This window comes from Asterias rubens, chromosome 1, assembly GCF_902459465.1.
Source record: "Asterias rubens chromosome 1, eAstRub1.3, whole genome shotgun sequence".
Lineage (NCBI taxonomy): Eukaryota > Metazoa > Echinodermata > Asteroidea > Forcipulatida > Asteriidae > Asterias > Asterias rubens.
The window spans coordinates 28,599,498-28,721,393 of record NC_047062.1 but is presented as its reverse complement, the minus strand read 5'-3'; the positions used below and the strand labels follow the sequence as shown (position 1 = coordinate 28,721,393).

The 121,896-nt window shown below is 38.7% G+C and overlaps 7 protein-coding genes and 1 long non-coding RNA gene across 11 annotated transcripts; 5 read left to right on the top strand and 3 right to left on the bottom strand.

Annotated features, from left to right (window-relative positions):
• Positions 1–5,919: 5,919 nt before the first annotated feature.
• Positions 5,920–47,394, bottom strand: LOC117297966 (vam6/Vps39-like protein). 2 transcript variants are annotated; one of them, XM_033781203.1, is made up of 20 exons: positions 47,004–47,394; positions 45,213–45,352; positions 44,248–44,313; positions 42,734–42,844; positions 40,552–40,646; positions 39,571–39,681; positions 38,491–38,583; positions 37,806–37,992; positions 36,822–36,942; positions 33,419–33,536; positions 32,762–32,891; positions 30,444–30,745; positions 29,650–29,791; positions 28,106–28,266; positions 26,543–26,759; positions 25,863–25,991; positions 22,771–22,919; positions 20,544–20,690; positions 19,838–19,972; positions 5,920–6,157 (listed from the first exon to the last, which is right to left on the bottom strand). In XM_033781203.1, exons 2-20 carry the CDS (start codon positions 45,283–45,285, stop codon positions 6,107–6,109), a joined length of 2,538 nt encoding a protein of 845 aa, XP_033637094.1. In that variant the 5' UTR covers positions 45,286–45,352; positions 47,004–47,394; the 3' UTR covers positions 5,920–6,106. The 2 variants fall into 2 exon arrangements, with proteins under 2 accessions (XP_033637094.1, XP_033637172.1); XM_033781281.1 differs by lacking the exon at positions 5,920–6,157 and adding an exon at positions 12,464–12,653.
• A 2,433-nt stretch (positions 47,395–49,827) lies between these two features.
• On the bottom strand, positions 49,828–58,781 carry LOC117297875 (mitochondrial amidoxime-reducing component 1-like). Its single transcript, XM_033781086.1, has 8 exons — positions 58,504–58,781; positions 57,711–57,967; positions 56,561–56,746; positions 54,519–54,696; positions 53,283–53,423; positions 53,035–53,099; positions 51,457–51,531; positions 49,828–50,342 (listed from the first exon to the last, which is right to left on the bottom strand). Exons 1-8 carry the CDS (start codon positions 58,507–58,509, stop codon positions 50,213–50,215), a joined length of 1,038 nt encoding a protein of 345 aa, XP_033636977.1. The 5' UTR covers positions 58,510–58,781; the 3' UTR covers positions 49,828–50,212.
• Positions 58,782–62,141: 3,360 nt separating this feature from the next.
• Positions 62,142–84,432, bottom strand: LOC117297784 (saccharopine dehydrogenase-like oxidoreductase). Its single transcript, XM_033780966.1, has 11 exons — positions 84,030–84,432; positions 82,106–82,212; positions 79,144–79,224; positions 73,286–73,415; positions 72,781–72,830; positions 71,168–71,298; positions 69,911–70,028; positions 67,695–67,814; positions 66,814–66,979; positions 63,983–64,064; positions 62,142–62,537 (listed from the first exon to the last, which is right to left on the bottom strand). Exons 1-11 carry the CDS (start codon positions 84,226–84,228, stop codon positions 62,414–62,416), a joined length of 1,308 nt encoding a protein of 435 aa, XP_033636857.1. The 5' UTR covers positions 84,229–84,432; the 3' UTR covers positions 62,142–62,413.
• Positions 84,433–84,866: 434 nt separating this feature from the next.
• On the top strand, positions 84,867–86,531 carry LOC117299935. Its single transcript, XR_004520127.1, has 3 exons — positions 84,867–84,919; positions 85,925–86,118; positions 86,416–86,531. It is a non-coding gene; the product is annotated as an uncharacterized LOC117299935 (long non-coding RNA).
• A 1,386-nt stretch (positions 86,532–87,917) lies between these two features.
• On the top strand, positions 87,918–91,662 carry LOC117297674 (UPF0696 protein C11orf68 homolog). Its single transcript, XM_033780825.1, has 4 exons — positions 87,918–88,634; positions 89,645–89,838; positions 90,273–90,431; positions 90,872–91,662. The coding sequence occupies exons 2-4, from the start codon at positions 89,675–89,677 to the stop codon at positions 91,242–91,244; spliced, it is 696 nt and encodes a 231-aa protein (XP_033636716.1). The 5' UTR covers positions 87,918–88,634; positions 89,645–89,674; the 3' UTR covers positions 91,245–91,662.
• A 727-nt stretch (positions 91,663–92,389) lies between these two features.
• LOC117294645 (UPF0696 protein C11orf68 homolog) lies at positions 92,390–98,350 on the top strand. The gene is made up of 4 exons (XM_033777151.1): positions 92,390–92,484; positions 96,296–96,474; positions 96,957–97,115; positions 97,773–98,350. The coding sequence occupies exons 2-4, from the start codon at positions 96,326–96,328 to the stop codon at positions 98,143–98,145; spliced, it is 681 nt and encodes a 226-aa protein (XP_033633042.1). The 5' UTR covers positions 92,390–92,484; positions 96,296–96,325; the 3' UTR covers positions 98,146–98,350.
• A 4,237-nt stretch (positions 98,351–102,587) lies between these two features.
• On the top strand, positions 102,588–108,312 carry LOC117298277 (UPF0696 protein C11orf68 homolog). 2 transcript variants are annotated; one of them, XM_033781439.1, is made up of 4 exons: positions 102,588–102,713; positions 104,278–104,830; positions 105,033–105,185; positions 106,282–108,312. In XM_033781439.1, exons 2-4 carry the CDS (start codon positions 104,646–104,648, stop codon positions 106,622–106,624), a joined length of 681 nt encoding a protein of 226 aa, XP_033637330.1. In that variant the 5' UTR covers positions 102,588–102,713; positions 104,278–104,645; the 3' UTR covers positions 106,625–108,312. The 2 variants fall into 2 exon arrangements, with proteins under 2 accessions (XP_033637330.1, XP_033637321.1); XM_033781430.1 differs by having other exon boundaries at positions 102,589–102,713; positions 106,243–108,312.
• Positions 108,313–110,933: 2,621 nt separating this feature from the next.
• On the top strand, positions 110,934–117,920 carry LOC117292237 (UPF0696 protein C11orf68 homolog). Of its 2 annotated transcripts, none has more exons than XM_033774227.1 (5): positions 110,934–111,083; positions 113,340–113,443; positions 114,648–114,866; positions 116,456–116,614; positions 117,088–117,920. In XM_033774227.1, exons 2-5 carry the CDS (start codon positions 113,358–113,360, stop codon positions 117,506–117,508), a joined length of 885 nt encoding a protein of 294 aa, XP_033630118.1. In that variant the 5' UTR covers positions 110,934–111,083; positions 113,340–113,357; the 3' UTR covers positions 117,509–117,920. The 2 variants fall into 2 exon arrangements, with proteins under 2 accessions (XP_033630118.1, XP_033630109.1); XM_033774218.1 differs by having other exon boundaries at positions 113,317–113,443.
• The last annotated feature ends 3,976 nt before the right edge of the window (positions 117,921–121,896 follow it).

Here is a 121,896-nt window from a genome sequence, read left to right as displayed (position 1 = left end):
TCTATATAAAATAACAAACCTGTGGAAATTTAGGCTCAATCGGTCATCGGAGTCGGGAGAAAATAACGGGAAAACCCATCCTTGTATCCGCACGTTTCGCCGTGTCATGACATGTGCTTAAAATAAATCCGTAATTCTCGCTATCGAGAATTGATATTGTTTGACTGTTTTCTCAAAAAGTAAAGCATTTCATGGACTAATCTAATATTTCAAGAGAAGTCTTCACCGCTACCTTCTGTAAACCCTGTAAGTTATTTGTAAATCTGTGAATTTTATTTTTTTTTCTGTACCGAAAGGGTCCAATGGCTTTAAGGCAGTGGACACTATTGGTAATTACTCAAAATAATTATTAGCATAAAACCTTACTTGGTGACGAGTAATGGGGAGAGGTTGATAGTATAAAACATTATGAGAAATGGCTCCCTCTGAAGTGACATAGTTTTTTGAGAAAGAACTAATTTTCCACGAATATGATTTTGAGACCTCAGACTTAGAATTTGAGGTCTCAAAATCAACCATCTAAAAGCACACAACTTCGTGTGACAAGGGTGTTTTTTCTTTCATTATTATCTTGCAACTTCGACAACCAATTGAGCACAAATTTTCACAGGTTTGTTGTTTTATGCATATGTTGAGATACACCAAGTGAGAGGACTGGTCTTTGACAATTACCAATAGTGTCCAGTGTCTTTAATTATACACACTGTGTATCTTAAAGGCAAAGTATTATCTTTGGTTTTTGTTTATGTTTCTATCCTATGTAAGTGTATATATGTAAACAATAAAACGAACATGTGAACATTTAATTTCATGGTTGCTTTTTTGAGATATCACTGAATAATCCCCAATAGGAATACACAAACTGAGAAACAAAATCTGTGGTACACTTCTCAGATTCAAATTTAAGGGCATAAAAACGGATATCTTTTAACCTTAAAACATTACTTTGAAGTGAAAATGTTTCTCAAAATGTGCTGCTGTATGCTTATAAAAAAAATTTTTGTTTGCCATTTATTTCTAGAGTGATTACCAAATGTCCCTTTAAAGTCCTGTGTGTAGTTGACTGATCATTTCAGTATGTACATATTTTGAAATGAAACAGAGTGGTCATGAATAAAAACAAAATTCCTACTCTTTGGGGATTTTTGTTGTTGACATTTTTAAATCATCTCGGGATCAGAGCTTGGGTTCAGCTGAAGGTGAGAATCAAGTGAGATAGAAAACGCTGTTCAAGATTTTTAGTTGACAACCCCTTGAAGAAAATGCAAAGAATTGGCTTTTTCGTTCAACTCAGAAAATTGAACTGAAATACAGGTGTTTTTTTTTTTTTTTGAGAAATGTCAGGCCATACTAATTTTTTGCTGAAATACAGTATCTTAAAAATGTGCCTTGAAAATTTCCTTCAAGGGCCCAATTTCATAGAGCTGCTTCAGCATGAAGCACAACATAATTATAATTGTGCTTGCCAGAATAAGGTTACCATCAAAAATACTATCTCACCTGACTATCTGTGGCTGGTATCCTGCTAATTTTTGCTAAACAGAAGCTGTTTAAGCAGTATTTTCTATTTAGTAGTTGGAAATTTGCATCAGGGATAAAGGAGATTCATTTTGGTTTTACCAAAATGCACAGACGTGTGTTAGCACTGTTTACTCTTCTCAGTACTTTCCCATGTTCTGGGAAAAAAACATTTGAATTTTGAAATTAGGCCCAGATGCTGATTCTTTTGAGAAAAACAGGTACCCGGGTGTGTCAATCTCTGTATTGAAAAGATTTAGTCTTTCTCTCTAAGACGAAGCCCCATCAAGCAGGATTGATTCCTAGGGTGATTAGTACTGTAATCATCTCGGACCCATTTCCGTACTGATTGGATAATTTGTACACCAGCTTAAACGGGCACTGTTGTCAAGTGTTGGGGTGGGGGGGGGGGGCACTGTGCTTAAAGGGACACTGTTGTGAGTCTGTGGCTAGGCATTAAATTCTGAACTCTCATCCAATTACTGCACATGCGCTTGAGATCATAATGCCGTCACCCTTTAAAGCTTTTGTTTGTGATGTGACGGTTAACATGTGGGCTCGTTTCAACTCTTCGATCACAACACCAACATCTCCTTTAGATTATAAGGTTCAACACACAGCACTACGGAAACAGGTAATTCAGCGTTCCACTCTCTGGAACAATCTCCCCCATCACATTAATTCTATCACCTTGAAAACCCACCTCTTTTCTACAGCATTAATATAACCTTGCTTGTGTGTTAATCATTCAGTCAATTGTACCTAATTTAACAGGTTATTTATTTGAGTTATTTGTTAAGCGCCTAGAGATAACTTTATATTAGGCGCTATGTAAATCAAATATATTATTATTATTATTAATATTATTCACTGGGCTTGGGTCCATGTTTCCATGTCCAGCCGCAAGCAGACTATGCAATGACCACAGTGCCCCTTTAAAACCAACTGATCTTCCAATAACCTTGATGCTCATTTTAAAACAAGGCCTGGTCAACATCGCTTGAACGTGGACCGAGTTCTCGCAGAAATGACCTGCCTCTCGATTCTGGAGACCTAATGTCTAAACGGCATTCTGGCATTTTGTTTTACAGTCACCCTGGAGTGGATCCCTCTATGGCATCATCCCTCATTATGTATGCGAGATGAATCATTGATTAGCTTTATGCAAATGAGTATTCATAAATATCTGTGTGTATACACTTTAGTAGTGCACTGTTTCACAACGCTCAGTGCCTGTCTGTGTGAGAACGGCCTGGGGGTACATATTCAAATGCAATATCTACGAGAAATTTTGACGCCCCTCCGAAGGAAGGAGCATTAAAGACAAATTACAGTTCAGGCCTCAAAATTACACACAGTACCCACAACAATTGCTGTGGTGCCCTCTGCAAAGTTTCAATAAACATTAACAATTGTCCTTATAGAAGCGCCCTTATCAGAGGAAAATTGCTGTGCCCCCTTCTAGAGCAAAGTTCAAGGCTGGGTTATTTACAATTTAAATAAAGAAAAAGTCACACTTTTCAATATGAAAGTTCATTCAAGTACCAATCTTCCAGAAATATACCTCCATCTGAAATAATATCGGAGTTGAGAAAGTTATAAGACCACAAAATGGCAATGCTTTTCCGATTGCCACATCAAAATAAGCATGTGATCATGTATTCTTGGTCAACATACACCAGGTTTCATTGTAAGAGAATAAATAAATAAATAAATAAAAACCAATCAACACCAACATTTAATTTAACTTCCACAGGTTAAAGTTGGCAGGTGTTTTTATTGCAAACTAAAGGAGAATGAATTTACTCTTAAAAAAAAAACCTCCGGGACCTTTGAACATGTATAAATGTCAACAATTAATTTCTTCACCTTTTCATATTCAAATATCAAAAAAATTGCTGTATTAAAACAAAATTATGAGGTACGTACAATTAATTTTGGTCCTTCCTCAACCACCCTGTAGAATAATGGTTTTGAGAATGGATTTAAATCTGGTGACAGGGCAATATGATTATTAGTTAAACCCACGTTATCTTGCTTATACTTCCTATTCATGACATGTCCATTCACCACCTGTATGAAAAGACCAGACTTAAGTACAAACATGACAATCCATCAGATGTTTGCTTAACAAATTTATTCTATCCATAATCAATCACTAATTTTCATTGTGTTGGTTTTAAAGGCACTGGACACTAATGGTAATTACTCAAAATAATTGTTAGCATAAAAACTTACTTGGTAACAAGCAATGGAGAGCTGTTGATAGTGTAAAACATTGTGAGAAACAGCTCCCTCTAAAGTAATAGTTTTCAAGAAAGAAGTAATTTTTTGTCCACAAATTTGACTGTGAGAAACAGCTCCCTCTGAAGTAATAGTTTTCGGGAAAGAAGTAATTTTTTGTCCACAAATTTGATTTTGAGACCTCAGAATTAGATTTTGAGGTCTCTGAAAGCACACATTTTGTGTGACAAGGGTGTTTTTTTCTTCCATTATTATCTCGCAACTTTGACGACCACTTGAGTTCAAATTTTCACAGGTTTGTTATTTTATGCACATATGTTGAGTATACATACACCAAGTGAGAAGGTCTTCAACAACTACCAATAGTGTCCAGTGCCTTTAAGGCAGGGTATACTTTTGGTAATAAATCACCATCAGTGGTATGCCCAAAGAAAAATAGCATTCACAGAAATTATACCTCAGTCAACTGAAAAAAAGAGAAAGCCCTTTAAACAATTCCAGGGGACTCCCACACTCTGAGCACCCCTGCAGTTAACCCCCGACCCCAAGCTACAGAGAACTTTCACAACCAGCGTTTGTTTAAAAAAGGCTTCAACAAAATCAGAGAGCATGTATGAACACTTTCAGGCATTCCTTAGCGACTGACAATAGGGATATTATTAGTTTGGATCAAGTAGATGCCGTTTGGAGATGTGAGTCATCACCTGGGTGCTTGACTGTTCACACTAGACTGCGATTATCAACCACGTTTTTTATTATCAGTACTCAGGCAGATGACGTGGCTGTGGTACACGTGTAGATAGCGGTATGACTTTGACTTGTTTTTCCATAAAGCAATAGCATTAACCTAAATGAAAAAGTTTCAAAAAACAATTGTCACTATCACATTTTAAACAAATATTAGAATAAAAGGGCACGGTCTGCATTAAAGGTAGATTCATAGATTCTATTCGTAAAGGGAAGGTACACGTTTGGTAGTTACTCAAAACAAATATTAACTTAAAAACTGACTTGGTAACAAGCATTGGAGAGTTGTTGATAGTATAAAACATTGTGGGAAACGACTCCCTCTGAAGTAACGTAGTTTTTGAGAAAGAGGTAATTTCTCACTAGAATATTAAAAGACTTCTAGCTAGAAGTCTTTTATTCCTATCTGAAAGAACACAAATTCGTCCAACAAGGGTGTTTTTTCTTTCATCATTTTCTCACAACTTCGATGACCGATTGAGCCCAAATCTTCACAGGCTTGTTATTTTATGCTTATGATGGGATACACCAAGTGAGAACACTGGTCTTTGACAATTACCAAACGTGTACAGTGCCTTTAATGATGATTTGTAGGCAAAATAAATAAAAAGACAGGTACAATTGGTCACATGTGAAAGTTATTATTACTTGCTGAGAAAACAACAACAAAACTGTCAATACATTATTTTCACAAGAACAGCATCCATCCTGCAAGGTAGCAGTGGGTACCAACCGCATCTCTGGCTGTAGCTTATTGGAATAGACACCAACCATCAGAACACCGCCTGCTAAACGATTCAATTGATTCAAATGGTATTTTTGTTGAACAATTATCCAAACTGTAACTTCAAAAGGGAATTCTTTCTCAAAATAGTCTATACTATCAACAAATGTGCTTCTCAGCAAAGGACGGTTTTATAGTCATAATTATTTTGAACACCAATCAATGACCGAATCTTGAATGTTGTCAATGGTTGTAGAGCTGCACTGGCAATGTTGTACTTGCTCTATACTGTGACAGCTTTGTGTTTTCATTCTATGTGTACATTTTGTAGGTAAATCCATACCGAGTTAATGGAACACGTTGCCTTGGATCGGTCGAGTTGGTCTTTGAAAAGCGTTTGTAACCGTTTTTTATAAAATGCATATGGTTAGAAAGATGTTGTAAAAGTAGAATACAATGATCTACACAAATTTGCCTCGAAATTGCCTGGTTTTCGTTTTACTTTGCGAACTAACACGGTCGGCCATTTATGGGAGTCAAAAATTTGACTCTCATAAATGGCCGACCGATTTTGTCGGCGAGGTAAAAGGAAAACCACGCAACTTCGAGGCATATTTGTGTGGATCATTGTATTCTACTTTTAAAACCTCTTTCTAACCATATGCATTTCATAACAAGCGGTTTCAAACGCTTTTCAAAGACCAACTCGTCCGATCCAAGGCAACGTGTTCCTTTAAGGAGTTAAATTCTGGGCAAATCAACCGATGAATCATTCTCTTTTGAACTGTTTCTGAGAACCAACTGTACTCATTTTGATTATGAAATCAATCAACAATCATTTTCGATTCTGTATGTTCAGGCTGTATCCAGGGCTTATCTGTGTACTATGACAACGTACAGGGATCCAGTCACAATAAACAGTTTCTGTTAGATGGAAATTAAAAGGAAATTTATAAAATCATTGAGGGACCCACTGCTAAATATAGGATTCAAACTGCCTCTAGCTACCGGGCAATCTCGGTGGTCTAGTTGGTAAGACACTGCTCTAGAATTGCAAGGGTCGTGGGTTCGAATCCCACCCGAGTAAAATGCCTGTGATTTATTTCACAGAGCTTGGGAAAGTACTGAGCATAAAGTGCTAACACACATCGGTGTAAATGGGTAAAACCAAACTTAATCAACAGTTTCTGCTTAGCAAGATTTTCCTGCACTGAGCAGTTTTTGTGTGCTTGGCAGGTTTATGGCACTTGGTCTACCATTTAGTTCTGAGGAAAATGTTACGACATTTCTGACAATAAACAGCCTTGTTTTAAACACCAACAGAGATGCTACTATAATAAGAGTGAAACTGCAGGCCTGCAGCCCTCAGCCTAGACTTCTTGTTCCAATCTCTACTCTCATCTGCCTACCTCCATCTAAGCCCTCACTAAAATACACTTAACAAAGCTCCACAATTTACAAAGATTGGTTATCGACACAATCAATCTTCAATTCTTTCAAAAGATAGTGACCTTAGATATGTATTTTCCTTTATGTGAAAGAATCAATACAATTATAAGACCCATTTCCCGACCCAGATACTTAAACAATTTTTAAAACAATTTTTTGTCCAGCATCCATTCATTTATAGATGTGACTTAAAGGCAGTGGACACTATTGGTAATTGTCAAAGACTAGCCTTCACAGTAGGTGTATCTCAACATATGCATAAAATAACAAACATGTGAAAATTTGAGCTCAATCGGTCATCGAAGTTGCGAGATAATAATGAAAGAAAAATAACCCTTGTCACACGAAGTTGTGTGCGTTTAGATGGTTGATTTCGAGACCTCAAGTTCTAAACTTGAGGTCTCGAAATCAAATTCGTGGGAAATTACTTCTTTCTCGAAAACTATGGCACTTCAGAGGGAGCCGTTTCTCACAATGTTTTATATCATCAACCTCTTCCAATTACTCGTCACCAAGAAAGGTTTTATGCCAATAATTATTTTGAGTAATTACCAATAGTGTCCACTGCCTTTAATATCTTTTTCCCCCTTTGCTTTTTCCCCCTTTGAACATATTCATAACATTAATATCCAACTTCCACAGCCCCAGACACTTACATTATTTATTGGAAATGAAAACGAGAAAAAAAAAAAGCCATTGCATGACTAGGTACTAAGAATGAATTCAGGCTTAACCAGGGCTGACGTGTCTAATGCCTCGAACTGCTGTCACGGAAAATTAAACAAAGTCTCCAGGAAAAGAAATCTTGAACCCACGGGCAACTCAAATAATTAATATATCTAATATCAACAGTACAGCTGGAAGTGAGACTGCGCCACACCAATACAAATATTATTTGCAATGCTCGGTATTATTAACACTAATAATAACTGGGTTTGTAGACTGCCTAATTGCTGCAGGAAACACGATTTGCTTGTAATGTGTTATTACTTTCCCCAACTGGCAAGTGGCGTTTTTAATTAATTCCTGAACCCATTTCAACTACACTCCTGTGAACTGAACCATTTCCTTTTTTAACAGGTGAAGGTTTTATCAAACACATTTCTGTATGTACACACCTGGGTGCAGAGAAGCTAATTATGGTTACGACACAGGTCCTCTACATTCTGGTGACTCAACAACTAGAGATTCAAACTAATGCACTGTTAACATTTTGCACCCTTAAAGGGTAGGCACATCGGGGAGATTCAAGCCAACAAATTGTCTTTTGAGCTTACATGTCATCCTGAAAATGTTATCTAAACCATTATGTGAATGACATTCAACACCTTCCAAAGAAACAAATTGGTCCTTAAAGGCAGTGGACACTATTGGTAATTACTCAAAATAATTATTAGCATAAAACCTTTCTTGGTGACGAGTAATGGGGAGAGGTTGATGGTATAAAACATTGTGAGAAACGGCTCCCTCTGAAGTGCCATAGTTTTCGAGAAAGAAGTAATTTCCACGAATTTGATACCTCATATTTAGAACTTGAGGTCTCGAAATCAACCATTGAAACGCACACAACTTCGTGTACCAAGGGTGTTTTTTTCTTTCATTATTATCTCGCAAGTTGAATGACCGATTGAGATTTTCACAGGTTTGCATATGTTGAGATACACCAACTGTGAAGGCTAGTCTTTGACAATTACCAATAGTGTCCACTGCCTTTAAGGTGCAAATCCTGCAGTAAACGAAATACTGAATCACAGCGTTGAGAATAATAATGGGCCCTGCTCCACGAAAATGAACATAACAAACAATTTTTTTCATAATTATCGATTAAAAAGTCAAGCCCCAACCTCAAGGTTTAGAAAAAACTAAAAACACTTCCGCCGTTGACGGCGCGCATCAAAATGACAATGCTTTGACGTCATGTCTGGGAGTGTTATACCTCCACACTGCAACAAAGCGGCTGTACAAATTGGAGCTCCAAACTATGACATAACATGAGTGATTACGTAACGGAGCTTTTCGCGATCTTTCAGAAAAGCGCTGGATAGGGGTATTCGAAATGGTTGTTTTTGTACACATTTAAAATCTATTTATACTCATATGACTCGATTTCCTTATTGATTGACAACATTTTAAATGAAATTCAACAAATGTCACGACTTTACATTTTAGTTCAAGCGGTTCTTTAAGCTAGCTACATGTACATGTATGAAGGTCAAATACAGAACACCGTACATGTTGAACAAGATACTTCTGTCATTCCCCAAACCAGCAGAGGTCTTAATAGTCTGCTTGACACCAAGGGCCATATACACCAATAAAATGGTTACCAGACTTATAAATAACTTGTATTTATAGTTGCGAAATAAAAATACATTGTCTGTTTTAAAGGGGCACATTGCTTTCAAATCTGTAAAATTTCCAGTTTGGAATTACTTGGTGTTCCCAACCTCCATGGTGTTCCTTATCATTTATAATTCAAGAGTAATTCATGAAGGAAAACACCTACAGTGTTTTGTAAATTGGTTAGAAAAACTTAAATTTGCCGCTGGAAGTACAACCAGCAGAACCATGGCATAGAGCAAGTAACAGATGGTCCACCATTTTGTGGAGTCAAACTCGATTCTACAAAATAACGTAATGTGTTCTGTCATGAAATTGCACAAAAAAATCACTATCGTGAGATATCCAACCATATTCATTTCATAACTTATACGTTTTATAGCCCAAAGCGCCCAATCAGAAGGCAACATGCCCCTTTAACATTTGCCCAATGTTCTCAATGGATACTTAGGGGCATTTAAGTAGCTATGGGGCATCTTTAACTTTTGTTTAAACCCCATTTTATTTCTGATTAGGGGCAATAAGGTTATCTGGGTTTTTTTTTATAGTGGGAACAGACATGTGAGTAACTATCCATGAAAAGAAGAGGAAAAGAGAAAACCTGGCAAGAAAAACAAGAGGAAAAGATAATACTCCTATACTTTAATACACAGAAAGTGAAGGAAAAAAGAGGAAAATCTTAACCCCAAAAGAGGAAATCAACTTAAAAGAGTAGATCTCACATGCCTGTTTGAAAAACCTGCCAGCTTGGTTTTGTAGAAAACAATTGCTAAAGGAAATTGTATACACTGTCCAATCAAATATGCGCAGGGCAAGATCTGATCAACATTGCTTATTTTCCCTGTGGCCTCTCTACTTCCAGCAGTGGGAGAGACCCAAGGTGAAGACAGACCTTGTAAGGATTTCTTGCACTTCTCAGCGGGATGACTTGCCCTTAAGTGATCATGTCCAAAGGGGACATACTGTTTCTTCCCATCATTAGGTATTCTTAAGATGTACAAGGAAAGGTGGATGTAGCTAGGCATACTCGCCTTAGAGGGTTTGGCTACTTTTTGTAGATCAAGTTTTTGGCCATGACATAAATCCCTATTTATTGTGAATGGAGATGTATTGTAACCATTAAGTTTTTGAGAAAAAAATGGGAAAGTCACAGAGCAACAATTTAAGGAGACTCGCGTAAATCCGTTGTACATGCTAAAATAATTTCCATCTCACTGCGACAAAAATTATTTTGGTGAAACTGTTTTACTCATTTCTAAAAAACCACAGCGCCTCAAATAACATATAAAAGGGCAATAAAGTATAAAGTAAAAAAATAACAAAACCCTCCATAAAAACTACTAATTGAGCAGTTGTGGAATGGTAGATTTTCTGCAACTCACTGGTACAATTACCAACGTCTGCAGACCCTTTAAAATGGTCTTTCCAATTATTGTAGAACATGAAGCTGCATGGGGGAGACCCCAACTGGTAAAAACATTACATGGTTGACATCATTCATGTTAACCTGAGTGTCGCATTACTATTTGTTATACATGAAAATTATAATGAAAATGTATATAGGTGGTACTAAAGCCTGGTTCATACTTCCTGCGAATGCAAATGCGATACAAATTTTGATGTCACAAATTTGCAACAAATAATTCGCATCAGTTGACATGCGCTCAACTCCTGCAAAACATTCGCTCCTCGAAAACTGGCATGTGACATCAACATTCACTTCAAGTATGAACAGGCTTAAGAGGCAATTATTTACATTGATTAAACATAAACTTAAAATCCATTGTGGATTCCTTCAACAGTTTGGTGCAACAATCTCTGACCTTTGACCTACTTGTAACTGGAGCTATTGAAAGCAAAGCCAGTGAGTGGCACATGTAATGCATTCAGCAGTCTTGATATTTGCTCATAAATATTGATGCAGTAAGTCTAGAGAGAGTCAGAGATAACAGTATATGAAACAGGTACATACAGAAAGGCATCCAGACGGCACATTTAATAACAAATTCAAGAACAGATATTTTTTTGTGAGGTATTCACACAGGGGTTCTGTCAATAGGAATTAAGTGAAGTACTACTATGTAGTAGAGACCGATTTAAAGGAACACGTTGCCTTGGATCAGTCGAGTTGGTCTTTGAAAAGCGTTTGAAACCGTTTGTTATAAAATGCATATGGGTAGAAAGATGTTGTAAAAGTAGAATACAATGATCCACACAAACATGCCTCTAAATTGCATGGTTTTCCCTTTACCCTGTCGACTAACACGGTCCGCCATTTATGGGAGTCAAATTTACTCCGCAGTAGTAGAATAAAGTAAGACAGTTCTCTAAGAACAAACTCTACCTGGCAAGTAGATACACATGGTGTTACTGCAAACCAAATATATATTGATAGCTCACCATGCAATGCCTCAAATCACAATACTACATGAATCCTAGACAACAACAAAATATATAGGCCCTACTAAATTTGAAGCCCCGTTTTCAAAATATTTATTATAACCTTTGGACAGTCTACCTTTTGAGATGCTGCCAGCTTTTACTGTAAATGCAAAAATTCAAATAGTTCTCCCTACTTAAAGGAACGTTACAGAATTGGTAAGAAACAAAAATCATGAAATCACAGATATACATAAAACTTACACAGTCTGATGATAATAGTAGACAACATCCCTTGAAATATTTCTGTCTGAAATGTCATATTTGATGAGAAATAAATAATCTAACTTCGCGTTTGGAGTTTATCGCTCAGTGAGCGTTTTATTCATTTTTATTTTGGCATCGATGCAGTGCAAAATTTGTAATCGGTTTTTCACTATTCTCTCGTGACCCAGATGGCCGATCGATCTCAAACTTTTACAGGTTTGTCAGTTAATGTATATGGTGGATTACATAAAGTGCTTACACTTCCAGCAACTGTTTTGTTAGCAAAAACCAATTCTGTAATGTTCCTTTAACTCAACTTACAGTAACTGCAACATTTCTCACAACTTAAAACATGTCAAGCTTCACCTAAATATTCACATCTGGTTCAAATTTCATAAAAGCCTTCAAGCAGTAAATATTGCTTTTAAAAACAAAAATGCGCTTGATAAGGAAAGTGACTCATGTGTCATACACAATGTTTGAGACTGTATGGTACTTATGGCTGGTGGTTATTTTTTTAATGGAGGACTTTAAAGGCACTGTACACATTTGGTAATTGTCAAAGACCAGTGTTCTCACTTGGTGTATCCCATCATAAAAGACTTTATTATTTTAGTGAGAAATTACCTCTTTCTCAAAAACTACGTTACCCCAGAGGGAGTCGTTTCTCACAATGTTTTATACTATCAACAGCTCTCCAATGCTCGTTACCAAGTCAGTTTTTAAGTTAATATTTGTTTTGAGTAATTACCAAACGTATACCCTCCCTTTAAAAGAAACTTGGTATACCTTTGGTAATCACCCTTAAAATTAGTGGCAACTAAAGCTTTTGATACTAGTATTAAGCATGTTGAGAATCGTTTCACTTTGAAGTAATGTGGTTATGTAAAAAGATACGAGTTTTTATCTCCTAAAATTTGAATCTGAGAAACGTTACCGCGAGTATGTTTCTCAGCTTGTGGATTCCAAATACAGATTATTCTTCCTGCAAAGGGTGATTAAAAAACAAAAACATGTTCACAGATCTGCTCATTGTCATACTCATAACTTACACAGTAAGAAGTCTTCTCTTAAAATCTTGTTGATGTTCTAAAAACAGTGCAAACAAAGTCCACACCTATATTTTCTTCATTGTGCCTAAAAAAATGTAATTCATACACATTGTATATTAGTTAACATACAGGTCAGGTACTGGTATTCAACACAAATGTTGTACAATGCACTATTTTAGTGCTGAGTACATGTATTTTAAGGTCAACAGCTTTTGAACTTTCCTTTAAAAAGTTAATCTTCACCCATGAATGTCTTTAAAGTGCCCAGACATGAAGCAAGGTTAATTGATGAAGCGACTGTGTAGTCATATAATGCACAGCAGATAGAGAGTAAGAGGCAGGAGGTGTTATAGGGAGGCCTTCATCATGCACAGTAGAAGCTAGACAGAGGACATGCATGCTAATCAGTATAGGACTTTATAAAACCCCTTACAAATATTGTGCCTTTTCATTGGTTTAGAGCGCGTCACATGATATGTCTCAGATTTACTGGGCGGCGGCCATGTGATAGTGCATCGTTTGCCGTGTGACAGTCCGATGACTATCACACGGCGTGCAGTACCCAGACGTCTCTTTATCAGTTGTGCATCTGTGTATCTGAAACGCGCGTACGAACGTTGCGTGTACGAGGGTGATAAATAATATAATAACAAATTCTTATATAGCGCATTTCACAATAAACCTTATCAATGCGCTTTACATTAGTCCCCTGGTCATTGGGCCAATACAGCATTCCTATAATCTTTCTCAGCTCCCATTAGGGAGTAAACAGCCCCGAGCTGCCGTGGCGCTCCGAAAGCTTTTCATTCACAATATCAACCTCTACCCTCGCAGGTACCTATTTACACCCCTGGGTGAAGAGAAGCAATTATAGTAAAGTATCTTGCTCAAGGACACAAGTGTCACGACCGGGATTCGAACCCACACTCCGGTGAATTAGCACCAGAACTTGAATTCGATGCTCTTAACCACTCGGCCGTGACACTCTAAATAGTCTGTTGGGGTGTTATAAAACAAATATTGACTGCTTTTACTCGTGCTATGGTTAAAACTCTGACTCCCTCGGTGATCCCCGGACCGTTCCATTATCCAAAACTCTCCGGGGATCACCTCGGGAGATGAGTTTTAACCACAGCATTTGAAGCAGTAAATATTTGTATACTAGATGAGATACTGTCAACAGAAACGGAGCACCTTCAGTTTGAATGTGATCACCAATCTTGGTTCTAGTCAACTAACAGAAATGACTCCCATAAATGGCCGACCGTGTAAGTCGACGAGGTAAAAGGAAAACCGTGCACTTTCGAGGCATGTTTGTATTCTACTTTTACAACATCTTTCTACACATATGCATTTTATATAAAAAAAAAGCGGTTACAAACGCTTTTCAAAGACCAACTCGACCGATCCAAGGCGATCCTTTAACCGTACTGAAGGTGATGTTTGAGCTTGTGACAACATATTTTATGCAAGGTGTCTATTTCAAAATTAATGGAAATAAACAACAACTACAAGAAACCAGGGACACCTCATAAAATGAAAAGGTTGTAGCCGATTTTGTGAGTTACCACTTTGTGTTAGGCTCTTTGAGACACAAAAAAAAAAAAAACAGACAACAAGCAATAAATCAACGCACTGTCTCCAGAAATCACAAGTTTGAAAGGTTGGGAAGTCCACTTCAACAGTACCGGCAAATCCATGTAAGTGTGCACCGCTAATGCAACAAATGTGCACAAGGGGAAAAACGTGCAACCTGTTTGTGTAGAATTGATTGAATCAAGGAATAGACAAAAACACGCCGGCTGACTTGGCAAATGACCTGATCTCTTCATTTGGAATAGGGGAAAGTACTACATGTACATGTAGTAATGGAAAAACACTAGCATTGTGACCAACCTATAAAACTAAAGCCTTGAAGAGTGAAAGTAGATTGGGGCAAGTCTAATCACAAACACTAACAGCAACTGACTTGATCCAAGTCTGGGTCCAATTTCATAGAGCTGCTTAAAGCCATTGGACACTTTCGGAACAGATTTTTTTTTTTTAAGTTCACAGATTTACAAATTACTTACAGGGTTTACAGAAGGTAATGGTGAAAGACTTCTCTTGAAATATTATTCCATAAAATGCTTTACTTTTTGAGAAAACATTGAAACAATATCAATTCTCGATATCGAGAACTACGGATTTATTTTAAACACATGTCATGACACGGCGAAACGTGCACCAACAAAGGTGGGTTTTCCCGTTGTTTTCTCCCACTACGATGACCGATTGAGCCTAAATTTTCACAGGTTTGTTATTTTATATTATACGTTGTGATACACGAAGTGTGGGCCTTGGACAATACTGTTTACCGAAAGTGTCCAATGGCTTTAAGCACAAAAAGTAGCTAAGCACAACAAAATTAGGCTTAGAAGAATAAGGTTACCCTCAAAAATACCATGTCACAAGTACAATTTGTGAGTGGTGTCTTGCTAATTTCTGCTATGCAGAAAATTGTTAAGAAATATTTTCTGCTTTATGAATTTGGGCCCTGATCTTTTCTGCAGATTTTCTGAAGTTGAAATGATAACATATAGGAACAGTAATTGCCTTATTGCAAGTCCGATACCTTGGAAGGAGTGGAACCAAAAATGGACTGAAAGCAAGTCTGATTCGTTTGGAAAGGGAAGGGGAAACAGTAACATTCAACTGACTTGAGGCAAGTCTGATATTTTCGACAGATTTTCAGATGCTTGATTTGGAGACCTCAAGTTCTAAACTTGAGGTCTTGAAATCAAATACGGGAAAATTACTTCTTTCTCCAAAACTAGGTCACTTCAGAGGGAGCTGTTTCTCACAATGTTTTATACCATCAACCTCTCCCCATTACTTGTTACCAAGTAAGGTTTTATGCCAATAATTATTTTGAGTCATTACCAATAGTGTCCACTGCCTTTAAGCAATACTTTCCGCTTTATGAAATTCGGCCCTGATCTTTTCTGCAGATTTTCTGAGTTGAAATGATAACCTTAGGAACAGTAATTGTCTTATTGCTAGTCTGATACCTTGGACAGTGAGGAGAGGAACCCAAAACCATGCATGTGAGTAACTATCCATGAAAGAAGAGAAAGAGGAAAAGAAAAAGAAACAGGAAAAGATAATACTCCTATACTTTTATACACAAAAAGTAGGAAAAACAATTCACAAAAACATAAGGAAAAAAAGAGGAAAAGATAATACTCCTATACTTTTATACACAAAAAGTAGGAAAAACAATTCACAAAAACATAAGGAAAAAAAGAGGAAAAGATAATACTCCTATACTTTTGTACACAGTAATACTCCTATACTTTTGTACACAGAAAGTGAAGAAAAAAAGAGGGAAAATCAAGACCAAAAGAGGGAAATCAAGACCAAAAAAGAGGAAATCAGCTTAAAAAAAAGAGGGGAAATCTCACTCATTACTGAAAAACGGACCGAAAGCAAAGGGATTGAAACAGCAACAGTCAACTGACTTGAAGCAAGTCTACCAAACCGTGGGAGGAAAAGAAACGACAGCAAAACAAATCTTGATCAGCGTGACATGAGTCATCGAATCCACATCTACATCTAGTTGAAAACATGTCCTAGGAGAAATACATCATTTTGGGGATTGAGTTGAACATAGACACATTTTCTAGAAATCCTTTGAACATTTCTTGCGAACCACTAAAATATTCCTTACTTACCGACACCCCCCCCCCCAATAAAAAACCCAAAGCATACAGGCCTGTTATCCCATCTTTGTGCAATTACTGTATAGAAAACAGAGGCAAATTTAGGAGATTTGAGGCATTGCATGGCGAGGTAGCAATGTACATTAGGTTTGCAGTAACACCATGTGTATCTTGCTGTGTAAATTATTATCTTTTGAGAACTTGTCTCATTATAAATTCTACTGCCAGAATTTATCAGTTATTTCTAAGAAATCAAAGTTACATGTATGTTCAGTGAACATTTCTAGGGCGTTATTTTTTTATCACGTACGCCTCGCTTACCAACCCCCCCCCCCCAAAAAAAAAAAAAAAAAACCACACCAAAATTAACCCTGACCCTGACCAAAGTTCAAAGACTATTTCAAACCATTTCTATTAGCCCAGCAGAAATGGCAGGTATTTCTGCTGTTGACATACAACTTTTACGACAAGGGTGTTTTTTCTTCCATTATTCTCTCGCAAACTTGACGACCAATTGAATTCAAATTTTCACAGGTTTGTTGTTTTATGCATCTGTTGAGATACACCAAGTTAAAAGACTTGTCTTTGACAATTACCACAGGTGTCCAGTGTCTTTAAATAACAGTTTAAAGCTTATTTTGATTAAACAAAATTGAAAACCGGTTTGTGTTTGATTCTGAGTTACACACAGGCCATTGAGACCATGGTCTCTGTTGCCCTGGTCTTGGCCTTGGTGCCCCTTCAAAAGTTTCCCATTGACATTCAATTTCTAAATGGAAGTGCCCTTTGCAAAATTAAAAATGGCCTTGCCCTTTCCAAAATGAACCTCCAAGCGTGATAAGCGATTTTATAGGATTTTTTGTTTATGTTAATGTTTATGTTAAGATTTCAATTAATTTCTTTTTTTTTAAATAACTAGAAATCCTGCACTTCAAAGGATTTGGTCACTTGCTGTAACACAAAACACAATGTCCTTGAAAATACGTTTGAAATGCTAAAATAATTTTCGTCTCCTGAGACAGAAATTATTTTTGTGACTTGTTTTACTCATTTCTCAAAAACTACAGCACCTCAGTAAATAATATTTTAAGGGAAGTTTTCTACCATCATTATCTTCAAACTGTGTGAGTTTGATGTAAATCTGTAGAAATTGTGTTTTGTAATACAAAAAGTACCCAGACCTTCAAATTTGTTGTAAAATAATAGGCAAATTGAAGTGAGTTAACACAGAGATGAGGGATCTGAGACAGCAAGGAACAAGACAGGTCATAAATCAAGCCAATGTTGTTAAGCTGTCTCCTGAACCTGCTCATACCATCCATAAGAAACTTGAATATACACACAATGGTGGCTATATTTACACACATTCAATGACACTGTTTACATAGTGCAGGAACAAGGGGGGGGGAGACTTTTCTTCAATGTGCACATACACTGCCTGATTAAACGATATGAGCATACATGTACACATACACGTCTGCCAGGCATGCAAGGATTCAGAATGTGTTGGCATATACAACATCCACACCCTTTTTTATATTATCATAATAAATGTGACTGGTGTGATATGGACACAAGAGGGCGCTGTTACATGTAATGAGACAGATTTAAGAAATGGGTGTATACGGAGCTCTTTATGCAAGTGTCACGCATACCAAGTTGGTCCAATCCATCTTGAGTTTTATGCGCAATTCTGTTTTATCTGATACATACTTTAGTTTAACGTAGTTTATAGCTACAAAAGTTATATGATATTGTTGGGAAAGTAAACTTTTGCATCGAAATATATTAAAGTAAAAAAAACTTAACAGATAATAACTCTATTTTCTTCTTCTGGTAACCTATTATGAATTTTGCCCATTTGCATTCATGTTATGATTAAACCTATGTGATGACTGCATGAATTTAGGCGCGACCGAAAAATGGTATTCTAAAATTAAGCACCTGCGTCCCATGTTTTAATTTTGTTTTAATGTTAATTTTTGACAGATAACTTGTATTATATACAATTTAAATTGTATTTCTAACAATAGTAGGTCTTTGTGTTTACAAGAACTTGTGTATATATAATTAATAAAGAACACTTGATATCGTAGAAAGAAAAAAAAATGTTGTCCAAGTTTTTAAATTTTTTTTATACACGCACGACTTGTACAATCAATCAATTCTTCAATTCTGTACTTACCAATTCTTAAATGTGAGGTTTTGAGAAATTTATGTCTGTTTTTGGAGGGTGAATTCTTTTTTTTTTTGATACACGCACGACTCGTACAATCAATCAATTCTTCAATTCTGTAATTACCAATTCTTAAATGTGAGGTTTTGAGAAATTTATGTCTGTTTTTGGAGGGTGAACTTTTTTTTTTTTGGATACACGCACGACTTGTACAATCAATCAATTCTTCAATTCTGTAAATTTTACCAATTCTTAAATGTGAGGTTTGAGAAATGTTTGTGAAGGACTGTCTTTTGTTAAAATACGTTTAGTTTTCCTTTTTTTTCTTCACTTTTTAAACTTAAAACCAAGAAATTAATCTACTTTTTTACAAATAACAATCTAATTTTGTAAAGCATTATAAAGGAAAACACAAGTAAATTTAAGTTGTTATAAAGATAATACCAAATATAACACACTTATTTGTATCAATGTAGTGCAGAAAATGCATTGCTGATGTTATGTCATTTTTCCACATGACCGGATGTAGCTAATCAATCACAATAACAAACCCTGCAGGATCCTCGTTACTCCTTGATGAAGAGTAGCAATTAAAGGTTAGCATCTTGCTCCCGGGGTAAAGGGGGTCCACCAGCTAGGTAAGCACATGTACAAATGTACGTCTTTCGACGCGATACATTTCAAGTGGATCATGGTTTATTATATGTGGTCACCATAAACTACATACAGTCAGATGTAAAACAAGATCGAAAAAGTATAAAAGGGGTGCCTATTGCTCTATGACTTGATGTGCTTTTGACAGGGCGTTCTGCGTAGTCTCATAATACATAATGGATGGACCACAAGACTAATTAAAATATCCAATATATTTGGATACTTTCAAGTCAGTCACTTCTAGGGGGCTATAAAGCGTTCTGGGAAAGAAAAGAAAATGGTGCATTGAGATCATACACCGCTGGGAACGAGGTTGATAAACGAGATTTGAACCCACACTCTGTGATTGATAGAACATCATTACAGTACACTAGAACACTCTACCGTGAAGCTCCAGCCTCGCTACCATGGTTAGCGCACCGTATCGATACCTCTTGTCACTAAACCCTGGTAAACAAACACTCAAAATCAATGCCTCAATACAATGTGCAATTCAGTTTTTAACTGCGATACATGTTTTAATAAACCATTAAAAAACAAAAAACCATCCACTTTCAGACTAAATTAAGATCTGAATCTGACTTACCTGGAGATTCTCTGAGAAGAAGAGACTCTTGAGTATCTGATTGCTACGTCGGTGCTTAGCCTTGGTCTCAAGGACGCTTTCAAGGAAGGTGCATACATTAGACACTTGTATCGTCTCCGGTAGCATTGCCAGTGCCTGGTCACAAGACAAAATTAGGCAACATTATTTGGTGATCATCAGGGTGTAGCTTCACCAATTTTAGTGGTGGGCTATAAATCCAACAAGGGCGATTGGATCAACAAAATTATTGATGTTTAATTATTGGGCCATCATTGCTGCAGTGCAAGCTTCAGGCATGATGCCAGGTTTCCAAACTGTTCATGTTATGGGGCCACACAATAAGTTGAAAGGCATTTTTACTAAGTTCTTTCTGAGATCATGAACAGTTCACAATATTTAGATTCGTTCTAAGGGAAATCTGTGCTGGGGGCGCAATGCTCTATTTTGCTCAGAGTGCTGGGCAAAAATGAAAAAACCTGGTGATCATACCCATCCATTCAGGTTTGAAAATGTAAAAAAAGGCCAGGATAGGATATTCTATTTTCACTTCAATACACTGATGCCTTGAAACTTTGAAATAGAAAAAAAAACACTCTCAAATTAATACCTAGAAATGATCTTATATAAGAAACCAAAATGTAAGCTTCGAAGTGAACCAGGGAGTAAGGGCGAGGGGTGGGGGTTTTGGTAGGTTTTGTCAACTCACCCTGGCTGTGTCCACCTTTTCATGGTGATACTGTAAGACATCTAACGCTGCATTGATGTTAGGTTCAGAGGCTTCCATACTAGCCATGATCCGTAATGTATTTGCATCTGGCGGACTGATGTACGTTTTAAACAGTGACAGGTACACCTGTAAGAATATGAAGATTTTTAAACATACAGTAAGTTGCGGTAATTGCATTGATGCCAGCTACTGTCATGGCCGAGTGGCTAAAGACACTGGACACTATTGGTAGTTGTCAACGACTAGTCTTCTCACTTGGTGTATCTCAATGTATGCATAAAATAACAAACCTGTGATAATTTGAGCTCAATTGGTCATCAAAGTTGTAAGATAATAATGAAAGAAAAAACACCCTTGTCACACCATGGCCACACGAAGTTGTGTGCTTTCAGATGATTGATTCCGAGACCTCAAAACCTAAATCTGAGGTCTCAAAATCAAATTCGTGGAAAATTACTTGTTTCTCGAAAACTACGTACTTCAGAGGGAGCCCATTCTCACAATGTTTTACACTATCAACAGCTCTCCATTACTCGTTCACAAGTAAGTTTTTATGCTAACAATTATTTTGAGTAATTACCAATAGTGTCCACTGCCTTTAAGAGCATCAAATTCAAGTACTAATGGCTAAGTCATCGGGTGTGGGTTCGAATCCTGGTCATTTGTGTCATTGAGAAAGACACTTCAGAGTTGGTTCTTGTGATTCATTAACAAGGTTGTGGGTTTGAATCTGTCCAAGCTACCCGCTGATTTCACAATGACTACAACAAGTATTGTCGTCTAGTTACTGAATCACAATTTCTTGATTTGTGCAATTCATAACCATAGAAGTTAAAACCTATGTTTTCATGTGAGAGATTGGCAGTTGCCAGCTTGGCGTTTATATTCCCTTGTGGGAGCTTGTCAAGTTCCCTTGATGGGAAGCCCATCTAAACAGGGTCAAGACTTTGGAACAGTCTCCCTGTAAACCTTTGTAAGTCTCCCTGTAAACCTTCGTAATGCCCCTAGTGTGAAAATGTTTAAGAAGTTTTTAAAAACTTTCCTCTTTCCAAAGGAATTTTAATGTTGCTGGTTTATTTTATTTTTTCTTTGCAAAGCTTTTTCCGTTGCAAATTTTTAATATTCTTCTAATGTGCTGTTTCTTGTGCTTTTTATGTGTGTGCATAAATTTGCTTTCTATTGTATTTAATTTCAATTTTTATTGTAAAGCGCATTGGTCTATTTTGGAAATGCGCTATATAAATCTTTTTTAATAATAATAATGAACAAACCAAGATCTTATAAAAGCATTTATCTTCCAGTACGCGCTAATCCTTCAACCAGATGCTTGAACCGGAGTGTAGAAATCAGACGATAACCTAATCTCAATTTTAATTTTGCAGTCTGTGGTACTGTGAGTGTCAAAGCGTCACGCTCCGCATACGGACAATCCAAAAATTACATTCTAAACTTTGCGTGTGCAAAATCGAAAACATAATTCCTAACCTAACCTCATTAACTTAATGAGGCTGGAAGATTAATTCATTAAAACACATGCGCTCGTGGAATACGAAAAAATATAGCACGTCTGCAGCACATATCCAACTCGGTCTTCGGCCCCGTTGGATATGGGCACAGAAGCACTATATTTGCCCGTATTCTACTCACGCTTGTGTAGAAACATATAATAGAGAGGTTTCGCAAGCGTGCGGATACAGATACAGATGATAACCATCCGTTCATATCAGCCACGTGTTGAATTTTGTTTCGCAAACTATAGGTATGTTTCACTTGAGTGCGCTTGCATTCATCATGAGTGTTTTTCGAACATACATGACCGATTAGAGACCCCGTGTTTTATACACTGAATTTTCTCATCGTTTTACTTGCAAATGACTAAAACAGTTCTATCTATATCAAGCACGATGTGAAAGCTATTCTGTGGGAAATGTTTTTGATCTGGGACAAAAATGTAACTAAAAGTCTGCAAAAAAGTATCCGTTTATCTACGACGTGTATGAGCTCCCGTATCCGTAATACGAACATGTATGCAAAATACGATAGTCGCGGATACGCGTCACGTGAACACACAAAGTGTCAAGGTATCGGTATCTGTATGTGTATCCGTACATGTCAACGTATCGGTATCTGTATGTGTATCCGTACACTTGCGAAACCTCTCTATTAGCATTTTTTATATATAACATCAATAGCCCTATTATATTACATCTTTATTAGCCTCTGGATCTCTTGCATAGTTTCTCCTGCAGTATTCCTCTGCTCGCTTGGTATCTTTCAGTATGTGTGCATAGATGGCCAGCGCTTGCTCATGACGTCCTAGTCTACCCAGAAGTAGTGCTCTCTCCTCGTAGAATCCTAACACAACAACAGAACACAGTTTTAAGTACATAATAATAATAACGAACCATTTTTGTATAGCGCATATCACAATCACAGAGAAGTCCCTATGCACTTTGAGATAAAAACAAAAGAGAAGTAAAAGTTGATAGAGATGTGAAGTAAATACAAAAGCAAAATTTAGTTGATACAGAAAGAAGTACTGACGGCTTTGCAAAAATAAATGTGTTTTATAAACAATGTTAGACATTATTGAACTTGTTCCCAACACATACCACTACTAAATGCAGCATGAATAGAGAGGGGGTTTGGTTGATCGGTCTAGAGAATCAAACTCAAGTTCTGATGGCCGAGTCAACAGAATGTGGGTTCGAATCTCAAGATTCAATCTACAACATCTGTTTGCAAGAAAGTAGACTCCCATGCTAGTCTTTGTCGTAGGAGACTGTTCAACTTGCAGTAGTTAATCTATAACCTCTGTATGCAAGAATGTAGACTTCCATGCTAGTCTTTGTCATGGGAGACTGTTCAACTTGCAGTAGTTAATCTATAACCTCTGTATGCAAGAATGTAGACTTCCATGCTAGTCTTTGTCATGGGAGACTGTTCAACTTGCAGTAGTTAATCTACAACCTCTGTATGCAAGAATGTAGACTTCCATGCTAGTCTTTGCCATGGGAGACTGTTCAACTTGCAGTAGTTAATCTACAACCTCTGTATGCAAGAAAGTAGACTTCCATGCTAGTCTTTGTCATGGGAGACTGTTCAACTTGCAGTAGTTAATCTACAACCTCTGTATGCAAGAATGTAGACTCCCATGCTAGTCTTTGTCGTAGGAGACTGTTCAACTTGCAGTAGTTAATCTATAACCTCTGTATGCAAGAAAGTAGACTTCCATGCTAGTCTTTGTCATGGGAGACTGTTCAACCTGCAGTAGTTAATCTATAACCTCTGTATGCAAGAATGTAGACTCCCATGCTAGTCTTTGCCATGGGAGACTGTTCAACTTGCAGTAGTTAATCTACAACCTCTGTATGCAAGAATGTAGACTCCCATGCTAGTCTTTGTCATGGGAGACTGGTCAACTTGCAGTAGTTAATCTACAACCTCTGTATGCAAGAATGTAGACTCCCATGCTAGTCTTTGCCATGGGAGACTGTTCAACTTGCAGTAGTTAATCTACAACCTCTGTATGCAAGAATGTAGACTCCCATGCTAGTCTTTGTCAAGGGAGACTGTTCAACTTGCAGTAGTTAATCTACAACCTCTGTATGCAAGAATGTAGACTTCCATGCTAGTCTTTGCCATGGGAGACTGTTCAACTTGCAGTAGTTAATCTATAACCTCTGTATGCAAGAAAGTAGACTTCCATGCTAGTCTTTGTCATGGGAGACTGTTCAACTTGCAGTAGTTAATCTACAACCTCTGTATGCAAGAATGTAGACTCCCATGCTAGTCTTTGTCATGGGAGACTGTTCAACTTGCAGTAGTTAATCTACAACCTCTGTATGCAAGAATGTAGACTCCCATGCTAGTCTTTGCCATGGGAGACTGTTCAACTTGCAGTAGTTAATCTACAACCTCTGTATGCAAGAATGTAGACTCCCATGCTAGTCTTTGTCATGGGAGACTGTTCAACTTGCAGTAGTTAATCTACAACCTCTGTATGCAAGAATGTAGACTTCCATGCTAGTCTTTGCCATGGGAGACTGTTCAACTTGCAGTAGTTAATCTATAACCTCTGTATGCAAGAAAGTAGACTTCCATGCTAGTCTTTGTCATGGGAGACTGTTCAACTTGCAGTAGTTAATCTACAACCTCTGTATGCAAGAATGTAGACTCCCATGCTAGTCTTTGTCATGGGAGACTGTTCAACTTGCAGTAGTTAATCTACAACCTCTGTATGCAAGAATGTAGACTCCCATGCTAGTCTTTGCCATGGGAGACTGTTCAACTTGCAGTAGTTAATCTACAACCTCTGTATGCAAGAATGTAGACTCCCATGCTAGTCTTTGTCATGGGAGACTGTTCAACTTGCAGTAGTTAATCTACAACCTCTGTATGCAAGAATGTAGACTTCCATGCTAGTCTTTGCCATGGGAGACTGTTCAACTTGCAGTAGTTAATCTACAACCTCTGTATGCAAGAATGTAGACTTCCATGCTAGTCTTTGTCATGGGAGACTGTTCAACTTGCAGTAGTTAATCTACAACCTCTGTATGCAAGAATGTAGACTCCCATGCTAGTCTTTGTCATGGGAGACTGTTCAACTTGCAGTAGTTAATCTACAACCTCTGTATGCAAGAATGTAGACTCCCATGCTAGTCTTTGTCATGGGAGACTGTTCAACTCGCAGTAGTTAATGTTGGAGGGCAGTATCGATGGACAAGCAACTGAAGTACATAGTCCACCTTCTAAACCCTCCATGCAGTTCAAAGTAAGGTCATAGATTGATTTTTGACACGTAATAAGTGACATTAAAAAGAAAGGAATAACAAAGTCACATGTAGAAGTTTCAGCTAGTACAGTGTCTACTTGCTGTGAAACAGCAAACTGTCCCGTAACAGTCATGAGGACGTCAATTCCATCCATGATTAGCGAGGTGACAGCGGGTACAGACTGCACCTCAAGCGGCAGCACTCACAAATGAGAAACCAACCCTCAAAAATCTAAAAAACGCTTCATGCATGAATCGTTTCTCCGATTCCATAGTTTTGGGGTGAAAAATGATCTAAACCATACTATAATTCGAAAGAAATCTTAACAATAGTTTATACAATCAAAACTTGCAGTACTTTACACCAAGGAATTTTTTTATGCTAATTAACTTTTGGGAATATTTACCAATCCATGGCCAAATTTGACCTTTGACACCCTACATAAGATGATGATCAGAAGGAAGGAAGTAAGAAAGACTCAATCTGTATTTGCAATGTTTCCCTAACATTGTAGTTCACTTACCATCAAAAGGGAAATGTGTGAGCAGTCGCTCTGGAATGTAGGATGACGACGTCTCAAGAAAGAAGAGAAGCTTTCTCCTGAGCTCTCCATACTCCCCCGGTTCAGTGCCGGCTCTGAGAGGTAACTGACCTGTAAATACAAACATTCATATTCAGCATTGCATTAGTGTGTCTTGCCGAGCGAATAAGAACAACGGACACAACTCTGGTGTTTGTGTCCAGAAGAGTGTGGGTTCGAGTCCCAGTTGTGACACTTGTGTCCCGTTAATTATAACCAAGTGATAAATGGGTATCTGTGAGGGCAGAGATGGCTCTTGTGATTGATTTAGCTTAGTGGCGCTAATTTGTTGCACAAGCTATATACTCCCCAGGGAGCTGAGATGTTTTAAGAAATGATTTAAATGGCCCAGTGACATGGGGTAATATTGTTGGAAGCGCTTTGAGAAACCCAGCTCTGGATGTGTAAAGCGCTATACATAAAAAAAAAACGATTATTATTATTATCTGCAGCATGGGAGAGTTTCTAAAAGCATATTTATAACATTACAAGCATAACTAAGAGAGGTATGCGGTAACACCATACGCAAACCTCTCTTAGTTATATTTCCGGCATGCAAAGTTTCAAATCCTACTTATTACCAGCATATTCAAGTTCAAATTCGGATTATAACTTTTACGTACCCTCTGGCAAAGTGTGAAGGTATGCCGCTGCCTTCTCCTGCACCATCTCCCTGTATAGATGGATCAGTCGATTGTGAAATTCGGGGGTGTTATCCCCTATTGCTAGAATGACATGTTCTAAGTACGGCACCGATAGATTCTTGGCAACACCCATCAGGTACTCCAGGACACGGTCTCTTGGCAAGGTTTCAACTTCTGGAATATCTTCTATAAAAATCTGCAAACCAAGAAAAAATGAAATTGGATGGTTATCATAACATATATGATTTGAGGCATTGCATGGTGAGGTATCAATATATATTTGGTTTGCAGTAACACCATGTGTGTGTCTACTTGCCAGGTAGATTTTGCCCTTTTGAACTGTCTTGCTTTATATTCTACAACTGCGGAGTAGATTCATTGGATTGTTCGGGAGACTTCTCAGATCTGAAAAGAACTGTCCTGCTCATTAACGACTACCTGGGCGGAAGGTATAGAAAATTGGCTGGAACTACTACATGTACTTTAGCTTATAGAATCGTTATTAACTGCACACTACCGTGGAGTGAGTTCTAAAATTGGGTTCTAGTCATCATCAGGAGACTGAAGAGATATGATAGAAGAGGGCCTATTTATACTTCATAATACTTTATACTTATGGTTATTATACTTTATAAACATACAATGTAGATCAACAGGGGTTTACCCCTAACATTTTTTTGTGACCATGGCCCAATTTCGTAGCGCTGCTGCCGTCGATTTCACAAAACTCTTCCTAACTTAAGACTAATCTTAGGACTTAGGACGAGTCCCAACCCTGCACTGTAGCATGCAGACCTTAAGATTAATCCAAAGTTAGGAAGAGTTACTCGTCCTAACTCGAGATAAGACAAGTACTAACTCTTTGTGAAATCGACGGCTGAACATTAAGCACATTTTTGTGAAGCCAAGGACTCTTAGAAAAGCCAACTTAAACATTGGACGAGCCAAGAACCCAATGGAGAGAAGACAAGGAAGAAAGTTTCAGTGTTACATGTAGATATGAGAGGAAAACCCAAGAGAATTATTTCCAATGAAAGCCAACGCAGTCAGTTAGGGACTGAAAAACCAATTCACATAGTGCAATCAAAGAGATTCCTACCAGGGTCCTAGAGGTGGAAGGTGAGGGATGATACCACTAAGCCAACCCGACCACCAGAATTAGGTCAAGTTGGCAGCTCTGGGATAATAATGACAAATCCTTATATAGCGCATTTCACAATAACTGTCTCAATGCGCTTTACATTAGTGCCCTGGTCATTGGGCCACTAACACTCCTTTACTCTTTCTCAGCTCCTTTGGGAGTATACAACCTATTATGGGCAACCGTAGCGCTCCAAAGACTTTTCATACACAATATAAGCCTCTACCCTCGCAGGTACCCATTTATACCCCTGGGTGAAGAGAAGCAATTATATTCCAGTATCTTGCTCAAGTGCCCTGACCGGGATTCGAACCCACACTCCGATGACTTAACCACCAGAACTTGAATTTGATGGTCTTAACCACTCGGCCATGACACTTGGTGTGATAGATTCTTCTTACCTTGAGTCCATCCTCAGGGCATGCCTTTAAGACCCACGCTGCATACTCGCAGATCAGACCAAAATGATCGCTTCCGAGCCTCTGTAGATACGACACTGTTCTCTCATGGCCCTTCAAGGGACTGTTGGGCTTTTGAGACTGCCGTAACAATAAGTCCAATGCTAAAAGATGAACACCAAAAAGCAAACTATTAATTTATTATCTTTCATCTGTCAATGGATCACTTCATTGAAGCCCCCCCCCCACCCATCCTCCTTGAACAGAAAACTGTTGTAAGGTTTCTTTTCTGGTTTGATTGATTGAAATAATAATAATAATTACAAAGTCTTATATAGCGCACGTATCTACCAAACAAGGTACTTAAGGCGCTGAGTATATACAAACTTTCAGAAAGATAGGTTATTGCAGTGATGAATTCTGAGACCCATTTATGTAGCACCTTATAAGAGTTTACAAGGTGCAACACATGGGACCAACGGCTTTAGGTCCCATCCGAAGGACAAAGCAGTGGCTCAGTGTCTTGCTTAAGGACACAAGTGTCACGGCTGGGGTTTCGAAACCACACTCCGCTGATCAGAAACACCAGAGTTTGAATTCGGTGCTCTTAACTGCTCGGCCACGACACTTACACTGATTGTGGGCCTATCAGTGTTGATGGAATCATTCAAACTATTTTGAATTTTAGCGCTTCCGACAAAATTGGCGACCCATCTAAATTTGTGTTGCAACCCACTATTGCAGCATAACCAAGAATGTTATACTTTTTTGAATGAGAGATTGCCCATCATCACCAAGCCGGACAGCAAGGTAAGGGCTACACTTAAATGATTGGGTCTATTGACCTGAATCAATTGTCACCAGGGCCACAGTGCCACCTACTCCTCAAGCTGAACCAGGGTTACCTCCTTCTCAGTCCATAAGGGTGTTAGCATGGGTATCATCCACTAGGAGCCCGGCTGGTAGAGCAGAATGCACTACCTTTCCAAGTTTGCAATACCTTGGTGTACAGCACTTCACTCAGATCTTTCAGAATACTTTGGCATGAAAGTTCTCCAACTCTTAACAGGACTTTTGCTGATGGAGTCTTAAATTTGATAAGACTGTGAAAAGAGAATTAGCTGTTGCAAAATGCTTACCAACCAAAAGGGCTGGCCTATGATTTATTTTTGCAATAGCCTTCAGTTCTTCTTTCTGTATCAACTAAACTTTGCTTTTGTATTTACTTCACATCTCTAACTTTTACTTCTCTTTTGTTTTCATCTCAAAGCGCATAGAAACTTCTCTGTGATTGTGATATGCGCTATACAAAAATGGTTCATTATTATTATTATGATGATATCAATGCAAAAAAATAGCTAAACACCCGACGTTTCTACCTTAGAAGCATAATAATAATAATAATAATAATAATAATAATAAGACTTGTAATGCGCACATATCCACCCTGCTGGGTGTTCAAGGCGCAGAAATAGAGTAGCAGAGTATATCTCAAAGGCTAAATCACAACACAACAAACATGAACAGGTATGATTAGACTGGCATACCTTTTTTATGAAGTCCCTTCTTCTCATATAGGATGATGAGTTCACTGTATTTCTGATGTTTCTTGAGGACTCTTTCGCTTTCTTCCAGATGGCAGTTATTATCCTTCAATCTGAGTAACGGTGCTACAAGTGCATCATTTGTCTGCAAAGAAAAGTAGTATTTTAAAATTGTACTCCACATTCAACAGCTACTAAACTACAAAACCAACCATTTTCTGAAACAGACGAGCTATTTTATACAACCATGACAACAACAGTACGCAGTCCTTATGTAGCCTAACCTTGAAATGGCCATCCACCAATGTGATGTTAGGCAATGTCTCATTAAAATAATACACATATAAAAAAAAGCTATGGGTTGTGGCACAAAACTGGGTCGCGAAAACATTCAGATGGGTCGCCAATTTTGTCAGAAGCGCTGAAATATAATTATTTTTGGATCATTCCATCAACAATGTTAGGCCCACAATAAAACAAAGCTGGCTTGCTGACATTACCAAAGCATGGTTCCAGTGAACTGGACCGCTCAGACACGACACAACACAACACAAAACAGTTGCACCATTAGGCTGAATAAAAAAACTTAATGTTCAGCGTCCCCGCCCGCTTCCTTTTAAGAGGCCACCTCCCTTTTCCCCTCGTTTTCTTGTTTTATTGAAAAAGAGGACACATTTTAATGATCTCAGATAGTTCTGTTTCAAATTGTGTCGGCCAACCTTTATAAAAAAAAAAAAAAAAAAAAATCCTCCTTTTTTCAAAAAGGCAGGACGCTATACAAGTTTTTTTTGTCTTACCTGTAGATAGCATTTCAGAAGTGTTGTATCAATGATCAGGCTCATCTGTTTTCGAGACGTGACCGTGGCACACCCCTCTACGATCGTGGACGGTTGGTTGAGCTCCTTGTTTGAGATCTTCATTAAGTCTTGCCTCTTCTGGGTTAGGTATTCTATCAGGGCTGACAGGCCCTTCTCCAGGGCTGACAGGCCCTTCTCCATGGCCGCACCGGTCAACTCCGTGGGCATGCTTGGGTACTCGAGCTTGTTGCGGTACTCTTTGGGAAGGAGGTCTGGGAACAGGCCGATGACTTGGGATGGGTCTGTAATAGGATAATAATAATGAGGGGTTGAACAAAGACAGATTGACTAAACCCGATTTTTACTTCCTGCGAATGCAAATGCATTATTAATGTTGATGTCACAGGGTTGTTTGTTTACAGCGAATGTTTCGCACACTTCAACTGATGCCAATTATTTGTTGCGAAATTGCAACAGCAAAATTCGCTTCAGATTCGCAGGAAGTATGGACCGTGCATATAGTAGGATTTGAACCACTGACCTCCGCATTAACGTGCTGGTGCTCTACCAAGTGGACTGTCTAGCCCTATGTTGGGGGTCTCCCTATTTTGTGAATATCTTTGTTCGGGGTGCCTGTCAGAAGCCATACAACCATTACCTAACGTGTAGCCAGGAATCACACCCAAGTTTACGATACAACCTGGGAAGCGGCAGCCAGGGGAGCACATTTTACAATAACCATATCAATAGCATTCCGGTAATCTTTCTCAGCTCCCTGGATGGGGAGTATCCTGGGCCCAATTTCATGGTTCTGCTTACCGCCGAATTCTGCGCTAACGATCACGATTCCCCACTTACGTGCAAGCGCCGAATTTCTGTGCTAGCCTTGTAAGCGTAGAATGCCTAGTAACGCGGAGTACGCACGCGCAGAAGCCAAAATTCGCCGCTTACCCGTGAAATACGCTTGCCGTAAGCACGGAATTCCCTGCTTCCGTAAGCGCCGATTCTGTGCTTACGATAAGCAGAGCCATGAAATTGGGCCCTGGTGGTGTCTGTCTGTGCAACAGAATTTGGATTTTATGTTTAATATTTGCAGAAGAGATTTTCATGGGGTCTCCAGATTCCAAATTCCATTTCATCACGACAAAATGAATAGTAAGACTTAAAGGTGGAAGGAAAATGAGAAATATCTTGCAGTGACACTATGTAGAGAAATCTCTTTTGAGTGATGGTGGTTCGGAGAAGAACCGGAGGACTCAATGTTTAGGACAGTATACTCAGTCTGTCCGACAGTTTACTCTGTCTGTTGCCAGGGCCCAATTTCAAAGAGCTGCTTAAGCACAAAATTTTGCTTAAGCAAAAACATCCATGCTTAGTAAAATCAGATTACCGGCCAAGACTACACTCAATTGTTATGCTAAGTAAACAACAGCTAAATACCAGTCACACGCCATGTATATGGCATGAAATTGGGGCCAGTAATATGTGTAAAATAACCGAGCTTAAGCAAATTTTTTGTCTAAGCAGCTCTATGAAATTGGCCCCAGGAGACTACTGGATTCCAACACTCTTTTGAGGTTGGACAGAGTATGCTGTCCAAACTGTTGAGTCCTCCGGTTCTTCTCCCAACCACCATCACCCAAAGGAGATTTATCCACATTAATAATGTGAGCAGGTTGCACCTCAAGTTGCACTGTATTGGCTCTGTCTTTATGTGATTTGTTAAAAGCATTTGGTGTATATTTTTCTTGCTTCCTGTTACCATGTTTATAAACTGGTGAGGAGTCTACTACGCAATTTTGAACAATTTTTACAGCGTTTCTACTCCTTTTTAAGTCAGTGTGTTGTTGCTTTTTGTAATTTTGTACAATAATGAATGTACAATGTAAACACGTCAATTTAACTCTTTAACTTCTGTAGTGTATAATAGATGTTAAATTTGCATCGGGGATAAAGAATATTAATTTTGGCATCTATTATATCGTTGCGGTACCCGCTGCCAAAACATAGGAATCGAACTGCCTCTAGCTGCCGGGCAACCTCGGTAGTCTAGTTGGTAAGACACTGCTCTAGAATCGCAAGGGTCGTGGGTTCGAATCCCACCCGAGTAACATGCCTGTGATATTTTTTCACAGGACTCGGGAAAGTACTGAGTATACAGTGCTAACACACATCGGTGTATGGGTAAAAACCAAAATTAATATTCTGTAGTGTAGTGTATTTTTGTGAAATTTTGTAATACGCCTAATTATTGAATGAATAAATAAAAAAATGGTGTCACCGCAAGATAGTTCTCTTTAAGATGAATAGTCTCTTACCTGTTCCCAATTTAGTAAACATTTTCATCGATTCTTCAAAGCGATGCTGTTGGAATAACTCAAAGGCATAAAGGTTCTGGATATGTTGAATTCGTCTCTGCTTGTCTGCTTCTACTTCGTCCGTCATATTCTAATTTTGAGAAAGAAAAAAAAGAATGTTGCGTTGCCTAAAATGCGCACTACATGCGCACTTTTTAACCTACTATTAATGCTTGCAATGTGTAACAATGTTTTGTATTTGAGATTTTAGACCTCATTACATTTTTAATACTTCAGGATTTCTATTGATTAAGTTTGTTGTTGAATGTTTTTAAGAATGTTTACTCCCGTTGTTATAATTCCGTATTTTCTTATTTTTTAGTTTGTCTATTTTTCCATGTTCAGCGCCCTAGAACATGTTTACACATGATTAGGGCGCTATATAAGTTTGGTATTATTATTATTATTACTACAAATTTTAAACAAACAGGGACATAAACTCCCGAAACTGCACAACCAAGATTATTATTTAAACAAACAGGGACATAAACTCTCGAAATTGCACAACCAAGATTATTATGATAATAGCGTCAGGAAATATTATACACATATTACTGTTGTCAGATTTTTTATTGTAAATATTATTACATAACATAGTAAAAATTATGTTTAACTCACAGCCAAATGTAGTGCAAGTTCAAACTGGTTGTCTGCTAAGAGTGCCTTGATTTGTGTAGTGATGGGTATGGGGTCCAGTCTCCAGATGAAATGATTTGACGCTACATAAACGAGTCCACTGAAAGGAATTATCAAACTCACAATGAAGATTTGTATCAAGAAAATATAAACAAAGATACTAAATGTTTTTGTTTTTGTTTGAGAGGTTGCCTTACATCAAAAGGTCATGGACGGCCACTTCAGGGTGAGGCTACACTTCAATGATTGGGGCTATCGACCAAATCAATGTTGCCACCTACATGTATTCCTGGTGCCAAAACAGGGTTGCCCCCTTCACAGTCCCCAAGGATGTAGGCTTGACGAAGCAATCATAGTTAAGTGCCTTACTCAAGGGCACAAGTGTCATGACCGGGACTCGAACCCACACTCTGCTGCTAACAACACCAGAGCTTGAGTACGGTGAACTAGAGCGCTCGGACACGACACAACACACTTGATGAACTTTGCTAAGCAAACAATCCTCTACTCTTTACACAATAAAGGCTTTAAAGCATTCTGATTGATGTTGCATGCTACATGGAATAGTATACAAATATTGACTGCTTTAACTCATCCTATGGTTAAAACTATGACTCCCTCGGTGATCCCCGGAGCTTTCTATTTTCCCGAGGCACAGCCGAGGGAAAATGGAACGGTCCGGGGATCACCAAGGGAGTCGTAGTTTTAACCTTAGCACGAAAAAAAACAGTCAATATTTTTTTTTTAACACCCCACCAGACTGTTCATCACCTTAATACACTAAATACACATAGCGTTCGTATGCGCGTTTCAGATACACAGATGCACAACTGATTGGGTTCGAGGTGGATAAAAAGACGTCTGGGTACTGCACGCCGTGTGACAGTCCGATGACTGTCACACGGCAAACGATGCACTATCACACGGCCGCCGTCTAGTAAAACTAAGACAAATCGCGCTCTAAACCAATGAAAAGGCAGAATATTTGTAAGGGGTGTTATAACAATCAATGTTGTGTTCAATGTAACTAAAAGTAACTTACGTTCCTATCGTGATAAAGCGGGGTTTGCTGAGTTCAATAGTCTGTATAATAAGACGAAGTAACTTACGTTCCTATCGTGATAAAGCGGGGTTTGCTGAGTTCAATAGTCTGTACAATAAGACGAAGTAACTTACGTTCCTATCGTGATAAAGCGGGGTTTGCTGAGTTCAATAGTCTGTACAATAAGACGAAGTAACTTACGTTCCTATCGTGATAAAGCAGGGTTTGCTGAGTTCAATAGTCTGTATAATAAGACGAAGTAACTTACGTTCCTATCGTGATAAAGCGGGGTTTGCTGAGTTCAATAGTCTGTACAATAAGACGAAGCAACTTACGTTCCTATCGCGATAAAGCGGGGTTTGCTGAGTTCAATAGTCTGTATAATAAGACGAAGTAACTTACGTTCCTATCGTGATAAAGCGAGGTTTGCTGAGTTCAATAGTCTGTACAATAAGACGAAGTAACTTACGTTCCTATCGTGATAAAGCGGGGTTTGCTGAGTTCAATAGTCTGTACAATAAGACGAAGTAACTTACGTTCCTATCGTGATAAAGCAGGGTTTGCTGAGTTCAATAGTCTGTATAATAAGACGAAGTAACTTACGTTCCTATCGTGATAAAGCGGGGTTTGCTGAGTTCAATAGTCTGTACAATAAGACGAAGCAACTTACGTTCCTATCGCGATAAAGCGGGGTTTGCTGAGTTCAATAGTCTGTATAATAAGACGAAGTAACTTACGTTCCTATCGTGATAAAGCGAGGTTTGCTGAGTTCAATAGTCTGTACAATAAGACGAAGTAACTTACGTTCCTATCGTGATAAAGCGGTGTTTGCTGAGTTCAATAGTCTGTACAATAAGACGAAGTAACTTACGTTCCTATCGTGATAAAGCGGGGTTTGCTGAGTTCAATGGTCTGTACAATAAGACGAAGTAACTTACGTTCCTATCGTGATAAAGCGGGGTTTGCTGAGTTCAATAGTCTGTACAATAAGACGAAGTAACTTACGTTCCTATCGTGATAAAGCGGGGTTTGCTGAGTTCAATAGTCTGTACAATAAGACGAGGTAACTTACGTTCCTATCGTGATAAAGCGGGGTTTGCTGAGTTCAATAGTCTGTACAATAAGACGAAGTAACTTACGTTCCTATCGTGATAAAGCGGGGTTTGCTGAGTTCAATAGTCTGTACAATAAGACGAAGTAACTTACGTTCCTATCGTGATAAAGCGGGGTTTGCTGAGTTCAATAGTCTGTACAATAAGACGGAGTAACTTACGTTCCTATCGTGATAAAGCAGGGTTTGCTGAGTTCAATAGTCTGTACAATAAGACGAAGTAACTTACGTTCCTATCGTGATAAAGCGGGTTTGCTGAGTTCAATAGTCTGTACAATAAGACGAAGTAACTTACGTTCCTATCGTGATAAAGCGGGGTTTGCTGAGTTCAATAGTCTGTACAATAAGACGAAGTAACTTACGTTCCTATCGTGATAAAGCGGGGGTTGCTGAGTTCAATAGTCTGTACAATAAGACGAAGTAACTTACGTTCCTATCGTGATAAAGCGGGGTTTGCTGAGTTCAATAGTCTGTACAATAAGACGAAGTAACTTACGTTCCTATCGTGATAAAGCGGGGTTTGCTGAGTTCAATAGTCTGTACAATAAGACAAAGTAACTTACGTTCCTATCGTGATAAAGCGGGGTTTGCTGAGTTCAATAGTCTGTACAATAAGACGAAGTAACTTACGTTCCTATCGTGATAAAGCGGGGTTTGCTGAGTTCAATAGTCTGTACAATAAGACGAAGTAACTTACGTTCCTATCGTGATAAAGCGGGGTTTGCTGAGTTCAATAGTCTGTACAATAAGACGAAGTAACTTACGTTCCTATTGTGATAAAGCGGGGTTTGCTGAGTTCAATAGTCTGTATAATAAGACGAAGTAACTTACGTTCCTATCGTGATAAAGCGGGGTTTGCTGAGTTCAATAGTCTGTACAATAAGACGAAGTAACTTACGTTCCTATCATGATAAAGCGGGGTTTGCTGAGTTCAATAGTCTGTACAATAAGACGAAGTAACTTATGTCCTATCGTGATAAAGCGGGGTTTGCTGAGTTCAATAGTCTGTATAATAAGACGAAGTAACTTACGTTCCTATCGTGATAAAGCGGGGTTTGCTGAGTTCAATAGTCTGTACAATAAGACGAAGTAACTTACGTCCTTATCGTGATAAAGCGGGGTTTGCTGAGTTCAATAGTCTGTACAATAAGACGAAGTAACTTACGTTCCTATCGTGATAAAGCGGGGTTTGCTGAGTTCAATAGTCTATACAATAAGACGAAGTAACTTACGTTCCTATCGTGATAAAGCGGGGTTTGCTGAGTTCAATAGTCTGTACAATAAGACGAGGATCCACAGTTCGAATCTCTACATACTTAGGAAGAACTGCGATGATGTAAGGCTGGTCATGCTCTGCAAAAGAAGGAAAAAGAAAACAAAAGCGTAAACATCAACTAAAAACCAATCACACTAGCAACTTACAGGGTCATTTCTAACTCTATGGTCATACATTGTTTTTTTTCTCAACGTATTGCAAATTTATTTGCAAAGTTATAAAGAAAGATGTATTGTGCGATGTGAGTGTGGATTATGATTGATTTGGTTTTAAGTAGAGCACGATGATCAACCGGGTTATGAAAGCTAATTTTATATCATTCAGAATGTGTGTCGAGATCATTAAATGAGTCGCAACACAGATCAGAGGAAGATATTGTGGTCAACAAACTAAGTATGCACATGCACATAAGTCTTCACAAGCAAGTCAATCCAAGTTGTCTCCAAGGAGGCATCACTTTCCATTTTATTTTCACAGTTTATGTCATCCAAAATTAACGGTGTCTCAATTTATTTTTTACATACTTTTGAAATTGCTGCCAAATAAAAAATATATGATTCCTGGGGAAAAGGTTTAGTTGTATGAAAAGCTTACGGACTCAACTTTCAACTGGTGTCATATGAAAGTTGAGTCCATAAACTATCCTAAATCTAAATCTTTTCCCTCCAGAATCATTTATTTTTTATTCTGCAGCCATTTCAAAAGCGTATAGTATAGTGTATACTTAACTAATCAGGCCGATAGTTCAGTGCAAAAAGAGTGAATGTGAGTGAATGGTACAGGACGTCGTACCCTGGACTCAAGCCTGTTGTATGCAACAGTAGAGTCCAAACTAGGCTATTACTAGTACCAAATTTATACCATTCAGAGCAAAAAAAACCACAATTTATTTTACTCACAGATATTAAAAACTACTGTGTAAAAATTCTTCAAAACTTACCCAGCATGATAGGAAAGTCTGACCATGTGAGGGCGTACTTCTTAGCCGGCTGTCCTTCAGAGTCAATGATAATGCTCATCATGTCCCGTCCCAATGCCAGCATATCTTCAGATAATCTGGTGACTGTAGGCTCTGCTTGAGACGCATTACCAGTCGTAAATAGGTCTTTCAATTCACCATTTTCAACCTATAGAACCATGGGAAGTGGAACCCTTTTAGCCGTTGGTTAATTTACCAGGGCTGGGGCCACAGAGGTTTATCACAGGGTGGGACCACATACTGGGACCACAGTGTTGGCCCACAGAAGGGCTGGAGCCATGGGGTTAGAAGGACACAGGGCTGGGGTCGAGGGGTTGGGTTCACAGGGCTACATGCAAAGGTCACAGGGTGGGGCCAGAGGGTTGGGACACAGTTCTTGGACCAAAGGGTTAGGGGCAACAGGGCGAGTTAACGCAGGGTTAGGATCACAGGGCTGGGGCCATGTGGGTAAGGTGCCACAGAGTACTGGGGCCACAGGTAGGGGCCACAGCAGGGCTGAGGTCACACGGCTGGGGCAACGAGGCTGGGGCCTAAAGTTGTGACCTCAGGGCTGGGCCTCAAGGGCATAGGGCTTGTGCCACAGTGTTCAGGGCCACACGGTGGGGCCACAAAGGTGCCAGGGAAATCCAGCTTACAAAGGTCTTACCCTGATAAGAAAGTAGTCTCTTTTGAATCCCACACATAGTGATCTACCACACCATGCCATAGCCTTAGGTACATCAGGAACTCCAAGCTCAGTCTTACAAGAAAACACAAGGAAACAAAATACTTTTAAGAAGTAGTAGAACCAGCATACCTCTGTCCTTGAAAAGTGAAATGTTGTTTATTGTTTAACCCTATATTATGCTATTATGTAGCACCTTATAAGGGCTTACAAGGTGCTACGGCGCATACAGCAGCCACAGCCAGGAACACCGGGGCGAACCCCTTCTCTTTCGATAAGTGCACTGGGTTCTTTTACATGCGTTACACAACACATGGGACCACCGGCTTTATGTCCCGTCCGAAGGACGATCAATGGTTAAGTGTCTTGCTTAAGGACACAAGTGTCACGGCTGGGGATTCGAACCCACACTCTGCTGATCAGAAACACTAGAGTTTGAATTCGGTGCTCTTAACCGTTCGGCCATGACACTTCCATTACAGTAGTCCTTATCTCCAATAAAATAAAAGATCTACTTGGAAGAAACTATAAATAAATAGTAAACTTGCGAGTACAAGAAGGTCTGATTCCCAATTGCGTTCGCTACTGGTTTTGTGCGCATGCGCGGTCGTATCCCATGGAATTCCATGTCTACCAGAGGGCAGTATAGAACCATGTGTTAATCACTTTTGTGTGAGTGTTGGCATGCATAAAATAACAAACCTGTGAAAATTTGAGCTCAATTGGGCATTGAAGTTGCGAGACAATAACGAAAATGTGTGCTTTCAGATGCTTGATTTTGAGACCTCAAAATTTAATTCTGAGGTCTCAAAATCAAATAGAAAGTTACTTCTTTCTTGAAAACTACATTCTTCAGAGGGAGCAGTTTCTCACAATGTTTTATACTATCAACAGCTCTCTATTACTTGTTACCATGTAAGGTTTTATGCTAAAAATATTATAATATAATTACCAATAGTGACCACTGCCTTTAATAATAAGTGTCAAATAAACAATATGGATGATGTTGAATGGTCAGCCAGTAGGAGGGTTAACTAATGGAAAATTCCCCTTCGAACTAACCTTGACCTCTTCAAAGGATCTGTGTTTCCAGTAGAAGAGTTGCAGCTTCCTCTTAACAGCAACACACAGACGGAGATTGTAGGTGACATTGCCGCTATCAGTCGATAATTTCTGTTACAGGAAGGAAATAATTGCATCATCTCGTCTCCACAGTAAAAGGCTAAGTATACCTTTGGTTTTTTGACCCGTTAAGCCTAAATGTTTCGTGCGAAGCGAATTTCATTGCATCACAAAAGGAACTTGTTTTGAGGTTTTGTTGATGAATTATTCATAGAGTATGAAACATACATTGATGTATGCTGACCCGCTGACCCCCGTCGCTTCTGATTGGTTTGGACTATTGCTACCCTTTTGGGTTGCAAAAGTCGAGATTTAAAGAAACACATAAGAAATTGCAAACAAGGCACTCGCGTGTGTGGTCTCCCATTCCAGTCGCTTGGGACCGCGGCTCTATGAAGCCACGACGGCCATGACAAAAGGCTAGTATCGCAATTGTCTGTAGCCAGCCCCAGTCTTTTCTCCACACATTTTCTGGTTCTTGCTATCAGGGTGTTTGAGCGTGAAACCAGGCTTTCTGCTTCTTCTTGCCCATACTCTCGATCTGCTAAGATGGGTAAGGGCCTTTAAGACAGCTTTATTCCACGCACAGCATCTCTTTAGAACTCCCTGCCTGGTGCACATTTCCTTCCATCCTACAATGTAGACTGTTTTAAGAGTGTAAATAATTCATCCCTTCAGCTCCCCCCGAGTTATTTTCATCTTAAAATCTTTCCTTCTTGTAGCCCCTTACAAATAGTGGCTCTTAGTCTTGTTTGGGACAAACTTCTTGTAGCCCCTTACAAATAGTGGCTCTTAGTCTTGTTTGGGACAAACTTCTTGTAGCCCCTTACAAATAGTGGCTCTTAGTCTTGTTTTGGACAATCTTGCATAAAATTAATCAAACAAACAAATAAAATATCTGGCAAATTTGCTGCTACCAACCTGCAAGTCTATGGCAAAGAGAGTTGCTCCTTTTGTTTTGGCTATGCTTGTGATGTGTGAGAACTGATTTAGATCATGCACATTGATGATGGTATCTGAAATAAAGATCAAAACAAAAAGTAATTCAGTCATCAGCAAACAACACTAACAGGAACTTTCCTTCACTCTCACTTTCACATCTATTATCTTCGCCCTTCGGATGGTACGTACATGTAAAGCCGTTTGTCTCGAGTGTTGTGTTATGCGTAAAAGAACCCAGTGCACTTATCCAAAAGAGAAGGGGTTCGCCCCGGTGTTCGTGGCTGTGGCTGCTGAATGCCCAGGCACCTTGTAAACCCTTATAAGGTGCTACAGAATTAGGTCCCAGAATTCATAACTTCAATAACCCAACTTTCTAAAATAAAGTATATACTAAGCGCCTTGAGTACCTTGTTGGTAGATACGTGTGCTATATAAGACTTCGGTATTATTATTATTATTGTTGTTATCTCTGTTTTCTAGACACCCTGGTAAATACACCAAAATGCAACACAAATGAAAAATGCAGCCAAATACAACAGCAGAGGCGTAAGGTGGTTAAATTCATAACCTAAGGGCTGGGCATTTACCCTTCTACTTGCATCAATGCATTTAATTTTACTGGGGACTTGCATTGTACATGGGCATGTCAGAGCCTTGAAGAGCTCTGCGCAAAAAAACTGCAACAGAGTATAGACCAATCCGACGCGCACCGGGCGCGCAAGTGTTGAGCACCGAGCGTCATTTGCTGCGGTGTCTTCAATGCCTAGATTGTGCACAAAAAGACACCGCAGTTGGTAATTTTCAACAGAGGGCGCTACCAATTTTGTTTCGTCGGATTGGTCTATAGGATTTAAGTCGACTTCTAAATGCAACCAGATACAAGAGAGAAGAAACAGGCTGGAAAAGAAACAGGCTACTGAAGAAACAGACATCAGCTAAGTAGCAGGCCAGGGCCCAATTTCATAGAGCTGCTAAGCACGAAAATTTGCTTAGCATGAAATTTCTTCCTTGATAACAATTGGATTACCAACCAAATTTCCACATGATTTTCAGAATAAGCAACCAACAGCTGATTACCAGTAACAAGCAATATATATGCAACAAATAGAAATTTTGTTGGTAATCCTGTTTTCATCAAGAAAGAAATTTCATGCTAAGCAAATTGTCGTGCTTAGCAGCTCTATGAAATTGGGCCCTGGAATCACACAAAGCCCACAGAGCTAGGCCATGGCCTCGGTTGCCCCTGGTCTGGGCCTTGGTGTCCTTCAAAAGTTGCTTACTGACTTTAAGATTTTCCAATTGGAAAAGGGCAGTTCCATTGATGGAAATTCCCCCTTTGCAAAATGAAAATGGCCTTGCCCTTTCAACATGTTCAAAGATGAACATCCAGGCCGGTAGTAGTATTGAACACAAAATTGGTTTCATTCTAAGCTTGGGCGATATCTCGATATTATCGAAAATCGTGATACCATTTCTTAAACGATTACAATATCGTCTAGATTTTTTGTTCATTGAATTATCGGCAAATCATGGTTTTAATGAAGTATCTTTATGTCAGTATGTGTGTGTAACTGAAAGGCCCAGCTTTCACACCATGGGTAGACAGTATCCCCGACAGATGTATACCTCCATTTATTATTTTTGTAGGGTGTCGTGGCCGAGTGGATAAGAACACCGAACTCAAGCTCTGGTGTTTCTGTTCAGCAGAGTGTGGGTTCGAATCCCGGTCGTGACACTTGTGTCCCTGAGCAAGACACTTCACTATAATTGCTTCTCTCCACCCAGGGGTAAATGGGTACCTGTGAGGGCAGAGATGGTTCTTGTGGTCGATTTAGCCGAGTAGTGCATATTAATGTTGCACAAGGCTGTATACTCCCCACCAGGGAGCTGAGATGGTTTAAGGAGTGATTTAAGGCCCAGTGACCAGGGGTAATAATGTGAAGCGCTTTGGGACGCCCTCCGGGTGTGAAAAGCGCTATGTAAAAACGGGTTATTAAACGGGTTATTAAATTTTAGCACCGTAAGATGTCAGAATTTTAGAGTACAAATATGAATTCCACGATATAATCAAATATCGCAATATTTTTTTTACGAAACATCGTAGGATATTAAAAGCAATATCACCCAAGCTTATTTCATTCCCAACTGAATACAAACTCACCTGATAAACTGATTAGTATCTGTAGCTCTGGTATACATGCCAACTGTTGGATGGGCTTTTTCGAGAATGACTTGAAGGACTTGAGCAAGTCTACCTTGTAACTTGAGACCCCTGATAGAAGGAAAGGACAGTTAACAGTGTTTTGTTGGATTGCACCAAAAGTGGAACTTTCTTCCATGAGTATTTGAAATTATTTATTTATTGGCATACAGTTTTCTACACCAGTAAAGATTATGTTTCCTTTATCTTTCAGAATATTAAAATCAGGATTACATGTGTAACCTGATAGTTTCACTTAAAGGCACTGGACACCTTCGGTAATTGTCAAAGACCAGTCTTCTCACTTGGTGTATCTCAACATATGCATAAAATAACAAACCTGTGAAAATTAGAACTCAATTGGTCGTCGAAGTTGCGAGGTAATGATGAAAGAAAAAAACACCCTTGTCACACGAAGCTGTGTGCTTTTAGATCCAGTTGATTTCAAAACCTCAAATTCTAAATCTGAGGTCTCGAAATCAAATTCGTGGAAAATTACTCCTGTCTCGAAAACTATGTCACTTCAGAGGGAGCCGTTTCTCACAATGTTTTATACTATCAATAGCTCCCCATTACTCATTACCAAGTGAGGTTTTATGCTAATAATTATTTTGATTAATTACCAATAGTGTCCACTGCCTTTAAATAATCCCACAATAGATGGGTCAGTCTCCACTACAACAAAGACTGTGTCTAAGAAGTGACATTAATACATTTCACAATTGAAAAATTCAAATTGTATTCATAAATACCCCAGACAGTTTCTCTACTCCTATTGGTGGAGAGCGCGTCCCGTGGAGGTGTTTAAACGGTTGATAATGACCAGTGTTTATAACCGGCTGGCTTCCGCGTGTCAGGCGCGCAAGATTATCGCTAAGTAACACTAAGTAACCTTTCAATGTTTATATACGTTAATACAAATAATTTGTTACGATTTTTTAACAATAAAACAATATTAAAACTTGGGACAAGGATGTTTATTTTTTAGAAACCCCATTTGCGAATCATGCCCCGATTTGTGTCACCATTACATAGGTTTAATGATAGCATGAACGACAGTTGGGCAACATTCTGAATTGATTACAGGAACAGGGGTCAAATAAAGCTAATATTAGTTGGGACCAACTTTGAAGACATGCGAGACTTGCACAAGGTCTATACAGCAACAGAAAAACTGAAGTATCTTTTGGTGATCTTGCCAAGTTCACAGACAGAGCCAGCTTTTCAAAAATGTAACTCCACCCATAATTGCAGAATCTATTGTTAAGTCTGGTCTACATGTACAAGTACAATGTACATGTACATGTACATACATGTATGATCTTGATGTGCTTCTGTTGCCGCTGCTTTTGTTGTTGTGTGGTTGTTTTGGGTTTTGTTATTATATTTTTTAATGTAACCTCTTTGGGAAGTGTTGGAAGTTCAAAGTTTAAAATTATTTTAAGACACAAAACACAAATTCACAGCTAGCGTACCTTGTCCACCAGTGACACTATAAACCAGTAGATGACCCTGCTTAGTACCAACAAGTAACTGGTCCCCTGTAAACAAACATGATAAATAAGTAGGATTCAGTATATAGTATGGTTTGAAGGAACACCATATGTAATGATTATCTCTAAAAGAGTTGGGGGTTGTTCTGAAACGAACCGTTAGTTTCAACTTGACGTTTCGATCAGTATGCTCTGATCGTCTTCTGGAGAAAGCTGATAAACCAAATGTCTCAGGAATGAAGACGAGCAGAGTATACTGTTCGAAACGTCAAGACCACACCGACTCTTTTCAGAGCCAACACTCCCACAAAAGAGATTTGTGGTACCCGCAAGTTGATAATTTATTTATAGTTTATTTGTATCAGGTTGATTCGGGTGTGTCATGCAGGCACATATGGGCTGCAAGTCTTGCACACACAATCATTTAAAAATAAAGCAGGCCAGAATGAAAGTACCCAGAGGCCATGGAGGTTAACCTCTGTTGCCCTGGTACTGGCCTCGGTGCCCCTTTTTTCAGTTGAAGTGCCCTTTGCAAAATAATGATAAACAATAAAACTAGGTTATGATAAATCGCCTTCTCACACTCCTAGGGGCATGTAAGCACTGTGGCACCATATGCTGCAAATCAAAACCAGGAACACCAGGGCGAACTCCTTTTATGACAAGTGCACTGGCTCCTTTCATGCGCATTACACAACACACGAGACCTACAGCTTTAAAGAAGTAGTAGTTCTTTAAGTGTCTTGCTTAAGGACAAGTGTCACAACTGGGACTCAAACCCACCATCTGCTGATCAGAAACACAAGAGTTGAGTCCGGTGTTCTTATCCGCTCAAAAATGAAATTCCAGGCCTGAAAATGCAACAACTAATTAAAGAATATTGAATAGGCCATCAGAATGACGTCAGCCTTTAAAAAATAATGTACAAAATATGTTCTGATACTTACCATGGCAGGCTATAGACTCAATTTGAAGCGGAAGTTTTTCCAGGATAGGTTTTTCTTCATACGCATCATGCATGATCCTTGTAAGATACTCGTGATGTTCAGAATGTAGAACAAGACTTCTAGCACTACCAGTCTGTGGGCTGCATGAGAGATGGTCAAAAGGCATGATTAGTGAAGTGTCCACATGGCACAATACCAGTGGCAAAAGCTGGCAAGAATTACAGCCATTTTGACCAGCTCCGGAATGGTTTCAACTTCGCAATAACCAAATAAATAAGTTAGTTCTTTCATTGCAAATTTCTGTAGTATTGATGACTACATGCGAAGTATAAATCCAATACACCAATTTGACCCAAAATAAGGTGCCAAACATCATCAACAAATAAATTATAATAATAATATTAATACAAGGTATATTATAAAGTGCTCTAACTAACAAAGGAAAGTATCACAGTGCTGTACACACAATAAACAATAAGCAAAGATAAATAAACAATTATGGCAGGTGTTTCTGAAGTTTTATTGCGATAATGCTCATTATTAAAAAAAATAATAATAATTTTTTATTTGCTTTTAAATTTATTTCCCTTGTCTTTTTATTGTTTATTCTGTTTATAATTTAATGTAGGCTTTTGCTTTTAAAATTTATTTTAAATATATTTTCACAGTCGTTCATGGTGGTCTGTTTCTGTTCCCTATTTTATTTTACTTAATCTTCAATGTATGCTTTAATTTTCTTTCCTAAGATGATTCTATTTTAATTGTTAACTTTGTACATATCAGATTGTTTTTATATAGGCTATATGAATATTTCTAATTTGTTTTTTTGTGTCCTTTCCTGTAGGCCCTAATTGGCGGCTCGTCCACTGTTGGTTTGGTCAATAAATATATAGTAAAAACACTGTTCAAATTTCTCACCTTCCCCCATGATTTAAAATGCTGAAAAATGTGTAAGAAATATTTCACCCAAAAACTGAGCAGTCGTCTTGATTCCCATTCCTGCACGATCAGTCATTTGTCAGTAGATCGCGCAAAATTTTCCTGCACGATCAGTAGATCGCGCAAAATTTTCCTGCACGATCGGTTGATCGCGCAAAACTTTTCCTGCACTATCCATAGGGTATTATTATATGGCACTATCGGTCGATCGCGCCAACCCATTCCCGCACGATCGATAGATCGCGCAAAGCCTGTCCTGCGCGATCGGCTGATGATAACGCGGGAAAAAATACTCGAAGCGGCGCGATTGGTCAATCGCGCAAAGATGTTCATTGCGCGATCGACAGATTGTTACGCGATCGACCGATCGCTGCGCGAACAATTGATCTTCATCTTTCAATAGCACAGCGCGATCGTTTGATCGCGCAGATTGACCGATTGCGCCCAACATTTTCATCAGTTTTCGGTATTTTCAGGTATTGTGTCGCTTGTATTTTGAGTTATTTTCTTGTAACTTCATGGGGTTTTCCTGTGTTTTCCGGTATTTTCTGGTACTTTCCGGTGTATTCCGGTAATTTTCCGGTATATATTGACACCCATACATATCTTATTCTTCACACCATGCAAAGCTAGATGGCATAAACATTATCTACATGTATCTATCTATCTTCCAGAAGTACATCCCTCCAGAGGAGTATAGATAGTCGTACTTTTAGGATGGGATTATCACAACATGAATAACATTAATTAACAATCAATCAATCAGTTCATAATAACAAAATTAACAATAACAGTAACAACACTAACAGTAACACACACTAACACGTTGGTACAGTCTTTTTTGTCACCTACCTTTTCAGACTCCAGAGTCGTACCCAGGTTTTTTTTAAGGGTAGAAGTAAACTAGTCCCACCTTATTTTAGTCCTCGTCCAGTTTGTGTGATGGTGATGACTGTGATTGTCACCGAGAAGAAAATACACTTTATAAACAAACAGCAGAAGTTTAGCAGTTTAGTTAGAATAGATGGCGTAACTTTTCAGACTTCTCCGTTGTAAATCAGTCGAATTGAAGTCAAACGCATATTTCACACAATGTTCAGAAACATGTAGCATTGCATTTTGCAAAACTGTGGTGTAGTTGCTTCAAAGCATACATGCGTTTGGGAATTATTTGTGAAATCTGTGACAAAATCTTACAATTACATCGTCTGATACTTGCATGACTTGTTTCCCAAAGTAAAAAAGCAAGACTTTTCTTTGCAAAATAACTAGTACTGTTCCCAACCTCTACACTAGATAAAGATCATTTAAAATATATGGCTCTGGTCACCAGACTATAAGTCATGTGAACTTTTTGTAGTCCAACTTAATCAACAGAGGGGGTACTTTGTAAATAACGGTGTGTGTGTGCAGTAAATATTTTGTGCACATTCCTAGTCATGAGGCAAATTAATAGGCCAAGGGAAGTACAATAAAATAATTCCAAGGACAATGGTATTCTGAACTGCAGAATGTGTGTTTCAGTCTTAACACTTTGATTACCAGTTACTTGCTTCGGATGGTCCTTTGGATGGGGCGCAAACCCTCGAGGTCCAGGTTGTGTAATGCAAGTAAAATAATCCAGTACAAAATTATCGTTAAAAAGAAGGGGTTTGCCGGGGTGTTCCTTGCTTGGTAATTCCATGTGCACTGCAACCACCCAGTGAAGTATCCATCAAAACATGACCAGGACATTTTTCAAAAGGCATTAAACGAAGGGGGTCCTTGTGTCAAATGAAAATGATAACCCTCACAAAGAAATAATGATGGCCTGCAAAAAGCAATTTCTCCCTACATTTATTCGTAATTCTCAAAGTCATTTTGAATTCTTATATTATGTACAAGCTGGGGCAATACTTTCCCCTTAAACAGGTTTTAAAGGGAAGGTACACATTTGGTAATTACTCAAAACAAATATTAACTTAAAAACTGACTTGGTAACGAGCATTGGAGAGCTGTTGATAGTATAAAACATTGTGGGAAACGACTCCCTCTGAAGTAATGAAGTTTTTGAGAAAGAGGTATTTCTCACTAAAATAATAAAAGACTTCTAGCCGGAAGTCTTTTATTCCTATCTGAAAGCACACAAATTCGTCCAACAAGGGTGTTTTTCTTTCATTTTCTCGCAACTTTGATGACCAATTGAGCCCAGATTTTCACAGGTTTGTTGTTTTATGCTTATGATGGGATACACCAAGTGAGAACACTGGTCTTTGACAATTACCAATAGTGTACAGTGCCTTTTATTACCATTCATCTTTCCTAGATTTTGGTACTTTTAGACCGTCCTGTTGCCCCTTTCCAATCTGTATAATTTAATAACAAATATCATGCAGGAAATATGCAATCAACTGAAGAGGAGTCAAAAAATTACAATCTAGCTTTGCACTTATTTATTTATTTCTGCCACAAAATATTATCTATTAACAATTAATGTACAATTTTAAATATTAAGAAGCTGCTGTAAGTAACAAAATATACCTGTATAAAAATACTTGGTACATTAAACAAATCTAGAATAAGGCACAGCATTAAACCTCTTAATCACACAATCTTCAAGAATTTGTTGGGCCTTGAGAAACACATAATTTGAAATGCCCAACATCCTCAACAAATAGCTGTGTGTGTTTCCTCATTTGAAGAAGCTAAGACCTGTTTCAGGCGCTCCAGAGTCACGCTGAAACAAATTCTGAATTAAGTACAAGCTCAACATCTGAAACAGTTACGAGCAACTTGATGCGCTAGAAGTCGAAAGATTGACTGATGCAGTCGTTTGGAACGACTCTGGAGCGCCTTAGCTTCAGGCGTCAATCTTGTCATGAGCCGAGCCAATGAAAATGTTAAGTTCGCCTGTCTGAAACAAAAATTTATTTGGGTCGACTTAAGAGTCGCTTCTAATGAATTATTGGGTTCAGCGCAACTCTGGCGCGCCTGTCTGGAACGGGTGTAAGATGTCATGAGTGAGTATTATCTGTTATTCTGTTATAACTATCATGACTATTGTGTTAAATATTGAATATACATTCTTGGGGGCAAATATTTGAACTATATACATGTACTGTCCTTTATTAAAATGGGGGAAGTAAATAGACCAACCCATTTTAGCTTAAGCGTCCCAATAATGATGGAGTAATGCTGTATACAGGACATTAAAAATGGATTTGTCTATGAATTATAATTGACCATTGAGAAATAGAGTACAGGGCCCAATACCATAGAGCTGCTTAAGCATAAAATATTACTCAATAATTTTCGGCTCGGCAAAAAAAAGCAGGACATCAGTGATAGATAGTCCACATGGAATTTGTTATTTGGCTGGTAACCTTATTCTGGTGAGCATGATTTTGTTGTGTTAGCTATTTTTGTGCTTAAAAGATTTGGGTACTATTCGTATCACAAAACACAATGTCCCACAGATTTACATTAAACTTACACCCTTTGAAGATAATGATAGTAGAAAGCTTACCTCAAAATTTTACTTGCTGAGGTGCTGTAGTTTTTATTTGGGAAATGAGTAAAACAATGTGACAAAAATACCATAACTGGTAAATATGTTTTACATGCTAAAATAATTTTTGTGACTTGTTTGACTCATTTCTCAAAAACTACAGCACCCCAGCAAGTAATATTTTAAGGGAAGCTTTCTACCATTATTAACTTCAAATGGTGTATAAAGTTTAATGTAATTCTGTGGACATTGTTTTTTGTGTCCTATGAAACTGGCCCCAGGTTATAAACATAACCTCAGCAAAAACTACCCTGACACTTCTTTCTCTTTGTATAACAACTAAATCAAATATTTTACAAGCATAGACTCTGCTTCCTAAAATTTTAAAAATAAAACAATGAGTGTTGGGTAATTAATCGATATGATTTTGTAATACAATATTATAATACTGCTAATTAAATGAACTTATAGAGTACCCTGTGCAAGTTCCAGAGCCTTTACAGTAAAACACCGAAACGAAAGAAAATAAAATAAACATGAAAACAAAATTGCTATGTAAGAAACATACTGATGTTTAAAATGCAGCATATACAATGTCACCAACACACATGGTACCAGCTACCTCGCAAACCAGGTTAGATCCAAACACTGGAGCAGTATGTAAAATTTTACTGTCCGGGTCTGACTTGTCCGCCATTCGATATCTGGAATAAAAGACAAAAAAATACAAAAATTACAAACTGTAAATTTTGGTGCATTCATGAAACAAAGCAACAGATATAATAATGGTTTAAACTCGGAAGCAACCATTACTAAGAAACTTGCAGGTACAATAATTTGTAAGTCCTTCCAGCCTAAAGGTGCATCCGTACAATAATTTGTAAGTCCTTCCAGCCTAAAGGTGCATCCGTACAGCCCTCATCATCTTCATCAAGTTGACTGCCATGTAGAAGCTCGAACCTGCCCAGTGATTATTATCCAGATGTTTCGATCCAGCATACAGGAGCTACCTCCTCAGCGCTTGCCAAGCTGGTGTCTCGTTTCAGGGTGTCTACGAAGGAAAGACATCTCCCACAAGAAGCCTTGCCTTTTGTGGGCTCCCAGAGGATGGTTTGGCAAGCGGCAAGCTCCGAGTGGTGGACACAGTGCCAAGCAAACTTGAGGCGGTGTTCACAGATCTTTTCTGGAGAGTGCAGCTCCTACGTCTTCATCATCAAGTCAAGCGCCATGTAGTAGCACGAGCCTGCCCAGTGATTTTTGTCCAGATGTGTTGATCCAGCATGCAGGAGCGTAGTTCCTCATCAGCGCTGGCCAAGCTGGTGTCTCGTTTCAGGGTGTCTAAGAAAGAGAGACATCTTCTCCCACAAGAAGCCTTGCCTTATGTGGGCTCCCAGAGGATTGTTTTTACTGTTATCCACACCATGCAAAGCTTCTCAAACAACACAGCTAACTAATGTTTTCCTTATAATCATAAAGAGCAAGTTAAAAGTCAAATCCCATCTATAGGGAAGTCATCTTTGGGAAACCAGGGGTCAATTTAAAAAAAGAGTTAGGACTAGTCCTGGGAAATTCAATATGGAAAACTTAAGGCTTTACCTGAGTTAGGACGAGTAACTAAGACTAGTCTTAAAAGACTAGTCTTAGTCAAAGAGTTAAAACTCTTTGTGAAATCCACTGCAGACTTTTTATTAAACCAGTTCACTTAGAAAGGACACAATAACATGTAAAACTCTTATGTAACATTCTTTGGTTGTGTTTCAATAAAGTGAAAACTATCGACTGAATAACAATATGTGGATGAAAACTGTGTAAACTCACTCTTTGAGTGTTTTGAGTGGTTCAGTATCTTCACTCATTACACCAGTCTCTGGGTCGACAGTTACCATTCTGCATCTGTTGGGAAAATGAACAGTATTATTGGTATTATGTAGAGACACAGGAAGGAAGCCGGTCCTCTAATTCAAAAAGACAAGCATTTGGCAAAATACTGTCAACAAAAATACAAAAGCCAATGACGACTAAAAAATAAAATAATCTCTCCTGTACAGGGCCCAATTTCATAAAGCTGCTTAAGCACAAAATTTTGCTAAGCAAAAAAGACCTTGCTTAGTAAAATTAGATAATCGGCCAAGGCTCCACTCAATTGTTTTGCTAAGTAAACAACAGCTAAATCCAAGTAACAAGCAATGCATATGGCATGAAATTTTGGCCAGTAACATGCGTAAAATGAGCAAGCTATGTTTTGTGCTAAAAGCAAAATTTTTGCTTAAAGGAACACGTTGCCTTGGATCGGTCGAGTTGGTCGTTGAAAAGTTCCAGGGAACATTTTCCATCAGAGCTTTCCATCAGAGCTAGACAATTAGATAAAAGAGCAGGATTTTGATGCATTTAAAGAAACTCTCATCTATTTCTTATCACCAGGCAGATAAGCTTGGGCGGTTCCAGAAATTTGGGGCTCGGTTCTGAGACATACCCGGTTCCAATTCAATATAAAACAGAAGCCGCCCGTCCCGAGCTCACACACACACAATTGAGCCGATCTATTTTAACTGAAAATAACCAAGTTAATCAGACATCGGTCCCGAGCTCACACACACACAATTGGAGTCGATCTATTTTAAAAAAAACAAAAAACAGAATACCCACCCCAAGTCAATCAGACATCGTGCCACCGAGCACCTATTCTCCCTGCATTTAAACAAGTCTTTGATTTGGCCGGCAGCAGTATGTCCGTTGTGTAGCAGTACGTCTGTAGTGCAGTATGTCCGTAGTGCAGTACGTCCGTAGTGCAGTACGTCCGCAGTGCAGTATGTCCGTAGTGCATGCAGTGTGTGTCTCTGTACATACAAGTGTACATGCCTGTACATGCATACAGTACTGTGTGTTTTGTGCATGGGACAAGCTTTTATGAATATGGATATATCGGCAGCCAATCACAACGTGCTGTCTGTTTGGACTTTGGACTCTCTACATGTATATGCATGAGATATACATGTATACAGGTGGTGATTGTAGATGCCTATGCATTAGAGGGGGCTGTGCACTGTGTATGCAGCCACCACACGTGATAGTTGATACTCATGAAACTTTGCACACTGTATCTGCGGTCACCGCTTTCAACATCAAGCCTCAATTTCTAGAGCCGGTTCGTCCCAGGATCGGCTCCACAGAGTCTTTTTGATTGGGACTCGGTCTTTTAAAATCGGAACCGACAAAAGCGGGTACCCGGTTCCACAGAAGAGTGGAACCGCGGGTCCAGTTTTGAATTTGGAACCGGGTAGAACCGGGTAACCGAAGGAACTGCCCAAGCTTACAGGCAGACACCCAAAAATCTGAATTTGGTTGAAGTCTGAAATTTCTCATCTATGAAATTTGTATATTTTTTGTCAATCCTACCTTCCACATCCGTGAGACCTACGCAGGATCACTTCATCACCAATCTTCACATATTTCCATTGATCCTGTTAACAAACAAACAATAAATAAATTTGATAAAACAGACAACGAACGATGAATGTAACCACATGTAATTTTTCCCCAAGATACTTTGTTCCTCCACTTATAAAGAAGTTTTCAAATAAAATCAATTGACATCACTTCATCTGAAATGAACTTCATCCAAATTATAGTGGGACTTGTTTTACCTCATCAAAGGCAGCGTTTCCTGAAACCACAAAGTTGGGTCTGAATCTTCTCATGGTTGTTTGTTTCTCTAGGCGTGAGTTGAGATCATCCATGGAGGCTTCTGTGAGCATCATGAGTGGACCAAAGTCACTAAAGCCGCACTGAAAAGGGAAAGTAAGAATAATAACTCATTATAAATGGCATGTATTTGGTGCTTTTAAAGACACTGGACACTATTGGTAATTGTCAAAGATCAGTCTTCTCACTTGGTGTATCTCAACAAAAGCATAAATAAAAAACCTGTGAGCTCAATTGGTCGTTGAAGTTGCGAGATGATAATGACAGAAAAAAACCCCTTGTCACACGAAGTTGTGTGTTTTCAGATGCTTGATTTCGAGACCTCAAAGTCTAACTCTGAGGTCTCGAAATCAAATTCGTGGAAGATTACTTCTTTCTCGAAAACTATGTCACTTCAGAGGGAGCCGTTTCTCACAATGTTTTATACTATCAACAGCTCCCCATCACTCGTTACCAAGTAAGATTTTATGCTAATAATTATTCACTTGGTCCACTTCCTTTAAGCATTGCATAAAAAATGCATCCCCTTAGGTGATCCCTCTACTGTCACTTCCCAGGTTGTATCGTAACTTGGCTGTGATCTCTGGCTATTAGAGGCAATAACAGGTTGAATAGCCCCGAACAAAAACTGACAAAATAGGGAGACAGCCAACATCAAGTTCAGTTGTCAGTTGGTCGAGCGCCATGTTGTTTATCCGAAGGTCGCTGATTCAAATCCTTTTCTAGTCAATTTCTCTTTGTTCAACCTTTACAACAACAAGACTACAACAAAATTTGTTCTTTTATCCGACGACACTGTTTGTTGCATACAACACAGATTTCACACTGCATACTGTTACATTTCATCATCACGTTGAATTGGTTCCAAACTTAAAATCCTCTTCCCGTTGCTGATATGGATTCTATGTTCCTCTGGTATTTCTTCTACAGAGGACCTCTTGCATGTTCCCTGTATCCAACAACAGTAATGGAGCTTATATTCATTGTACAAAAAGGAACCAGACTAATTTTCCTTCCTTCAGTTTGGTTGCAGTGATTTGAATGGGATATAACCAAGATGACTGCACCATGATAAAGGTCTATACAAGCAAAGGATGTACGGTAAAGCTTTTAAGCTAAGAACAGGGGTGAAGTCAAAACAGAAAACCCACAAAATAACTCAGTTTTTCCATGCTTACCACTTTCTCATTGGACTTGAACTTTTGTCCCCATTTAGAGTCCTGTGCCAGTATTCTGTCCTTGGTGGTAGTTTGTCTAAAATAGACAAGTTTGCAGCCAGGTTTCTGAAGGAAGTTACTAATCCAGTCTCCCATCTCTTGTCCACAGTATAATCCAGCAGAATCCAATCTCCATATTCTACAGTGTGGATTCACAATCAAGGATAAAGGAAAAAACTATTAATAAATAGTAAACTTGCGGGTACAACCATGTGTACCTTCAGGATAGACATAGAGGAAGAGTTGAAAAATTTAAGTGGGTTTTTGAGGGACGCAGTTGTTAATAATAAATTTCCACAAGAAGGGTCAAATTAAGAGACTGAAATAGAGAGATGCACCCAAAACATCATGTATTAGATTCATCTGAACTCTGACTTTACCTTTTTGAAGTGTATTTGTGAGCACTGAGTGAGAAAGCTAAGGAGCATCGCCGGGTGTGCCTTGCTATTCACTGCCTACGGCACCCACAGCTACCAGCCAAAAGAGTCATCCTGTGGGAGCCCACCCAGGGCAGGCGCGGTCCCGGAAGACCCACCTCAAGACCCTGATGCAGGAGTTAACACCAAGGAGGAGCTAATCAGTTATATCCAGGATAGAGTTGTGTGGCGTGTAAGACATTGAGCCCGACTCAAGAATGCAGCAAGGTGACAACTTGGGTCGACTGAGTGAGTGAGTGATTTGTGAACAGCTTGGCCTGGAACACAGTACAGTCTTCACAGCACTGTTCCGGCCCAATTGTTGAATCTTCCCAACTGTAGTTTGGACCGGTCCAAACTTGAGTGTTACAGTTGAACTGCGATTTAGTCGAGTAGTGCATATTCGTTGCACAAGGCTGTATACTCCCCAGGGAGCTGAGATGGTTTAAGGAATGATTTAAGGCCCAGCGACCAGGGGTAATAAATGTAAAGCATTTTGGAACGCCCTTCGGGTGTGAAAAGCGCTATATAAAAACTGACTATTATTTGACCTCTTGAAGTGTTTGTGAACAGGCACTAGGCACCAGCTTGGCCTGAAACACAGTAGTCTTCACAGCACTGTTCCCGCCCCACTGTAGAATCATCCCAACTGTAGTTGGGACCCGTCCCAACTTGAGTGTTACTATTGAACTCTGATTTGACCCCTTGAAGTATTTGTGAACAGGAACTTGGCACCAGCTTGGCCTGGAACACAGTACAGTCTTTACAGCACTCTGGCCCAAATCTAGAATCATCCCAACTGTAGTTGGGAATAGTCCCAGCTTGAATGTTACAGTTGAACTCTGACTTAACCTCATGAAGTGTTTGTGAACAGGAACTTGGCACCAGCTTGGCCTGGAACACAGTACAGTCTTTACAGCACTCTGGCCCAAATCTAGAATCATCCCAACTGTAGTTGGGACCGGTCCCAACTGTAGTTGGGAATAGTCCCAGCTTGAAATGTTACAGTTGAACTCTGACTTAACCTCATGAAGTGTTTGTTAACAGTAACTTGGCACCAGCTTGGCCTGGAACACAGTACAGTCTTTACAGCACTCTGGCCCAAATCTAGAATCATCCCAACTGTAGTTGGGACCGGTCCCAACTGTAGTTGGGAATAGTCCCAGCTTGAAATGTTACAGTTGAACTCTGACTTAACCTCATGAAGTATTTGTGAACAGGAACTTGGTACCAGCTGTGGCCTGAAACACAGTACAGTCTTCACAGCAAGACTCAAAGCTGTACTAGCAGTCACGACATTGAAGCTGGGATCTCTACAAAGTTTTCCCCGTGAAACTGGTGTGCGTAGGAATGCGTAATCTTTTTACATAACCAAATTTCAATGTTCCACTGATGATGCATATGGTTGGTATTAAGTGAACACGGTTTGCCATGAGTGGCATCTTTCTTCGCCTTCCCCCTCTGGAACCCCGGTTTGAATCCAACCTGGGGCACTAGTGGATTGAGTTTTCATTCCCTACCTGACTGCATGGGTTTTCCCTGGACAAATTCTCTAGGGTTACAACTTATGTAGTGACTGCTACCTACCTGAAATCAAAAACAGGGTTCTTTGAGCTTGTAATGTCTGCAAGAGTGACTTCCAATGGATCCATTCCAGGTGCTTCAAGAATTAACCTTTCACCATCTTCAGATAGACGAGGCTGAACTAGAGCTAGAGATGGTTCAGTCCTCATAGTAACAACTTTGTTCTCCGCATCGAGTATAGCAAAATGCCTGGAAAAGTTAAAAACACATCAGAATTAACACTTAAGGTTTGAAAGCATGTCTTGCCTCTAAAATTTGATTTGCTACAAGCTGCCTTGAATAAGAAACTTGACACGCAAAGTATATTTTTCTGAGTGCTTATGGGCATTGTAAACCGAAAATATCATTCTTTATCCAAAATACAAACTGAGAAAATAGTTAGCTGTTGCAAACTGCAATTAAAACCAAACAAAAGGACCTACTAAATTATTTTTTTTTTTTACCCTAGCAGTAGTAAGAATAATTGTAACGCTACTGCGAGGGTTGAAGACTTTGACCCTCGCCGGAGAGTGACATTTATTGTAACTACCCTAGCAGTAGCAGAGTCTTCCTTGGAGAAAGATTCTTCTAGGGTCGAAATGTCAGGCCATTATCGTTTTATTTTCCCAAATAAAAACTATAACATCAAGGCCTATTAAAGGAACGTAACAGAATTGGTAAGAAACAAAAATTGTGAAGATCACAGATTTACATAAAACTTACACACGGTCTTATGATGATGATAGTAGAAAACATCCCTTGGAATATTTTTGTCTAAAATGTCATATTTAATGAGAAATAAATAAATAATCCAATTTAGCGTTTGGAGTGTATTGCTCAGTGAGCGTTTTATTCATTTTTGTTTTGGCATCGCTGCCGTGCAAAATTTGAAATCGGTTTTCACTATTCTCTTGTGACCCAGATGGCCGATCGATCTCGAACTTCTACAGGTTTGCCATTTTGTGTATGGTGGATCACATAAAGTGCTTAAACAAAGGGCTCAATGTCAGAAAACACTTCTTCACACAACGAGTGCTAGATAACTTGAACAGACTCCCAGCCAAAGTGGTCAAAGCAAAGACAACCAATCAGTTCAAAAATGAAAATGGATATGGGGTGTTAAAAAAAAGCCTACAATATTAAAAATCCCATCAAACCTCAAGTGTAGGTGTACCTGTCTATGAGCCCACTACTGCTCAGGTTCTCTGCAGTACACTCCGCCCTCCTCACTTCATGACCTCTGCATGACTTAATAGGATGAATGAAGATGGTACTCAGCTTCCCAACAGGTTTAAAAACTAGATTAGATAGCGTTGTCTTTCTGTACCACCACCAGGCAGCACCAGAGGCTACTCCAGCCGTAGCAAGCACAGCAGCACCTGCAACTAACACCTGTTGCTGTTGCTCGCTGAGGTTGAGTACATCAATTATCTGCAGGTAATAATGAGGAAGTGTTTTTAATCCTAGTTTTGTTGGATTTTGTCAACTTCTTGTGCTTTTGTCCCCACTGTTTATTTTGTTTCTTCACTTGCACCTTACGGCTGTGATGCCACGCTGCACCTAGCCCACCTTGTTGAGCTGTTAATGGCTCCGCTTTTAACATCGGTCTTATCACTGTCGCCATCATTTTAATGGCCATCACTGTAATGGTGACAGTGATGAGACCGATGTTTAAAGCGGAGCCATTAACAGCTCAACAAGGTGGGCTAGGCTTCACCGGGAAACCATGCTTTCTTGTTTGCCGTGAAAACAAATGGGGCCAGTTGAAGTCATCGAAGATCGGTGTGTAGTGTGAACATTTCAATGTCCATCAAGTTTTAATATATGATGCATACTTCATATTAACAAAAGAAGGTATTTAGGGCATCGGTTGATAAGAAAAAGGCATAATAGCGTGAAAACTGGTATGGGGGGGATAAAAGTAATGAAATTTGTACAGATTCTAAGAGATGTCCAACATGACTTACCTTCATCGTCGTGTGATCGTAGTAAATCAAAATAACTTTGCATTGCACGATATCCACTCAACACTTCATTCAACACTAGTCTGCTTTCATAGCTCTTCGTTCGTTCTTATCGTGTCAATCATGGCACAGCAGCTGGACGTCGGTCGTCGATCATCCGGGCCACCGGACAGTGGCCACACTCTGCTGATGGAGATCAGTGACCGTGACATATGACGCAGCCTCGGTCGGTCGGCCGGTCGATGTCGGTCGGCGCGGCCGCCACCGGACCATGCCATGGAAATCTGTCCGCCGGAGACTTTGTGTACGGCTAAGATGCTTCAAAAGAGGGCGCTATCACTACGAGAATTGTTGTACACAGTTCACCACGTGGGGGACAGAATGAGGATTGTTGTCATTTAAATCAGGACTTTGTTTTGTTATGCAAATGAAATAGTTGTGTAAGTTTGTAATTGACTTTAATAAAAATAATGTCAATAAAATCTTCCCTCGAACAAGTCACCACGGTGACAGCTGTCACTGACCAATTGGTTTTTCATCTGCCACATCTGGGGAAAAAAATTCACTGGACCTGCTATTTCAGTTTATCCTGTACTGTGGGGCATCTGTCAACACCTCAAAGTGGAATCGCAGACTTTGGCGCCCAATTTAGCCTGGGGTTAGGAATATAAAGCTAGTTAGTCCATAAGTGCGTGTCTTGGTGATTGCTGTCACTATATAGTCTTTGTATGGTAAAAAAAAAATAATTAAATAAATACCATCCACATCTCCTCAGGATTCTTATAGCATCCATAGAAAGTAAGAAAAGGCATAAAAAACAAATTTTTCATATTTCTGAAGTCAATTATTATATGCGCAAAACCCCATAGTGACTGCAATCACCAAGCCACGAGTCGCTGTTAATATAGGTGACGCTTTCCAGGGTTAAGTGGTAAGAAGTCTACCGCTTTTAAAATTGAGTACTCCAAAGTACTGTGGTTAAGGGAAAAAGATATACCGGTAAAAGATATATTTCCATTACCGCAGAATTTTTGAGTGAAATGTCTCTCAAAATGCATATTACTATCAAAAGCTGAAGAGTTCTTACCCCTTAAGTTTTTAATTCCCCAAAGTTTGAATAACAAGCACGGTCACACTTCGTATCTTCCTGCGTGGACATAGTAATATTCGCTCAGGGTTTCGGCAATATCTAAAAAATGCAAACATCTTTTGAAATAAATGTTCACAGGTTATCATGTGTATAACAACTACCGGTACTGAGTATACAGTGCTTACACACATTGGTGTATGAGTACAAAACAAAAATTAATATTCTTTATCCCCGATGCAAATTTAACATCTACATTATTATAACTACATTTAATTCAGGGGATTTTTTTAAAGACAATTCTATATAGAACACCAGAATTTCCTTCAAACAATCAATCAAAATGTGTCTTGTTTGTACTTCTTGCAGCCATTGTTGATTGGTCCGCCCAGTGACAAGTTAAAATGCCTGCCCTTTACCACTCGCCTTCTGAAATTTGCCATTTTCTGAGATAGACATGTAACAATTTTAGAAGACTCAATTAAACTACACAACATGGCTTTTAAATTTCTGTTTTATTATTATTAATTTACTTCCAGATCATTTGAACTTGGAAAAGACATTACGTTTTCAATGTAAGACATAAACTTTCATTATTTTTTCTTTTCTTCATAAATTCTATTTTTTTGCTTAAGGTGTCAGAGTATAGACCCTTAAACACCACTTCTACGTACATCAATAGAAGAATCTTTAAGTTACTTTAGTATTTTTACTAGATTGCCAATAGTCCAATTGGGTTTAACAAATTTGTTTGATTCCCCCTATAGACGATGTGACCTATGTTTAGATTCAAACCGCCCCCTGATGACGAAACACTGTATACGTCATGTTTCGCCGGGCAAAAAAGATGCGTAGTCATGGTAAGATTGCGTGTACTTTCTAGCCGGCTGCCAAAACACAAAGGTTTTGCCCGGGCGGTATGTAATCATGTTATGGTTTTTGACTGTCGTCAGAGGTCACATTGTCTATAGAACTCATTGCAACAGTGAGAAGAAATCAGTAAAAGCAAACAAACTGTTAGTAAACTTATGACTTCAAAGAAACATTTTCACTTAAAGGCAGTGGACACTATTGGTAATTACTCAAAATTATTATTAGCATAAAACATTTACCGGTTACGAGTAATGGGGAGAGGTTGATGGTATAAAACATTGTGAGAAACTGCTCCCTCTGAAGTGCCATAGTTTTCGAGAAAGACGTAATTTTCCACGAATTTGATTTCGAGACCTCAGATTTAGAACTTGAGGTCTCAAAATCAACCATCTGAACGCACACAACTATTATCTCGCAAGTTCGATGACCGATTGAGCTCAATTTTTCACAGGTTTGTTATTTTATGCATATGTTGAGATACACCAACTGTGAAGGCTAGTCTTTGACAATTACCAATAGTGTCCACTGCCTTTAAAACTGTCATGAGTTTTGCAGCAAACACTGGCTTTTGCCTATTTAGGGAATAACATACCAATTAAAATGTATAAGGCGCTATTCCATCAAGATCGATCAAAGCACACTTGAAAGCAATTAACATTGGCATAAATTTAGATTGCTTTTAAATAAGAGATAAAAATAAAACTTTTGAAGATTTTGACTGAAGTTGATCGGTAAAACTGTACATGCCACTGTACCACTACTTATGTGCATATCATTGGTAAATGTTGACAGATTTGCAATTAACTATGGTGCAAATACAGTCATAGTGACAAATTTCGCTTCAAATATTTGTGCTTGAAATGCTTTAGAAATTAGTAAAACAATTTTGTTTGATCTCTCGAGTCAACAACATGAGGTTTGAAAACAATTCACTCAATAAAAAGCTTTGGATGTCACTACATGTGTTATAAAATACAAAGTACATGATTGGAAATTATCTGAATGAAAACTGATCAGTTTCAATTTGATAAAGTTCATATAACATCAGCTCAGAGCAGAACCGACTTAAAAGACGTAGAAAGACCCAGTCAGCTCAATGCAGACAGGACTTCTAAAACCTAGAAAGAACCAGTCGGCTCAGAGCAGACAGGACTTCTAAAACCTAGAAAGACCCAGTCGGCTCAGAGCATAAAGGAACCCTTCCACAAATTTGTAAAAGCAAAACAAACCTACCAAAGTCTTTCTTAGACACTAGGTTTCTCTTGTTATACTGTGAGAGCAGTAGATTATGAAAACGCAAGTTCAGGGACCATTTTCACAGAGCTGTCTAAGCATAAAATATTGCTTAACAAGTTTCGTCTTAGCAGCAATAAGCAGTATACCAGCCACAGATGCTACATGTGAAATGGTATTTTAGTTGAAAACCTTTTTCCAGTAAGCATATTTTTGTTGTGCTTAGCTAGTTATAAATTGGGCCCAGGATACAGGACGACACCTTTTGTATTGAAAATATCAGCTACAGCAATCAAAGGCAAATGTGCACACTGTGCAACTTTGACAAATGACAGTGCCATAACATTGTATCATTATACGCACATTTTTAACTATTAGACCAAATCATGCCTTTAACAACCAGCATGGTGATCTTTGTTATTGTTATTATTATTTATTATTATTATTATTATTATGCCTGTTGTCAAATGCCTTTTTGAATCAAACAGAGAGTGAAATGATTCCAGCCACAGACCACAACAATAACAATTTTGCAAATTAGCTGATGATAATGTTGACTTTCTAAAACACAGTGCTTTTCTTGTTTAAATCTTGTTGCTGTAGCAGAGTTGCATATGAATAAGAGCTTGTACGATAGAGGAAACCTGTTCGTCTGATCTACTACTTTTCTTTGTAGAACTAGTTCCACCATGAAAGTAGGCATGACTGCAGTCGTTGCGTCTAGGTCTCTTTTTCCTTGGGCGGTTCGATCGTCTCCACCACGCTGAACATCATTCCATGCTTGTCAAGTCTTTCAATCAGAGATGTTCTTGAGAACAAAGCCGCTGGGGCAAACACGCCACCACTAGAAGAACAACAAGTATTGTCATTACCAAATTGAGGACATTGAGTGTGAACATCTAGGCCCAATTTCATGGCTCTGCTTACCGTAAGCAAAGAATTAGCGCTTACGGAAGCAGTGAATTATGTTTTTCCGGACACTCACTGTAAACCAAACCAAGGCTGGAAGGGATAAATAGTCTGGTACCTTGGCAGTAGAATGAGAAATCATGTGTTCTACAATGCTGGTTATCCAGGGGAGCAAGACAACGCATCCATTTTAAGATTGCTCTTCTTGTTTTTAGATGCTTGAACAAAACTACTCCTCGATATATATCCACTTTACTGTCCAATTACACTTCTCCACAATTTCTTCGGTTCACACTTGTCATCACTCGCTTGAATGTTCCCTGAGCAAAAAAGCTTTCCGTGTAGCTGGGCCAATAATTTGGAACAACCTCCCTACTGCCATTCGGGAATTTGTTACTTTATCTACATTTCTACATGTTCTAGACTCACCCTTTTCCATGTGAATTGCTTTATGTACAACTTATGTACACTTTTAAAGGGACACGTTGCCTTGGATCGGTGAGTTGGTCAATGAAAAAGCGTTTGAAATTGTTCGTTATGAAATGCATTATGGTTAGAAAGATGTTTTCAAAGTAGAATATAATAATCTACACAAACATGCCTCGAAATTGTGTGGTTTTCCTTTTACTTTGCGAACTATTATGGTCGGCCATTTTATGGAGTAAAACACTTGACTCAACAAAATGGCTTTCCGTGTTGGTTCACAACATATAAGGAAAACCGTGCAATTGCAAGGCATATATTCTCCTTTTAAAGCATCTTTCCAACCATACGCATTTTACAACAAACGGTTTTCAAATGCTTTTCATAGACCAACTCGCCCGATATCCAAGGCAGTGTGTCCCTTTAAAAGTGTACATAAGTGTACATAAAGCAATTTACATGGAAAAAGATGAGTCTTTAGAACTTTCTGAGATAAAAATAGAGTAACAGATTCTCCAATGACAGTAGGAAGATTGTTCCAAATTATTGGCCCAGCTACACTAAAAGCTTTTTTTTTTACCTAGAACTTTGTTTGCTCAGGGAACATTCACGAATCAAGTGTCAAGTGTGGACTGATGATCTTGATGGAATACTGCCTTAATTGTAATTGCTACATGATGTTATAGTGGCAGCATGATATAGGGTGCGTTCGTTTAGCTTCCCTGGGTCGACCCCGGTCTGCCCCGATACGTTCGAATAGCTTTGACTGGGCTCACCCGGGTCAGCCCCCAGTGCCCTGCTTGTGGAGTGGGTCACTTGGGGGTGACCTGAGGTGCGTGCCGTCACCACGAGAGGGCGATTAGCTCTTGTCGGGGGTTCACCCGAGTGAGCACTGCGGGGTCGACCCAGGGAAGCTTATCGAATGCACCCAATGGTCTATATAAAGCATGAGTGTACCTGTGAGGTAGCTTGTCCTTCTCATTCAGTATCACTAGTCCAGCCTGCACCATGGCAATAGGTGTACTCACATACCCAGGCTCTAAGAAATACAACAAACAGGTACTTTCAAAACACACTTCAGTGCAACAGAAACATTTAGCAACCATTAAAGCCATTGGACACTTTCGGAACAGAATTTTTTTTTTAAAGTTCACAGATTTACAAATAACCTACAGGGTTTACAGAAGGTAATGGTGAAAGACTTCTCTTGAAATATTATTCCATGAAATGCTTTACTTTTTGTGAAAACATTGAAACAATATCAATTCTCGATATCGAGAATTACGGATTTATTTTAAACACATGTCATGACACGGCGAAACGTACGGAAACAAGGGTGGGGTTTCCCGTTATTTTCCCCCGACTACGATGACTGATTGAGCCTAAATTTGCACAGGTTTGTTATTTTATATATAAGTTGTGATACTGTTTACCGAAAGTGTCCAATGGCTTTAAAGGGTCTGGGTACTTTTTGCAGGACACAAAACACAATGTCCTCAGATTTACATAAAACTTATGTAACAAGGTTGGAAGATAATGATGGAAGGAAGCTTCCCTTAAAATATTACTTGCTGAGGTGCTGTAGTTTTTGAGAAATGAGTAAAACTGGTGAATGAGTAAAACCAAAATATTTAAGCATGTAAAACGTATTTTCGTGACATTGTTTACTCATTTCTCAAAAACTACAGCACCTCAGCAAGTAATATTTTAAGGGAAGCTTTCTACTATCATTATCTTCAAACTTTGTAAGTTTAACGATCTGTTGACATTGTGTTTTGTGTTACAAAAAGTACCCAAATCCTTTAAACAGTTAATCTGTGATGTCACTGTATTGATGAAAGTGTAGATTATTTTTACGAATCTCCACCTTACTGTAGACTCGTCGATATTTGTAACGAATCTACACTTAACTGTAGATCCGTTACAAACTAAAGGGATAGTTGACATGACTGTCTTTCCAAATTGAAAGATAACATGATGTTCAAAACACAGCTGCAAACATGTTATTTTAGCAGTTGCCAAAAACAATTTCCAGTTAATTAATTTACTATAAAGTATGCTAATAAATTTTGCAAAATAGAAATGTGACAAAACGTCGTTTGACAAAGTACAAGTTTTAGACAAAAATCTGAGAATTATGGACACCAATTTGTAAATGAAAAGTACTTAAAAGCCACAGTAACAATAGTCAGTGTCAAGATTTGCAAATGGGGTTTCTAAAAAATCAGCACTCTTGTCCCAAGTTTCTGTTTTGTTTCAATGTTAATTTTAAGAAACCAGCGGGCGATTTCACGAAACGCTAGGATTAATCCAGCTATCTCGAGTTAGGACGAGTTACCCATCCAAACTTAGGATAGGATCAATGCATTAAACGCCTTCAGATAGGGAACTTAACTCGTTCCAAGTCCTAAGATTAATCCTAAGTTAGGATGAGTTTGGTGAAATCGACGGCAAGAGTATTTTATAAACAGAATTTAGAAAAGAAGATTTTATTTGACAGAAAAATACAATCTCTGCAGTTGTTTCCTTGTTTTGATCAATGATATGCATGAGACTTGCACAGTCTATTGGAAGATTGAACAGACAGGGATTGCCCTTGTCTTAAAGGCAGTGGACACTATTGGTAATTGTCAAAGACTAGCCTTCACAGTTAGTGTACCTCAACATATGCATAAAATAACTAACCTGTGAAAATTTGAGCTCAATCGGTCATCGAATTTGCGAGATAACAATGAAAGAAAAAAACACCCTTGTCACAAGAAGTTGTGTGCGTTTAGATGGTTGATTTCGAGACCTCAAGTTCTAAATCTGAGGTCACGAAATCAAATTCGTGGAAAATTACTTCTTTCTCGAAAACTGTGGCACTTCAGAGGGAATCCGTTTCTCACAATGTTTTATACCATCAACCTCTCCCCATTACTCGTCACCAAGAAAGGTTTGATGCTAATAATTATTTTGAGTAATTACCAATAGTGTCCACAGCCTTTAATACAGACAACACTGTCTCGATAATAATATTGGCTTATAAAGCACGCATACCCGTCACTCAGTGACGCTCAAGGCGCTTCAACATTCAGTATTTTCCAACAAGGTATGTGGGACTACTTTTGAATTATGAGATCTACTCCTTTTAAATAGCACAATATTCAGGCAATCCAATCCAGGGCCAAATTCACAAAGCAATAAAATTGTCAGTATTACCATACTGATTTGTATTGTGACATCACACTTTGCTTTGCAACTGCAATTAATTTGCAGTTCAGATCGATCTTAGCTCTTTGTGAAATCGGCCCCAGGAACACTGGGGCAAACCCCTTCTCTTTTCGATAAGTGCACTGGGTTCTTTTACGTGTGTTACATAACACACAGGACCAACAGCTTGATGTCCCATCCGAAGGATGAAGCACTATGGTTAATTGTCTTGCTTAAGGAAACAGGGCCCAATTTCATGGCTCTGCTTACCGCCGAATTCTGCGTTGATCACCATTCGCTGCTTAGCTGCAAGCGGCGAATTTCTGTGCTAGCCTTGTAGGCATAGAATGCCTAGTAACCAGGAGTACGCACATGCTGAAGCCAGAATTCCCCGCAAACCTGTGGAATAGACTTGGCGTTAGCACGGAAATCCCTGCTTCCATAAGCGCCGATTCTGTGCTTACGGTAAGCAGAGCCATGAAATAGGACCCAGGTGTCTTGACCGGGATTCGAACCCACACTCTGCTGATCAGAAACAGCAGAGCTTGTCTCTGACGCTCTTAACTGCTTGGCCACGACACGCCAAATCATCTTACCTGGTCCAGACACCTTGGTGACAATGCTGACATCCTGTTTAGTCTGGTCCTTGGCAGACTCACTGAAGCCCTTACCATGGAACGTCAGGCTGAAGGTTGAAGCATCTCGCTGCTTCTTTGAAGGACCCTCATGGCTGAAGAAGCCACCAGAGAACAATTTAGGGTACTGTGGAAGAGAAAAGAGAAATAGTAATAACAATAGACTCCATTAGATGTGGAGTGTTTGTAGTCGGTCGCATGATTATAATCGACGAACACTGAAAGGCACCATTGTCTCAAGCGAATGGACATGTTACCTCGCATCAAGTTTCCAACCTCTCAACAATCATGTGACCAACTGGCCTACGCGAACACGTGCATGGTGGTCTAGCGTGTAATAGTGTAAAAAAGTTTAATTGAAAATGCACGTTTAATAACACCCAAATGCAAGCTTAATGACATAGGTCATGAAATGTTTGAGTAATGAATGCCACATGACCTCCAATCCTCCAATCCAATGGCAATAAAATTTTCACATGTATTTTGTGTGTGTATATATCTATATTATATGTATATGGGATTAAAACAATCAAACGGATCTAAAAACCAAATGTCACACTTCCCCTTTAAATGGATTTGTTTCATGTGGAAGTTTTACCCGGGGTCATCACCTAAAAGAGTTATTCCTTGTGAAAGAAAGGTATTGACTCGTTCAAATGGCAATGATCTACTTTGGTGGCAGACCAAACACCACCAATGTGGACACCTTGTGCCGGGACTCTGGCCTGCAACGGGATGAGCTGCGTACAGCAATGGAGGACCAACGTGTTTGAAGGGCCATCATCCGATGCTCTGGATCTACTGAGTGAATGTATGAAAAACCAATATAAACACACACACACCTTCTCCAGGAGTTTCCGTCCAAAGTTGAATTTGGCCAAGAACGCAAAGACGATCCCAAAGATTAGAAGGACCATGAGGGTCAACAAACCACCGACCTCTGCATAAGCACCGTACTGAACCTGTGGAGAGTATTACCAGAGAGTCATTAGCCTTTCTAAAGGTATGGTGGACATTATACAAGTACCCCCTTACAGAACGAAAACGTACGGTAAAAGAGCCTTTGCATTCAGCGCACCAACCCTATGGAACTCTCTTCCTGCTACCCTCCGTTCTCAGATAACCCGGACCTCTTCAAATTACATCTCAAATCCCACCTGTTTGCTCAATCTTATTTGCAATCTTTTATTGTTAAAGACGTTGGACACTATTGGTAATTGTCCAAGACCAGTCTTCTCACTTGGTGTATCTCAACATATACATAAAATAACAAACCTGTGAAAATTTGAGATCAATTGGTTGTCGAAGTTGCGAGATAAAAAACACCATTGTCACACGAAGTTGTGTGCTTTCAGATGCTTGATTTTGAGACCTCAAGTTTTAAATCTGAGGTCTAGAAATCAAATTCATGGAAAATTACTTCTTTCTCGAAAACTACGTTACTTCAGAGGGAGCCGTTTCTCACAATGTTTTATACTATCAACAGCTCCCCATTACTTGTTACCAATTAAGGTTTTATGCTAATAATTATTTTGAGTAACTACCAATAGTGTCCACTGCCTTTAAGTTAATTTGTTGCTTTCTCTTGAATAAATTTTGTCATTTGTTTTGTAAAGCGCATTGAGAGTACTTGCAGTACTGAATTGCGCTATACAAGCATTTCTGCTTCTTTTTCATATTATTATTATTATAATGGCTGGTTCATAGTTGCTACCACTTCAGGCACGTAACAGACAATTCAAATTATGATTACGCACTGCGCTTATGTTTATGCACCGTGGATTTAGAGAAACTGGTCCCGCGCTGCATTCAAAGTGAAAACGCAGTGAGAGTACACTGGTTTGGGTATATCCAGACAAATTTACCCAAACCAAATAGACGATGTGACCTGTAAAATCACATGTTTACAGAAAACAGCCACCAAGCCAGCAGCCGATTTCACGAAACGCTAGAATTAATAATATCTCGAAATAGGACAAGTAACCCGTCCTAACTTAGGATGAGTGCAATTCGTCCCACGTCTTTGGATACGGAACTTAACTCGTCCTAAGTTCTAGGATTAATCCTAAGTTAAGAAGACTTTGGTGAAATCGACGGCTGGACTTCCTGCACGCAGAATTTGTACAATGCTCAATGGAAGAAAACATAAAATCTTATATTTTATGGAGATTGCACTGTCTAAATATTCTTATCAACTTTTGATATGATGAAAGGGGGCACTTCTCAAAACTTGTTCATAACTTTTGGATTTGTGTGGAAATTATGGCAGAAAATGTCAACTTTCCCATATGACCAGTGCAGTATCTTGCCTGCCAGACTGGCCAAAGAATGTACAAGGTCACACTTATTCTAAACAAAGGTCACATGGTTTATAGTAGGCCACCATACCTCAAAATGGGTTATTGGAAGCTGGTTGTAAGTTTTTTGGAAGGACAAGGACAAGCGACGATCGGTCTGTCCAAATTTATAGGGGGCTACATCCTGCAGTGGTGGAATGGTGTACCAACTTGGTAATCACACTGTCAAAACATACATGCAACAATGGGAAGGTATTGGCAATAAAAAGTCTTGGTTTTATAAGCCTACAGCAACCTCTACGTAGTTATGTATAAGTTGTACACTCGCACATGCATAGCACCTGCCACAACAACCCTGCTGTGAAGTCGTCTTCGTTTAATCACAAGATGGTTTAATTGGCCCTACTCTCCGAAGACCTGAGGTGCCTCTCGCTGCCTTCTTAAATTCATAAAACCAGCCATCTGAACCCCTTTCGTCAGGGTGAAGGCCTCCGCTACACCTACATATCACAGGTTATAGACGACCTCAACGCCATCAGCCTACAATATGGATCGGCCTGGATGGCACAAACCAATTTCTAACATTGCAAAAACCAATGGTCACAACGTGATGAGCTGAGCCGAGAAGCATCATAATCCATTATGCTTGTGGCCGCTAAAAGGGTAAAGTAAAGTTAACTCAACATTTAATGGTATTTCCAGCTTAGTATAACCTTTTTTTTTTTAACCAATGGCGGAGAGAAACTGAGACAAAGTCTTACCGGTCTTTCATCGTTGTTCTCATACATGAATCGTTGAGATCTTCTAACAACGGATGCATCTGAACCAGGGAACACCACACACCACTTCTTACTTTCTTCATTGTAGAAAACAGCTCCTCTGAAGGGGAAGAGAAAAAATAGCAACATCGGAGATTAAACACTGCTAGCTGCTTCATGCGCTTAAAAATACATTCATAAATACCCCAGACAGTTTCGCTACTCCTATTGGTGGAGAGCGCGTCATGTGGGGGTGTTTAAACGGTTGATAATGACCAGCTGGAGCTGTTTATAACTGGCTGAGTCCCACGTGTCGGGCGCGCGCGTACACAAATATTATCACGCGGAATGAGCAATTAATAGCTATTAGTAACAGCGTGTAATCTATTTCTAAGCGCGCGCGTAATATATTTCTAAGCACGCGCGCGTACACACAACCCACACGCATGAAACAGATTCTTCACAAAGTTTTTGAAAAAAATACTTCAAACCTCAAATTTTCAATTGGCAAAGTGTCTATAATTGTATTTTTTTAACGTTTTTTAACAAAAGGGCATTTATGAATGGGAATAAACGAGTAGTGACTCGTTCTTAAACGTCCGTTTAAAACCTTGCAGGATCGTTGCCGTGCGATAAAGGCCCTAGCTTTCGGCTTGGTCCTTCATCACACGCCAACGACCCTGCCGGTTTCAAACGGCCGTTAAAGAACTTGTCGCTACCCTTTTATTCCCTTAATCAATTAGATTTGAACAATTCTCTGCAGCCCTGATACTTCATTCTTGAAAGGAAAGAAAGGCAGGGAAAAAACACTGAGTTGACAGTATGGTTTGTCGTGGCCGAGCGGGTAAGAGCACCGAACTCAAGCTCTGGTCTTAGCTGAGTGTGGGTTTGAGTCCCAGTCGGGACACCTGTGTCCTTCAGGCAAGTCACTTAACCATGATGCTTCGTCCTTCGGATGGAACAAAAAGCTGTTGGGCCTGTGTGTTAAACACACATAAAAAAACCCCATTGCGCTTACAGAAAAGAGAAGGGGTTTGCCCTTGTGTTCCTGGTTTGATTGGCAGCATATTGCGCCACAGCTCCTTGTAAACCATTAACTGGTGAGATGTAAAAGAAGTAGGTCTCATAATTCAAACGTTGTCCCTCATACCTTGCAGGAAAATAAGTGTTGAAGCGCCTTTAGCGTCACTGAGTGATGGATATGAGCGCTTTATAAGAAGCCACCATTATTATCACTAGTGTGCTTTGAATGTTTCTCACCTCTTTTCTAGTTTGGGTGTGTACTTTGGCAAGGGTTTCCAGTCAAACTTTTTGCGTAGCTTGGGGAGTTCATCACTGTGGGCAATGCCATGAATGGCGGACTGATACGTTGTGAAGTGACCTGCAGAACCCTGAGAAGGAGGTGAACAGACAGAAATGACACTTCTGTTACTTATGTCAGGATTGTCAAATGTATCGCTTTGACTATAAATAATGTCTACTAGGGAATAAAAGAATGACAAGATCTTTAACGGCCTTTTGAAACCAGATCAGGCCTTTATCGCCAGCCATGACCTTGAAAGGTTTTAAAGCGCCGTTTAAGAACGAGTCACTTCTGTTTTATTCCCATTCATAAAAGCCCTTTTGTTAAAAAAGTGAAACAAAATTAAAATCATAGACAATATGATAGTAGCGAATTTTTCAAAAACTTCAAAAAATCATGTTTGGTACAAAATGGGGTGTTTTGTGTACACACGAGTAAAAATAGACTCTGCACTGGCACTAAAAGCTATATATTGCGTTCCGAATAAGTAAATTGATCTTGCGCGCCAAGCACATAAAGCCAGCCAGTTTTAGACACTTGGTCGTCTTTAAATCACCTGTTTAAACACCCCCATGTGACATGCTCTCGACAACATCAGAATGGATAACCGGTCCAGGGTATTTAATAATCATAATTTCTTCCCTTGTAGCAGTAGTTATGTATGGGGTTTTTCTCTTTTATCAAAAAGTTGTACTGCTTTATATTTGCAGACAACGATGGCTATAGTTTTAGCCTCAGTAGTCTTCAAGTTTTTGAGAAAAAAGGAAAAAACACAGAGCAATGTTTTCAGGAGAGTTTTCGTTAATCTAGTGTACGGCGCTCTACCAACTGAGCTATCTAGCCCTATATTGGCTGAGTCCCTATTTTGTTAATATCTTTTGAAATGATTTTTGGAACGTTAATCCGAGGTCGTTGGTTCGAATCCCACTCTAGTCAATTCTTTGTTCAACCCCAAAAATCATTTCAAAATTTACCCAGTCAGTTTCCCTTGTGGTTTATATTGATATCTGAAACAAAAAGTCGCATCCCCTTAAGGTGATCCCCTGGCTGCCGCTTTCCAAGTTGTATCGTAATTTGGGTGTGATCCCTGGCTACACGGCATTTAACAGTTGTATGGCTTCTGACTGGCACCCCCGAACAAAGATATTGACAAAATAGGGACACCGCCAATATAGGGCTAGATAGCTCAGTTGGTAGAGCGCCGGCACGTTAATCCGGAGGTCGTTGGTTCGAATCCCACTCTAGTCAATTCTTTGTTCAACCCCAAAAATCATTTACAAATTTACCCAGTCAGTTTCCCTTGTGGTTTACAAAAATAATTTTGTGATTTTTCTCGAACTACTTTTATTCATTTCTCAAAAACTACAGCACCTCCGCAGGTAATATTTTTAGGGAAGTTTCATGTAAATCTGTGGACATTTGTATTTTGTGTCGTATAAAAAGTAACAAAACCTTTTAACGCAAGCAATTTGGTCAAGCAATTCTTCATCAATTTGTTTTGTTCTTCTTTTCTTGTGTTTATATATCTCTTTTTTGTCGGAGAAGGTTCAAAACAAAGAGTTTACTTTACCTCAGGTCCTGACTGAAGGGCGACGAAACTCTCTACTGTATTCAAAATGCCTATAAATCAGAAAGTAAAGAATATTTTAAAAATTTGCTAACTCTGTTGAAACCAAGCAACCAGTGAAGACAAATTATGCTCAATTTGAACTGCTTCTAGGAGAGCTCTATTTATTAACTGTGAGCAAATTTGTTGTTTTTTACTGTGAGCAAAGATTTTTTTGTTTTTAACAGATTTTGTTTCAGAAATGTAAAACCCTGATGATTCCTATTAATGGGCTCAAATGGTCATTGAATTTGCTAAAGAAAAACACCCTTGTTGCATTATTTTGCATGCTTTCAGATGCATAATAAAAGCTTCAACTGAAGTATTTTATTATTTGAGTGAAAAATTACAAAAATTCTCAAAAAGAGGGAGCCGTTTCTCACAGTGTTTTATACTATGATGGCGTCAGGTGAATAAGGTAAGTGTCAGATACTTTGTACATTTTTACAAACTTGAGTTAAAGACATACCTGGGAATTTCTTCTTAGTGAAGACCACTCCCATGTCAGCTGGGATGCTGTCGAATCCACAAGAACCCACAATGATAACGTTGCTCTCTTTGGCCTTTGCATCGTAGTTCAGATGAATTCCCTCCAGGAACTGAAATGGATTGGTCAATTAATCTATCAATCTGTCAATCTATCTATCTATCAGTCAATCTATCTATCAATCAGTCAATCTATCTATCAATCAATGTTTAGGCCATTGGTCCTGTGTGTTGTGTAACACACATAAAAGAACCCAGTGCAGAGTAGGGGTTTGCCCCGGTGTTCCTGGTTTGATTGGCAGCATATTGCGCCACAGCACCTTGTAAACCATTGCATGGTGCTATGTTAAGGAGTAGGTGTTCCTGGTTTGATTGGCAGCATTGCACCACAGCACCTTGTAAACCATTACATGGTGCTATGTTAAGGAGTAGGTGTTCCTGGTTTGATTGGCAGCATTGCACCACAGCACCTTGTAAACCATTACATGGTGCTATGTTAAGGAGTAGGTGTTCCTGGTTTGATTGGCAGCATTGCACCACAGCACCTTGTAAACCATTACATGGTGCTATGTTAAGGAGTAGGTGTTCCTGGTTTGATTGGCAGCATTGCACCACAGCACCTTGTAAACCATTACATGGTGCTATGTTAAGGAGTAGGTGTTCCTGGTTTAATTGGCAGCATATTGCACCACAGCACCTTGTAAACCATTACATGGTGCTATGTTAAGGAGTAGGTGTTCCTGGTTTGATTGGCAGCATTGCACCACAGCACCTTGTAAACCATTACATGGTGCTATGTTAAGGAGTAGGTGTTCCTGATTTGATTGGCAGCATTGCACCACAGCACCTTGTAAACCATTACATGGTGCTATGTTAAGGAGTAGGTGTTCCTGGTTTAATTGGCAGCATATTGCACCACAGCACCTTGTAAACCATTACATGGTGCTATGTTAAGGAGTAGGTGTTCCTGGTTTGATTGGCAGCATTGCACCACATCACCTTGTAAACCATTACATGGTGCTATGTTAAGTAGTAGGTGTTCCTGGTTTGATTGGCAGCATATTGCACCACAGCACCTTGTAAACCATGGTGCTATGTAAAGGAGTAGGTCTCATAATTTAAACGCAGTCCCAAATGAAATACCTTGAACGAAAATACTGTATCTTAAAGCGCCTCACTGACTGACGAATATGTGGCTATATAAAAAGCCACTATTATTGTTATAATTAGTTGCTGCTTTAGCGCCAAATATGGTGGAGTGTCGTGGCCGACAGATAAGAGCAGCAAACTCAAGCTCTGGTGTTTTGTTCCACATAGTGTGGGTTTGAATCCCGATTGTGACACTTGTGTCCCTGAGCAAGACACTTTACTATTGTTTCTTTCAACCAAGAGATAAATGGGAGGGCAGAGATGGTTAGCTAGTGATCCATATAGATCACAGGTACTGCCCCTTACTAGGCATTCTACGCAAACAAGGACCTGTTGGCAGTGCGTTACAGTATTCTGAAGTTACCTGTATTTATTATTAGTATATAGTCTGGAAGTGAAACCATGGATGCCTCATTTAGTAGGGCCACTGATTTTCCGCGATCGCGGAAAACGGACGGAATTCGCGGAATCCGCCCTTTGAAACGGAAAACGGGATTTCAGAAAATTTGATTTTTTTTTTTTTTTTTTTTTTTCTTGACGCCAAAACTATTGAAATTGCATTCTTTATTAAGATTCTTTTTGTTAAACTAAAAAGGCATCAGAAATCAGACGGATAACATTCCGTATGGCGCCACCACTTTTTCACTAATTTTTACAAAAAAGGATATCTCATTGAGGTAAATTAGATACTATATTATTTCATATCGAATGAAAAAGTGGTGGCGCCATACGGAAACTTTTCCAATCAGACCATTAAAAAGTACGAGATCGTAACCGTGGATCATTCTGTTCTACTTCACACCATCCTCAATGTTTACACACATGATGTACACACGTTGTTAACATGGTTAAGCGAAGGGCATTATTCGCGGCACGTTTTAAACATTTTTTGTTCACCCAAATTGCATTTTCTCCCTCTCTTTTACCAACAATAATACACAAACTAGCTTACCTATGATCTATAAGAACACATACAATGTTTTTTCATCTCGGAAAGGTCTAAAACAAAACCGTAAACTGTCAACATTCTGTCGCCAAAGCGAAAACAAAATGGCTGACATTTTGTTTGTGGATGGAGAATGGTCACGTCCATAGACTTGTTCCCAAGTCTTTGATCATGCTGAAACAGCGCCCTCTTGTGGATACACTCCTGTCATTAGCCTACAATGTGGCTGATGCAGAGAATCAACTGCAGTTTTAGACTTGGAATCAAGTCTATCACATCATGTGCATTGATACTGCAGTCACAGTGCAACCTTTTTAGAACAGCAGTATACAAAATAATCCACAATTATAAAAAAAAGTATTTTTTTGAAATTTGTCAGTTCAAATGAACATTTTACGAAGTCAACAGTGCAACTTATCTCAAATTGATTTTTATAAGTGTGTCCCTGGGTATTAAACAACCTTTTATTTAATTAAAAAAACATGAAACGGAATTTTTTGTGCCTGAAACGGAATTCATGTTTTTGCCAAACGGAATTTGCACTTTTCTGAAACGGAAAATCAGTGGCCCTAATTTAGGTGAACTTTAATCCCTTTAGCTAACAAACCTAAAGAAACCTGTAAACAAGGGTACTTGCTACGTGTACATGTACATGTATGTGAACCAGAAACACAACAGGGTTAACCCCTACTCTTCCACGATAAAGTGTTCTGGTTTCTTTTACATTCACTACTATCCGTGTACAATAGCAATTATGGTAAATGTATCTTGCTCAAGCACAAAAGTGTCACTACTGGAACTCAAACCTAAACAGTACACTCTGCTGGTCAGAAACACCAGGGCCCAATTTCATAGTGCTGCTTAAAGCCATTGGACACTTTCGGTACAGGAAAAAAAAAAAAGTTCACAGATTTACAAATAACTTACAGGGTTTACAGAAGGCAGTGGTGAAAGACTTCTCTTGAAATATTATTCAATGAAATGCTTTACTTTTTGAGAAAACATTAAAACAATATCAATTCTCGATATCGAGAATTCATATTTATTTTAAACACATGTCATGACACGGCGAAATGTGCGGAAACAAGTGTGGGTTTTCCCGTTATTTTCTCCCGAAATGTTCACAGGTTTGTTATTTGATATAGAAGTTGTGATACACGAAGTGTGGGCCTTGGACAATACTGTTTACCGAAAGTGTCCAATGGCTTTAACGCCTGATTTCGTCCTTACTGTACAATTTCCATTTCATAGCGATGCTTACCGTAACCACATGAAAAGGCATGCTAATCTTCCGGTGCTTACTGCACGAAAATAAATGAGGTCACAATGCAAATCCATGGTGAACACGGGAGATGGCCGCCTAATTTTCTTGCTAACGTGTGAAATAAGCTTACACCTTAGCAAATTTTTCTGATGCAGTATTCACTTAGCACAAAAATTTGCTTACCGTTAAGCAGCACTATGAAATTTGGCCCTGAGCTTGAGTCCGGTGCTCATAACTGGAAGTGTTGTGGCCGAGCGGTTAAGAGCACCGAATTCAAACTCTGGTGTTTCTGATCAGCAGAGTGTGGGTTTGAATCCCAAGCCGTGACACTTGTGTCCTTAAGCAAGGTACTTAACCATTGATTCGTCCTTCGGATGGGACGTGAAGCCGTTGGTCCCATGTGTTGTGTAATGCTTGTAAAAGAACCCAGTGCACTTATCAAAAAGGGGTTCGGCCCGGTGTTCCTGGCTATGGCTGCTGAATGTGCCGTAGAACCTTGTAAACCCTTATACTGTGTGTCTAAAAAAAACTACACACTTTTGAGATGGCTGCCGAATAAAAAATATATGGTTCTGGGGGAAAATGTTTATATGTTTGGATAACTTATGGGCTCAACTTTCATATGACACCAAACAAAACCGAAAATAATTCATGCTTAGGTGAGCACTGCTCACTTTTGTAAAGGGTATGAAAATTAGGTTGCGCAGTAATTAGCCTTCCAATTTGTAAGAGGTACAGTGTATGTCCTTTGGAGCTTAGAAAATTCAATCCAAGATGTTGGCTACTTATTCTTCAGGTCAATGGGTAACCTGAAGAATAAGTAGCCAACATCTGTGAAATTCCTTTTTTCAACAAACCGTATTTGAATAATAAATTTACATAATCCCCATCTGGTTATTAAGTAAATCAATGAGATGTTCAACTAATCTTCCAATAACTGAAATGTGGGTGAATGTTTTTATTCAAAGTCACATGTAAAAAATAACAGTTTGCAACATGGAAATTGCAACATGTACCGTCACTCCATCCTGACTCCCATGAACACACCACTGAGTCTACCAGGGAAAGTTACAATGCTGCAATACAAAAATGCAATTCCTGTTCACTCATGCAGTTTGGTTTAATAAACCATAAAATTCACTCAGCAAACCCATAGTGGTTGCAATAGACCGATTGCGCTACCAATGTTTACATGTGATCACGTGACCTAAAGACATGGGAAAACTCGTACCGATGGACCATAATTGGCTGTATTTTCAATAAATAATTACACTTATATAACTAAAAACGGAGCCCTTTTTATAAAGTTGAATATTGTGACATTTGCTGTTTGATGTTTCCAGTATTCTACTACAAAAGAGGTTTCTTTTGAGAATAAAACCACACTTTCCGTGCACAAACACATGACATCGTGTGAAAATTCTCTTGAAATTTCCTGTTTGGTGGAACCCATACTGGCATTGTTCAGCCACCGGTAAGGTCTTATGTTACAAACTCCAGAATATTCTTCAGTGATTTCGAGAATTTAGTCCTTTTTTGAGCCAAAAATTGCAACAGTAATCATGTCTTTTTAACGCACGTTTATCTGCAGTATAAGCTTGGGCAATATCGATTTATTTTAATCACGATATATCGCCGACAATATCTCGCGATATTTGATATAATCGCGATTAATTAAATTTGACATCATCAGTCTTCAAACTCCCAGTGAAAGTTGTAGAAAAGACAGTCATAGCTTAAGAGAGGTGTTCTAATGACCTATTCTTCTGGTTTTACTCCAAACCTATGGGGTGCAAGATGTCTCAGCTAGCAAATACATCGCGATATTGCGATACTTAATCGACATCGCGATATATCGATATTTCGATTAAAACCAAATTGATCCGATATCAAAATCGTTTCCAAATTAGTATCGCGATATTCGATAACATCGTGGTATCGCCCAAGCTTAATGCAGTACGCCGTGTTTGTTTACATCCAATACCCACTATAGGTCAGGTGACGCGCGGACAATGGCGGAGCGCAATTGGGCTATTCATCATGAATTTATCATATCACACTCAATTTTGTAAGCTCCAAAGGACCTACCTCTCACAAATTGGATGGCTAATTCCTACGCAACCTAATTTTCATACCCTTTAAAAAGTGAGCAGTGCCCACCCAGGCATGAATTATTTTCAGACTTTTTTGTGTCATACATGTATGAAAGTTGAGTCCATACAATAAGCTGTCCATACATAAACCTTTTCCACCAGAATTAGCCATTTCAAAAGTGTATCTAATCTTTTTTTTGAGACACCCTGTAAGGTGCTACATAATTGGGTCTCAGAATTCATCAATAACCTATCTTTCTGTAAAATGTATACATACTAAGTGCCTTGAGTAGCTTGTCGGTAGATACGTACGCTTTATAAGACTTTGTATTGTTATTTTATAATAACCCCTGGTCATACCAATGTTATAGACTGAGTTTAACAATTACCTGAGGTTCACCACTTATGTCGACATGATGACAGCCATTCTCTACACAAGCCCTGACTACCTGTTCACCATAGAATCGATACTGTGGAGAAAAAACATACATTGGTATCTTTTAAAAACAATAATAAGAAGATTGTGTCACCAAACAAGGCTATTTAGTTTTGGAGTGAAGGACTTTAAAAACATACATCCTCTACATGTACATCTACTATAATATAGGCTTTAGCGTTTTTGAGATGGTGGACACTATAGGTGTGCACTGTTTCATTTGGGTGTCATACAGACAGATTTATCCAAGCCTAATACATGTAGTGGCATAGTATTGGGTTCACCATATCTCAAAATGGCTTATGGAATCATCTATAAAAGCAATCGCACAACATCGGTAAACAGTATTGTCCCACACTTGGTGTATCACAACTGATATATAAAATAACAAACCTGAGAAAATTTAGGCTCAATCGGTCATCGGAGTCGGGAGAAAATAACGGGAAAACCCATCCTTGTTTCCACCTGTTTCGCCGTGTCTTGACATGTGTTTAAAATAAGTCTGTTATTCTCGATATCGAGAATTGATAATTGTTTTTTATGTTTTCTCAAAAAATAAAGCATTTCATGAAATAGGATTTCAAGGGAAGTCTTTTACCATTACCTTCTGTAAACCCTGTAAGTTATTTGTAAATCTGTGAACTTTTAATTTTTGCTCTGTTCAGAAAGTGTCCAATGGCTTTAAACACAATACAGAAATGTACGTAAAACTTGGGCATTAATGTAGTCACATCTCACTCTATTCTGAAAAAAAAACCAGGGAATGTAGCAATAGACAATCGGCACCCTAAAAAAAGATTGACAAAATAGGGAGACCACCAACATAAGGCTACGGTAGATGGCTAGTTCAGTTTGTAGAGCACTGGCCTGTTAACCCAGAGGTTGTTGGTTCAAATCCCACTCTAGTCATGTTTGTCTTTGTTTAATCCCAAATCAATAAACAAAAAACTAATTAAAAGGGAATCTTGTGCTACACCAGGGCCGAGTCGCTTAAAGTGGACAATACTGCTTTAAATAATTTTCTGCTAGGCAGAAATGAGCAGGTTTCAAGTCACAAACTGTATGATAGTTGGGCTGCTAACCTTTTTCATGTAAGCACAATGTTATTGTGCTAAGCTACTTTTAGTGCTTATTATAAAGCAATTAAATGAAAATGGGCCCTGACAGTGGGAACTGCTTATTTTAGATTCTCAATCATTTTACACTGGAACAAAATGTGTCATTCATTAACATAACACACCCGTATATCACGTACAAGTACTTATAGCTACATGTATGTAAATTATGCATCATGAATGTCATGCTATGTTTTTGTACAGGTACAAGGTACAATGAAATGACATCATTGTCTAGACCATAGACTATCACTTGAATAGATCATTGATTATCAATGCTATCACGCTGAGGAAAAGAAATTTATATCAACTTGATAACTGAGCTGTCTTTCAATGATTAGATTAATAATATTACCTTTTCATTTTGAGTAGTGAAATATTATCTGCATTATATTATCTGCATGAACATTGTAGATTCAAGAATTACATAATTTTTCATTTTGTCTAAAAAAAAATCACACAATTTGATGACTAGAAAAAAAAAGATTAGGCCTATTGCCTTTTTTTGCCATATAATTTGCATGTTACTGTTCCTTGTGCTTTGATCGTGGCTCAGTGCAAGGCATTATTGACAATTTGTGTACGTATGTTTTTGATTTTGAAACCGCTTCATCTATGAAAATTCATTCAGAGAGAAAAAGAAAAAGAAAAAAAAAGTGCTTTTGTTGCAAATCGGGCAATGCAACTTGAAATTACTAAACCTTTAATGATTTAACTGTGAACATCTTGATTTACTTTTTTTTATTATTTTTATTTTTATTTTAAATAGATCCAAGCCCCAAGGAAAATAATATACAAATGATAAACAATAACAGCTAAATTTCTGGGGGGAAAAAAATACAACCTTTTGGTCTCATATTTACTATTGTACATTTTGTATTGTGAACAGGTGTGTTGTATCAAACGTGACACGTGACGGCAACATGCAATTGTAAAATTATTTCAGTGAAACATTTGATACATCTTGTATGCATCTTTACATTCCAAGATGGAATTTTGTGTTGGTCAAAATGTTCCAGTCAAGGTTGTTTTGATTAAATATTATTGAAAGTCAAGAATGCTTCATTTTTGGTCATTGGTAAAACCACAAAGTCATTTTCTTCTTGGTAAAGGGCACCCTATGAGGAAATTGTAAATTTCTACTGGAGTATTTCAAGGACCCCAAGGCAATGACCAGGGGGCATGGAGGTAATTGACTGCGTTGCTCTGTGAAGTATCATGCAGCCCCCTGTTCTTTAACAAAACATCAAAATTTATTGTTATACCTCTGTGCAAATTGTGAAGTTTGATTGGACGAGAACCAATCACGTGCCGTGCAACAAATATGCATGTATCATGGCTAATGATGCGCGCTACGCGTAATGCACAGCGCGCCGGGTAACATGAAAAGTGATGTACACCAGTGTACATCACCTTGATCGTTCCCGCTGTTGGTCGATTTTAAGCGCTGTGCGAAACACACGCTGGGTCAATCAACAGGTGAAGAATTGTTCCTTGTTTGAACCGTTCGTCTGCTTATTAAACCATGATTGAACTATGCATTGCTCCGTCTTAATAAAGTTTGAAGATGACAACAGAACTTTGAGAAGAGGAATAACAATGTTACCAAGGTATAACAAAACAATTGTTGCACGCTGTGACTGGGGTCCATGGGTTTTGTACACCCTCGGTGGCAAATGGCACCCTCGGCTTCGCTTTGGGTGCCCTTTTCCCCCTCGGGTGTACAAAACGCAATGGATCCCGTCACAGCGTGCAACAATTGTAAATGTTATTTGACTTCCTAGATGGTTGAACACTCACCGGTCCTACACAGTTGAGCAACACTTTGCCTTGGGCACACATATTATCCATGGATTGGTGATCGTTAACATTAGCAATCAGTACACCCACATCCTTTAAATCTTTACCTGCAGAAACAGAGCCAAATCAAAGATCTAAACTCAATTAAATTCAATTTAATATGACGTTTATTCCATACTCTTTTTAAAAAAATAATTCAACATGAGAAATAGAAAGGTAACAAAAACAAAAGCGCTAGTATACAAAATTGTTACAAGCCTGGAATTTCATCTTTGAGAGGGCAAAGCCATTTTCATTTTGAAAAGGGCACATCCATTGGAAAATCTTAAAGTCTATGTGAAACTTTTGAAGGGGCACCAAGGCCAAGGCAATGGATGTCATGGCCTCCATGTAATTCAAGGCCTGTTGTTTTAAAGCAAATAATAAACAAAATAACTAGAGCTGCTTGTCCTTGACGTGACTCATGATTTGAACGCAGGCCTGGAACTTCATCCTGGAGAGGGCAAGGCCATTTGTGCTAAGGGCACTTTCTTTAGAAAACTTTTAAAGGACGAGACCAGGGCAATAGAAACCATGGACTGATTGGCTTCTTGTTAAATCCAGACATGTGAACTTGTTCTTGCTTCAGCCAGAATTTTGAAATCAAAATTGCTCATTTTATTTCTACATAAGAATTGTACAGTGTATGAATGAAATGACAGAAAAAAGGATAAAACTTGCACTTCAACAAGCCAACTTTTCTTTCAATTTAAAATGTTCTGTTTGAAAAGTATTTCCTGTAGTGTAGAAACATGCTGACTCTGTATGCAATACAATCATGCAATCATGATACGTGTAATTTACTTTGCATGTAGGAATATTATCATAGTTTTGCCAAGTATGGCAACTTTGAGCTTGAAAACAAGCAACAAAATACTAGGCCTACATGTATAAATCTTTTTTATATTGTGGAGAAACATATGGAGGAAAGTTTTCAAAGAAATCCATCTCCAGATCACGTGATCCACAAGGTCAAATTCAAGGTCAAAGTAGAGATCAGAAGGTTATCAGCCCTAAACATGTTCCTACAAAAAAGTAATGGCAGATTTGGAAAGCTTTTGCAATTGCCTCTCCAAAGGCACCAAATTCAACCAATTATGACCAAATGGTCATTTGAATATCGGCGGTCGCGCGCATTTTGACCATAATTAACAAGAAAGAGCGTGCTGTGAGCGCAACACAAATATATAGCATCACAACATACATAAAGTCGTCGAACACGTCAATGCCCTCTCTGCCTACCCACAATGCATTGCGGTTCTGAACCGCGATAAACCATGATGCCACGTAAACACTTGGGAAAAATATGGGGATAACGGCTAACGCCACAACTTTTTTACTCATTTTTACAAAATGGGATATATCTCATTGAGGTAAATTAGATACACACTGTGCTAGATTATTTCATATCGAATGAAAAAGTGGTGGCGCCATGCCATACGGAAACTTTTCCAAATACGGCTCAGTGTACCTCCATGGTTTGAGTTTGACTTCACAGCCAAAAATGTGGGTTCCTCTGTTCACAAATGGCTCAATAAAAGATTGGCTCAAGTCAAGATGAGCCATGATCAGTGTCCCCAGAGTGATGATTGGTTCACATGAGCCAAGACTGGCTCAGTCAAATTGAGCCACTACTACTACTAGTACTAGTACTACTGGCTCAATTTTGACTAACATGTGAGCTCATCTCGAGCTAGTTGCGATAAACGTAACCCTCCTGCCGACGGCGAGAGGAGATTACGTTATTCATCGCAACTAATCTCGAGCCAATCTTTGTTTATTATGAACAAAGAGGAGCCGGCATCTTTGGCATGCTCAAACTGAGCTGTTTTTCCCCAGTGGCAGTGCATGTTGGTTGTTATTAATCATTTAACGATAGGCTAACCTGTGACTTTCTCAGCCTCCTTCAATACCGCTTGAAGTTTGTCCTGGTTTCTACCAGCTATGGCCCAAGTCAGACCCGGCTCTTCATCGCTCACTCTGGCTAACTCTTGCACCACAAACTGACCGGTAAATCCACTTGCACCAAACACGATTACACCAAAGGCGCGACCGTCGCTTGAAGAAGCTGAAGAAGTCACCATTTTGTTGACAATGTTCTTGGTTACTTTATGAAGGCTGTGCAGTACGTCATGTGGGTTTACACGCTTGGATCAGTTTGCTTCTATATCAAAAGATAACATGCGTATGATGCATGTATATTGAACAAGAATAGTCTAGGATAGACGGATATTTAGACAGACATAAAAAATCCGTACTCTCCTTTTTGTTTCGATCACACGTTGTCAACATTATTACAGCGCCACCCAGTGACAAAAAATTGTGAAGTGGATGATTTTGATGAAAATTTACACTGTCGTATGTAAAAGTGCTTTTTCAAGTGGGTTTGTTTATTCTAAATCGACTGAAAAAAAGGGAATCCTAAAAAAAAAATCATTAATTGAGGATGGCAATTCCACAGGGAAAAATGCGGCCGGTGTGGTGTTAACGCGGAGCTTGTATTGGAGGCTAGTTGCCTTCCGGGGTTGGCCGTGTACATGTAGTAGTATAGTAGCCTTTAGTCAAGGCGCACGCGACATCTTTCAGATGTCACACGGCCCCAAAAATGTCACTACGAAAAAGACCAGTGCGAGCGGCGTACTTTTTTTTGTGCGTGACTTTTGGGGAGCTGCCGCCGCGTGCGCCTTGAATAAAGGCTCAGAAGAGAAAGAGACACACGTACACACCCCCAAAACAGTACTCCAGACAGCGTTATACGGACAGCTAAAATCCAAGGTAGGTTGTGCAATTAAAGCCTAATAATATTGTTCTGCTACTTGATTTAAGAGTGATTATGTGTAAATAAAAATATGTTTAAACAGAGACTATGCCTCATCCGCATTGTTTTATGTTCAGACAGGCGGCTACAGGAAAAACGCACAAATAAAATTGTAGGCCTACTAGTACTACGCATCCTAATATAAATAACTTGTTTACATAAAAAAGGGTGGCTCCAGTTTCCAAAATGAAGTAACGCATTATCACAACACCGAATCCCTTTACCTTATAAAGGTATACATAGCTAGCTACTTGTACTAATCTAAGGTAGATGCAAACTTTTTGGAGCATAGATGAGCTTGAGGTGGTTCTGCATTCAGTTGCACCAAGATGTTGAAACATTTGACGTCACATTTTGAGGTTCCTGAATAACGCCAAAGAGTGGCCTCTAGCCTACGTCAATCCCCATATCATTCACCTTTCGCTTATTTCACATGGAGATTCGCACTCTTGTATAATAGAGAGGTTTAGCTGCACGTTACGCGAGCAAAAACGTAAACGTGAACGTCAAAAAATGTTGTAAAAATCGCACGTTTTAAGCCTTCGTGAAGTAACCATTTTAACGTCAGGTACGTACGTACGTGCAGACGTCATACGTGAACATGAAATAAACCCGAGAAATAAAACCTAGAAATGACACAGTTTTGTGGTGTTAACGGTCACGTTTTTGCTCGCGTAACAGCTAAACCTCGCTAATACACTCGTGGACACTACATGGACAACCGAAAGTAAGCTTTTCATATCTGTGTTTTGATTGGTCCGATGCGATGGTTGTCAGCTGCACCCACATCACCTTAGACCAATCAACACAGACATTATGCAAAGCTTACGTCACTGCACGTTTACTTTATCCAATCATGGTATCCAATGAAATCACTGGTTCTGAAAAGCATACCTAGTCTGTCTGTATCCTTGCAGATAAAGACAGTGGGATAAACAATCTTGTCTTATCTTGCCGTTCAGTTTCCAGCTTTCAGTACTTCCACACAACACATGGAGCTCAAACTTTCTGACTTTAGGTCAGTGGAAGACTATAAGGGTTGGCGCACAGTGGAACGGTATGCCTTCAATCCTCGGGACTACCCAGATGATCAGAGCGAACAACAACGCCGGCTTGATTTTTTTCTGGAAAGCATCGTGCCTTCAAAGTTTGAGTGGTGAGAATTAGTAGTCAACCAATTTAGTACATTTTATCCCATCCCCGGGCCCTAACATCATTTGCGATTAACTTCAATTACCGTAAAACAAATTGCAAATTGTTAGTAAGAAATTAATGTTAAAAGGTGCCAAAGTTGTGAAACTCGCGTTTAAATGAAATTGTGCGGTAAAAATTTAAAAGATTGAAGCTATATCTATTTGATGTTTTGTAGGTTATTTGTTATTCATAAAAGCATGTGCTCTTTTAAATATAACTGTACTTTGCCACTCCTTTGAAATGCCAATGAATTTTCCAGGCCTGCAGGTGTTGAAGAAGCAAGAGTTTTGTCGCCAAGCTATGTTGAAGATGAAGCACTTGGAGATAAGGAAAGCTTGATAACTGACTGGGAAGAATTGAAACGTACACCCACCAACCGAGTAAACTTCTGCACTATCAAAGAATTGGCTTTGGCTCACAAGTAAGATGAATTCTTATCATAAGGCAATTGTTCTCTAAAAGAAAAAATATTATTGCAATCAAAAATTGAAAAACAAAAAACCTGTAATCACCAAAAAATATAGAGGCCAAGCAAAGATTGAATTGATGTCGTGACGATTGCAACATTAGTTAAAACACTTTTCACAAAATAAACGGTCCTAATAATATTGTGAGATAATAACAATAAAAAGAGAAGAAATGTAACAAACCTAGGAAACCAGATGATAGCTACTTTAGCTAGTGAAATTATCGGGCAGGGGACTTTTTTCTCCTCTTTCTCTCTAAAAAATACTGTCCAGTGTCATTGAAAATGAAAAGTAAAAAAATTATACTAACAATTGATTTAAATGAATTTGAAAATGCTGAATGGTTTGAAAATAAATTATTGTGTGTTGTTCCGCTCTTTCTTACATTAAAGGTGTTTACGGGGTACGTGGCTTCTCTTTTACAAACCGTTCGAAAGAGAAAAATATGACGCGGAATGGGTGAGGATTGCCCAAGCAACAGTGAAGGGGAAGCTCGGTATGTTCGCTAAAGTGCCGAGAGACAAGGGGGCAACAGCTTACTTTATTAGTGTCTACACTAATAATTTCAACAACAAGGAAGGGGTGAAGGAACTGGAAGAGAAGATTCGTCATCTTGGTGTGAAGGGCAAGATGGTTTATAAGCCCAGTGTCTTCACCGTACTACGCATATTTGCAATTAATTATTGGTCCTTGAATGTGGGCACCTATACATCGTGTTGGAATTCTGCCGAAGACAGATCAGTGATAAAGGACGAAACCATGTAAAATTGTAAACTATGAAGCAACCCAAAAGTTAATACCGATTTTATTACACAACTACTTTGAACACCATTAGATAACCCTCGCATCAAAGTATTAATTTAGATGGAAAACAGTATAAGCTTCGACAGCTATCGGTATTTTCATGATTTTTTTAAAGGAACAAATAGAGAATTGGTTTTTGCTAATAAACATTTGCTGGCAGTGTAATCACTTTATTTAATCCACCATACGCATACACTGACAAACATGTAGAAGTTTGAGATCGATCGGCCATCTGGGTCACAAGAAAATAGTGAAAAACAGAACACACATTATGCATGACATCGATTTAAAAAAAAAGGGATAAAACGCTCATTGAGCGATAAACTCCAAACGGGAAATCAGTTTTATTTATTTCTCGTCAAAATATGACATTTCAGGCAAAAATATTTCAAGGGATGTTTTCTACTATCATCTTCATTAGACTGTGTAAGTTTGATGTAAATATGTGATCTTAGACGAGTTTTGTTCTTACCAATTCTGTATTGTTCCTTTAAATGCAAAACAAAATTAAGCTTTGGCAGCTATCGGTCATTTTCATGATTTTTTAAACATACATTATAGCTGATACGGCCTAAGTATGTCAACCCACCATTCGGTTTATCTTTTTGATTAGCAGTTCAAAGAGAGTGGCTTATGATCATTTCTTTTTTTTTTTTTTGGGGGGGGGGGGAGTACGAACTTTCTATGTGGTCTAATAAATGGTGTATTTGTAAGACATAGAATTCAAGCAAAATAATTCTTTTCAGATATTAAATGTTACATAAAGCTTATGAACTATGAACCTGTGAAACAAAACATTAAATTAATATTTTTTGGGGAGATTGTACTGTCTGATTTTATCAACTTCTGAAATACAACAAGGGAGAACTTCTCAAAGACTTGCTTTTCCACTCCAGGTAAATTGTATCAGTGTTAAGGCTTCAACGTGTGTTCTTAATGAACCTCAATAATAAAATAATATTATTATGGACTTTGACAGAGCATTTTGAATCAAAATATTATCCATTTATTCCGTACTTGCACAAAGGCCGCTCTAGGCCTCCGTAATTAGGGACTTTCCCTAGCGTGTGAATCCTGATTCTGTTGCGCAGACTACGTAGCCTGTACATTGCGCAGGTGCGCCTTGAATAAAGGCTCAGAAGAGAAAGAGACACACACCCCCAAAACAGTACTCCAGACAGCGTTATACGGACAGCTAAAATCCAAGGTAGGTTGTGCAATTAAAGCCTAATAATATTGTTCTGCTACTTGATTAAAGAGTGATTATGTGTAAATAAAATCATTTTTAAACAGAGACTACGCCTCATCCGCATTGTTTTATGTTCAGACAGGCGGCTACAGGAAAAACGTACAAATAAAATTGTAGGCCTACTAGTACTACGCATCCTAATATAAATAACTTGTTTACATAAAAAAGGGTGGCTCCAGTTTCCAAAATGAAGTAACGCATTATCACAACACCGAATCCCTTTATCTTATAAAGGTATACATAGCTAGCTACTTGTACTAATCTAATGTAGATGCAAACTTTTTGGAGCATAGATGAGCTTGAGGTGGTTCTGCATTCAGTTGCACCAAGATGTTGAAACATTTGACGTCACACTTTGAGGTTCCTGAATAACGCCAAAGAGTGGCCTCTAGCCTACGTCAATCCCCATATCATTCACCTTTCGCACCTTTCGCTTATTTCACATGGAGATACGCACTCTTGTATAATAGAGAGGTTTAGCTGCACGTTACGCGAGCAAAAACGTAAACGTGAACGTCAAAAAATGTAAAAATCGCACGTTTTAAGCCTTCGTGAAGTAACCATTTTCAAGTCAGGTACGTACGTACGTGCAGACGTCATACGTGAACATGAAATAAACCCGAGAAATAAACCTAGAAATGACACAGTTTTGTGGTGTTAACGGTCACGTTTTTGCTCGCGTAACAGCTAAACCTCGCTAATACACTCGTGGACACTACATGGACAACCGAAAGTAAGCTTTTCATATCTGTGTTTTGATTGGTCCGATGCGATGGTTGTCAGCTGCACCCACATCACCTTAGACCAATCAACACAGACATTATGCAAAGCTTACGTCACTGCACGTTTACTTTATCCAATCATGGTATCCAATGAAATCACTGGTTCTGAAAAGCATACCTAGTCTGTCTGTATCCTTGCAGATAAAGACAGTGGGATAAACAATCTTGTCTTATCTTGCCGTTCAGTTTCCAGCTTTCAGTACTTCCACACAACACATGGAGCTCAAACTTTCTGACTTTAGGTCAGTGGAAGACTATAAGGGTTGGCGCACAGTGGAACGGTATGCCTTCAATCCTCGGGACTACCCAGATGATCAGAGCGAACAACAACGCCGGCTTGATTTTTTTCTGGAAAGCATCGTGCCTTCAAAGTTTGAGTGGTGAGAATTAGTAGTCAACCAATTTAGTACATTTTATCCCATCCCCTAACATCATTTGCGATTAACTTCAATTACCGTAAAACAAATTGCAAATTGTTATAAGAAATTAATGTTAAAAGGTGCCAAAGTGGTGAAACTCGCATTTAAATGAAATTGTGCGGTAAAAATTTAAACGATTGAAGCTATATCTATTTGATGTTTTGTAGGTTATTTGTTATTCATAAAAGCATGTGCTCTTTTAAATATAACTGTACTTTGCCACTCCTTTGAAATGCCAAGATTTGGGGCTAGGCTTGTCCGAAGGTTGCCACTGAAATGATTTCAGACATTGCATCAATATGTTCAGGTGATACAAGTCTAACAAGCGTACATATAGGGGTGGGCCAAGGGAAGCAATAACGTCACATCATAGGTCTACCCCATGAATTTTCCAGGCCTGCAGGTGTTGAAGAAGCAAGAGTTTTGTCGCCAAGCTATGTTGAAGATGAATGCCTTGGAGATAAGGCAAGCTTGATAACTGACTGGGAAGAATTAAAACTTACACCCGACCGAGTAAACTTCCTCACTATCAAAGAATTGGCTTTGGCTCACAAGTAAGATGAATTCTTATCATAAGGCAATTGTTCTCAAAAAGCAAAATATTATTGCAATCAAAAACTGAAGAAAAAACCTGTAATCACCAAAATATATAGAGGCTAAGCAAAGATTGAATTGATGTCGTGACGATTGCAACATTAGTTAAAACACTTTTCACAAATTAGAAAATAAACGGTCCTAATAATATTGTGAGATAATAACAATAAAAAGAGAAGAAATGTAACAAACCTAGGAAACCAGATGATAGTTACTTTAGCTAGTGAAATCATCGGGCAGGGGACCTTTTCTCCCTTTTCTCTCTAAAAAATACTGTCCAGTGTCATTGAAAATGAAAAGTAAAAAAATTATACTAACAATTGATTTAAATGAATTTGAAAATGCTGAGTGGTTTGAAAATAAATTATTGTGTGTTGTTCCGCTCTTTCTTTCATTAAAGGTGTTTACGGGGTACGTGGCTTCTCTTTTACAAACCGTTCGAAAGAGAAAAATATGACGCGGAATGGGTGAGGATTGCCCAAGCAACAGTGAAGGGGAAGCTCGGTATGTTCGCTAAAGTGCCGAGAGACATGGGGGCAACAGCTTACTTTATTAGTGTCTACAATAATAATTTCAACAACAAGGAAGGGGTGAAGGAACTGGAAGAGAAGATTCGTCATCTTGGTGTGAAGGGCAAGATGGTTTATAAGCCCAGTGTCTTCACCGTACTACGCATATTTGCAATTAATGATTGGTCCTTGAATGTGGGCACCTATACATCGTGTTGGAATTCTGCCGAAGACAGATCAGTGATAAAGGACGAAACCATGTAAAATTGTAAACTATGAAGCAACCCAAAAGTTAATACCGATTTTATTACACAACTACTTTGAACACCATTAGATAACCCTCGCATCAAAGTATTAATTTAGATGGAAAACAGTATAAGCTTCGACAGCTATCGGTATTTTCATGATTTTTTTTAAAGGAACAAATAGAGAATTGGTTTTTGCTAATAAACATTTGCTGGCAGTGTAATCACTTTATTTAACCCACCATACGCATACACTGACAAACATGTAGAAGTTTGAAATCGATCGGCCATCTGGGTCACAAGAAAATAGTGAAAAACAAAATACACATTATGCATGACATCGATTTAAAAAAAAAAGAGGATAAAACGCTCATTGAGCGATAAACTACAAACGGGAAATCAGTTTTATTTATTTCTCGTCAAAATATGACATTTCAGGCAAAAATATTTTAAGGGATGTTTTCTACTATCATCTTCATTAGACCGTGTAAGTTTGATGTAAATATGTGATCTTAGACGAGTTTTGTTCTTACCAATTCTGTATTGTTCCTTTAAATGCAAAACAAAATTAAGCTTTGGCAGCTATCGGACATTTTCATGATTTTTTAAACATACATTATAGCTGATACGGCCTAAGTATGTTAACCCACCATTCGGTTTATCTTTTTGATTGGCAGTTCAAAGAGAGTGGCTTATGATAATTTTTTTCTTTTTTTCTTGGGGGGGGGGGGGGGGGTACGAACTTTCTATGTGGTCTAGTAAATGGTGTATTTGTAAGACATAGAATTCAAGCAAAATAATTCTTTCAGATATTAAATGTTACATAAAGCTTATGAACCATGAACCTGTGAAACAAAACATTAAGTTCATATTTTTTGGGAGATTGTACTGTCTGATTTTATCAACTTCTGAAATACAACAAGGGAGAACTTCTCAAAGACTTGCTTTTCCACTCCAGGTAAATTGTATCAGTGTTAAGGCTTCAACGTGTTTTCTTAATGAACATCAAAAATAAAATAATATTATTATGGACTTTATGCATTTGAATAAAAAATAGTATCCATTTATTCCGTACTTGCACAAAGGCCGCTCTAGGCCTCCGTAATTAGGGACTTTCCCTAGCGTGTGAAATCCTGATTCTGTTGCGCAGACTACGTAGCCTGTACATTGCGCAGTTTTCATCACACACCCGAGCCTGTTTGCAGTTCTACACTGAATTAACTCAAGTCTGTGCAAACGTCAGGAGGTGTGTGCCCTAGGTAAGAATAATTTATGCACAATTGTATTTACATGTTTACACAATTCATTGTTCAATATGCTTGCGGGTCACCAAGGGTCAGATAAAAAAAGATACGAAACGAGCATTAATATGCATACAATTCGTTTGTATGTAGTGTGTGTACATTTGGAAGCTAGACTTTACCCGTGCGTTATCACAGTCTATTAGTAGTCTTGGTTCCAAGACGTTAGCATTCCAACCAAGGAACGAATCACTGCACATTGTTTAATCATGGTTTAATGTAGTTCACACCTACTGGATAAATGTAAACAACAGAGGGCGTCACTATCCTTATTCGATTTCCAGTTCGCGTCTTCAACCTTTGGACCAAGACTAGCGTTGTAGACGATTGACCTCGAGTCGCGTATTTTCACAAAATACCCCCTTTTTAATATTAAACCCAATTTAGATGATCCGGTCATCATGTAAATGGAGGAATATTAATGTTTACCGTACGAAATAATACCGTCGTATGATGTTGTGACTGTGAGTATTTACTGTATATAGTGTTCGTACTTTATTGTGCAGGTATGGCCATGTGCAGCGCATGTATGTTGAAGTTCTACCTCCATGGTTGAAGTAAATACGCATTATTATAAATAACACTACTGGTACATAATGTATGTAAAAACTGAGTTTATTGCTCACGACACTATACGTTAACGGTGGTATTCTGTCAGCATCAACACCATGCATGATGCATTATTACCAGGGAAATGGGAATTTTCGTTTCCGGAATACAAGACGGCTTTGGTAGGCTGCATATTTTGTTTTACACCGCAGCGAGGGGTTTTAGTAACACTGCCGACTCATGTCTGGAAATGAGACTACGCTTCTTATAATACCGTTACGCCCATGCCCCCTATATCAGAGGATTATTTCGCTAAAGGGAAAGCCAGAATTCCACACGCCGTTGTATATGCACCCCCACCCAATTGGGGGATTATTTCAAAAAGCGTTGTAACGTAGTCTCGTTTCAAGACAGGCTAGGAATTGGCAGTTTACATTTACAGTACAAAACCCTTCGCCGAGGTGTAAAAAAAAATACGGCTGCGGCATTGGAATTTTCTATCGCAAGCAACGTCACCAGCCCGAGTTTTTACCATACTGTGAAAATACATAAATGCAAAACAAAAACAGATGGCCACAGTTTGTAACAATGCACACAACTATTCGAAAATAGTATTGATTTTCTTGGATAAAAAGCAACCATCATGGGCGATATTTAGTTTGTGCCAAAGTTTGCAAAACATAATTATTAAAGTCACCTGGAAATATACTTGTTTTCTTTCAAACATAAGAGTATATGCTTACGAACAATACAATTTTTTTTTAGTAATTGTTCGCACGATTTATATGTCTAAAAAATATATAAAGTTGTTTGGGGGGCTGACTCCGCCTACCCAATTTGTGACGTCAATCGAGGCAGACTTTGCCTGCAATGCGTATAGTAAACACACGTGCAAAGTAAATGTACGTCCAAGTCGTGAGTTGGTACATTTCAAAAAGTCGGAAAAAAAACAATTTTTTTTTTAAAAGTACAAACTCACGACTTGGTCCGTACATGTACTGTGCATTTGTGTTTACTCTACGCATTACAGGCAAAGTCTGCCTCGATTGACGTCACGAACAGCGCCCTCTCGGGTCCGGGTCTACCCTTAAATTTGTAAATAACATAAGAACTGATTTTTTAAAACCTTAGTTAACTGTTTATTCACATTCCACTCATCAAAACACATATATTAGTGACAAAAGCTTTGTTTTGAAAAAATACCACTTCCAGGTGACTTTAAACTTGGTCAGAGCATCTGTTAACAGGACTGGATGTTGATGATAACATTCAGCCATGCCAACCAGCGCAGCTTGTGTAACAACAAATGAATGGAAAGGTCTACATAATACGTCTTTTTTAGCACGTCTTTTTAGCGGTACTGGACACCTTTGGTAATGGCAAATATACCAGTATTCTCACTTGGTGTATCCCAACATTATAAAATAGCAAATCTGTGAACATTTGGGCTCAATTGGTCATCGAATTTGCATGAGAAGAATGACAGAAAACCTCCCTTAGTGCATTACTTTGTGTGCTTTCAGATGCACAATAAAAGGCTTTAGCTGAAGTATTTTATTATTTTAGTGAGGAATTGCCGCTTTTTTCAAAAACTACGCTACATTAGAGGAAGACGTTTCTCACAATGATTTACACTATCTATCTATGCTGGTCTCGTCAACGCCTTAGCAACTAAAACTATACTTTCAACAGCTCTCCATTGCTCATTACCAAGTCATTTTTTTTTGGCTAACAATTATTTTGAGTAATTACCAATAGTGTTCAGTGCAATTTGGCAGCACGGGGCACTCGTCTTGTCATAGACGCAACCGAAGCTGTCAATTCGAATGCAGCGCCCAAGTCTGGCATGTCTAGTTACCAGTAAAACACCTCCTGCATATTGCACTGTTTATTACAGAATTGGTTTTTGCTAACAAAACAGTTGCTGGCAGTGTAAGCACTTCATGTAATCCATCATATACATAAACTGACTAACCTGTAGAAGTTTGAGATTGATCGACCATCTGGGTCACAAGAGAATAGTGAAAAACCGATTACAAATTTGTCATTGCATCGATGCCAAAACAAAAATGAATAAAACGCTCACTGAGCGATAAACTCCGAACGAGAAATTATATTATTTGTTTCTCATCAAATATGACACTTCAGACAGAAATATTCCAATGGATGTTTTCTACTACCATCATCATTAGACCGTGTAAGTTTTATGTAAATCTGTGATCTTCATGATTTTTGTTTACCAATTCTGTAACGTTCCTTTAACAAACAAATTGTTGATATAAACGCCAACATCCATGATATATGAGTGTCTTGTTTGCGGTGAGTCAATTGTAACTTTCAACTAAAGGAATAAGAAGAAACTATAAATAAATAGTGAACTTGCGGGTGTAAATCTCTTAGGGTGAGTGTTGGCTCTGAAAAGAGCCGGTTGGGTCTCGATGTTTCGAACAGTATACTCTGCTCGTCTTCAGGAGAAACGAGCAAAGTATAGGCCTATACTGTTCGAAACGTCGAGACCAAACCGGCTCTTTTCAGAGCGAACACTCACCCTAAGAGATTTACACATGGTTGTACCCGCAAGTTCACTATTTATTTATGGTTTCTTCTTATTTCTCCACACCATACAAAGCTTCAAACAATACTCTCTAGAGGAGTCCTCATTAGCGAATCACTTTCAAGATACAGACTTTTAATTTTAAAGGCAGTGGACACTATTGGTAATTGCCAAAGACTAGCCTTCACAGTTGGTGTATCTCAATATATGCATAAAATAACAAACCTGTAAAAATTTGAGCTCAATCGGTGGTCGAAGTTGCGAGATAATAATGAAAGAAAAAACACCATTGTCACACGAAGTTGTGTGCTTTCTGATGCTTGATTTCGAGACCTCAAATTCTAAACTTGAGGTCTCGAAATCAAATTTGCAGAAAATTACTTCTTTCTTGAAAACTACGTCACTTCAGAGGGAGCTGCTTCTCACAATGTTTTATACTACCAACCTCTCCTCATTACTCGTAATCAAGAAAGGTTTAATGATGATAATTATTTTGAGAAATTACCAATAGTGTCCACTGCCTTTAAAGACTTTTAATTTCAAGAAACTTGATAACACAATGGAACTTTTAGAAATTCTAGTGTTTTCTAAGTTGATCAATAATGGGTAATTAACAATTAGACATGTCAAGTCAATACATAATAAAGAGTATCCTTTCTACTCCAGCTTTTATCTCGGTATCAGAACTTCTACACAATGGACCTCGAACCTTCTGACTTTATGTCGTCAGAAAACTACAAGGGTAGTTTGTATGCCTTCAATCCACGGGACTATAAAGATGAGAGCGAACAACAACGCCGTCTGAATTTTTTCTTAGAAAGCATCGTGCCTTCAAAGTTTGAGTGGTGAGATTTAAGTTTAATATCCCCCCCCCCCAAAAAAAAAAAAAAAAAAAAAAAAATAATAATTGTTGGACTTACTTACTTTGTTTTGAATTGTAAATTCCTAAATCAGAAATCAGGGAAGTTAAAAGATGTTAGAGTGGGAAATTCACATTCAAATGAGACAACGGGTGAGGGGTTTGAAATTATACAACTAGTTGTTGTACTTGTTATTTAAAATAAACCGGTACTCACTTAAAACTACATGTAAGCTGTAGTTTCCATATTCTTGAAAAGCCGCGTTTATGGGCTAGATTTTCCCGAAGTTGCTGTCTGTTCAACATGATCTTAGCCATTGCAGCAACAGACGCCCAGTTGGGACGAGCTTAACAGGCCAACCAGGCAACATTACATTTTAGTGAGCTTGTTAACATCAACAAATCTAAAGGGGAGGGAAGCAATTATGCATTGTCACATATAAAGTATACCCTTAATTTGTTTTCTAGGCCCGAAGGTGTTAAAGAAGCAAGAGTTTTGTCGCCAAGCTATGTTGAAGATGAAGCACTTGGGGATAGGGAAAGCTTGATAACTGACTGGGAAGAATTAAAACTTACACCCGACCGAGTAAACTTCCCCTCTATCAAAGAATTGGCTTTGGCTCACAAGTAAGTTGAATCAATATGGGCAAGATCTCTTCTAAAATAATGACTGGGAAAATAAAACCCCAAAACCTGCCATCGCAAAAAATAATTTTGATGTCTTGACGACGGCACAATTTGTCTCACATTTATCCACAATCTCGTTGACCTCATCAACGGCAATATAGTGATGTTTTTATTGTTATTTGTATACATGTTCGCCTCAAACAAGGTTATAAGCCACTCTTAGTATGGGGCTACAAGAAGAATAATTAATTAAGGTGAAAAGAACTCAGGGGATCTGAAAGTATAGGAATTGATATTCCTCTTTAAACAGTCTATTGTTGAATGGAAGGAAACAGCGGAGGTCTCCAATACAAGTATCTGAAAGCACACAACTTGTGCGATCAGGGTATTTTTGTTCTTCCATTTATTCTCTCGCAACTTCGACTACCAATTGAGCCCAAATTTTCACAGTTTTTTTTTTCATTATATGTTGGGAAACACTAAGTGAGAAGACTGGTCTTTGACAATTACCAAAGGTGACCAGTGCCTTCCAACGTTCACCAACCTGTTAACAGTATAAATAACGGGAACAACAACATTTACTAAAAAGGTTAGAAGGGGAAATGCTGAATGTTCTTAAATTTAAAACACTGCATGTTATTTTGTTTTACATTGAAGGTGTTTGCGGGGCAAGTGGCTTCTCTTTTACAAACCGTGCGAAAGAGAAAATCAGGACAAGGAATGGGTGAGAATTGCCCAAGCAACAGCGGAGGGGAAGCTCGGTATCTTGGCTAAAGTGTCTGTTAAACAGTGGGATGAAAATTACATAACCTGGGTTCACACCAACAATTTCACCAACAAAGAAGAGGTGATGTCTCTAGAAAGGAAGATTCGTAGTTTTGGTGTGAAGGGCCAGATGGTATTTAAGCCCAGCGTCTTCACCGTACTACGCATATTTGCAAATAATGATTGGTCCTTGAATGTGAGCACCTATACATCGTATTGGGATCCTGCCGAAGACAGATCAGTGATAAAGGACAAAACCAAGTAAAATTGTAAACTATGAAGCAACCCAAAAGTTAATACCGATTTTATTACACAACTACTTTGAACACCATTAGATAACCCTCGCATCAAAGTATTAATTTAGATGGAAAACAGTATAAGCTTCGACAGCTGTCGGTAATTTCATGATTTTTTTAAAGGAACATTACAGAATTGGTTTTTGCTAATAAACATTTGCTGGCAGTGTAATCACTTTATGTAATCCACCATACTCATACACTGACAAACATGTAGAAGTTTGAGATCGATCGGCCATAACTTGGGTGCACACCAACAATTTCACCAACAAGGAAGAGGTGATGTCTCTAGAAAGGAAGATTCGTAGTTTTGGTGTGAAGGGCCAGATGGTATTTAAGCCCAGCGTCTTCACCGTACTACGCATATTTGATTGATTGGTCCTTGAATGTGAGCACCTATACATCGTATTGGGATCCTGTCGAAGACAGATCAGTGATAAAGGACAAAACTAAGTAAAATCGTTAACATAACTTAAACTCAATATTAGCGGGAAAATGATATTTTGATTAGCAACTACTTCGCACACTTGTGAGACAGTTTGCTTATGCTGATGTTTTCTTCAGTTGAGACGGGATATATATGCTACAGCAACAAGCAAGTTCGAGTGTGCACCATGGTTAACTAAAGGTTGACTATTTTGACTTAGACCCAGGCTGGTCGACCATTGGTTGACTACCATGAGCAAGTTCGTGTGTGCACAATGGTGAAAATTTGCTCATATAGTGGAAAATGTTTTGCTTACCAGAAAAAAAGGTTTAATAGATGGAAATTTGCATCAGGGACAATTAGTATTAATTATTTTGGTTTTACCCATACACACCTACGTGTGCATACTAAGTACTTTCCCGAGCTCTGTGATGATACAAAAATCACAGGCATATTACTCGGGTGTGATTCGAACCCACGACCCTTGCAATTCTAGAGCAGTGTCTTACCAACTAGACCACCGAGATTGCCCGGCAGCTAGAGGCAGTTCGAATCCTATGTTTTGGCAGCGGGTACCGCAACGATATAATAGATGTTAAATTTGCATCGGGGATAAAGAATATTAATTTTGGTTTTTACCCATACACCGATGTGTGTTAGCACTGTATACTCAGTACTTTCCCGAGTCCTGTGAAAAAATATCACAGGCATGTTACTCGGGTGGGATTCGAACCCACAACCCTTGCAATTCTAGAGCAGTGTCTTACCAACTAGACTACCGAGGTTGCCCGGCAGCTAGAGGCAGTTCGATTCCTATGTTTTGGCAGCGGGTACCGCAACGATATAATAGGTGTTAAATTTGCATCGGGGATAAAGAATATTAATTTTGGTTTTTACCCATACACCGATGTGTGTTAGCACTGTATACTCAGTACTTTCCCGAGCTCTGTGATGATACAAAAATCACAGGCATATTACTCGGGTGTGATTTGAACCCACGACCCTTGCAATTCTAGAGCAGTGTCATACCAACTAGACCACCGAGATTGCCCGGTGGCTAGAGGCAGTTGGAATCCTATGTTTAGCAGCGGTACCGCAACAATTTAACTGAAGATGGAAATTTGCATCAGGGATCAAGAATATTAATTTTTGTATATATGCCTTATACAGTAATTTTTAATGTTTGTGACCACTTCCAGTCATTTTTTTCTCAGAAGATTAATTGTACACATTACTTCTCCGGCATGACCTGTGTGAGTGTGCATAGGGATGTGTGGCTCCCCTCTTACAATAAATATAGAATGCTAAATTAATTTCTGTGTCTTTTTATCACACAACAGCAGTAGGATAAAACGAAATGTTTTTTTATTTTATATTATGCGACAGCAGTAAAACGTGGTCAAACAAACTTAATACACGTATTTCCCGTAGAACTGGTTATATAGCTCTATTGTAGTTCCAAAACTTTGTCATTTGCATAACGTAGTGCATGAATAATATGGTTAATAAAGGCAGTGGACACTATTGGTAATTACTCAAAATAATTATCATCATAAAACCTTTCTTGATTACGAGTATTGGGGAGAGGTTGATGGTATAAAACATTGTGAGAAAAAGCTCCCTCTGAAATGACGTAGTTTTCTAGAAAGAAGTAATTTTACACGAATTTGATCTCGAGACCTCAAGTTTAGAATTTGACGTCTCGAAATCAAGCATTCAGAAAGCACACAACTTTGTGTAACAATAGTGTTTTTTCTTTCATTATTATCTCGCAAATTCGACGACCGATTGAGCTCAAATTTTCACAGTTTTTTTTGTATGCATATGTTGAGATACACCAAGTGAGAAGACTGGTCTTTGACAATTACCAATAGTGTCCACTGTCTTTAAAGAAAGGCAATCAGATTTTGGTTTAATTGAACATTTTGATTAAAAATTGATTAATAATACATTAGTGTTTATGGTTTAATTGTCAAAGAAACTTGAAATAATCAATAGAAAAATATAAAGGTGTCACAAACTACATGTTTATTTCTGTTTTGGGATATGCCTATAGTAACAGCGGGTTTGAGGCCATCACTGCCTGTCCTGATGCTACAGGTAAAGTTTGTTTTTATTTAAAAAAAATCATAGGTCATAGGTCGCGCGAACAAATATTACTGGCCAAAGGTCCCAACAGCATTATTCATGTTGCACTACGATTTATTACAAAAAAACACCCCAGCAACAGCATTAACAGTACAAAATACACCGTATACCTATGTGTATAAAACTTGGAGCAAAGACGAAGCAAAACTAGTCGCGAGAGATAACTGTAAGTAGTTTATAATATTGTAGTATAAATAGCGCCCGTTATCTACCAAAAGATGCTCAAGGTGCTTGAACAAAAAGAGGCAATTTGAAAGACAGGTTTTTAATTCTTTATTCATGTCACAACAACCGGAAGACGATCGGAAAAAGGGCTCAGCTGTAAAGTTCAGTACGCTCTTTGTCACTCAACTAATTTCAGAAATCGAATTGAAACTTGAACACTTAATTTATCAGAACACTTTATTAATATCGGGGCCTAAATTGCAGCAAATAAACTATTTCGAGACGGTTCATATCGTCAGAAGTTCATAAAAAAGAAGAAGCTCTACAACAAACTAGAAGTAGGGCCTATAATGTACCTCGATAAAAGGTACCTTGATAAATGAACTGTGAATGGGGTATTAATCCACACACGTGTATGCTTTACCATTTCATTTAATTTCATTTGCCAGCAAACATGAAAAAAAAACACGTATCGAAAAAATGCACATCAAAGATTTACCGTAGAACAAGAAACACAATGGTTATATAATAACAATACAATGTAAAAACACGGTTAACCATGGTTAACCGTGTTTTGGGAGGTATACTTTACCGCGTCTGTGATGTGGTGTGTATGCTGTACCATGGCTATGAGGGTACATTTGACCATGTTTTGGGAGGTATACTTTACCGCGTCTGTGATGTGGTGTGTACCATGGTTATGAGGGTACATTTGACCATGTTTTGGGAGGTATACTTTACCGCGTCTGTGATGTGGTGTGTGTGCTGTACCATGGTTATGAGGGTATATTTGACCATGTTTTGGGAGGTATACTTTACCGCGTCTGTGATGTGGTGTGTATGCTGTACCATGGTTATGAGGGTACATTTGACCATGTTTTGGGAGGTATACTTTACCGAGTCTGTGATGTGGTGTGTATGCTGTACCATGGTTATGAGGGTATACTTTACCGCGTCTGTGATGTTGTGTGTATGCTGTACCATGGTTATGAGGGTATATTTTACCGCGTCTGTGATGTTGTGTGTATGCTGTACCATGGTTATGAGGGTATATTTGACCATGTTTTGGGAGGTATACTTTACCGAGTCTGTGATGTGGTGTGTATGCTGTACCATGGTTATGAGGGTATACTTTACCGCGTCTGTGATGTGGTGTGTATGGTGTACCATGGTTATGAGGGTATATTTTACCACATTTGTGGTGGTATATGCAGGTTGAAAGCATTATTAAGCCTGGATCCTTATACATACGTGAACATTCATTTGAGTGGTTTAAAATCACTAACTAGGCCTACAAGCCCCTTTAAAGACACTGTACACCTTTGGTAATTGTCAAAGACATGTACTCTCACTTGGTGTATCCCATCATAAGCATAAAATAACAAGCCTGTGAAAATATGGGTTCAATTGGTCATCGAAGTTGCGAGAAAATGATGAAAGAAGAAACACCCTTGTTGGACGAATTTGTGTGCTCTAGCTATAGAAGTCTTTTAATATTTTAGTGAGAAATTACCTCTTTCTCAATAACTACATTACTTCAGAGGGAGTCGTTTCCCACAATGTTTTATACTACCAGCTCTCCAATGCTCGTTACCAAGTCAGTTTTTAAGTTAATATTTGTTTTGAGTAATTACCAAACGTGTACCTTCCCTTTAAATGCTTGATTTGAAATTGATATTCTCTTTCCAGATTTCCAACAGCGTGTTAATCTATGATGAATCGGAAATCGGAACTTCCGCCTGACTCTGATGAGGATCCAGTCAGTGCCCTGGTTGATGGATTGAACAAACTCACACTGTGAGTCTTTATTTTTAACCTTGAAACAAAAGAAATTCAAAACATGCATCCCTAATTAAAGGGACACGTTGGATTGGATCGGACGAGTTATATAGTCTAGAAAAGCGTTGGAAACCGTTTGTTGTAAAATGCATACGGTTAGAAAGATGATTCGAAAGTGGAATATAATGATCCACACAAATAAGCCCCGAAATTGCGTATACAGTTTTCTTTTGTTTTGCGAACTTACACGGTCGGCCATTTTGTGGAGTCAAAAGAACAAATTGACTCCACAAAATGGCGTGCCGTGTTCGTTAACAGGAAAACAGTGCAATTTCGAGGCATATATTAGCCTTGTCCAAGGCTCTTTACGCAAGCACCGGCCCGCTCTGACTTCACGAAATGCATAGATACTATACCGCACGGCACACAACAGTACTGTGATACCGCGGGGTCGAAGCATGGCTTTCGAGGTATCAACGAGGTTACAAAACGAGGCCGTGCGGTTTAGTATCTTATGCATTTCATGAAGTCAGAGCGGGCCGGTGCTTGGCGTAAAGAGCCTTGGACAAGGCTAGGCATATGTGTGTGGATCATTGTATTCTACTTTTAAAACATCTTTCCAACCATATGCATTTGATAACAAACGGTTTTCAAACGCTTTTCATACATCCAATGCAACGTGTCCCTTTAATGTTTTTATGTGTAATCACTTGTAAATAATTGCTGTGGGTCAACCACTTTTAGCAGAGTCTTTCTTACTGTCTTGTCAAATAATCTTTTTTAATCGATGTAATAGCCTGTTGAAGATGATTAACGTTTTTTAAATTGCATTGAATTGAATTGAAATCCCTTGTGTTCATAAAACCCAAAGGGATGTTTGATTAATGAAGTTTAAATCCATATGTTTGACAACTAATTGGGACTTTGGGATAGTAGGAGAAAATAAATTGCAGATTCCTTCCATGTTAAATGTATAAATATATTTTGGGGCATGCTTATTTCCAAGAACACGGTTTGCCTGGTACGTCTGCTGCCACCAACGACACACAAAGTCTCATCATAGATTTCTATGACCTAGACTGGGCCCCTGTCAGTCTTTATCCGCAAGGATAAAGACAGGTACCTGCTATTTAGATCGAGTGATTCAATTGGATACAATGATATCATTGGATAAATGCAGTGACTAAAAGCTACCGTACCTGGGTTTGTTTTGATTGGTCTGAGGTCACGTCGGACGACCAATCAAAACACAGATATGGAAAGCTTCCTTTCGGTTGTCTTGGTGTGTCTACCGTGTGTGGTATACATGTTCGTGTACATGTGGATATTTGCATGTAATGTTGGTGTAGAATTTGACTGCGTATCTCTATGTGAAATGAATAGAGGTCAAAGGTGAAGACACACGCCGGTTTGGAGGCCGGTCTCTGGCGTTATTCACGAGCCTCGAAGTGTGACGTCAGATGTTTAGGCTATCTATGACCAAGAGATATTATTACGAACGCCACAATTCAAGTACACAATCTAACGGTTAAAAACTATGACGCGCTATTCTTTCATCTCCCGTCTCGATTTTTTCCCCCAGGCCAAATAAAGGCACAGGCTCTAAAACAATCAAAGAGCAAACCGATGGGAACCCACATGCTCTAAGGCAAGAGTCTCTACTGGACGTTCGAGGTAAAGACGACGAGCGTCTGAAGCAAACACGCACTGACCCCCAACCCCGACCGGAGGCTGACCATGGCTGCAGAGATGCAGAATACACTGAGACGTCTGCAGGATTTGGCTCTGACCGTAATCATCTAGGAGCTTGTGGATGGGGGAACCTGGAACCTGAGGGTTCTGGAGAGCCGCGGGCAGCGATCATGACCCCAAGAACAACCACCCAAAGCAAGAACGAGTTTTCAAACGCCAATCCCGGCACAGGGCAGCAACAAGGTGTCTAACCCACGTATGGGGGAAGGAAGTCATCTTCAGAAAGGAGAGCTGACTGCCTCCGATCGGAAGTTCGCTGACTCCAAGTTAGCAAATACAGAGGATTTTTACCGGTTTGATCCTTCCGAATATGGAGGAATCGAATGGCGTCAAAGATTTCTGCAATTTCTAGAGAAATGTGCACCCTCAAAGACGAGGCGACAGTAAGTATATAGTTTTATCCTGCATGTGCCTGGTATCATTAATTACTGTGTTTTAATTAAAGCGAGTATATTGTTAGTTTCTTATTTGTAAAGCTATTTCATGATGAATCATTCTCACAACTTCTTTGCCATGTACATAAATCCGAAAATCGAAAAAATAGAGTCATTGGAAATGTAACTGTTTGTCTTTTTTTGCCCACAGATCCGATGGAATTATTAAGATTATGGTGGTGTCTCCAAGCCATGTTTCAATAGAAAATGATAAAGAAGGACTTGAAACCGCCTGGAGAAAACTGACTGACTCAAACGATGCAATCAACTTCAGTAAGGTCAAACAGTTAGCAGTTTCTTATGGGTATGTAAGATTTTCTTTACCTTTAATAGGCCTTTTCACACTGTCCAAAATCTCCGGGGTTGGAACCGGTTCCGAACCGGAGATTTTGTTCAAATCGTTTCACACTGTAAACATTTCAATCCGCCTCCGATCCGGGTATAGCATGCTCTAGCCGGATTGAAATCAACCCTGGCAGGGACCAAGGTTGAAAATCTTTGTCCGGATCGAAATGGCTTTGTCGGCGTTCGGTTCACGCATTAGCCGGTTCACGTAGAGACTAGTGTGAATGTTGCTTGTCTCTGATGCGGTGTCGAAAAAAAGCGAGGCTGAACCGGAGGGGACCCGGGTAGGTTTCAACGTGGTTCGAAATGGAGGTAGTATGAAAAGGCCTTTTTCTTTTGATAATACATGTACAAACAAGGATGATGCCATTCAAAGTCGAGACTCGAAGGGGGTTTGCTTCTAAAATGTCGAAGTTTTGTCTTTAAACACCAAAACGCAAAGCAGAGCAGCTCCTAAAGGGACTAGTACAAAAATATCAAAATTGTAGAAAAATAATGAAATGATTCCGTTCCTCCAAAATAATAAAATTATGTTCCCTCGAAATACCATTTCGTACCCTCACATAATAATAATATTTACATAATAATAATGTTCACATTTTAATAACCTGTTCAATATTTTCGTTACCCGTCCCTTAAGGGGCTTCGCATGTTAGGAACTAGACTTGTAGATAAGTCGTTAATGGTCTGCCGCGGTGAGATAGTCGAGATGTGGCGGTTCTCTCGCGAGATAAACTGCTCCGCGGGAACTGCTGGTTGCCCGACTTCTACTCCCCGTTAAAAATGGGACCGGTAGTCGTGAGAGCAGTAGTCTCGCGGGCCAACAGTCTCGCGAGAATATCGCGGGAAGATTCTGAACGCTATAACCCCGACAGACATTTAACGACTTGTCCACAAGTCTAGTTAGGAACGGACTATACTGCGACAAATTGACTGATACGTTGTATCATAAAGCACTGCATGGTACACACATCACAAATCGTGTTTATGAATTGTATTTGTTTTCTTTAACGAAGATGTATGTACGGTATCTGGCTCCTGTTTGTTCAAACCAGGAGCGTAGACCAAATATGGGAGCAAATTGCTTTGGCAACGGTTGAAGGTCAGCTGGGAACAGGCGCTAAAGTGACACCAATCGATGACAGGCCCGAAGGTAAAGAAATGTACAATTACAGAAATCACGTCATCAGTGTGTACACGAAAGACTTCACAGATTACACTGATGTCATGGCGATAGAACGAAAACTACGTGACATGTATAAGTGGAAACTAAAGTTTAAACCAGGTGTTTATGCCAACTTAGGTATAAATTCTAGGAATAAATATGGATTGAGGCCTTCAATCTACGTATCGGAATGGGATGCAATGAGAAAGATGTACAAAATACAAGCAACATAGACTAGTCACGTTTTCCCGTCATGTCAAAAGTTCTCTTATTCAAATAAGGAGCTTTTCGGTTCACGAGTGAGACCAAGAGATTGTACGCATCATTCATTCCTTGTTAAACACTAAACACAATTCGGAGCTGATTTTAGTTTTGTCGACCATTTTGGATCTGGGTGTGATTTCTCTGATTTAGTCAAACCGATTTCAAAATAAGTACTGAGTGTTTTTATCCGTGGAATAAATCTTCTCAAAGTAACCGTTGTTCATAGAGACAGACTTATCTTTTGTGACTATTGTACTTGATTGTATAACAAAATATAAGAAAACACAGGAAAAACAACAGTTCAAATTTTTTAGAAGTCCTACGAATTCCTTCAACAAAAGATTATTTTGCAAGTTTCACAGTTTCTGTCCGCTGGCCTCCTGTTTTTATTAAAAGGAACTGAACGAAGCACGAGTAATTAGTAATAACCTAATATATTTAATGGAAGCTAATTAGATTAAGATGATGTTGTAAATCATACTTTCAGCGGTTTGTAGTTATTAAAGTTATGTTTAAGGATTTTTTCGTGACAGCAAACAACTTCATATATTCAAAGAATGCACGGGTTAGTTTAGTAAAAAGTGAAAGTGTGGTGAATTTTGAATCAAAGCTTAGGCCTACTGCTAATTTTGACAAAAAGCATTAGTTTGCCGGGACGTTGTAATCAAACGGTTTTATGATACGCTGCTGGTCAACAAAATTGGAATAGTGAAAATAACTTGTTATCCATTGGTTTTCTTTTAGTCATTGGATATTTTGTTTGTTGTACTTGAAAAAATATAGGGCCTATGCGTATTTCTTAATGTTTTTCTGTTATAATTTATTTTATTTTATGAAAAGCTCTGTATTTTAAAAAAACACATTTTTGCTGCGACGAATCAATATTTTTACATACCCATGGACATTTTTTTTACGGCTATAGAAAGATTTGTTGAATGACTTTGGTAACCGATAGAAGGCGCCATTGTTCTTTACTGGTACGTAGTCGCACTGATACAAAAGTCAAGGATGTAAAAATGCATACTTTTTTGGATTATTTTATCTGATTAAGAATTTGGTCTCAATCTTGTCTTCATTCCTGGTATGTAAATTAATTGTACACATTTATACAAACATTCACTATGTTATTTTCAATCTTCAGCTCTTCATACGTGAGATTGGTATATATATGAATCAGTGTGGAGAGTAGTTATTTTAGCTGGGCATGGGTTAGACGATGGGGGTCTATTTGTTGGATCCTTTTGCTGTGTTGGTTCCTAAAAGTTAGCATGTTTGACAAACGATGAGAGAGTGCCCATAGGGGTGGAGGAAGCGAGTGAAGAGACCCCCTCATGGAGATTAAACGATAAATAGACAGGCGGATCGGTTGGTGAGTAGGAGTTTTAGACTGTTATTTGGGGTGAAATTGGGTAACAAATTGTTTGATGTAATATAGCACATGATATGAAGTTCACATTGTATGGATAAGTATTGGCTTATAATTAAGTGTTATGCGTACTTGCTTAGTGTTAACTGAGGTGGAGGGCTACCTATTGAGAATTAATCTTTAACATTGATTGTTACATGACATAAGATTGAATTAGGTTTATGGATCTATGTTTGTACTAGGGTTTGTCTGGATGTGGAATAAAGCTGTCAGCAGAGTAGCGTACCAGTGAGCAACCCAAACAAGGTGTCAAGTCCTTTTATTTGTTTCTGAACCTGAAATAATGAGTTATTGAATAACAATAGCGCAATTTAATGTCATGCTTGACTTAATACTGCATTATGTCTTGTAATAGATTATTCCTCAAATCCAAAAGGCCCAAATTATACAGCTCACAATTTAAAGGTAAATAAATTTATCATGTCAGAAGTAACCTGGTAAAAGAGTCAGCAATCAACAGTGTTCATTGCCCTTTTTTTTTTTTTTTTTGCTTTTTTAAAATGACAATTTCCGAATAATATTGGGTCAATATAATTTTGACGAGATAACTGAGCCCGATCAAAAAGTCTGGAACACAACGGATTCAATCTAATAACCCTTGCCTTTCGATCGTTAACGACAACGGACTGTTCAGCCATTTCCCCAACACGAGAGTAAACATCAAACTATGCACGGTGGGCTCCGTCCTACTTTACTTCTGAAAACTAAACTGTGTCCCCACACATGAATCAGTGTATTCTATGGGTAAACCTTTAAATATTGGTTGTTTTTGCTTCTAACCTATAACGTTTCAGAGAAGCACTCCATTCCCCAATCTCGAAGAGTATTTTTGACAGCCAGCCGCCATGATGTTGCTTGTGTGTGTGTGTAGGCCTACCACTACTACATACAGTACAAACGTTGTACATGAGCCCAGTTGTTTCTTGGTTGATTGTGATAGAGGAAAACATGTTCTATCAAGTGATTTTTATTTTGTTGATTTTTGGAATGATGCATTGTTTCACAAATTGGGTCAAAGGTCACGATAACATATTAAAGATCACGGTACTTGTACAAAAATAGTCATAAAGTTGTAAATTTTGAAGAGCCCAACTGTTTCTTAGTGGATTCTGATAGAGGAAGACATGCTCTATCAAGAGATTTTTATTTCGTTGATTTTTGGAATGGTACATTATTTCAAAAACTGGGAAAGGTCACGATAACATATTAAGGATAACAGTGACCTACATTTTCAGAAAATTTATTTTTGACAAAAGAACTGATTTGAGCATGCAATTTTCATAATTTTGATACCAAATTGACATGGTTATGACATATTTTTACCAAAAAGGTGGTATTTTACCCTCAAAATGTCAGATTTTAGTGGTTTCTGCCCTGACCACATGGAAAGTCCGATCGGGCTGAAAATTGGTGTGCATTCATTGCTCATTTGGACCTACAAGCACAGCAATTTTTTTTCAAAATCGGAAGACATGAGGTAAAAGAGTGCGTTGGTCTGACATGGAATGACTCACATGTACATGTACACTAATACTACATCATTACAGTTTCGTTACAATATTGCGCACCGGTAACTTTGCCCAACAACCAGAAAGCTTTGTGCACAACACCATTGGTTACTGGGGTAATTTTGACCAACTTCTCGGGCAAATCTTGCCCAACTACAATAATATATACATTGAACCAACCAGTTAACCAATAATTTGGTCAACTTTGCCCAAGCATGTTGGGCAACGGTTTTGTTTAACCAACGTCCATTATTTGTGACCAACAAATTAGTAATGCATTTACCCAACACATTTTTTGACCAACAAATTTGCAGTGTAACAAGTTCTCATGTTATTTTGAGTTTTTATTAGTTCAATCATCTAAAAAAAGGTTTGTAAAAGAAAAAAAACCGATAATATAATATTTTCTTATTATAATACAATCAAAATGTAGTTTCTTTAATACTTGAACGAAAATGTAAAGTCATGATCTGGATTGAAATTCATTTTTTTCTTCAATTAATAAGGAAATGAATCATATGACTATGAATAGATTTTAAATGTGCAAAAAAAAAAAAACATTTTTGAATACCCCAATCCAGTGCTTTTCTGAAAGATTCGCGGAAATCTCTGTTTACGCCATCGATCATGTTATACATGGTGTATAGCCGCTTTGTTGCAGCGTTGGTGCATAACAAAGCAAACTCCCACACATGACCTCAACGTATTACCATTTTGACGCACGCCGTCAACAACGGCAGAAGTGTTTTTAGTTTAGCAAAAACTTGAGGTTGGGGCCTGATTTTTGAGTCGCAAAAAAACCCCACAACATTTACACGGTAAATAAACTAGTTATAAACTAATTCCCGTCAAAAACAAATTCGTTCAAGTAGTTGTTTACTCCTCTACTCAATACGGAAAGGAAATTTTTTTATCTCCGGGGATAACCCCAGCCCCACTCACAAAATTATCATGCGATGTCGGAAGTCCAGACTGGCCCCCTGTCAGAACAACAATGTGGTTTTGATTGTATTTTATCGAGAAAATAAAAGATTTCTCAAGATGTGCAAGTGTTTTCGTGTATGATTGATAAAGAAATAGGAAGCCTAAACGTTTTACCTCATAATAAGCCTATTCAGTTACAGTTGTTACATACATTCAGACGAGTTTTGTTGACTCTGTAAACAAATGGATGAACATATTTTAAGTGTCCGTGATAAGTGGGTGATCGAAAGACTATGTGTAAGAAAGTGTCCACCATACAACTACACGCTCGTTGAAATCCAACTGGCCTCTCGTAGCCACCGTACTTTGTAGACTATACGATTGCAACAAAGGGGAATCCCCACTTTGCGCAAGCGTTTACTCATTAGGAATTTCCCATGCTGAGAAACCAATAACAGCGTACTTTTACCATGGACCTGCCACAGGCCACTCTGGATGTACAGATACACACGGTATATCTATAGTGACAACTGGATCAAGACAGAGCTAAACTAGTCAGGAGAGATAACGGTGAGTAGTATACACATAATGAATGTTTATGAGTGCAATGGTGCGAATATGTTCATGAGTTGAAAGATGGAATGTTCTATTCAACGAGGCGGAGCCGAGTTGAATGGAACATTCCAGCTTTCAACGAATGAACATATTCGCACCATTGCACGAATGAAAAACATTCATTATTTGTTTTATATAACACCCAAGTAGATCTTAGTCATTTTGATTGAAAGATACAACTTTCAAAACAAACAATTTCAACTGTAGAAGCCGAATGCTAGTAATTTTACTATGCCTTCTTGCAGTAACACCTGCTGCGTTACCAAAGACACGCGCACGCAGTGATGTTTTTACTCAGCTTTTTCGTTCCATCCGAAAAGTACCATTGCACGCTGCCAGCGTGCAATGGTACTTTTCGGATGGAACGAAATAGCACGGTGAGTGACTCAGCGTGCAATAGTACTTTTATTTGCTATCACGTGACGGACAATCCTCCAATCAAATGGCAAGGATCTGCTTGGGTGTTATATAATTTATAATATTGTAGACTTATTTCGTGCCAGTATACATGTACCAATAAGGTGCTCAAGGTACTTGCACATAGTGAGACATTTTATAAATTTAAAGACAGATTTTGGAGTTTAAATGCTCTATAATGAGATCTGTTTATTTAGCATCTTATAAGGGGTTCACAAGGTACTGTGGTGCACTTGGCAGCCATTTCCTGAAATTCCTGGGCGAACCCCTTCTCTCAACGATAAGTGTAATACGTACATTACTCAACGCACGGAACGTACACAGTTTTTCTATCTGAAGGACTAGGCAATAATGGTTAAGTATTTTGCTTAGGGACACAAGTGTCATGACTGGGACTTGAACCCACACTCTGCTCAATGCACCACCAGTAGCAGTAACACAGAGCTTGAGCCCGGTGCGCTTGACTGTTCAGCCACGACACGCCAAATTACAATAGCCTTTATAACAGCCTGAAATTTCCATAAAGGACTTTATGTTGATTTAAGGAGGTTGACAAACCCTCTCACAGCAGAATTGGGGAGGTAGTGCTTTCTGCTCTACCGGCCAGGCTTCGGACTGATGATACCCAAGCCTACATCCGTATGGACTGTAAAAGGGGTAACCATGTTTCAGCCATAGCTTAGTCTTGGTTCCAAGACCATTGGTGTTGCGCGGTCACACACAACCAACGTTCCGATTATGCACGGCAAAAACTGTACACGCTTGTAATGAACGAACGCTAGCGGGCGCTCTGTTTCTCTGATTTAGATCTCGCTAGCGTTCGTTCATTACAAGCGTGTACAGTTTTTGCCGTGCATAATCGGAACGTTGGTTGTGTGTGACCGCGCAACACCAATGGTCTTGGAACCAAGACTAGCCCTAGCTAGGAGTAGGTGGCAACGGCCTCTGGACAAAAATAATTGTAGCCCACACCTTGAAGTGGTTCAGGCCTCGTGTGTCTGGCGAATTACATATAAAAATAAAAAATAAATAGAAAATATATAAAAAAAAGTACTGTTTTGTACAATTAGTTGCATTATTTGTAACTTAAGATCGGGGCTGTTATAAGGCATTGGTAATTACTCAAAATAATGATTAGCATAAAACCTTACTTGGTAACAAGTAATGGGGAGAGGTTGATAATATAAAACATTGTGAGAAACAACTCCCTCTGAAGTGACGTAGTTTTCGAGAAAGAAGTAATTTTCCACGAATTTGATTTCGAGACTTCATAATTAGATTCTGAGGTCTCGAAATCAAGCATCTGAAAGCACACAACTTCGTCTGACAAGGTTTTTTTTCTTTCATAGTTATCTAGCAACTTCGACGACCAATTGAGTTCAAATTTTCACAGGTTTGTTATTTTGTGCATAATGTTGAGATACACCCAGTGAGAAGACTGGTCTTTGACAACTACCAAAGGTGTTCAGTGTCTTTAAGTGATATAGAGTTATAAACAATAATTTGTAGATGGTTTTGATTTTTTTATCTCACACGTAATTAATGGAAAATTCAAAAGCAGTGTACGGTCACCCTGCATGTTAGACTAATTTCATAACTCGAATTGAACAATTAGGGTATCAGAGAATTATACATCGTTCGCGCCTTCAGTAGTTCATAAAAAGTAAAGAGGTTCTAAAACAAATAAGAATGTTGCCTATTGGACCTTGATAACTGAGGGAATGGGGTATTCATTCAGACCTGCTGTTTTTGATACTGATTTTTCTGACAGTATTGAATCCATCTTTGCGGCAGACTTAAAGACTGAAACTCATGGCGAGCAGAAGAAGCTACTCGTCTGATTCAGGCGAAGATGATCAGGTCGGGGCCCTCGCTGGGTGTCTATCCAAACTGCAAATGTAAGTCATTCGCTCAATACAAACTATACTCAATATTCACCTGTATAAAGCCCTGGGCCCAATTTCATTAAGCATCAGCACAAAAAGTCGCTCAACCAGCCAAAATATCACGTTAAATGTACAATTTATTACTGGTATCCTGCTCTATTTATAAAGCATAAACACAAAAACTCGCTAACCACACAATAGTATTGCTTTTCAGAAACGGGTTACCAGCCCAAATTTAATTAATGGTGCATTGTTGTGGCTGGTTCCCGACTGGTTCCCCCGATAAGCTCACCTGGTATCCACTTCCCGCCTTTATATCCATTCCACCCGGTACATTCTTCGAGACCCGTTTTCCGTCCAGATAGAGCTGATAGTATAAAGGGAGGTTTTGCACGCAACGGGTACGCATATGCATACGTCTAGCTATCCGTAACCTACTTACGTGTAGCAAGCAGGATATCAGTGTCGTCTGTACGTATATCGGATAGCGAGTAGCGTATGACGTCATAGTGAGGACCTATTCTTTGCACTAACCGATCCGTTCGCAAGCGAAACCTCCTTAATATAAAGTTATTGAAGCGGTTAGGATTAATAGCTTGCTGAGCCATCTCCCTCATCATACCTCCATGTTGCTCATCTGGTATTCAGACACCAGGTGAGATACCAGGAGCGGTTTTTACCGAGGAAGAAAAGATCCAACGCCTACCCCTAACCCTTTATACAGACAGACAGACAGACAGACAGACGGACGGACGGACGGACGGACGGACGGACGGACGGACGGACGGACGGACGGACGGACGGACGGACGGACGGACGGACGGACGGACGGACGGACGGACGAGCGGACGGACGGACGGACGGACAGACAGACAGACAGACAGACAGACAGACAGACAGACAGACAGACAAAACAAACAAACAAACAAACAAACAAACAAACAAACAAACAAACAAACAAACAAACAAACAAACAAACAAACAAACAAACAAATAAACCAACGGCGAAGAGGAAGCAAGGACAAGACAGACAAAACGAACAATGGCTATACAAAATGCTGACAACAACATACAAAGAATAAAATACCAGGCTTACTGAAGACGACAAAAGTAAATAGATAAGTAGAGCATAAGCAATGGTAATACAGAGTGATGAGAGAGGAGGACTTTTTATAGAGTAATGTATCCTCATCATGAGCTTGCGTGTTCTTTGTAGGAAATCTAGTTCCAGCAAAGACTCCGAGAGTCAGGAAGCACCGGTACCCTCAGTCCCGGCCTTCGAGGATCCGGAGCGTTCAACCCGGCTTCATGCGGACGCCAAAGCAGCCTATGAAGAGGATGGACTCTTCTTCGATCCGTCCAATTACCCCGAGGAGGAACGCCTGGAGTTGCTCCAGAAGTTTTTCGAAACTAGTGCCCCATCAAAAACTAAACGGTGAGGAAATGTACATGTAGGGCCTATATAGACCGTTATCACGCTGTCACCATCTAAGTCTTGTTTCCACTGTAACGAATGCTAACATACATTGCGCAAACATGGCACCAGACTAATATTTCGTCCAGCCTCAGTTCGGTTACAAAGGGTGCGTTCGTTTAGCTTCCCTGGGTCGACCCCGGTGGTGTGTGTCGTTTTTTTCCCAGGACGAACGTGGGTAATTATCTGCACACGTTCGTCCTGGAAAAAACCCCCACCACACACCGGGGTCGACCTAGCCTTGTCCAAGGCTCTTTACGCAAGCACCGGCCCGCTCTGACTTCACGAAATGCATAGATACTATACCGCACGGCACACAACAGTACTGTGATACCGCGGGGTCGAATCATGGCTTTCGAGGTATCAACGAGGTTACAAAACGGTGCTTGCGTAAAGAGCCTCGGACAAGGCTAGGGTCGACCGAGGGAAGCTAAACGAACGCACCCAAAGATTTGGAATGGAGTAAAACTCAAGAAGGCCACACCACGATAAAGGCCTATTATACACAGGTAACCTAAAGACGGGTACTTGCTTTTTAGAACCCGCGATTTCATTGGATACAATGATGTCATTGGATAAACGTGCAGTAACTTAATCTTTCTGTATCTGTGTTTTGATTGGTCCGAGCTGCACTTTTGGTCGTCTTCATATGAATGTAGGTGAAAGGTGAAGATGGACGGGGATTGACCTGTAGGCTTGAGGCCACATAATAATTTTCTCTTGTACAGAAGTATCCATCCCCCTAAAATCCTCTAAATGTATTTCTGGGATTCCAAGCACAGAAGACACACTAGAGGATGGGCGTACGTAAGGTCCATTGTGAGGTATTTTACACAATGGAACAATGGACCCCACAGTGGAGTCCTTTGGATGTAGGAATGATCAAACAACAAAACAGGAAAGACCAATAAACCCGATTCTAAGGTTGTGTGGATGTTTTAACACTACGTTGAATGACGGGCGGACCTGAGAGAAAAAGAGGTCCACATATTAAATGTTGGGACTTAAATCACTGTTCAAACAGTGTTTTTTGACAGTGTTGGAGAATAATTCTCCTTATTAAGGCACTTGACACTATTTGTAATTACTCAACATAATTACGTAAGCATAAAAACTTACTTGGTAGAGCAATCGAGAGCTGTTGGTAGTATAAAACATTGTGAGAAACGGCTCCCTCTGAAGTTAAGTAGTTTTCGAGAAATGGGTAGGCCATTAGGAAAACATAGTCCTGCAAGGATAATTGAATGATTTCAGTTTTAGTCAAGTTCTTTAATAATTATTTTGTCCACAAAAACAATGCAATTTATAGAATATTAGCAAACATTCAGTCACCTCACAAAAGTTAGATAGCAATACCAATAGGTAAAATTAAAATTGAATATAAGATTATATGGTAAACAATCACATGAATGTGGATGGAGGCCCTCAAAAAGCATTGCATGTCGTTGTAATGGTGTTGTTGTTTAACGGTGTTGTCGTTATAACAGTGTTGTCGTTATAACGGGTTGTCATTATAACGGGATTCTCTTTATAACGAACATTTCCCTCAGGTCTGATGGAATTGGTTGGATTACTGTACGATCTCCAAGCTTTGTAGATGAAGGACTGGGTGATGATACAGAAGGACTCCAGGCTGCATGGGAAGAATTGACTAACTCATCTGATACAATCGACTTCCAAACTGTCAAGAAACTGGCTCTAAAATATAGGTAGGATCTTCATAGACCAATCCAGGCGCGCAAGTGCTGGGCGCCGTCATGGGTGTATCGCGCCACTGCCGCGGTGTACTTGTGCCTAATTTTGTGCACAAAAACAAGAGAATATCGTTTCCCTTTTCACTTTACATGGAAATTTAATGTCTTCCTCGACTATTTATGCGATTTTTCTTAATGATAGCATTTCATGCGTGCACGTCTCATCAAAGATGGCGGTCAATGACGTCATGTTCAATCAATTTATTACTCATGGAGTGATTTCCATTCACAAAGAAGTACCTATGGATTCTTCCCGCAGTTGTGATTTAACAAAGTGCTCAACTCTTCGTTTTTTGGTATGAGTTCAAATTTGCAATGGCAATGTAAAGATTGAAACTGATTTTGTTTAGGTGTTTCAGACGGTTGGGATTAAACCTTTTAATTGGTTGAAAACCAATAACCTGAGTCAATCTGTGTTTTAATATAAGGTGCCTGAGCGGTATTTGGCTTCTGTTTTTCACCACCGGGACAAGAATCGACGAGGCATGGGAAAAAATCGCCAAGGTCACGGTGAAAGACAAGCTGGGCACGCACGCCAAAGTGACGCCGTTGGAAGACGTGGGTGAAGGCAAGGCACTCCATGGGCAAGAGCACGCCGTGAGTGTCTACACTAGAGACTTCACTGATAAGGCTGATGTGATGAAGATGGAAGGAAAACTACGTGATCTTGGTATGCGGGGTTTGATGACTTACAAGCCAAGATTCTACTCAATTATTGGTGTGTATGCACAGAATAAATGGAGACTGCGACCGAGTATCTACTCGTCGCGCTGGGATGAAGTGAACAATGAAGCGTCTGTAAGAGATAAAACCATCAGCTACCAGACAAAGAAAGCTTATAGATATTAGTGAAGAAACAAAGCATGCACAGCAGTTGTTTTTAAAGGCACTGGACACTTTGAGCAATTACAATAATAATAATAATTATGCACATCTCCAACGCATTTCAAAACATAAGTAAACCACCTTGGAGCCAGTTTTCATGAAATAACTAGACAGCGAAGCTGCCATGGCGAGCTGCCGATCGCCAGATAGAACCAATGACTGACAGAAAAACCAATCATTTGATCAACTGATGGTCACAGGGGTGGATACATTGACAAGTATGAAGTTAAGACCATTTAAGGTTTTCATCTTTTCATATTATCTACATGTAAGCAGCAATATGTGATTGAAGTTTTAAATCTGTACATCATTGCAATAAAGAGTGATGACCATTTAAAGGGACACGTTGCCTTGGATCGGACGAGTTGGCGGTATAAAAAGCATTTGTAACCATTTGTTATAAAATGCCTATATGGTTGGACAGATGTTTTAAAAGTAGAGCGTACAATGATCCACACGAATTTGCCTCGAAATTGCGTGGTTTTCCTTTTGCTTTGCGAACTAACACGGTCGGCCATTTATGGGAATAAAAAATTTGACTCCCATAAATGGCCAACCGTGTTAGTCGACAAGGTAAAAGGAAAATCATGCAATTTTGAGGCATATTTGTGTTGATCATTGTAGTTTACTTTTAAAACATCTTTCCAACCATATGCATTTTATAGCAAACAGTTACACGCGCTTTTCAAAGCCCACCTCGACCAGCCCAAGGCAACAGGTTCCTTTAAGGTTTTCATTGTTTTAGCTCATTCAACTTGAACCAGTGATAAACTCTTTAAGTTTTATCTTTTCATATGTATCTATACGACAGAAGCATTGTATTAAGTTTCAAGTCAGTACATCGTTGCAATAAGAACTCACTTATTCACTAAATCTTTTTGTAATATTGTATTGTTTAGTTAAATTGTTTCAGCTCATTCAACTGGAACCATTGATGCACTCTTTGAATTTTATCTTTTCATATGTATCTATACGACAGAAGCAATGTTTGACTTAAGTTTCAAGTCAGTACATCGTTGCAATCAGGAGTTATGATCATTTTATGTTTTTCATTGTTTCAGCTCATTCAACTGGAACCATTGATGCACTCTTTGAATTTTATCTTTTCATATGTATCTATACGACAGAAGCAATGTTTGACTTAAGTTTCAAGTCAGTACATCGTTGCAATCAGGAGTTATGATCATTTTATGTTTTTCATTGTTTCAGCTCATTCAACTGGAACCATTGATGCACTCTTTGAATTTTATCTTTTCATATGTATCTATACGACAGAAGCAATGTTTGACTTAAGTTTCAAGTCAGTACATCGTTGCAATCAGGAGTTATGAGCATTTTATGTTTTCATTGATTCAGCTCATTCAACTGGAACCAGTGACAGAGAGATTGATTTTTGTTTAAACAAATTATTTCAAAACTTTAAGATTTAAGTTTGAGTTTGTTTCTATAAAATCCAGATGTCAATGTTTGACTTTGAGCCTGAAAAAAAACTTTATCATTTTTTTATTCCAAAAACTTTAACATTTTCTTATTCCAAAAACTTCAACATTATTGGAAAACATAGCTAAAAACTACAAAAATGACTGACAAGCATATATAACAATCTCACTTGGGCTTGTACATACCAAAAACAACTCAACTCAAAGACTGAAACTTAAACCAAAAACTTTAACATTTCCACTGAGTGCGGACGGCCGGACGGACGGACAGACGGACGGACAAAATCGGTATTACATAGGCTCGCATACTGCTAAAGCAGCTCGCCAAAAACATCTCACAAGTTCTCATGTTATTTTGAGTTTTTATAAAGTTCAATTATCTAAAAAAAGGTTTGTAAAAGAAAACCCCCCAATATATTGTCTTACTATAAGACAAACAAAATGCAGTTTCTTTAACACTTGAACGGAAATGTCAAGTCGTGATCTTGAGTGACTGATTTCACTTAAAATGTTTTCAATCAATAAGGAAATTGAGTCATACGAGTATAAATAAATTTTAAAAGTGTAAAAAACAATCATTTCGAATACTCCAATCTAGTGCTTTTCTGAAACATTCGCGAAAATCTGTTACGTCATCGCTCATGTTATACATCATATTATGTGTATAGCCGCTTTGTTGCAGCGTTGAGCTACAACAAAGCAAACTCACACACATGACGTTAACGTATTATCATTTTGACACACGACGTCAACAGCAGAAGTGTTTTAAGTTTTTCAAAAACTTGAGGTTGGGGCCTGATTTTTACTCGATAATTACATAAAAAAGTACATTTAAATGGTTAACAAACGCGTTATAAACAAGTTAAAGCCATTGGACTCTTTCGGTACAGAACAAAAAAAAAAGTTCACAGATTTACAAATAATTTGCAGGGTTTACAGAAGGTAATGGTGAAAGACTTCTCTTGAAATATTAGTCCATAAAATGCTTTACTTTTTGAGAAAACGGTAAAACAATATAAATTCTCGTTAACGAGAATTACGGATTTGTTATAAACACATGTCATCACACGGCGAAACGCGCGAAAACAGGAGTGGGTTTTCCCGTTATTTTCTCCCGACTCCGATGTCCGATTGAGCCTAAATTTCCACAGGATTGTTATTTTATATATAAGTTGTGAAACACGAAGTGTGGGACTTGGACAATACTGTTTACCGAAAGTGTATAATGGCTTTAAAACAGTATTTCCGTCGAAAACAAGTAGATAGATAGATAGACAGATAGATAGATAGATAGATAAAAGGTTTATTGACAATAGCCATCACAGCATAAAAACTGAATTGCAACTATGATACAATATTTTAAAAAGATTAAAAGGACATCATTAGGAGAACAACAATGCCTGTTTAATCCTCTACTCAATACGGAAAGGAAAACTATTGTATCCGGACATAACCCCAGCCCCCTTCCTTCATACTTCAAAATATATCAAAGGCAGATTTGGCACTACTCACAAAAGTATCATGAGATGATACCGGAAGTCTAGACTGGGCCCCTGTCTTTTTCCGCAAGGATAAAGTCAGGTACCTGCTATTCAGGTCAAGTGACCATTGGATACAAATAATATACCATTGGATAAATGCAGTGACTGAAAGCTACCGTAGCTGTGTTTGTTTTGATTGGTCTAAGGTCACCTCGGACGACCAATCAAAACAGATATGGAAGGCTTACTTTCGGTCATCTACATGCTGTGTCCACGTTCATGTGTATTGTATACTACATGCGTGTGCATTACATAGGCACATCCTGTTTTGCCTTGTGGGCAATTTCTACCCTTGTTTAATAAATTATGTAAACCAATATCCGACTGAAAATAACATTGTTGTAAGGTGTATGTTACATTTGATATGTATTGTTTATTTATTCACTTAATTATTTTTTGAATTATTTATTGATTGACTGCTTGTTTGATTAATTAATTAACTTATTTATTTATTTTTCACTTATTTGTCTTTTTTGTTTACTCTTAATGTTTCGTAGCGTTGTCGTTTCTGTTATGGTTTTTTTCCCTTTCATTGTTGCCTTGTTTGTATTTTCTGTACTTGTACTGTTGAGGTCAAATACATAATAATAATAATTATAAAAAATATGTATGAGTTTTAAAACCCTACCAGAATAACCAGATGGTTTTGTTGCATTTAATCAAGAAAATAAAAGATTTCTCAAGTTATTCAAGTGTTTTCGTGATTTATGATTGATAACAAATAAAAGACGAACCATCATTTCGGTAGCCTTAATGTTTTACTTCCTTATTAGCCTATTCAGTTACAGATGTTACATACCTTCAGACGAATTTTCTCTGTGAAAAATGGAACAACCATTATTTTAAGTGTCCATGATAAGTTTTTTTTAATGGGTAATCGATTGTTGAAATCCAACTGGCCCCTCTTAGCCACCGTACTTTGTAGACTACGATTACAACAAAGGGTAATCAGCAAGTTTTGCGCAAGCGTTTACTCATTATGAATTCCCCAGGCTGAGTAACCAGGGGTAAACACTGTAACAATGCCGCTCTGGATGTACATTAATATACACCCATACCTAGTGCGAACAACTGTGGAGCAAGACGAACCTAAATTAGTCCGGAGAGATAACCGTAGGTAGTTTATATTGTAGTATAAAACAAATAAGAATATGACCTGTAATTATACCTCGATAGCTGAGAGATTTTAGTGGACACTTGGTAATTACTCAAAATAGTTATTAGCATAAAACTTTACTTGGTAACGAGTAATGGGGAGCGGTTGGTAGTACACAAAACATTGTGAGAAACGGCTCCCTCTGAAGTGACGTAGTTTTCACGAAAGAAGTAATTTTCCTCGAATTTGATTTCGAGACCTGAAATTTAGAATTTG

Bases quoted from the DNA above. Each gene is read 5' to 3' on its own strand.
- LOC117294645 (XM_033777151.1), top strand. From the start codon at position 96,326: ATGGACCTCGAACCTTCTGACTTTATGTCGTCAGAAAACTACAAGGGT. The intron at 96,475-96,956 runs GTGAGATTTAAG...TTTGTTTTCTAG, and splicing joins GTGCCTTCAAAGTTTGAGTG to GCCCGAAGGTGTTAAAGAAG. The intron at 97,116-97,772 runs GTAAGTTGAATC...TTTACATTGAAG, and splicing joins GAATTGGCTTTGGCTCACAA to GTGTTTGCGGGGCAAGTGGC.
- LOC117297875 (XM_033781086.1), bottom strand. The intron at 53,100-53,282 runs GTAAAACAAGTC...GTTTGTTAACAG, and splicing joins GAAACGCTGCCTTTGATGAG to GATCAATGGAAATATGTGAA. The intron at 50,343-51,456 runs GTGAGTTTACAC...CTTTTATTCCAG, and splicing joins CCACTCAAAACACTCAAAGA to ATATCGAATGGCGGACAAGT.
- LOC117297674 (XM_033780825.1), top strand. From the start codon at position 89,675: ATGGAGCTCAAACTTTCTGACTTTAGGTCAGTGGAAGACTATAAGGGT. The intron at 89,839-90,272 runs GTGAGAATTAGT...TGAATTTTCCAG, and splicing joins GTGCCTTCAAAGTTTGAGTG to GCCTGCAGGTGTTGAAGAAG. The intron at 90,432-90,871 runs GTAAGATGAATT...CTTTCATTAAAG, and splicing joins GAATTGGCTTTGGCTCACAA to GTGTTTACGGGGTACGTGGC.
- LOC117297966 (XM_033781203.1), bottom strand. From the start codon at position 45,285: ATGCATGATGCGTATGAAGAAAAACCTATCCTGGAAAAACTTCCGCTT. The intron at 39,682-40,551 runs GTTGGTAGCAGC...TTCCTGTAACAG, and splicing joins TCTTTGCCATAGACTTGCAG to AAATTATCGACTGATAGCGG. The intron at 33,537-36,821 runs GTAAGTTACTTC...AATTCCTTTCAG, and splicing joins CGCTTTATCACGATAGGAAC to TGGACTCGTTTATGTAGCGT.
- LOC117297784 (XM_033780966.1), bottom strand. From the start codon at position 84,228: ATGGTGACTTCTTCAGCTTCTTCAAGCGACGGTCGCGCCTTTGGTGTA. The intron at 71,299-72,780 runs GTAAAGTAAACT...CCTCCTTCTCAG, and splicing joins CCCTTCAGTCAGGACCTGAG to GGTTCTGCAGGTCACTTCAC. The intron at 62,538-63,982 runs GTACACTCATGC...TTGTTCTTCTAG, and splicing joins AAGGACAAGCTACCTCACAG to TGGTGGCGTGTTTGCCCCAG.
- LOC117298277 (XM_033781430.1), top strand. From the start codon at position 104,646: ATGGGGGAAGGAAGTCATCTTCAGAAAGGAGAGCTGACTGCCTCCGAT. The intron at 104,831-105,032 runs GTAAGTATATAG...TTTTGCCCACAG, and splicing joins CCCTCAAAGACGAGGCGACA to ATCCGATGGAATTATTAAGA. The intron at 105,186-106,242 runs GTATGTAAGATT...TCTTTAACGAAG, and splicing joins CAGTTAGCAGTTTCTTATGG to ATGTATGTACGGTATCTGGC.
- LOC117292237 (XM_033774227.1), top strand. From the start codon at position 113,358: ATGGCGAGCAGAAGAAGCTACTCGTCTGATTCAGGCGAAGATGATCAG. The intron at 114,867-116,455 runs GTGAGGAAATGT...CATTTCCCTCAG, and splicing joins GCCCCATCAAAAACTAAACG to GTCTGATGGAATTGGTTGGA. The intron at 116,615-117,087 runs GTAGGATCTTCA...TTTTAATATAAG, and splicing joins AAACTGGCTCTAAAATATAG to GTGCCTGAGCGGTATTTGGC.